This window comes from Anoplophora glabripennis, unplaced genomic scaffold, assembly GCF_000390285.2.
Source record: "Anoplophora glabripennis isolate ALB-LARVAE unplaced genomic scaffold, Agla_2.0 scaffold848, whole genome shotgun sequence".
Taxonomy (NCBI): Eukaryota; Metazoa; Arthropoda; class Insecta; order Coleoptera; family Cerambycidae; genus Anoplophora; species Anoplophora glabripennis.
Genome location: NW_019416945.1, coordinates 1,757 through 145,935, shown reverse-complemented (window position 1 = coordinate 145,935; position 144,179 = coordinate 1,757). Strand labels below are relative to the sequence as shown.

Below are 144,179 nucleotides of genomic sequence, written 5' to 3'. Positions count from 1 at the left end.
AGTTTAAATGCCTCCTTAGTCTGCAATGGCCTGTCAGGACCCCCACCATTTAGTTTAAGGTTCTTCGAATAGAACTTAGCAGCCGTCTTAGATCATCCTCCAATTTTGACCTATTGTTTGATAGGCAAAAGGGCCTTGTTAATGCACCTCGTATTATTCCGAGGATTGGTTCAGAGCCCTTGGACCCAAGATAAGCCAGTTGGTTTCTTCTCTCGTTGCCAGGATACCCATGTTGTCCGGAACCCAAACTAATTCTACCGCTCTTCCTCTGGCCAGTAACTCCAGAGCATCTTCGCACTCCTGAACAAGCACGAGTCTTGTCCTCGGGGAGCTAGCCTCTCTGAGCGCGATCTGACTATCGGAGCAGATAATAATTCTCTCCTCTACACAGTGGCTTACCTCCTCCTTAGTTGACACCATCAAAATAGCGAAAAGCTCTGCCTGATGGATTGGTGAAAAACTTTCCTGGATACCACCGTCTTCCAGGCAAAACTAAGCCCACATTTTTCAATGGTTTCGGTTTCTTGCGTAGATATAATTATTTCACTAATTTTTAACTAATTTATGATAAAATTTCTTTCTTTGCTTTGAAAAATATTCTGTAGTAACATTATAAGTTCAGTAGACTGTTTTTGAAATACAAATTAGTTTTTATATAGAAGTAGAACAAGTACCTTCACTTTTTTTGAGCTTTCCGATTCAGTTTAGATATTACAATATACAGGGTGTTTCAATTAAAACTTAAAACAAAATTATGTTATTATTATTATTATTATTCAAATTGGTTTCCCTCCGCTTCTTTCATACAATAATAAAATCTGAATTTGAAATATCTTTTAGTACGATATTCTAATATCTACTACAATAATTTAGACTTTACTCGATTAATTATTCCTCCTTATGTTGTTTTTCAACTCAAATCTAGAAGTTAACTGTTGATAATAAACTCTGTAAATTTTGTTGCTGTTTGCAGACTTTCTATATTTGATGTGTACCCTCGCCATAACAGCTTAACGGGAAGTAAATTAGTTTCCATTTCACAGGTTTTATAACGTATATCAGATACTTCCTTATTTCCGTTCTTTTGCGAAAAGGTTTGGTTATAGTTTAAGCATTACCGCTGAACAAACAGGAATTAGCGAAAAAATTCTAAAAATACGAATTGCAAAGTTCTATGAAAATGTATACAAGTAAAAATATAGATATCTCAAGGACATTTAAATAAAGGGGACTATGCATGTCACAGTCTATCTCATATGTTGGGTGAAGCTAGACAAGGGGAAAGCAGAGGGCTTTATTTTCATCCAACTGATGTGCGCGATTACATCTCCATTGCCGTACATTTTGGATGGGTCAAAATAAAATATTTTATAGTCCTAAGTCAATATATTTCAACAGTTACTCAGTATTTTTATAATAAATATATATAAAATTTTTATAACTTCTTGGAATCCCAATAACTGTAACCATTTCTTTCTTGTTGCACCATCCCCAAGCATCCTAAAAACGTTCACATTTCACTTTTAGAATACTGAGGCAAATTTTCAGTGAGACAAAAATATATTCCCAAAGGAAAACATCAAATGGTTGAATGAATGCAACTTTCAGTTGATTGCATCTTCGGTATTTTTATGTATAAGTGAACCACCACCATATTTTTGCTGTTGTATTTATTCAGTTTTTATGCTCGTGCATTTAGTAAAATTGTAAATATATTTTTGAAAAGGTTTTTGTCGTAGAGGAAAATGAAAATGATGAATGATTAAAATTTGTAATGTTGGGTATAAGGGATAACATTGAAATACCTATAAATATATTAAATATAAATAATGTCTGTAACTTATTATTTGTGGTGCAGCATTTTCCTTTGATTTTAATGGCCAAACGTGGTTCATATTATTGTTTTCTTACTATTTCAGCAAAAATTTTAAAAAAATACCAAGTCAGATTTATAAAATTTTACCGTTATTCAAATAAAAGTTACCCACACGCACGACAATGGCCACAGTTGCATATACATTCCAAAGTCACCTTCAAGCATGCTTACCTGTGGAAGGATAGCTGATGTGGATGTTTATAATCCAATTTCTTACAAATTCTGCACTGTCTAACCATATTCACACCTTAAAAGTTTATCCAAAATACATGTATAAACACTAATCACGTTTCACTTACTAAAATCACAACTATTTTCTAACAAGAGACGCCATATTCTGCCAACCACGGCAGAACGAACGAGGAACACGCTACAAATTATTGAGTAGTTGCCAAGTCTTCAAACATGGCAAATATGAAAAATGAAAAATAGTTTAATATGTACAGAATTTAACAATATTGTATGCATAACTTAATAATACTGCCCTATAATAATAATTTTCACAATTGTGATGAAAATTGCGATAAAAATATTAAGTACATTTCCAGTATAATTATACAGCTGATACAATGATACAATTAGACTGTGAATAGACCAGGCTTCATCTAGAAATGTAAATAAATAAGTCCCCTTTATTTAAATGTCCTTGAGATATCTCTTTTTATAAAATACTGAGAATGCGGTCACTCTCCAAATATTTATTAAACATAAATGTATCAAATATTTCCAGATTATTTGACCAAATATAAATTTTGGGACAACTATAGAATTATTGTATCATCATAAATTTGTTGTGAAACATGAGCACGTGACAAATATCTCTCCAAATACAAATATAAATAGGCTTGGTGAATATTTGGCAAGTGAAGACATGCTTTCGAATGTATTCAGGACCTATGGTGAGGCCTGGGCCTATAAACTCAACGCAGACCCTCTTTCAAAATAAAAAAGAAAACCGTCACGCGATATAAAATTTCGATTATAAAAAAAAGCTAAAGTTCATTTTGCCAGATCTTGCCGGAGCTCCATCCCCCGTAGCCCCCCTCGCCCCCCTTAAAACGGCCCTGAATGTAACAATATGCTGAATATATATTACAGCAGTATAATAAAATATATCGCGGTCTATTTCTGAGAAATTGAGAATTGCAAGTTATGTTTGTGTGTGTGTATTAAAGGTCGAAAATGTATAAAAAAAATTTATTACTACGAGTAGAAGCTTATTTGTTTCAAAATGCCAAGGTTATGACTTTATTAGAGACGAATTTTTAATTGACATACGTTAAATAATTGTTGTTTAAAATCAAAACTTCTGCTATGGGTGATCCTTGTATTTTTTTAATTTTCAATAGAATCACAAAATAAAATCACACGCTGTCTGTATTCAGTTGTTTCAGTTAAAAGACTGACTCATTTAATTTTTTAATACCTCATTTTAGCCTGGATATCAAAATTATCAGGGACAGCTCCTCCCCGTAATGGTATTCATTCACTGGGGTGGTTTCTTTGCTGGAAGAGGAACCAGCGATTATCTAGGGCCTGAATATTTATTGGAAAAAGATGTGGTATTAGTAACGTTCAATTATCGCTTAGGAGTTTTAGGTAAAAAGGCTATATAAAATTATTTATGGCGTTTGTTAAGATGGAACTCCAATAAAACCATCGGACTCCATCGGCGACAATGTCACGGAATATTTACTCATTTTACTTCATCAGAATGTTTGTTTTTCATGTTCAACGAATCAGTAGAGCAACGTGTTAGCGTAATGGAGATGAGTGTAAAATATTTATGCCAATGTTATTTACGTCTGGGTCATTCCTTGTCAAGTGACCTAGGGTTCCCCACTCAATTATCTCCAATTTTACTAAAAATTAGTATGGATGTGTATACATATCTGGAAGGAAGTAAAGTTTTAGCTCCAGATATCAAATATTTGAGGCAGCAAATCCATTTGACTGGAGCTTCTACTGATTTCGCTGCGTCAGCCGCGACAATTCTGAAAAGTTCACATGCTCATCCAGATTAGGTACGGTGTTAAAATTCCATATATTAGATCAACTTTTTCAAGTAAGCAAGATGAAATTTGTATGAATGTTTAAAAAACAAGATATTATTCACAATTTAATTTCAAAGTGGCTTAAAAATCACGTTGCATTGTATTTGTGCCATACTTTAGCAACACATAACTATAGAACAGCATGCATTAGTAACAATCTAATTCAATGCCATTTTTCTTGCCTTAATCGTCGAGGTACCAAAGCAAAACAAGAGAAAAATGTGTTCTTTAAAATGTTATAAAAATGAACAAAATTAAAGAATACCCATTTTGAGATATTTGATTTGACAAAAATGGGTCATATTTGGCTTTTACAATAAGTTTGTGGTCAAATATCTTTTAAAATATGGTAACCATTACTGTCATATCACTGCAGTGCATTGTCATGCATTAGTCTAGTGGTCAAATAGATTGTTATCAATTGATTTTGTTCTATTATAGTTATGTGTGTTGTCAAAATATGTCAAAACACAGTGCGGCGTGATTTTGGACATTATATGTTGTTCTTTGCAGATACATACTATTTTTTTCTTTCTCCCCCGAAAGAATTGATCTACCTAATATGTCGAATCTTAGCGCCATATCTAATCTGGATGAGCTATGAAAGCTTGTGAGACTTTCCAGAATCGTCGTGGCTGATGCGGCGCAACCAGTACGACTTCCAATTAGAAGTACATACTGCCCCAAATTTTGAATATCTGGGGCTAAAAGTATACAGAACTTCCTTCCAGATATGTATACGCATCCACACCAATTATCAGCAAACTGGAATGATTCCTTTAACGTATTGTCTTGAAACATTGTTAGCAACTTTGGTTGTCGACATAAAAGGTCGGAGATATTTTATATCTATCTGAATGTTACTCATGCAAGTTGACCGACTTGACTCGTGCAAGTTAAATAGTCAAGTATGCTTAGTCAGTTTCCTCGACACACATACAAATTTTTGTCGTCGATTTATAAATTTTTAATTAGCGGTATAAAAATATTGGGACAGATCGAACACGGTGAAAAGAACTTACTGAAAGTGGATGTTATGATAACCAAAGACTAAAGAGGTAGACATAGGGGATGTACTAAAACCAGCGAAGGAAGAGATTAAGAGATGAAACAGTATATCACAGCCCCAGACGTTTATAATTTGTCGAAATTTTGTCGAGCAAGCAAGTTGATCAGTGAGTACAAAATGGAATAATAGGAGTACAAAATTACTGTTCACAAGCCAAATCCTATAATAAGATGTCCGATTAGAATTTAATTGCGACATCAGTTATTTGTGAAACAACATTAAAAAACCAAAGTTTTTGGAACTTCTCACTTTATATTATTCTTTTATTTGCATTTGGTTCAGTTTTGCTATTAGTTTTCGTACGCAATTGCGTACTTTTCCTTTTTATTACTACTCGTATAATATTTCAATAATTTGACAAAGAAATAGGCTTCTCTATAAATTTTGATAAATTCTAAACAACTCTCTAAATAAACACCACATTTATAAAACACTGTTTTGTTGTTTAACACAAGACACCTGTGCTTCAAGCTCTGATCTCTGGTTCCACGTCTGGTCGTCTAAGCTATTCATTGAGATTAGAATAAGGGGTTATTATTGTTGTTATTACTATTACTACTGTTATTATCGAGTCGGCCGACTTGCATAAGTGTGTATCTTACACGTACAACAAATGTCGAAAACGCTGTCGCCGACAAATGTCGTTTGGTGGAGTTCCGCTTTTGTACAGACCTTTCATAAATGCTTACAAGCCACGTGACCGTCGAGCATGGGCTACCAACAATTCAGGGTTGGTAAGATCAAATGAAAATCCCTAAGCCTCAGTGGAGTGGTTGAAGGGGTTACATGTAATTAAATAAAGTTGTTTTTATAATTGATTGACATAAAATATCGATATTAAACTTAATGCATATAATTTAGTATCAGATACTTTCGAAACGTACTTTTGTTTTTTCGTTGAAATGCTTTTACCTTTATTAAAAGGAGCAAAATATCAAACTTCACTTGTTAATGAACAAATTGTAAATTTTTACTATGAAACAAAAAGAACTAGATGTGAACCTATAACATTTTTATTTAAGTACAGAGTAAAACAAATAATGGACAGTTTACTTTTTATTAAAGATAAAATAGCAGTACGAAAAAGTTACATTGCAATATAAAATAAATTCAAATTCATAAATTAGTAAGCTACATTGCCATATTTGCGATAAAAACATTAGAAATTATGTCCAAAATGATGTCCTTCCTATGTCCTATGTCCTATGTCCTATGTCCTATGTCCTATGTACAAATTTACTCTCCTGTCCATATTTTCATAACGTTTTGCTGTTGCTGTTATGTTACATTGTTAATTTCTCGAATAATTTCTGCTTCTAATTCTTCATTGTTGTGCTGCATTGCTGTTTTAAAAATAGTATTTTTCAGATATTCAAAGAAAAAATAATTTAACCTCGCTGGCCACAACCCTTGACTAATCAATCGATTACCATAAAATTCTTCCAAAAATTTAATTGTTGCTCAAAAGCAAACAGTATGTGCGGTCGCCCCATCTTGTTGAAAGTAAATTACTTGTAACTCATCATCATGTAACTGCTAATAATTGCTCTAAAATAAGATTTCATCATTTATAGTTTCATAGAAAAATATAGGCTCTATTATACGTCTTCTTGAAATCGATATGCGACACTTAGAGAGATAGAGCTACTTTGTGCAACACGAATGGAGATACATCCAAGTTAAAGGGACTGAACGCATGCGTATTTCCAAACTGTGTGACAACGTAAGATGATATTTTCAGATTTACTATTATTTCTTCGGCAATAAACAGAATAAATATGAAATACAAAACTTTAAGGATATATAAATTTTGTAGAGTAAAATAGAATGTTTGATTATTTTGCCCATAAAATGATGCTACTCGTATGAACGGTTTTTATCTGCGAATTAGATACATTACCGATGAAGCCTGAATACTTCCGAACATATTTTATCTCCGCGTGATTTTTGTTACGTATAATTGTATAAGTCATATAATAGCCATTTTGTAAACATTGTTGCCGTTAGCTGTATTGGAGTGTTTAAAAAAGTTGTTTACAGTGGATTTATTGTTATTTATTTTTAAAACTTTGGCGTTTTCATTAACAATTANAACTCATCATCATGTAACTGCTAAAAATTGCTCTAAAATAAGATTTCATCATTTATAGTTTCATAAAAAAATATAGGCTCTATTATACGTCTTCTTGAAATCGATATGCGACACTTAGAGAGATAGAGCTACTTTGTGCAACACGAATGGAGATACATTCAAGTTAAAGGGACTGAACGCATGCGTATTTCCAAACAGAACAGCTGTGTGACAACGTAAGATGATATTTTCAGATTTACTATTATGTATTTCTTCGGCAATAAACAGAATAAATATGAAATACAAAACTTTAAAGATATATAAATTTTGTAGAGTAAAATAGAATGTTTGATTATTTTGTCCATAAAATGATGTTACTCATATGAACGGTTTTTATCTGCGAATTAGATACATTACCGATGAAGCCTGAATACTTCCGAACATATTTTATCTCCGCGTGATTTTTTTTAAGTATAATTGTATAAGTCATATAATAGCCATTTGGTAAACATTGTTGCCGTTAGCTGTATTGGAGTGTTTAAAAAAGTTGTTTACAGTGGATTTATTGTTATTTATTTTTAAAACTTTGGTATTTTCATTAACAATTATTTGCAGTTACAAAGAATGTCTAAATCAGTATCGGAAATGCAAGAAAGAAAATAAAAACATACATTTTTTTCGCTTTCCTAAAGAAGAGCAATTAATTGTATAATTATTACTTTTTATATAGGTAATCTTAAATTTCTTATAAAAACTGTTTTAATATTACATTTTTATAATATAAATTGTTCTTTTACATGTCGATAGAAAAATGTGGACGCCCAGAATTAATATTGCATGGATAAAATGATTTCAAATTTACATAACTAGTGTAACATCTTTTGGAAGTTTACTATTCCTAAAATGACATATTTTCTATATTCATTACTCAGTTAACTAACAAATTTGATTGATAATTGTATTTGTAACTACCCAGGAAACACCATTTATAATTTTTGTAAAGATGTACCTCCAGTTCAACATCCCTGTCCAAATTTTCCTTTGGACTATTTAATAAAGTAACTTGTAATTCTGCGAATTTACTACCACATAAAATCTATTAATAAAAATTTTAGTAGAACTCCTAATATAAAAAATGTAAAATTAAATATGTGTAATTTGTTATTAGGTATTTTATTTCAACATAAAATTAATAAACACTTACCAATTTTATTTTAATACATTAGTTGTCTAATTTTCATCCCGTTTAGACAGGCACTTTATTAATTAATTGAAGATTGTGATAAATGTAGGTGTAAGCATTTTACGTTCATGCTCATTCAATATTTCGAACTGCCACACACTTTCTTCAGATATCAATTTTTATTGCCCAATCTGGCAACGTTTAGCATCCAGTTTAAATGGACAAGGTCAACGGCGGCATCTGTACATTATCAAAGGAGTGTCGCATATGGGTTAGATATGTGCCCATACACCTACTTCTAAAGGATGTAAACTAGTTTCTACAAATGTATGAGCATTTTCTGCGGCCCAGATTCTGTAATTTTGTCTATTTACATAACCTGATATGTGAAACCTTGCTTCGTCAGTGAAGAACGACAAGTCCAACAAATTATTATTCATGTTTTCTATATATGTATATACCACTAACACTACTGTAATCGTCTTCCATAGTCTATGGGAAGTAATAATTCCTATACAACAGTTACTTTGCATGGGTGTAAATGCAGTTATTTTTTAAAACTTTATGACATGTTCCTACTGAAAGCCTAAAAATTAAAATTTTAGGATATAAACTTCAATCTAATCTCTAATTCAAGTTAAAATATTTTAGAGACAGAAATTAAATTTGAGAATATTTGCACGAACTAGCAAAAAAAATTACCTGTTTGAGCAGACACCTTTGAAACGGACTTTGATTTATTTGTTGCTTTATATTATCGATGATATTTTCTGTAAATACAGTTGGTCTGTGCGTAGATTTTCCTTTGCAAATGCAGTGTTTCGTTTCAAATCTTTTGACAATAGCATATTTCTGGTTTAAGGAAGTATCATATTCAATGTTTGCGTCTGGAAATTCCGTCAAAATGACATAAGTAGCTGTGAAAACAACTGATAGATTTGAAATTTGTACGATTTAATAGCGAAGCAAAAGAAACAATAAAACGGAGGCAGCAAATGGACACAAACGAAAACAGACACGGGCGACGGACGCCACTGAAAGATGGACAAATGTCAGTTTAGCGTTATCGGTCATAATGATTCGTTACAATAAACAGTAACAAACCATTGCGTCTACATTTGAGATAATCCGATCGCTGATTGCTTGAATGAAATGTCGTAAAAAAATACACCAATCATAAGGCGGTAGAACGAAATGTTGCGGTTTAACGTAGTCTTGATCTTATTGTTTTAGTAACTTTTAATTTTAGCAGAATTTAATTAATTGGCAACGCGTAGGGAATAAAATTACTATTTCAAACTACTGGTAACTACTTGTAAACGTTTATGAAGACTCTGTATTTGTCCTATTGGATAATTAATGATAAAAATGAGGCTAAACCCATGCATATGAAGAGAATACCGAAAAAACGTAATCAGAACTATTTAATTTTGTTTTAGATTGAAACTGAAACACGTTTTTTTCTGTTTTCATCTTCAATAGTACTTAGATTCATAATTTGCAAATATTATACAGGTTTTTTAACAACTCTTGACGATGAAGCTCCAGGAAATTACGCGTTTAAAGATCAGGTGGCGGCTTTAAGATGGGTCCAGGAAAACATTCACTTTTTCGGTGGAGACAAATCAAAGGTCACAATTTTTGGACAAAGCGCTGGAGGAGGAAGTACACATCTTCATATGATTAGTCCACTTTCTAAAGGTATTTATCTCAAAAAGTTTTATTATAATATTTTGCTTGAAACTGCAAAGATAATTTTATTTTTAATATTACTCGTATTTTGATGTTGGAAATATGATGTACTAATGTAATTTGTTTTCATGACTGCTATTACATTACTTAAAAAGAACCAATACTTCAATCTTTGAATGAATTGAAATAACACCATAGATATTATGTACATATATAATTTCGATTTAAAGACCTGGTTTAATTTTCTTAAATACATGGATTATCGTATTAAATGAAATTCCCTATCAAAAGTATATCATTTTTATTGATTTATGTGAGGATTGACGTAATTAATTAACACGTGGTCAATAGAGAGTTATCTCTTAGCAGTCAGAAGTTTATATCCACATTCTGTAATAGATAATTTCTATGACTTCATAGAAAAATAACTATTTTATTGAATCAGGCAATAAATTTTTACATCAAGATATTAAATATTATCTCTACCCCATAACAAAATTAAGTTGTAAAATTAAAATATTTGAACAAAATTAATTAATTAATTCCTATGAAAAAATGTCCGAAGTCTTCGAGATATACAATGTTGAAATTTGAAAATTATGTTTATGTTACATTTTTTTACTATATCGTATTTTACCATATAGGGTGTTTTCATAAAAGGTAGGAAAATGGTACGACTGAATCTACATCTAAAAAGAAAATAAAATAAAAATGTGTATCAATGGGCTGGTTTATTTAAAAATTTTTACCTCTCTCACTTTTTTGCTTTAAAACTATTAAATTCACCATCATTCGCATAAGTAGGCTGCTGTAATACTAATTTCTGACATTGTGACTTTTGCGAGTGCTTCCTTGTATTTGCTACTTAATAATTTTATTTTTTTACGATAACTTGGGAAGAATTATGACAAATAATTTTACTAATGATGTATATGTTGACATGCTGCAACAATTTTTTTTTAATGTCGAAAAAACTGTGCCGCAGAGGCATTCGAATCACCTACCCCACAGAGGAATTTTCTCAATAGTAGAAAGAATACTTCGACAATACAGACTGAACGCGAGGAAAATGGCACATGAATTAGTTGAAAATTTGAGTAAAATTTGACTATTATACCTTTTTTTGGTTTTTCAAATTACAGCCACTATTCCATATTTTTCTGGAAACTTTGGGAAGCTCTATCTCCTAATGGGTGAACATTTTACTAAGGTAATTTTTATGCAAAACGTGTTCTTTTTAGCTGTAGATTCACCAGTACCTGCCATTTGTGCTACTTCTTTTGAAAACACCCTGTATATTAAATACAGGGTGTCGTGTAAGAAAAAAGTATTGATTTCTATATTTATCTTTTATCTTTATCTTTAGATAGTTATTCTTCATTATTTTTTTTTTAATGAAGCATTTTTCACTTATTGGATATAGAAAGCAACATGGCTCTAGTAAAATCTAATATTTTCTGATAACAATGTACTAGTCTAAGAATAATTCTGAAATAAATAAAAATTTCGGATGTTCTTTGCTTGATGTTTTTTGTCTCTTTAGGTTTGTTCCGAGGAGTAATATCCCAGAGCGGTTCAGCTTTAGCACTTTGGGCAACCCCATCGAATGAAGCCCAGAAAACTGTTCTTGCTGCCCAAGCTAAATTTGTTAATTGCGACGGTTACATCGGTAATAGTTCTAAAATTATAGAATGCTTAAGAAAAGTTCCAGCTCAAGACCTTGTCGAAAGTCAGGATCTCTTTAAGGTAAATAAAATAATAATTTTATATTTGGTTATTAGTGATTATTTCTTTTGTAGCGCTGTTCTTCCTAACAATAAAAGCCAGAGTTGTATCTATTTCATACACTTTCTAAAATATTAAGGAGTATAAAGCGTATTCATATACAGCGTGTCCCACTAGTGCGGGAAAGTCCAATATCTATGTTAAAATGAGGAATTTTTCTTTTTACTGTGTTGCCACATTTCTCGGAATGTACAAATTAAAAATATATTCAACTATACAGGGTGTTCCACTTTTCCTGGACATACACCAACTTTGGTTTTTTAAATGGAAACACACATTTTTTATATTTTTTTCGGATTCTACATAAAAAATAAAGGGTACTTTGTGTAGAATAGTTCCATTCAAATATTCACAGTTTTTGAGGTATCTCGCTTAAAAGGTTTTTCTAGTCGATATTGGTTATTTACACTTTCTGATACTGACAAGTTATACTAATAGTTAGTAAGTCCATTTTTTTATCAGATGTTTAGTAAGGATGACTCTTCCGAATCATGCTCCAAAAACTGGCCTGCGTTATACAGGGTGACCAAAATATCATGTTAGAATTGCCAATTGAAAAATTAAAAATCTCGATTTTTTTAAATGCAACGCCCTGTATATTTTCATACCATGAGATGCAGAATTAAATTCTCTACAACTTTGTTATATCTGCTCCTATACCAAAATTCATTAGTTTTTCATGAAATCTCATTTCTATGAAAAAATGCGAAATTTACTAATAGCTTATATGTAAAATAACGTAGTAGGCTGCTGTCAAATGATAATCTGGAAAATGTTCGATTCACATAAGGTTTAATAGAAAGAAAGGTTTAATAGAAGAAGAGAAGCCCATGGTAACTTCATTTTTAAAAGTCGAAAATTTTTTTGCGATTTTCTATCTTTATTAAGCCTTCCGAATACGTGGTTAAAATTAATGACATTATGACTGAATTACCCTGTATAAACTGTATCATTACGGCGTTATTTAATATTTTATAAAAAATCAACAGGCACGGTTTACAAAAATCTTTATAAGTTTCTTCATTGTGTAATTAATAATTATTGATATAGATTGAAATCTTTTAAAATTAAAATCAATGTTAAAATAAAATCTTGCTTCAATAAAACGGTAGATTTGTACTTTAAGTTGTTACAATTAAATTGTCCTTTTTCTAATATAGTTATTGTATGGGTTAGTATGAAAGTAATATTTTATTTAAAAATTTGAATTCGAATACTATGAACGTCTTTTCACTAAAAAATATGTATTTAGTCGGTCTCACATAGGAATTCGAGGTCTGTTCAGAAAAAAAACGAACATTTGGAATTACGCGCTAACGGAGATATTTAGTGATATGCCGTTGGCAGCATTGCGTTGCGCATAACCTCCTCTGTGGCCACATGTTCTTGAATTGTTGATACCTCATTTAGTTTTCGTGATATTGTTCTTTGAGTGCAAAGTGTAGTGACGATTTTTGAAATGTGCGATTTTCTGGAACAACGATGCAACGTAAAATTTTGCATGAAACTGGGGAAAACTTTCACAGAAACGTTGAACTTTTGAAACAAGCTTAGAGAGGTGATGCTTTGGGTCATACGAAATGTTAAATGGTTTTCATGAATTCATGATTTAAAAGTGGTCGTCAGTCAATTGACAATGATCCTCGACCAGGAAAGCCTTCAACTTCAACTGATGAAAGTCAAAGATCTGGTACTTGCAAATCGCCGATTACTGTCAGAGAAATTGAATAATTCCAAGAAATTTTGACTGAAAAATTGAACATGCATCGAGTTGTAGCAAAATTTATTGGAAAATGATCTCCACGTTCCAAGAAAGCACGTCAGTCTCGATCCAATGTCAAAGTGATGCTCACTGTTTTTTTCGACTTTAATGGAATTATACATTTTGAACCTTGTCTCAAGGTGAAACAGTGTATACTCTCAAGACGTTTTACAACGGTTACTTGAAGAAATCCGCAAAAAGAGATCAGAGTTGTGACGAGACAACTCATGGTTCTTGCACCATGACAATGCGGCCGTACACTCAGATTTGCCAGTTAGTCAATTTTGTGTCAAAAATCAGATTACTGTTTTTTTCTCACTCTCCTTACTCGCCAGACCTGGCTCCTTGCAATTTTTTCTTATTTCCGCAATTAAAATCAGTGCTGAAAGGGCGCCGTTTTCAGATTATTGGTGACATCAAAGCAAATTCGTCAGCGACTTTAAAGGACATATCAAATGGAACTATCCAGCACTGTTTCGCGAAATGGAAACATCGCTGGAAAAAGTGTGTGAATAGGGGAGAGGAGTACTTTGAAGAAGATGAGGGTCAATAATGTATAAAATTAATAATAAAGTTTAAAAAATAAAGTTCGATTATTTTCTGAGTATTATATCGATGGTTTCGTTTGATTATACTAATCTAACTTTTTTTGGAATTTTGGCGTTATTAATATGATTTAGATGAGAAAGTTTCTGAAAAAAATAGTTTAATTTCGCCTGAAATAAGTCGCTAATATATTGATAAATTAATTTCTCACTACCAATACCATTTATAATAAAGTAATATTTTTTTGTTTTTAGACATTTTTTGTAGATCCATTGACGGCGTACACATCAGTTACAGAAACTTTAACTGAGACAAATCCTGAACCGTTTATCACAAAATTACCAATAGAGTACATACAAGCAAACGAATTTAGCCATGTCCCCTGGATTATCGGTGTGGTTCAAGACGAAGGTATACTAAAAGCGTCAGGTGAGTAAATAAAATATCAAATGTCTCCTATAGAAGAGAATATAGAATAACAATTAGTTTTGACTAATCTTCTGTCGCTTAAAAAATATATATTTTTTGTAGCACTTCTTCGACAAAGTGTTCAGCGAGAAACCTTGAATAATAATTTTCCCAGAGTTTTATCAGATTTACTTCTTCTTTCGGCGAGTACTACAAATCCACAGAGTTTGTACAACGATATAACTGAGTATTTCCTTAACAACAAAAGTTACGTTGATGTATCAGATGCACAAAGCGTTCAGGGATTAATAAATGTGAGGAACAGTACTGAAATTCGTTAACATTTCGATATTTTTATTTACAATTCTTACAGTTGTATACTGATAGGGCGTTTTCATACTCTACTTACCAGTCAGCTGTTCTTCAATCCACAAAAGGGCATCAGCCAATTTGGTTTTACAACTTTGATTACAGAGGGTTATATTCCTATGGGAATCTCTTTTCAGCAACTTTAGAAGATATTAACTTTGATTGGGGTAAGCTCTAATTTTTAATTACAATTTGATAAGGAGGTAAGTGGATTTTACCGTAGAAGTGGAAGTTGCTATGGACAACGGGAGGTAAGTGAAGTAACTTCCCTCCCTAGGGAAAAAAGCGATTTCGAGTTATAAATGCATATTTTATGAACAAATAAATAGAAATATTTGATGAACATTACATTTTATTAATTATTATGAATCAATATTTATAGTAATTGTACAGTTATTGTTATTACATTTAGTAACATATATAAAATCTGGATAATTATTTCCCTCGCGTTTACTAATTGCCACATTTTTCTCAAAATGATTTGACCGCTCCATTTCAGTCACCAGAGGCTCAATATTATCTGACATTAAATATTAAAACAGCATGATGCGACGTACTACTAGAACCTGGAGTTGAAGTGTCATTGTAAAGAATCCTGTTGGCTATTTAATTTTTGTTACTTAAACTGTCATCAACATAACTTTCTGCAATTGTGGCTGATTTCCACCCACCATGTCTCTTGATTGCTAATACATCAACTCCTGTATTAGCCAGTAACGTTGCCGATGTTCTTCGGAATAAATGGCCTGTATATGTTTCAGGATGTTCTAGTTTCAAAAACTGTGCAATCTTATTAGGAACCATATAAAGGGTATTCTTGCCGACTGGTTGGTTGTAATCTAATCTTGATATATTTCTTGACAATTTCTCGGTGAGAAACAGAACCCAGACGAGAAGTAATTTATTGTAAACGTACGTGACATACTATTTTTAGAATCTGGAATTGTAACTACAATAATGTAATCGAATTTTTGAAATTGTCGTCGAAAGTAAATTGATATATCCACGTTCTCCTCTATGAAAATAGTTGACTTAATCATTGAGTATTCACTCCAAAAACTCGCCGGTGACTTTAAAGTTCTTGACTTCTCCATGAATTATGCTAACAGTGACATTTCAGAAACACCAGAATTTTTGTTCTGGCACCATCTTTGAAATTTCTATATGCTCGTCCGTAGCGCACTTTCGACTTCTCGAGCTCCTACTCTATTGCCAACCCTCGCTCCACTCGCGCTCGGGCGCAGAATCGTCCTGTACTGGTCAATAATACCATTGTATAAGTAAATACTTATACAATGATAATACTTACCTCCTTTATGGTGTAAATAACTATTTGCTATACCTTTGGTATTAACAAAGCCAAAAAATTATAAAAAAAAACCATTGCTGGAATCAACTTCTTGTTTCTGCCAACAATGACAGTAAATTACAAAAATAGTATATTAAGTATTAAGGTAAGTAAGTGTTCTTTACTGATTGAGGACTGTTTGGAGGTCGATATCTCCAAAACGTCCGAAACCATTAAGGCACTTAATTACCGCAGTGCTTATGACGTTTCTTTGTACGCTCAAATAGTGAATAAATTTAATTAAAACTAAAAAATTTAATACTTTAAAAACAATATAATGTATACATTTAAAAAATATTTTTTTGTACCCAAACCGATCATTTAATCAAAATTCTACAGGAGGCCAAAGAACGTTTAAATGATATCACCTATCAAATAAAAAATAGTTGCCATTATTGGACGAAAGAGGAAAAAGTTATGGACATCATAAATCAATTTTGTAGGAGTTGTAAGTTTTAAAGAACACTCTGTATAACAATGTGTAAATTGAAAGCAAAAGTCACACTACAAAAGTAATCAAAATCGAATAATACGTATTCGAGTTATTTACAAAATTCAAAAAATTTTCACGAATTTTGAGGTCATCTAGCGGCCAAACGAAGCGATTTTGAATATAGTTGAATTAGCCTAAATCTGCTTATTTTGAGTCCACGAATCTTTGCACGGTCTTCCGTTTTACACGTTATTCTGGAACACCCTGTATAGGTATACAATTTTGAATATTGTAAGTCATAGTAAAGTCTAATATTATTGTAAGTTTTTTTCTAAAATACTTCAAGGTAGAGGGGGTTGAAGTTCCAAAACTTATTTCGTAGTATTCCGCAGATTTTTCTTTGGAATCACTTGATTGTTGCACTATCTATGTTAGGCACGATTTATAACTTGTATAGTTAGTGATAAATAATGTAGTCCACTGGCAGAGATTTAGGGTGACAACCTGCTTTTTTTCAGTAGAATTTCTACGTCCCTACATAAAAAAATTGATACAGTTTATTAATTATTATTTAGTCTATTTGGAAGAAAAAAATGTTGTTGTTATTCTCCAGTGATGTGTTCCATTTTCGAGTTATTAGATTCTTTACAAAATAATGCGATGTATGAACAAAAATATATTTATGGGAACATGACAATAGTATTGTTTTCTTTCAAATAGAATAAATAAATAGTCGATAACTTTTATTAGATTTTTAAAAGTCAGGAGGTTGAAAGGTGTAGAAATTAATTTTCACTTTCGGAATTATATTTACAAATTATTTTTGTAGTAACCTCGTTGATTTTTGTTAAACTTGTAACGTTTATTGCGTTTGATTTATTTATACTTCTGGTTACAATTTTAGGTGTATCCCATTGCGACGACTTACTATATTTATTTAATTCTCCTGGATTGATACCTCCATTGGTGGCCGAGAACGATATCTGCGTGAGCGAAGTCATTATTAACTTATGGACCAACTTTGCAATTTACGGGTAAATATACATATTTTATTAAAAATTATCTTATCACGATTGGAAGTATTGTACTGGATTTAGCTATTTGTGGATCACAGGTTGAAAAAAGACACCCAATAAAAGAAAAGGTTGTCCTAGTGATCTTAGGCACAGGCCTCTTCGACGCGTAGACAAATTTGACGGTGCACATTGCACTCAAATTCACAATGGTCTGTACAATATTTTTTGAGATGGAATTCGAAGGAAATTATCTACTGTAACAATTTACCGCGGTAGGGGCGTGCCTTAAAATTTTCCGCCAATGCCTTTCCGCATCGGGTGTCAAATTTCTTGATGTTTTTAGAAACACATCGCTCTCTTCTTCAGAAGAATCTATTTGTTCGGTGTCCTAGTTCCCCCATGTCCAGATATAGGTATTCCATTTATGTGATTCAAGAATCCTCTTTTCTTATACCTATGGGCTAGATAATAAATGTATATCAATATATTATCTGAATCAACTTACTAGCTTTAGAAGCTTTCCTCTCGAAGGAATCTATGTAGATATTTGCTCAAGCTGGAAACGAGGGTGAATTCATAACTGTTCTTTCTACTTGTCTATGAATCTGATGCCTAAAGAAGAAGAAAGTCCACCAAGTCAAGACAAGTCCAGAGAAAACAATACGACACTATACGGCACTGCGTTTACAGAAAGCCAATTCACACTGATCTGATTCATAACTGATCCTTCTATTTGTCCGTGAAACTGACTACTGACTACTAAATTCTCATCCTCGTCTTTATGATCGTCAAGTCCATTGAAATCAAGGCGACAGACATTCTAGGACACAGTGTTTATACAGAAAGCAAACTTTTATAGATAGATATCTGAACTATGAGTCTCGTCACCAACCAGTTTGTTTCTAAAAACAGGGTGGTCAACACATTGGTACATCGAGGACATGCTATTTACGAGCCGGAACACTTAGACAAAGAACTACAAAATTCGCGATTGCTCTTAAAGGAACTGGATACCGGTCAGGAATATCGAACAAGCCATCAGAAGGACATCTAAAGACAAGAAAAAATAAGAATATCTGATAATGAATTATCTGTCCTATATACAAGGATAAAGGATGTATTCTCTACAGAACCTCCAGAAGACGGGGTCAGTTTTTCCCAAATGGAACAATCTACTCCGGTGAATTTACGGAAAAGTAAAATTGGGCATACAGGAAAACACGCTAGTACGAGGATAAATGAGCGCAACTTCCACTAATACCAACGTAGAAAAATTAACAGTTGCAGAACACATATCAAATACAGGATACGTGATGGATCTAACTGATACCAGATTCCAGTAAAACGATGTTCTAACACAACTGGGCTAATTAATTGATTATTAAACATACCACATCACACGTTAACATTGAATCGATGCTGAAAGTTACTTTCCACCGTGGCATACAGATTTTCATCTGACCAACGATGTTCATTGTGACAATTATTTTTTACTCCATCAAGAGCGAACTGAGCCTCATCAGTAAACGTGATGTATTTGTAAAGTGTACGGTTTCCGTTTATCCAATTGCAAAAATGCAACCGCAAATCATTATCACCTTCCTGCAGATTCTGGACACGCTGAATATGGAACGGTTTTAAACCATTTTTGCGAATGGTTTCCCATGCCATAGTTTGCTTCATTTGGAGACAGGTTGCAATGTACTTACACCCGGGCTACGCTCTGCCATATTTAGAATAAAATATCAAATAATAACAAATTTCGCAATAAAGAGATTTTCATTGCATCTCATAAACCGTCGAATTTGACCATATGTTTATTAGGCTTTTCTGTTCACTTTTGCCCCCTGAACACCTCCTCAGAATATTGGGGGTTCCACCCCAATCACCCTATCACCCTGTATAAATATCAGCCAGAGGACTTAATCTCAAGTTCAAGATGCCAACTTCGAATACTCGAACAAAGAAAGAGACACGGTAGCGTAGTCGGTCGAGCATGCGGTGGCAAGCATTTCTCGGCCATACTTCCTATTCTGGTACGGGTTCGATCCCTGGCGTCGGCACTGGCAATGTCGATAGATAATGGGTGTTTGTCAGCGTTTTTTCAAGTGTAGCCCCCTTCCACACAGCTTTTGGCTTCGGATTTGGGGGTTCATTTCTGTGGTGTGTTTTATGTTTTTATGTTAAAAAAAAAGAGAAGCTCGAATATGATCTATGGAATGACCGACAAAAATGAAGATGGACAATCGTAATAAACCAAAGTGATAATTATGTCATTCTTATTAAAAAATAAGTAAATAGAATCTAAAAATATTGATAATTGTTAGTAAATTGTATTCTAAATATTAATAAACTTATAAAAGGACTACGAACGGTGCTATGCTAGACTAGCTATTTTCACTAAGGATAGTTAACTAACTACTGTATCATCTCAACAAAATACTATATTTTTCATTAATATGTTTTTGTAATCCTTTAGAAATGTTTTCCCATCTGTATATTCAAAATTTTTTCAGAGTTTTGTTCTATATGTACAGATGATATTATCTTCTATGTTAAAAACTCTGCAAACGTACTGTATGCCTGCGTGATACACTAATGTTTAAGTGCCCGCGAGGGAGACGGAGAGTGGGGACAAACCAGTGCGCGGAGCAAGCGCGAGTCCGACAGTGTGTCACTAGTGAAGGGCAAAACGGGTCATTTTTAGGATTCGGGTCACCGGATCCGGGTCTCTTCAATGAGCCGAATCTATGATCCGGATCCCGGGTCGTCGGGTCGGTCGCTTCGTTCTGGATCCAACGTTGACTGAACGGTTCTGGTTGTGGGACTGTATTAGAATCTGGGGTATTAGTGCTGGGCGATAATATCCGATGTTTGGAAAGCATCGATGTTTTTCTGTCGATGTTCAATGGTTTGTCAATTGTCATCGATGTTAGAAAGTTCGAAACATCGATTCCAATATCGATGTTTGCCTTTCGATGTTACTTGCATACATCGCAAAAAAGAGCAGTTCTTTAGTAGTAGTAATATTTTATTTGACACAATTGACACAAATAAAATATAATAGTATATTACATTATAGATAAGCATAAGGCCGTTATATAGGTATATTTTATGTTTTCTTGAACCTTTTGAATCTAAAAAAGAGTACCTAAATAAAAAAATTGTTGTGTGCATACATAACATGACAGTAATTGCTAGTCAAAACTTGACAGTATTTCCATTGTCCCATGATGAAACACAGATGTGTTTCTAAGCATCAATAATTATGGTCATTATTGTAATAATAATATTGTAATTAATTTAAAAAAAATATATATAAAACATACTTATATTTATTGTTTAATAAATGTATGCCATACGTCTTCGTCTACGAGTAGTCTCCAGTTTCTAGTTGTAGGTTGTAGCTATAAGCAGCTTGCCCGTTCCGACATTTGACTAATCTAATCAATCACAAAGGCAAAACAAAAAACAAACTCTCTAATTAATTCTTCTAAGAATATCGGCGATATATCCATAATAATATTATATTAAAATTGTTAAGTCACCATAACTGTCCAACAAACTTTGTCATTGGAAGTTTTTGTTTTTGCCAATAAATAATAAAATATAAAATAAACCGCAGTTGATTTTGCTGTGTGGTATTTATTATTTATAATTATAATCGTAATTTAATAAATCTAAGCAACGAATATTTATTAATTTGTTTCGTTAACAATTAATAAGAATAATTTCATTGATACAAGATATGCGACGCTATGTTGCATGTGTTAGAATATGTAACATAACGTCATGTATTATAGTAGGCGCATATCTTGACTTGTGGTGTCTTATTGCTTCAGTCTTCACTTCACAGTTAGAGAACTCTTATTATTTTGTGGTGGTAAAACGTAGTGCTAATCGTTTGTATTATAAAATATCATTTAGAAAAACAAGTGAAATTTGGAATCACTTTTCTTTTGAAGAGGCAGATAGTAAAGGAAAATGTAATCTTTTGGTAAATTATTTATACTTTTTAATTTTATAAATACATGTTTATGTCGTATTTTATAGGTATCAAAATTATTAGAGATAAATTTATACCGGACGAAACTGGGGTCATTTCGGAAGAAATTTCGACAAATGAGCCAGGTCCATCTAATGATAATGTAAATCCTGTTAGTCGGAAACCGAAAGAGTTAGAATCGTCAAAACGTAAAAGACAAGAGGTTATGGACAATTTTGTAGTTAGTGCCAAGCCGGTTTCTATTAATAAATCAAAACTTCTTGATCAACAGTTAATACGTATGGTAGTAAAAGAATACCAGCCCTTTTCTATCGTTGAAGACATAGAATTCAAAAAATTTGTTAACATGTTATGTCCTGGATATTCACTACCTAGTCGCAAAACAGTCACAAATAGTTTATTACCGCATATTTATAATAAAGCTAAAGAGGCAGTTAAACTGAAAATTAATCAGTCACATGCAGTGTGTATAACAACAGATAGTTGGACTTCCATAAACAATGAAAATTTTGTAGCAATAACCGCCCATTGGTGTGATGATTCTAATGGGCAATTGAAACTATGTTCCAATTTATTAGATTGCGTCGTTTATGATAAACGTCATACTGCTGTAAATTTATGCGAATTTAAAAAAAAATTTGAGGACTGGGAAATTCAAAATAACATTTCTGTTGTGGTTAGCGACAATGCACACAATATTGTTGCGGCAATAAGGCAAGGCAATTGGCGTCATTTAGGTGGCTTTGCTCATACGATTAACCTGATTGTTCAGAGAGGCCTCAGGGAAATTGAGCCTACATTAAATAAATTTAGAAGAATCGTGGGAGTTTTTTAAAAGAAGTTCCCATGCCTTGTCAAAATTAAATCAGACTCAAGAGCAAATGCAACAGCAAGTATTGAAATTAAAAATTGATTGTGCACCAGGTGGAACTCGACATTGGATATGCTCGAGAGATTATGCAGAAGAAGAGATGCTATTATATCCACTTTAGCCATATTGCAGCACGAAATCACATTGAGCCCTACAGATTGGGACATTGCAAAGCATGCAATATCTATTCTTCAGATTTTTAATGACGTAACGTGTGACATATCCGCTGAAAAAAATGTATCTATTTCAAAAATAATATTATTTGTTAGTGCTATGGGAAACCATCTATTAGAATTTCAAGCAACTTTACCGTTAAGAGAATTACAAGTAATATTGGAAATTTACCTGAAGGAAATAGCCGAAAATTTAGAAAATAATGAACTTGTGGCACAAGCGACTCTACTGGACCCGCGCTTTAAAAAATACGGTTTCAGAGACATAAATAAAGCAAATAATGCAGTAGAATTACTGAAATCAAAAATTAAATTATTTAGAGATGAAAGCGTCAATGTGAATATATCAGAAGAAACAAATAAAAATGTTCAATTGCAAGAATCAAAAGATAGTCGTCAGAAGTCTTCCATATGGAAGTCGTTTGATGAAAAAGTGAATCAAATCCGAGTCCCGAGTAATCCCACAGCGGCAGCTATATTGGAAATAGATAAATACATGGCTGAATCTTTAATAGATAGACATGAAGATCCATTGCTGTGGTGGTATGAAAGGAAAAATATATATCCAAAATTATATGCATTAGTGCAGAGACGGTTGTGTATTACGGCAACATCTGTTCCGTGCGAGCGCATTTTCTCAAAAACGGGACAAATTGTTTCAGAAAGAAGAAGCAGATTAAAAAGTTCTAAAATAAGCGAAATTATATTTTTACATGTAAATCTTTAAAAAAATGTATTTATATCCACTTATCAAAAAATAAAAAAACACGATTTAAGTAAATAAAATATATCCTTAAAGGTTGCAAGGTAAGTTAGTAGAAAGATAGGTATCTAAATATCTACTAAATCCTATAGTCTACATTATTTTTCACATAATAATTCACTTGACATGAGAGAATAAAACTGTTTTTATTTTACTAAACAAAATCGAGCAGCTGATGGAAATAACGAGCCAATAAAATATATCATAATCATCTGATGTCACCGCTCTCGCTACTGCAGGTGGCTCAGCCGCATGAATGGGCAGAACGGGTCATCATAATGATTGATCTAGATGACCCGGGTCACTAAAATACACGAGTCTTCCCATCACTACATACGGGTCTCGGGAGCGGCGGCGTACTCCGTAAACCTCTGCGATCAATTTCATTACATAGTGCCACAGCACGGCCATACGAGATTAGCTGAGGTCCGCGACCCGAGTGATCCGACAGAACTTATATCGGGATTCGGGTCAGTCAGATCATCGTAAAGATCCGAATCTTTGATCCGGGTCAGACCCGACCCGCCCATCACTATGTGTCACTGACTTCTTTAGAGTGTAGTCGTATAATTCGACTTTTATTGTTAAAACGTATTATACCCATTATTGCCGTCAATTTGTAGTAACAAAATAAAATATTAAATTCATCACCAAGGTTTTATACCCATCCAAAACAAAAGCGGTGTTTCCGCCAGGGAAAATTACTTCCCAGCAAATACCCACCTAACATTCTAAATAAAAGCTTTAGTACTAGCATAATATTTATTTTTTAGTAAAATTCTCTCTCTATACATATATTAATAAATTCACTTAAAAATAGTGTTTTTGTTGCAAATGGACAACTCTTGTTTCGGTAAAAAAGAGTTGAAAAGTTTTGCTTCGATGTACGCGTCGTTGTAACATCGGCTGTGTTTTTAATGAATATACAAAATAATCATAGCAAAATAGCGCTCTATGTGGCCTTAGTAGTACAGATATTACACTCATAATTTGTTGTAGTGGTTAGTGGTATACAGTTTGCTTATTTTTAGGGATCCCAATCCGCTTGAGAATCCAGCTTTGGAAGGCATAGACTGGAAACCTCTAGATATAAAAGATGATGATAAGAATAAAAATGATAAATTATGTTTCTTAAATTTTACTGGTAGTTATATCGATCAATTCCACGTGACCAACCAGTGCGGTTTCCATAAGGATAGAATGTCATTCTGGGCAAAACAAGATTTATTTGAAAACATTCCTGGTGTTGATTAATGTTGGTGTTTGATTTTGATGCAAATTATGTTTTTATAAATTATGAATGTTATTAAATTTTATGTTACAAAACTATATTCTTATGATGAAAATGTAAATTATCTACTAGTTGTTTCCTTTTTTTATAAATAGTTACAATCAGTTTAAAGAATTTTATTGTCTCCGTTTTCCATTTTTAATGCTAAATGTTTTTTGTGCCCTGTCTAATATTTGCAACCACATAATATATAATAGTAATATGTCCCTGCTTCTTTCGTACATATGTTTGGCTTCTGGATTAAAGCTTTTTAATAAAATAAGCAGTAGGTACTCTTCATCGTTAAATGCGTTTTTCCGAAAACGGTTATTGCTAATAAAGTTATGGAAATCAATCAATCTTAAAAATGGATAAAAATTCGGGATCCAAGACTACAAAGGTCGCCTTATCCTCAGAAAGTAAATCACTAAATTGAATAAACTGACAGATATAGCTTCAAATAACATTCGAAAAATGATTTAAATTTAATTGAGAAACAGAAGAGTTATAATGTAAAATAATAAACATGTATTTAATTTTTACTTGTATAGTTGTTAATTTCATTAATTAAAATATGAGCATAAAATATAGAAACCTATTGAATTTTAAATTTGTACAGTGTTCAAGACTACATTTCCTGGAAAATATTTGAAATTACAAAATAAGGTATGACTAGAATATAGTGTATTAAAGTGCGATTTTGGATAACATTTTTCTTTACATTTTATTTAACATATGTACATAAAATCCAGTTCAATTTTGTAGTATAATTAACTAATTTAATAAAACATGTAAATTTAATTTACTGTTATTAGCTTAATTTATAGCAAACTCGTTATCAATTTTAACCAAAATTCTACAAACCAATAATTTCCCTTTATGATTTTTAATTGGAAAGGCAGATTTAAAATTTTAGGAAATCAGATTCTCTACGGAATATGGTACATACATTTTGCAAATGTTCTATCATGGACATCATAATAAAAAAATAATGTACTTTACCCGAAACAAATACAGGGCGTTCCACGAAGAATTACACAAACATTAACGAGACATTTCTTAGATAAAAATAAGCAAACATTTTTATACAAACCTTGGTAAGGGAATATAATGTTTTCGAAATATGGACCTTCACATTTTTTAAAAAACAAAATAAGAATGTGATAAGGTATTCTTACATTTAGTATTTACAAAATCATGCTTGTTTGAAATATTTATTAATATTTGTGAAAAAAATAATTCTTGCAAAATCTTCATATTTTCTTATACTTTGGAGTAAATTACATACTTGATGATCATTAAACTGTCTATTTATTTTACAACAGGAACTGCAGTTTTTCAACAATAATAATAATTTGTTAACATATAGAAAAAATAAACTTGAAGAGGGCGATATACAAACAATAACAAATAAATAAAAAAATAAGTTAATATAGTCTAACATTGTTATTGGTACGAATAAATTAAAAATAAATGTAACTCCGTTTTTTAAACAAACTATATTTTTTCTTATTTCAAAATTACTATTCCCAATCCTCCTTGTATATTTGTTAAACACGACTTGCAAAGTTTTGTATTTTGTCATTTATTCGTGCTACAACTATGTTTACATATTTGTCTATGTATGTTTAAATTATCTTTATCTGTTATATTTGTAATTATATCAAGCCCGTTGATTTAACTTTTTTATACCTATTAACTAAATTCTTATCAAAACTGTAGTTTCTGGTGCAAAACAATCAGAAAATACAAATATGATTACGCAGTTTACTCTAATATCTATGAAAATTCGAAAATTTTGTTTCGAAAATAAATTGCTAAAAGGAGTAGGCGTACAGCTTGACCAAATTCATCTTGTCCGCGAGATTTATCGCAATGACATAGTTACCAGACTAGCAGTGGAGCTCATTCTTTGTTTAAACGGTTTTGGTTTCCTGTCTTTGTCACTCTGTTTTTGATCTGCGCTTCTCGCGACAAGGTGAATTTGATCAAACGAAAATTCACTCACGAAGGAAGGTGAACTCTTCATATCCATCTGTGTATCCTATACTGACAACAGAAACGAGAATTAGTAGCATGATTTTGTAAGTACATTTTTTTTTAAACGGTCGTAAACGAAACGTGTCTAGACCAAGACACAGGCCAAGACAGATATATTTTTTTTGCTTATGTTGAAATGTCTCCTCAAATTTGTACACTTTTTCATGAGACATCCTGTAGGAAAGGTACCGAGATACTTTAAATTTATTACGTCGAATGATTTGTGTAAATGTTTTATACAATGTGGAAGAGCCAAATGGAATAAATTCAGTATCTCAATTATTGTGCACATTTATAAAAAATCTCGAGGCACGTCCATTTTGGATTCTGAAATGACATCCTGCAACGTAAAAATTTCATCCCCAATCAAAAATGCTATGGTTTTAATATTTATTGCAAAAATTGATGGTCTGATTAACAAAATTTGTTACAACAAAAATTTAGCAAAAACAATTTCAGTGTTTTTCTCTTTCAACATTTTCAAATAAAAAGAAGATACAAAAACTTATCAAAATTATTCACAGCTGGCATTGCCAATTTTATTGCAAAAAAATAATGGTTGCGGTTAGGTCGGTCACGCCTCAGATGTTGGAAAACGTTAGAAGACATTTTTATTTACAATTGGAATACGGCCAAGACATCCAAGGAACTAATTTTGAACATCTTCCTTGAAATTAAGTTTTTTTTAGTTTGCTGTAGCGAATTTCGTCAAACTGATGAATTTATTTTTTTACTGCTAATTTTTACAATAAATATTAAAACCATAGTATTTTTGAATAGAGAATGTAAATACCTTCCTTTCAAATGAGACATCATAGGCCGTTACTTCGCATTTAAAAATTTAGGGGTTGTAACTGCCATTCGAAGGGGGTTGTTATTTCACAATCCAAAATCGACGTGTCTCGGGATTTTTTATAAATATGCACATTGCACAATAATTGAGATACTGAATTTATTCCATTTGGCTGTTCCACACTGTATACTTGATATTAACGTTTAATAAAATATTTACACAAAATGTTGGAAATAGGTACTACATATAGGTGAACAGTTTGGTAACAAGAAATATTTTTATAAAACAAAGTATAAAAACAAAACATTCCTATTTACACTTTCATACCGCATTAATCTTTAATTTTAACTCTTAAGCTGGTAGCCACTCAGAAGCTGGCAATGAAGAAAGGATATGGTCTGACATGATCTTGAAAAGTTCGTTGGTGGTTTCAATAAAGATGGGATTGATGGCATCCATCACTCGACGAGGGTTTTCATTGAAAAATAGAGTTATTAAATCGGCTGAAATAAATAGTTATTTATATTAGTACTAGTTGAATATAAACATATTTTAGCATAAAAAGGCTTGATTCCATATTAGATAGTCAGGCAACAAAATATTTTATCATTATTTTTTATTACATATAACAATTTTATTAGTCTATTTTAACTTCCCCTGGAGCTGTGACGTTATGATAACCGATTGTACATATGTGTTTTTAATTATTAAATATTATGGTTTTAAAGAAATGCATTTTCATATTTAGCAAGATGTACATCTTCAGTTTCTATAAAATAACCAATAACCAAATATGTACTCGTGTATATTAGGTTGCGGAATAAGTAATGCAATCAATAGGCTAATCAGTGATATATTTTTCATCGTTATTTATTACCTTCAACAAGTTGCTCGATGTCCCTTCTGTAGAAATCCTTCAACCAAGTTCTTAACTCATTGTCGTTGTTAAAAGAAATACCGCGTAAGGAATTTGATAAAGTGCGGAAGAAGTGAAAATCAGATGGCACGAGATTGAGAAAGTAAGACGGGTAGGACCGAGACCGAACCAATTAAGTATTCGAATGACCGTTTTGGTCATATTGGCGATACGTGATCTCACATTGTCATGTTGCAAAAGAACGTCGTATCGCCGATCAGGTTTTTTTTGTGGAATAGCCGCGTGGAGTTGCTGTAGTTGTTGGACATAGAGTTCTGCGTTGACGGTTTGATTGTTCGGTAAGAATTCGTAATAAAGAATCCTTTACCAATCCCACCAGACGCATAACATTGTCTTTCGAGGATGAAGTTCTGGTCTTGTTCACGGTTTTGCTTGTATTTTTTGGGCTTAACCATTCTTTCTGTTGTTTCAAGTTCACCAGTGACAATATGGCGAAGAAAACATTTCTTATGTTGATTATCTTAGATTTTCGTAAAGGAGTCGATTAGATTGCTCTTCATCAAATTCAACAGGGCATCGGAACGATTTTTGTCTTTAAGGTTGAAATTATCTTCTTTAAAAAGCGAAAACCATCGTTCATCCAGCGTATGATCACCATATACAGCACAAATTTTCCGAGCAACTTGAGCGGCTTTAGCGTTTTCCCCGTTTCGATTATAAACAAATAGAGTTTGCCAAAAATGATCGATTTTATCAACTTGACATTTCGTTTCAAATGAATGAAAGTTCACAATCTAACGAAGCAACCAAAAATAGTTAATTTGACAGCGCGTTTAATTTTCATGTGAATTTTTGAATTTGAAAAAAAAACGGATATTACTTATTCCCCAACCCATTAGAACGCAACAACCACGTGAGACATACTTTCTAGTCTGATTAGTCTAGCCGAAATGACTGGAAATCTATTATCTTTCAAAGACTTGAAATGAAACACAATGTGATTTATCCCTTTGTGTATTGAATTTTCTTCATACAATGCAGCATTTACGGTTTCTTAGTTTAAATTCTAAAAATAATCGCTATTGTCATGATTTTTGGACTTTTAATAGTGAATATTACTATACAGAAATAGTTCAAAAAGCATAAAAGTTTTCATTGGAAATGGTTCCTTGAAATATGTAAATGAATATTGTCTGTAATACATTTTTTTTAAATTTTACGTGATCATAGCTGTCATGGAGAGACTGTATTGTACCGAAATTAAAGATTATATCCTCAGTGGTTATTACGTAATTGAACAGAAATTATGTTTTACTTCCAATTTCTAAACGATCATAACCATTAGAATCGTTTTAAGAAAAGATGTCATCATTATTCAGCAGTGTTGTATCATCGTTGTTACACACTGTATTATAAATAAATTATCTTACCTTCAAATTGATGTTGCGGATCTTTGGCAGTTAGTTTAATACTTCCATCTCCTACTGTTATTTTTGTATCTATTTTATTTACTTTGAAGTATTCTTCTCCGTCTTTTTTATATTTCTTCAAGTTTCCTTTGACGTACATTTGCGTGTTAGCTAAAAGGACATTGATAAATTAATTAGTCACAATAAATATTGGTAAGTACATACTGAAGTTTCCTTCAAAGTGGCCAATACTTCTCAAGGGAATGATAAGGAGTTGACCGACCACGTCATAGTCCATATTAAGGTTCACCCAAGGAAGAGTTACTCTAATTTCTCCGGTTTGTTTGACGGGATCGGCTCTAAAAGATAATAAATCTGTTAAATTTACAAAAATTAGTGATTTCATGAGTTGTTAGTTATATGTAGTAGTCGAAAATGGAGGTACAATATAGAACGATCTACTAAAACAAGTTTTACCTTTAAATTTACAATAAATTGGTCCACCAATGCATAGAGTATTTTCTTTATTACTTAATGAGCACGTATACAGGTATCTTTCTTATTTTAAGAGATACAGAAATGGTTAAATGAGCAAAAATGTGCGGAATTTTGAACCGATCAGGAATTTGTTTAAATTTAGAAAATTCCGAATGGTTACGGAGGTATCCGAAGGAAATCGATTAAATGCTATTTCAATTTTTAGACGTATTTCACTTGTTTTTCAAAAATTTGGAACGAAAATGTGTATTCTGATATAAAATGTGGAATCGATTTTTGCTGTCAGTATTAGCGTATCTCTAAAAATGTGTGCTGAGCGGTAGTTAACTTTTGTTCTTGCTGATTGAATTTTTACCTGATTAGAAGAAAAGAGAAACTCTCTTTATATCGATATAATTTATGGGGTTTTCATAAATAAACAACCAAGATATTGAATATAATTATAATTTAAAAAAAATGTCAAGTAGCCATATGAAATATATGAATTTTTTCTAAAAATTTATTCAATAATCTTATTTTTAATACTCTCTGACATAACAAAACAAGAGCAACGAACAAAACAACATAGATAAAGCAGAACAAATTTAAATGGTAAATTTAAATTATATCACACAAATCTTCGTGTACATATCATTACATGGTGGTCCAGATACTTGGCCGCCGAGAAGTCCTAATATGACTATCATGGACTTTTTCTTTTATGGATAGGTATATTAAAGATCAGCTATACACAAGGCGATACGACTATGAGGAAGAATTAAGAATAAATGTTTCAAGACTGATAAATTCAATACCTTCTGACATGGTTCAATCTGCTACACACAATCAGAGCATTTTTGAACGAGTGCAGAAGTGTATAAATAGTAATGGTATGCACTTCGAACATTTGCGATAAAATTTACCATTTAAAGTTGTTTTGCTTTATCTATGTTGTTTTGTTCGTTGCTCTTCTTATTTCTTCTTATGTAAATAAAGGTTGATGTGTTAAAAAGTATTAAAATTAAGAAATATTAAAGTAATTTATAGAAAAAATTCAAATTTTTCACATGGCTACTTGACTTTGTATTATTAAAATTATAATTATATTCAATATCTTGGTTATTTATTTACCCATAAATTATACATCGTTATAAAGAGAATTTCCCTTTTTTTCTAATGAGGCAAAAAGTTAATTACCATCAGCATACATTTTTTATGATACGTTAATACTAACACCAAAAATCGATTCCTTACATTATTTTACATCAGACTACACATTTAAAAAAAAAACAAGTCAAGTACGACTGAAAAGAAATAGCATAAAATTGGTTTCCTTCGAATATATTTGGAACTATTCGGAATTATCACAATTTAAAAACGAATCTGTGATCGCCATAAAATTCTACACATTTTTGCTCGTGTAACCATTTCTGTATCTCTTAAAATTAAAAAGATATCTGTATTGGACAATTAAAAAGTTGTAACCTACTTTTTATTAAAAGTTAAAAAGGTAGCTACATTAAAATACAGCTATAGTTGGTAGTAATGAATAAATATTAAGTTATTAAGGATTTCTAAACTTAGTCAATAAATTAGAAATCGTTTTATTGTCTCCAATTTCTTGATCAATTTATTGAAGCTAGGAAATTTACCACAATTTTGCTAATTTCTTAATAAAAAAAATTAATACATATCTTTGATATAGTTTGAAGACATTTCTATGGCAAAATAGCATGTGAATTTCACTTTCTGAATTACTGTTAAAATCGTTTCCTTACTTTCACCTCGAGTTAGGTTCTATATTTATACTTATGGTACCTTTGTAAGAATGGCACAACTTTCTTGTAACATTTAAACATAAGACAAATATATTTAAATTGGCCAAAAATTGTAATTACAGTTATTCAAACACAATGATTATTCTTATTGCTTGATATTTACAGGGCATAACGTAAAGTTAAATAGGTTATGTTTTACTTTGTTCATAGTAGAAAAATATAAAAAAATAATTATCAGGAAAAGTAGTGACTTGTTGACAGTGCGTGTAAAAAGTAATCATTGATTTAAAATAAGTCTTTTTTACGTAAACCTAAAGTACATATAGTCCGTACGATATTTGTTGAGATGGAATTCCAAGAAGACCCCTGCGCCACTTTCTTGGAATTAACGGCATTCGATACCCGAGGTATGTAGAAAGACATTGGCGGTGTGGCGTTCGCCGTAGCAGCTTGCAGTACATACTGTGTTTTGCAGTTACCTTATTGGTTTATACTTTTCTTGGAATTCTATCTCAACAAATATCGTACGGACTCTATTAATGTTCCAATTTTCTTTTAAATTGAATCTTAGTATCTAATCGTAGTATTTAACCGTTTATAAGTTTTTTAAGAAGCTTAGATGGACACTACCACATTTATCTTGGTTTCGAATACTTATTACAACATAATATATGTACTTACTTCAAATCTTCTATAACTCTATTGCTTCCACCAATCGTCTTGATGTTCTTACATACGGCATTAATGCTAACTAGCTCATTAACAGTCCTGTTTACAGTCAACAAGGGTAATTCAAATGGATCAAAGGGTGGTAAATTAAGTTCTGGTATGCCCTCATCGAAAAGGCCGTGACTTTTTTCGAACCCATCCAAAACACATTTGCTAAATTCCGGATCGGTTTTCTTACACCTGTATGGCTTAAGTCGTTCGGCTGTAAAAGTGAAAACTTTAATTAGATTGATTACTTGTTTATTTACACACTACTTGATGATTTATATGAAAGTAATACAAGGTTAACGAACTGTTAGGAAATATTGCAAGGCGATATTGGGCAACTGGTTTCCATTTCAGTATCACAGTATTTATCAACATCATTAAATTTACTTAGACAACTGTCATTTTCTAAGATAAGGCTTGTGACAAACATGAAGTAATAAATTTAAACATTTTAATTATTTTGAAACAAAAGGCGCTCTAAAACCTTTTTTTCTGCCGTTTTATACAAACCTACAAAATTTCCACTGATTTTTTCGATTTTTACTATATTTTTTTTGGAAATAAAAATTTAGTTTCATGCTTGATGATTTTTGTAATAAAAACTGTTTCCCCCTGATCAAATTTTTAGTTAGGACAAAATTTAAGAAATAAATAAATGATATTTAATTTAATGAATTCTTCTATATTGTTCACTGTTTTCAGCAACTGATTGCATCTAACTCTAACAGTAAGTAAAAATAATGGTATCATCCGAAAATAATTTTACTTCAGTTTATTAATCACTGTTTATCTAGAATCTAGATGTAAGGCTTAATTTGGGTCCAATCCAAAATCTTGATCGCGGTACAGTTGGAACCTATCTTTGAGATGACAGAATGATTGCAAGACTTAATTTCCAAAAGCCTTTCGAGAGCCGAATAAAGAATTGAGAAGAATGGGAGTCAATACACCAGACGGAGTCATTACACCAGAAAAATTGAGGCTGTTATGATTTACGCATGGCTCCAATACAGTGAGGCAGGAGCAGGAGGTCTAGGAGGCAAAGAAGCCATATTCTGGGAGCCTTCCAAGAAATGTACAATATTCCAAGCTGAAGCTATAAGAGTATGTTTGAAGGAAAATTTATAAAAGGACTACACATGCAAGTTTGTCTACAATAAAGGTCATAAACACAAACAAGGTGTGCTCAAAATTTGTTTGGGGATGTTTGTACCTAATTATTTAATAAACTATCATATAACAACATGTTACGCTGTGTTGCGTGTCACCACATAAAGGCGCTGAAGGAAATGAAAAAGGCTACCTACAAAATAAGGTAGCTGAGTTTTCCTAGATTCAGAGCCAACGTTGAACATTAAGTCCGTAAGAAGGCTTTGAGAAGACGAATTCACAAGAACATTGCGAATACTGGTACTCAAGATCATGGCAGATTAAAGCGAAGGAAATATTAGATGTTGTCTCGCTGAAAAGAATAAATTAAATACTGAGTATGAATAACTGAGTCTCAGAGAGATCGCAGGACGCTCTCGACTGGATGAAAGATTAAATTAGTGGAGAATCCAGTCTGCCACAGCTGGAAAGAAGTATCCGCAATACAGATCTGAATGAATGCGTTTTGCATATTTGCAAGTAATAATGTTGAATGAATTAAATTTCTAACAAGTAAAAAAAAAATAACTCTTATTATTTGGAATCTATTAAACATATTTTTCATCGGTAAATTTTTTCTTATAATTTCAAAAAAAAAATAAAAAAATTGTTAGACCTCATACGTACAAGTTGAAATTATTACGGAATATGTGAAATCCTTCACTGAGCTGTGTAAAATAAAAAAAAGCTTTAATTATGTTTATTAAAATATTAATAGAAAAATCTTCCATCATAACAAGGTTGTGTAGCGTAAACTGGGTCCAATTTACATCATTTAAATGATACGCAATATATACAATGCTGTAGAGTTCTTCCTTCAAATTAATTACATAATATAAAATCTCGTGTAAAACTTTCACAATTCGAATTAGGAGATTTCGCTGTTACGTAAAGTTATGCTTACTTCATATTATAAGGAAATGTAATATGATCTTCACTTCCTGTTTTATTAGTACTGTGGAATTTTAGAACATATTGTACTTTCCTATACAGGGGAAGCAAATCATTGTTAATATCTTATTTTAATATTATTAAGTTCCAATTCTTACTTTTGTATATATACTTAAGTAGCAAGAATATTTTTATTTATTCGAAAACCATTTTCAATGAAAATTTTGAACATTCAAATTTTAAGTAATTCGGAATAATTTTTTGATAAAACTTTCCGAAATGACATCAGATGGCCTTGATATGAATCTTTGCTCATGTAAATTAAACTCAATGAGACATACCTTTAATAGAAATGGAATTTGATCACACAAGACCTAAAAAGAATTGTACCTAAGGCTGTTACAGTCAATGAAATTGAAACCATACATGATTTTCTATATCTATCTATATCTATCTATACAAAACAAAATTTAACATTTGAAAATTAAACCTTATACTACTAGGTACTTACGTAACACTTTACACTGTGCAAGTTGCCATAAAACACATAATACTACAAGAAACTTCATTCTTAATATCAAAGTTTGCAATAAAGCTTTCTACGTCTCCTTGATGAGTATATATACGTGTTTCGATATATTTACAGAGTGAAATAACAAACCCTTTCTCCATCGACATCTACGGGTTTAAATTCCATGAAATGTTCTTAAGCTTCATTATATTTAAGTACAATACAATGCGATTTAATATTTAACAAAAATGTTAATAATTTCAAAAGGACATAATACAAGATATATATCCACTTAAACAGAAATCTAATAATTCTAATCTTGGTCAACAAACTCATGTTGAAAGTGAAAGTACTATTTTTGCTTACTACAAAGCAATAAGTAATATGAAAATTAGTGTTTAATAAAAAAAAAGACAATAGGTTGCTGTAACTAGGTATTATTACTTTACTTACTTGAATAAACTTAGTGGCGGGTTTTTCACAATTAACAAAAAAGTTCCTATAAACATATGTCCGCAAAAGTTTCATTTTTGATGATACAGATTTTTCAAAATAAAAAAATATATATACAAAGATTATTTCAAGTCAAAAATACATAGTTAGGACAGCCATGTGAATAATGCTCAATTTTATTCATAGATAATGTGGCTCCGTGAATAATAGTTATTTTTATTTAAAAAATAATTTGATGGTTTCACACTTGCTTCTAACAACATGCAACATTTTTGGAAATTCTTCAGTAATTACCGTATCTACGCCCCTGTATGTAACAAACCTGTGTCATGCACATACAATTAAAAATTAAAGCACATGGTAAGTTATAAAAGAATACCCACTAAAGTTTAGCAAAATATTTTAGCTACACCCTGCAAATACTGCTACCCGTATAAAAATTACTGTTGTTATACCCTCTAATATGAAATACTGTATATTATGACAAAAAAACAAATCAACATTTTATATCCCTTAAGAACTAAGTCTGCCGAATAATATAATCCAAATTGTTTATTTATTATATATCTACGTATAACGTCATATTGTTAAAAAATGAACCTTGACATAATTCCTTGAAGTTTTTAAATTAAGATATCTACATAATTCATATTCTATTAAGTTCGTGTATAAAAATACAAGTACTTATATTATTTTAAATAAAAATTTACTACTTTAATTTTGCTCTTCAATATTTTAATTTAATTTCCTTATTTAGGTATTTCTACTCAAGCCAAATCGTTCTTCTCAAACTTTATGACAAGTTAGTGGTTGAAAGGTCATTTAACTAGCGTAAGTTCCCTTCATTCGCAACATTGTTTATAGACATTATAAAAAAATAAAAAATGTTAATTATTTACGATTATAACAAATAATAAGCAGGTAAGTGTCTACCTAATAACTAGTTTTCACGAAAAAAGTTAAATTATGATTTAGGTATATTAATAAATTATTGTTAAATTAATTATCTTAATTTTTTATCTCCCGTTTAAATCGTGTCCAGTTCATACAGTTCTCATATTAATTATGTTCTATTTTTTATTAAATGATCAAAGTATATTCTATTTTCGTACCTGCTGCATTCGTAGAACACAGAAAAAATTAAAAATTAACAACATTTTTTCACTAAATATACGTTTTCTTTCTCAAAAATGTATATATTTGTATATGTTTAGACATACTGAATAACATTTTTTCACTGAATATACGTTTTCTTGACCGAAGAAAATATACTTAATATTGTGGTATATTGAGTGTCTGAAAACCAATAGACCATACTTCAAGGGTAGCTGCCTTGGATGCAAATGAACCAGTTTAGATCAAGTGACCTTGGAACATTTTTGCTTTTCTATAAAGTTAAATGTCTTCAAACATTTTTTTTGTGATGTTACTTTTTCATATATTTCAGTATAATGTTAAATAGGTGCATTTCTGAGATAGCTGAAAATGAACATAGACTTATTTCTTACTTGAAGCATAGCTAAGACAGCTACCTCAAAGAAGGAGGAGGAGGAGAAGGAGGAGTATGTTCATTATAATACATTAGAAAATACCCAATTCAGACATACTTTTAGGCGCCTTACAGAAAGACGATTAAAAAATATCCCCGGCTTTGTTGTTTATCGGTGACAATCCAGATTGAGTTGGAGGCAAAATATTTGTATCAATTAATAAATTGTTCAAGAGCAATTTTATTAAGAATTTTAGAAAGCTTGGAAATAATACTATTGGTCTAAGGTCAGAAATATTGTTAGAACACTTTTTTTTTAGACATTAGAATTATATTAGCTACTTTCCAAACATCAGGTAAATGATCAGTAGTTAGACATTTATTAATCAAATAAGTTATATAATAACTCAAATGAGGGTACATCGATGTGAGTATTTTTAAATACATATTTCTTAATACAGCCTTTCGCACTGGGTATAATTTTAGCAAATACTTTTTCAACTGTATTGACATCCACCTCCGAAACCTGAAATTTCTAAAATTAAACATTAGACCTAACAAATGAATATTTTTCTAAAAGAACAACATTATTATAAATCTTATTATTAAACCAGGATTCCTTCTGATAAATACGCAATAGAAAAATTTTCACTGTGTCTATTTCACTAAACAGATAAACTACCGTACGAATAGAACGAATATTAAAATGTGTAAAGCTAAATTTCAAATTATGCATTGGAAAATATTATAAGTACTACCGCCTTTTCATGAATGCGGTCGTCGTTTGTGGCAATAGACCTTTTTAATAGTGACGTCGCAAACGCCAAATAATAGGCAACCCCATAGTGCACATTGTTATGAAGAATAAGTTAATATTTTACTAGTTCGTTTTTCAGCCTTATGTACTTTGGACACAAGTGCGAAAAAAATGGTTTATCTGTCATGATCTTAAATATCGCGTGTTGGTTGTTCTTAAATACTTCCAAATCCTTGTAAAAATAAATTAATTTGAAGTTGTTCATTTTTATAGTATCTATGTAAATAGTAGACAACAGCCAGATTCTGTCTACAATTATTCCGCATCTAAATCCAATACTCCCTTTCCACCACCAGTCCCATTGAGCCCGGTGTTCCCCAGGGCATCGTCCTGTCCCCACACCTATACAGCATTTACAACTCCGACAACCCACATATCCCCAACACCAACATATACTTATACGCCGACAACCTGACAATCACTTCCCAATCCGTAAATCCTAGATATTCCGCCTCCCTCCTCCAAAACTGCCTAGACCAACTTGAAACCTGGTGCAACAGGTGGAAAGTCAAAATTAATCCCAACAAAAGTTCGGCTATCCTTTTTACCAAACGAAAAATTCCACAAAACCTCGACAGACTGACACTATCCCAGGAACCCATCTCCTGGAATCGACAAACACGATACCTGGGCGTGACGATGGACCAGCGTCTCACTTGGAAACCGCACATCGACGAGACAGTGGCGCGAGCGAAGACCACCAGGGCTAGGACCCTCAAAGGTGGAAACAAACTCAGTTTAAGGAATAAGCGAACGCTTATCAAGGTGGTACTTCATCCGTAGTTAACCTACGCCTCCATGGCGTGGGGTCACGCGGCAAAAAGCCACTTAAAGTCACTACAGGTGGTGGAAAACGTAGCCCTCCGCACGGCCACCGACGCGCCCTGGTACGTAAGAAACACTAACATATTACGAGACTTACAATCAGAGAGCGGACAATTTGTGACTTTAACCTTGAACATAGATATGTCATTCATAAACCTAGATACATTACCCATGACGCAGTGGCGTGTCGGGTATGCATCGGAAATTTACGTGATAATTCACGAAAATTCTACGGTACATACATTTTTAGGCGTTATAAAATATTTAGAAAATCAGAAATTGTATACTACATATTTATTAAATAAAGTTCGGTTAAAAATAGTGTCGTTCTTTTAATTGGAAATTAGGAGTCAATGTAACGAATAGCCTCAGGCGACGCACATGATAGAATAGGCCAACTCACGCTCCATTCATAACAGGGCTGCAGTTTGAATTCTGACCAATAGGAATTCGATAAACGCAACCGATGTCGACGGATAGACTAGAGATGGGCTCGAGTGTCATTTCATTTCTTTAGAACTAAATTAACTTAATTATTTTCTCGTTATTTAACCTGTTCACATGATTTATGGATTTTAAATAAAGGGTACAAATCTTCGCGAGGATAATACGATATATTTGCTATACATAATAATTATATTTTGCATAGTTTATACACAATACATTTTTGAACGCGTACACATCTCTACCAAAATTTGACCTATTCTTCGGGTTAAAGTCACACATTGTCCGCTCTCTACTTACAATACACAAACGCTACACAGACAATAAGACAAAACGCGGAGAAACAATTTGACGTAGCCGCTAGACATGACAATCCCCTCCTCAGGCAAGCCGTTAACTACGTACCCGACATGACCGACAAACACAAAAGACCTAGACACCAACTTTTTGACCCTGGGTGACCACCTCAACGACATCCCCCCCCCTGCCCGCTAACCATTTCTGTTTCAGAGACAGCCAGGATCAAGAATCGAAGACAACGACACACACACACACACATACATACACCCCATACCCTCCTTACACCTTCCCTCCCGCGCTAGTCTAAGGCCCACCTTAGCAAAGCGCATCGCAGGTTGCATATATAGCCACACTATCCTACTCAACCATACCACACATAAACATAACACCACCCCCGGGGTTTACGCAGACGAGCCGGCGAAACAAGAAGAACGCCAGAAGAAAGGGGCCTAACAGGCGCGCGGCGGGGCCCAGCCAGGACAAAAGGAGGTCCCACAAAGCGCCTACACCGGCCGCATTTGCGGTCGGGGTAGACGACGGATGGGGCCCACCTACGAAGGCTGTCCAGGCCTACACGAGATGAGGCAGGATAAAGAGGGATAATCCCCCTCGATCCCAAATCAGTGAGGCCAATTTGTAGCCATGGAATAATGGCGCGGTCTGTACAATTTCAACTATGACAATTTGTTGCGGGTTGCCTAAATAAGTGACGTCACACTAAAAGAGTCTATTTACTTCAGTATTGAATCTCCAAACGCTGGGTGGTAGAGACAACAATCACCGCTCGTCTTATGAGTTGACAACGTTGCAGCGAATTCTGCTTGGAAACGAATTTTTTAAAGGCTTGCTACTTCTCTGCACTTTTATTATTTAATGTATTTTTCCTCTTTTTTCACTGGTATGTGATATGATGTCATTAGTCCTTATGGCTTATTATTTAATCAATATTTTTTCTTGTTACCTAAATTTTTCTTGTCCTTGTTTAGGTGTCTTTTTCTACTGGTTCTACAAAGGTACTTAATATTGTATTAACAAATAAAAAAATATATATTTATATAAAATAAAACTAATATAATATAACATTATAATATTAGCCGAAAATAGTACGAATAAATAGTAATTTAAAAACAAATTTCGCTTATTCATAAGATACATATATTAGACCTATAAAATATAAAGTATTCTAATGCAAACATCCTATATAAAGAAGTTGTAATAAAAAGTTTTATACCTACTGTAGCACTATTGTCAATTATGCTTATAGGCACTATCACTACTAGGAGTTGGATTAGAAACACTAATTTAATTTTACACCCTCACCGGTTCTCTGTCTGACCAAGACTGTCTCATTTATCGACGGTCATAGGCCACACAGCCAAACGGTGTTTGCATAACATTTATTTCTGACTCATCTTACATTTCTTATAACATACAATATACTACATCCCTCCTTCAATTACAAAAATTTGAAAATTATAACTAACCTTTAAGTAATCCACACTACAATATTGGGTTTAACCTAGTGCACATACAATAATTACATATTTGTTCATATTCCTGTTTACCACAATTGATTGATTTCTAATCCGCATTTTCCTCACTGTTTTTTTGATTTTCTACTACCTTCCACTCTCCCTCCACCTTTTTTAAGTGAACTATATTTCTTCGAAGTTGTTTACCTATTTCATCATTTTGAACGTTTACGTCACTGCCATTTTTACTGACAACGGTATGAGGGGCACTATTAAAATTGGAAGTTAGTTTGTTTTCTTTAATCGTATTTTTTATGTATACTTTATCTCCCGTTCCTATTGTACTTTCTTGAGCTTTTCTTTTACTATCACTATATTCCTTCCCGTTTAACTTTATTAATGTATCTCGATCCCTAACTTCTTCATCCAGTATGTTATTTCCAGAGTTGTGTAACGAAGGAATTTTATCCCTAAATTGCCTTCTAAAAAATAACTCTGCTGGAGGCTTTCCAGTTGTTGAGTGTGGAGTGGCATTGTACATAGTTAGGTAATCAAGAAGGTCCTCTTTCCAGTCGGTTTTTAATGCCTGGCTAATTTTTAGACGTTTTATTATATCTCTATTTTGCCTCTCTACTTCGCCATTCTGTTGTGGCCAATAGGGAATAGTGTGAAATAATTTAATACCGCACCTTTTGCAGAATTCTTTCATTTCCTCACATTGAAATTGTTTTCCGTTATCTGCTGTCAGTGAACACGGAAATCCTAATCGGGAGAATATTTCTTTAAGGATCTTAATTGTATTAGATGCTGTTATTGTTGTTAATATTTTTATTTCTTTATAACGGCTGAAATAGTCTATTATAACTAAAAGATAGTGGCCGCTTGGCAATGGTCCTAAAAAATCCATTGCCACGTCGATCCATGCCTCTGTTGGGAGTTCACGCCTTTTCATGGGATTGGGTACATTTGGGGCCGAGACCAGTGTGCAGCCTTTACAGCTTTTAACGAGCTTTTCGGCGTCGTAGTCTATCTTAGGCCACCATACTTTTGTTCGCAGTCGATTTTTTATAGCAACTATTCCAGGGTGGCCTTCATGAGCGGCTTGCAGTACTGTAGGTCTTAGCTTACTTGGAACGACAATTTTGTTTCCTCTTAGCAAGATCTCATCATGAAAGCATAATTCTGGTTTAAATGCATGAAAGTGCTTAATATCATCATCTGATTGATTTGTGGATAGCCATTTGCGAACTTTCATAATTTCAGTGTCAGATTGTGAATGTCTTTTGATTTCTGATAGGGGTGTAGCAATGGGTCGTGAATATTCAACAATTTGTTGAATGTGTTCTTCATCATCAAATGAAACGCTTGGCCCGTTATTAATGCACAGTCGTGAAAGTGAATCCGCTATATTAGTCTTGCCCGGTCGATATATGACTTTAAATTTATATGCTTGTAACCGCAGAACCCATCTTTCAATGCGAGCACATGGTTTCGATTTCTCGCCGAAAATAATCTCTAGTGGCTTATGATCTGTTATAAGTTCAAAATCTAATTTTCCGAAAAGATATATGTGGAAGTGCTCAACGGCCCAAACTAACGCCAAAGCCTCTTTCTCGGTTTGGCAGTACCTTCTTTCANTTGAGTTATCTTGAAAAAGCCCTTTGTTTTATCTTTTTCCACCCTTGGCCGGGGGTTGAACAAAAAATTACTCTCACTTATTGTTATAATATACCTTAAACTAACTCATATCAAAAATTCAGCCAAGTTGGCAAAATTTCGATTTAAAAGCTTAGTTAATTGGACTACGAGACCAGTGTGCAGCCTTTGCAGCTTTTAACAAGCTTTTCGGCATCGTAGTCTATCTTAGGCCACATTTCAGTGTCAGATTGTGAATGTCTTTTGATTTCTGATAGGGGTGTAGCAATGGGTCGTGAATATTCAAGAATTTGTTGAATGTGTTCTTCATCATCAAATGAAATGCTTGGCCCATTATTAATGCACAGTCGTGAAAGCGAATCTGCTATATTAGTCTTGCCCGGTCGATATATGACTTTAAATGTATATGCTTGTAATCGCAGAACCCATCTTTCAATGCGAGCACATGGTTTCGATTTCTCGCCGAAAATAATCTCTAGTGGCTTACGATCTGTTATAAGTTCAAAATCTAATTTTCCGAAAAGATATATGTGGAAGTGCTCAACGGCCCAAACTAACGCCAAAGCCTCTTTCTCGGTTTGGCAGTACCTTCTTTCACAATCGGATAGGCTTTTATTTCTATACTAGCTAGCATCAGCTATGACTTGGGTCCTGTCTTCCGGATCATAATATCCAAGCGTTGCCACGTTAGATAAACAGTCTTTCAATGTGTGGAAAGCCTTGTGTTGCGGCTTTTGCCAATATTTACTTATGTCTTCATTTTTCCCCAATCTAAGCCGAAGAATTTGTTTTAAAGATTCTGTAGTAGTGGCTAAATTAGGAATCCATTTACCTATATAGTTGACTAATCCTAGAAAACTCTGAAGTTCATGAACTGTAGAGGGAGAACGGAAGGCTTTTTTGACTGATATATATTTATCGAGTGGTTTGATGCCTTTTGGAGATAACTCATGCCCCAGAAATTGTATTACAGATATATTATAGATGCATTTGTCTTTGTTTAATAGAACATTGTTTTCTTTTAAGATATCTAATGTTGTTTTCAATCGCATATTGTGTTCATTTTCTGTTTCACCAAAGACTACAATGTCATCTATGAAAACAATGACACCATTACATGACGAGAGAATTCTCTCCATGATTTTTTGAAACATTTCCGGGGCACAAGAGATGCCAAAATTCAACAGCGTATATCTAAAAAGACCTTTATTTGAAATGAAAGTAGTTATATACCTAGAATTTTCACTGATCTCAATCTGGTGGAATGCGTTCTTTACATCTAGCCGAGAAAATAACTTTGCCTTTCTAAAGTTGGGTATTAATTGACGTATAGTCGGTAAAGGATGATTTTCTCTTATTATTGCCCTATTTGCTCTTCGCATATCGATGCATATTCTAATTTCTCCATTAGGTTTTAACACTGGTACCATTGGCGACACCCATTTTGAAGGACCGTTCACTGGCTCAACTATATCTGAATCAAGCAATTCCTGGATTTTTTCGTTAACTTTCTTTTCCAGTGGAATTGGAATTCGGCGATATGGTTGAACCACCGGCTTTACTGTCTCGTCAATGGGAATATTTATTACGACATTCTTAAATTTAGGAAAAGCAGATAGAGCATTAACATGTACTTTGTTTTCTAGACCGATTCGCAAAACTCCTAATAATTTTGCCGTGTCTTTCCCCAACAAATTTTTCGTGCCATTCTTTATTACATAAAAGGTACCAATCCGCTTTTTGTGGTTGATTGCTATTTCCGCCTTGAAGTTACCTAAAATATCTAAGGGTTTGTCGCTAGCATATGCCATGAAAACTTTATTGGGCTTTTTAATTTGGTTGAATACAATACATTTCGACTTCTTTAAGTAATTCCAAGTCTCTCCACTTAAAATATTACACTTGCTACCAGAGTCGATCACTAGTTTTACTGGAACTCCCCCAATATTACAAAGTATGTCCTCATCGCTGTCGATATGGAAGATGTAGTTAACCCCTCCGTTGTCATCATCTTGACTACGCCTTCTAACTTTCGGTTTCTTTACTTCTTTAGAAGAGAATTTTCCTTTGAATTTCCTTTTGATACTCTTAGTTCTGCAATGTTGGGCGGCATGTCCTATAATGCCACATTTTCTACAGGTTATCTCTTTGTCTGGGCAAGAAAAAGATAGATGATTTCTTGAGCCGCGGCGATAACAAGATTTTGACGAGCTGCTGTCCGCCCTGCGATTTTGTGTTGTCACTTTATTTACTTCCACTGAAGGCTTTTTCTCTCCAAAATTTGCCTACCGTCAGCTTCAATAGCGTTGGCCTCCGTGATTATTGTGTCCAGTGTTATGGCGTCATCAATGGTCGCGCGCGCCATTATTCCATGGCTAGAAATTGGCCTCAATGATTTGGGATCGAGGGGGATTATCCCTCTTTATCCATCCGTCGTCTACCCCGACCGCAAATACGGCCGGTGTAGGCGCTTTGTGGGACCTCCTTTTCTCTTGGCTGGGCCCCGCCGGCTAGGGCCCTTTCTTCTGGCGCTCTTCTTGCTTCGCCGGCTCGTCTGTGTAAACCCCGGGGGTGGTGTCATGTTTATGGTTGGGTAGGGTGGTGCGGCTTATGCAGCCTGGGTTGCGCTTTGCTAAGGTGGCCCTTAGGCTAGCGCGAAAAGGGAGTAGTAAGTAGGGTATGGGGGGGTGTGAGTGTGTGTGTGAGTGTGAGTGTGGGTGTGGGTGTGGGTGTGGGTGTGGGTGTGGGTGTGAAGGTTAGCGGGCANTTCTTGAGCTTTTCTTTTACTATCACTATATTCCTTCCCGTTTAACTTTATTAATCTCGATCGCTAACTTCTTCATCCAGTATGTTATTTCCAGAGTTGTGTAACGAAGGAATTTTATCCCTAAATTGCCTCCTAAAAAATAACTCTGCTGGAGGCTTTCCAGTTGTTGAGTGTGGAGTGGCATTGTACATAGTTAGGTAATCAAGAACGTCCTCTTTCCAGTCGGTTTTTAATGCCTGGCTAATTTTTAGACGTTTTATTATATCTCTATTTTGCCTCTCTACTTCGCCATTCTGTTGTGGCCAATAGGGAATAGTGTGAAATAATTTAATACCGCATCTTTTGCAGAATTCTTTCATTTCCTCACATTGAAATTGTTTTCCGTTATCTGCTGTCAGTGAACACGGAAATCCCAATCGGGAGAATATTTCTTTAAGGATCTTAATTGTATTAGATGCTGTTATTGTTGTTAATATTTTTATTTCTTTGTAACGGCTGAAATAGTCTATTATAACTAAAAGATAGTGGCCGCTTGGCAATGGTCCTAAAAAATCCATTGCCACGTCGATCCATGCCTCTGTTGGGAGTTCACGCCTTTTCATGGGATTGGGTACATTTGGGGCCGAGACCAGTGTGCAGCCTTTACAGCTTTTAACGAGCTTTTCGGCGTCGTAGTCTATCTTAGGCTACCATACTTTTGTTCGCAGTCGATTTTTTATAGCAACTATTCCAGGGTGGCCTTCATGAGCGGCTTGCAGTACTGTAGGTCTTAGCTTACTTGGAACGACAATTTTGTTTCCTCTTAGCAAGATCTCATCATGAAAGCATAATTCTGGTTTAAATGCATGAAAGTGCTTAATATCATCATCTGATTGATTTGTGGATAGCCATTTGCGAACTTTCATAATTTCAGTGTCAGATTGTGAATGTCTTTTGATTTCTGATAGGGGTGTAGCAATGGGTCGTGAATATTCAACAATTTGTTGAATGTGTTCTTCATCATCAAATGAAACGCTTGGCCCGTTATTAATGCACAGTCGTGAAAGTGAATCCGCTATATTAGTCTTGCCCGGTCGATATATGACTTTAAATTTATATGCTTGTAACCGCAGAACCCATCTTTCAATGCGAGCACATGGTTTCGATTTCTCGCCGAAAATAATCTCTAGTGGCTTATGATCTGTTATAAGTTCAAAATCTAATTTTCCGAAAAGATATATGTGGAAGTGCTCAACGGCTCAAACTAACGCCAAAGCCTCTTTCTCGGTTTGGCAGTACCTTCTTTCACAATCGGATAGGCTTTTATTTCCATATGCTATCACCCGGGGCCCTTCTGAGTCATATTGTATTAATACGGCACCCAATCCGACAGGGCTAGCATCAGCTATGACTTGGGTCCTGTCTTCCGGATCATAATATCCAAGCGTTGCCACGTTAGATAAACAGTCTTTCAATGTGTGGAAAGCCTTGTGTTGCGGCTTTTGCCAATATTTACTTATGTCTTCATTTTTTCCCAATCTATGCCGAAGAATTTGTTTTAAAGGTTCTGTAGTAGTGGCTAAATTAGGAATCCATTTACCTATATAGTTGACTAATCCTAGAAAACTCTGAAGTTCATGAACTGTAGAGGGAGAACGGAAGGCTTTTATGACTGAGATATATTTATCGAGTGGTTTGATGCCTTTTGGAGATAACTCATGCCCCAGAAATTGTATTACAGATATATTATAGATGCATTTGTCTTTGTTTAATAGAACATTGTTTTCCTTTAAGATGTCTAATGTTGTTTTCAATCGCATATTGTGTTCATTTTCGGTTTCACCAAAGACTACAATGTCATCTATGAAAACAATGGCACCATTACATGACGAGAGAATTCTCTCCATGATTTTTTGAAACATTTCTGGGGCACAAGAGATGCCAAAATTCAACAGCGTATATCTAAAAAGACCTTTATTTGAAATGAAAGTAGTTATATACCTAGAATTTTCACTAATCTCAATCTGGTGGAATGCGTTCTTTACATCTAGCCGAGAAAATAACTTTGCCTTTCTAAAGTTGGGTATTAATTGATGTATAGTCGGTAAAGGATGATTTTCTCTTATTATTGCCCTATTTGCTCTTCGCATATCGATGCATATTCTAATTTCTCCATTAGGTTTTAACACTGGTACCATTGGCGACACCCATTTTGAAGGACCATTCACTGGCTCAACTATATCTGAATCAAGCAATTCCTGGATTTTTTCGTTAACTTTCTTTTCCAGTGGAATTGGAATTCGGCGATATGGTTGAACCACCGGCTTTACTGTCTCGTCAATGGGAATATTTATTACGACATTCTTAAATTTAGGAAAAGCAGATAGAGCATTAACATGTACTTTGTTTTCTAGACCGATTCGCAAAACTCTTAATAATTTTGCCGTGTCTTTCCCCAACAAATTTTTCGTGCCATTCTTTATTACATAAAAGGTACCAATTTGCTTGTTGTGGTTGATTGCTATTTCCGCCTTGAAGCTACCTAAAATATCTAAGGGTTTGTCGCTAGCATATGCCATGAAAACTTTGTTGGGCTTTTTAATTTGGTTGAATACAATACATTTCGACTTCTTTAAGTAATTCCAAGTCTCTTCACTTAAAATATTACACTTGCTACCAGAGTCGATCACTAGTTTTACTGGAACTCCTCCAATATTACAAAGTATGTCCTCATCGCTGTCGATATGGAAGATGTAGTTAACCCCCCCGTTGTCATCATCTTGACTACGCCTTCTAACTTTCGGTTTCTTTACTTCTTTAGAAGAGAATTTTCCTTTGAATTTCCTTTTGATACTCTTAGTTCTGCAGTGTTGAGCGGCATGTCCTATAATGCCACATTTTCTACAGGTTATCTCTTTGTCTGGGCAAGAAAAAGATAGATGATTTCTTGAGCCGCAGCGATAACAAGATTTTGACGAGCTGCTGTCCGCCCTGCGATTTTGTGTTGTCACTTTATTTATTTCCACTGAAGGCTTTTTCTCTCCAAAATTTTCCATTTGCCTACCGACAGCTTCAATAGCGTTGGCCTCCGTGATTATTGTGTCCAGTGTTATGGTGTCACCAATGGTCAAAATTTTTTTTCTCAAGTCCGCCGAGTAACATTTCTCCACGATTTGGTCCATAAGGTTTTCCTCCGGGTTACTAAACTTGCACTTTTCAGCCTGGTTTCTCAACCGCACCAAGAACTTTTCCAGCTTTTCCTCTGGTTCTTGCTTTAATAGACGGAATATGTGTCTTTCATATATTTTGCTTTGCTTTGGGGCGAAATAATTGTCCAGTTTTTCTACAGCAATTTTATATACGTCTATATCACCTGGGTTAACCGTGGAGACGTGGGCACCGGGCAGATTATAATATATTTCCTGTATACCAAGGCCTCCCATATGCAACAAAGTGGCCCTCTTTTTGGAAGGAATTTCAATGTTGGCTGCTTCCAGATAAATTTCTAGCGCTCTCTTCCATTTTTCCCATTTGATACCGACTGACCCAACATCTCCGTCACAGTCAAACGGTTCTAATGCCACAAGGTTTGACATGATGCCTGAAACAACGTTCAATTTATGATGAAACTCTTGTATGTTTTCCAATCATTAAGAATGTAACGTTCCCTCCAGGCAAGTCTCTGGACATGTTTTCATATTCATAGATTATTTGTTAGTTGCTATGTATCCCATTCATAGACTCTAATTTAATTTTACTCTCCTATGTTTTCATATTCATAGGCTATTTTGTTTGTTGCTATGTATCGCATTCATAGACTCTATTTTAATTTAATTTTCCTATATTTTCATATGCATAGGCTATTTGTTTGTTACTATGTATCGCATTCATAGATTTGCATTATTATTATGCTAACACGAGGTCTATGTGTCATGTCCACAGACTTACTGTATCAATTGTTAGAACAGAGGGACGGCAAAGTAAAACTCGAAAATCGAATGCACCATACATTCCATTTACTTATATATATTAACGGCAAATTCCTATAGCGGCTAATGTTTAAAATTTTAACATAATCAATAACGATCTTTCCTACCTTGCAATCCTCGTCGCCAAAATGTAGCACTATTGTCAATTATGCTTATAGGAACTATCACTACTAGGAGTTGGATTAGAAACACTAATTTAATTTTACACCCTCACCGGTTCTCTGTCTGACCAAGACTGTCTCATTTATCGACGGTCATAGGCCACACAGCCAAACGATGTTTGCATAACATTTATTTTTGACTCATCTTACATTTCTTATAATATACAATATACTACACCTACTTCTTTTATCAATCAATACTAAACAAAAAAATGATAAAAATATAAAATTAATGTCTAAATGAGAAATCAGGTACCTGTAGTTTTGCAATGACATAAAATTGACTCATCATCACTAACAACGAAGAACTTCCGACCTTTGCTTTTCTACTTGAGAACAACGCTTGACCATTACCATATTTGACCAAATCTTCGAACAAAGTAAGAACAAATTGAGTTTAATCTTCGAACTGAACATTTCCATTTTACAGGGGATTCACTAGTGTACCCCTAGGTTTATGAGAATTGCCAGCAAATTTATCTACTCGATTCTTTAAATATACTGGAGAGAATCGAGATCGAATTAGGAACGTTCTAATTATCGTTCTCTTGAAATCCATTAAATCTAATGTTGAGACCAACAAGAGTTCTAAGTGAAATAATATTGCTGCAATTTGTCTGCTTAAATAAATACTCCAATACACAATTTAACTTTGAACGGTGAGTGACCTTGAGAGGATTATTAATAAATGCAAATGTATGTCGTATTAGGACAAGTAACACCAGTATTATAATTACATGTTTATAAACTATTTCTATCATACTTCGAGGTTACAATTTTTATATAAAAAAAAGGAAATAAAAAAGTCCTATCCAATAAAACAGATATTATAAATATGAAGTAAAATATCAGAATCAAACCTTTGGAAGCGTTTTACCAAGTTTTTACTACTTGTATGGTCAAAGATAAACCTTTATTGACTAGTTGTGTTTTTGCCCTTTTTCGCCCTTTTTTGCCCTAAAAGGAGCCGTCCACCAAGTGTGGAGTTTAGATTCGTGTTCAGCACCCAAAAATACATAAGGAATCAGTAATCTAGGTTAAAATCGGCATAGAGTTGGTATCCCTCAATTTACCAAAGGTAGTACAGATATGACTTTAATATAGAAGAGACTTGTCCTTGCGATTACAGAAAATCTAAACGATGTAAATTTTTTTACTATTCAAATTTGATCTCTGTACATCAAAATCTATAAGAAATCTAAAATGTAAAAACCAAAAAAATTCTTTTTTTTGTCGGTCAGGTCAAGATAGAAAGAAACTGAAATATTGTTTAATTGTATGTTTCTTTCAATAGTAAATCTCTTTATTTGAGATAGGTTATTTTAAAGATTTTATTTTTTGAAATTATTTATTTATGAAGCTTATCCGTACCTCGTTTGACCTAGAAATTTCATGTCAAGGAGTATACAGGGTGATTCAGAACTTATCAAAAAAAAAATTCTGGATGTACATGGGACCCTTACAAATACAATTTTGTAAAGAAAAAATCAAAAAGGGCAGTTCGAAATTGATTTAAAAATACACTTCTGTACGGCACTGGAAACTGGTCCACTGTAAAACCTGACCTCGCACATGGTGGTGTGATAAAAACCGACAAAAACTTTCGCAAGGAAAGAAATAAATAGAATTTTATAGCACCTTCAAATGCTTTTGCCTTTATTAATTATTAATAAAATTAATTTGTGTTTTTAAATAATAAAATCATTTGACATACCCGATGTTACAACAACAATTGTTCAAAATTTTATCCACTAAAGTGTAAACACATTTGGGTCCGTCTTACTCACTTTCTATGAACTAACACAAATGATATCTTGCTTCACCATAACACAAATGCTTCACCATAATACAAATGTTGTCTTGCTTCACCATAAATTAAAACGGTATCCATCAACTCTGAGTTGCAATACACGCAAACTATTTTTGACACTAACTACTAAAAACTGTTGTAATCACCACAGATAACAGGTAAAAACTACCGCAACGACGGATTTCAGTATTAGGAGTCACATGGCTCTCCTCGCGTATTGCGAATGACGGTAGAGACTACAGTTGTCCAGCTATGTAGTGGTTGAATGTACTATAACTTCAATAATTTTTTTCTCGGAAACTAAAAGGATTTTACAAAAATTTTTTTGCGTTATTAACTCCATTTCTCTTGCCGCATCTATTCCCAAATTTTTTGGATAAGTTGTAAATCACCCTGTATATGCATATAAAAATTAGAATGGATTTGAATTAGCTAAATGTATGTAGTAGTTAAAGCTGCCTAATTAAGAATGCTCATCAGAACGATTTATTTTTATGCAATACTCATTTCAATATGTATAATTTAGTATAATGATGTACCAAGTATATAGAGTTGTATAAATATTAAAAGTTGGTAATATTAAAAATAGGGAAGCTGTAAATGTTAAAAGTGTGATTTGAAACTTGAAATATTTCTAACAAGTCTTGATGATTAAAGTTAACCAAACATCACACAATTTTCGCAGATTCTCTAAAATTATCTAATATAATATTGTTATAATGAAACTAATAAAATGTTCATAGTGACATTTTCACAGAATATGAAGACACCTTTTCAACGGATTGTATTCTTTTTGCAGTACTGAGCTGATAAAAATTGTATGTAAAATTACACACTAGAATCACTAGATCATTGGTTATTTTGACGCCACAGTAGGTAATGTAAAATTACATCATATAAGTATATAAGTAAAGTAATTTTACACTTTTCGTGTAATTTACTCAAAATGTAAATTTACATTATTGATATTGTATGTATATTTAGGATACCTAAAGTGTAATTTTACTAAGAAATAGGGAAACTATACAGGGTGGTCCGAATTTTATGCAGGAAACTTCGAGGGCAGATAGATCTCTTTAAAATAATATATGTTTGCCTTTACAGGGTGTTGAAGTTGTCAAAAAAATTGATTTCTTGTTTATATCTCCCGAATCTATTAACCGATCTCAATAAAATTTGGTACATATAATGTATGATAGTAAGCCTTATATTCCCTGAAATATGAGCTTTAAAGGTTCAACCAGTGGTGTACAATTGGACAGGGGTAACCCCCTTTTTACAAAAAAACCTACGCCACTGCATTTTTTATATGTCATTGTAATTGATTTATATTTTAATGCACAAAATACGCAAAAAAGGTGACTTTCATTTTTTCCCTAAGATTCGCCGTTCTCAAGTTATTCATACCAACACAATCCCCTTGTGGCAGACACTTCTAACGATAATATTACAAGAATATTTGTTTATGTTTAAAAGTAAGTGCAATTTATAAGCACATCAACAAAATTATTTACACTCTTTTCTACACCACCCGTGAGGTAGTGTGCGATATAAACAAAAAATCAATTTTTTTTTAACCTTCAACACCCTGTATCTCCAAAAACGGGGCCGTTCCAGACCTATGTTTATAAGGGTACACATATTATTTTAAAGAGATCTATCTACCCTCGAAGTTTCCTGCATAAAATTCGGACCACCCTGTATAGTATTTTTAAGAAGAAAAAAATCTAGGCATTATTATTTTGTAATATTTTTTAAAAGCACAACATGCAATAAATGACACTTATTTTCTAGTAAAAAATAAACATTTCTAAATTATACATAAATAATACAGAATATTATTTAAGCCAAATAGCTTTCTCAAAATAATAGAACAATGGAAAACTTATATAAAAGGTTTAAATTAACGAAGTCAGTAAGAATTAAAATATATATAAGCAGTCTCTGTAAAGAAACCTTCCTACTTATTTAAAGGCCAAGTAAATATTTAATTTAAACACCTTTTTTAAGTGACGTCTTTATTTTTCAATGTTTAAATTTAAAAATGATCTACCAAATACGTTTTCATACTTTCAAAAACCGTATATATTTTTCATGTATTTTCTGGGAAAAGTTATACTGCGATTTTCACTTATATGAATACTTTTTTGGATGAAAATTTTGCTTCTCGCGTCCAGGTGTATTTTGAGGTGGAATTTTTGACCCATTTCCAGAGCAATGGCCTCTTCTTGAGAACATTAAACTGAAAACAAAATATAGTATAAGTAAAACAACAATCTGGATGTTCGTGTGTAAACGTTAGGTAAAGTTTAATATGGTTATTATTGATGTTTCTAATATTCTTCAATAACTTTAAATGAAGGTTTTTATAATTTTCTAACCATATTATTTACTTCATCAGTGTTTGTTTATAATATTATAGTTAGTATAGTTCCGACACTCTGCACGTCCCAAATGAATCTAAACATGTCTACTGAACAACTAGCACACTTATTTACACACGCGCGTTAACACCACACCGGGTGATCACATAATTAATGTGATTGGTTGAGCCAAATCAGGTCATGTAAGTTCACACTTTTATTCTTATATTTACATCAATATAGTAAAAACACATAAAGGATTAGGAGTAGGTAATACATTTTAGAAAAATATAAAAGTACAACGTAAAAGGTAAGAATATATCGCAAAAGGAGAACATATACTATATACATACAATTCATTTACATTTTTTGTGTATTAGCCATTACAAATATACAGTGTGTCCAATTAAGTCGGCACCATATGGGAAACTTTTTTATTATTCGTTTTATGAAAAAAAGTTATTCTTGATCAAAAGTTCTGCATGGCCTAAAACCCAAAATTAAGTCATCAGATTTCAATTTTTTGCAGTTGTATAGGAGGTTCGTCGAAAAATTTCAATTTTACTCAATAGTAAAGTACCTTTATTTTTTATAATATCTACAATAGTTATTAAGAAATCTTTAATAATTTTTGGGTATAAACGTAGTAGGAAATAAACAAATAAATTATAATTTAATTTTGCAAATCATAAAATATTTATTGTATTGAATTTATTGGTTTGTCAGTGCATTCTAGATTTAATGTCGATCTCTAGATGTAAATTATCAATGCTAATACAGAGTAGAGTTTGCAAAAATAACAAAATCTGTTTTTTAATAGTAGATGGATAATATTAAATATCTTACCGTAGTTTTCTATTAGGATCAACTTTTCTTAATAACGATTGTCGATATTGTAAAAAATAAAGGTACTTTAATCTTGAGCAAAATTTACATTTTTCGACAAAGCTCGTATACGACTGCAAAAAATTGAAAACTGATTACTTCATTTTGGGTATTAGGCCATGTAGAACTTTTTATCAAGAATAAGTTTTTTTCATAAAACCAATAATAAAAAAGTTTCCCCATATGGTGCCGAGTTAAGGATGTTCGTTACCCCTCTTGCGGGGTAGGCAGTGCGGGAGGGAAGCCTATGCTTATACACGGTAGTTTCGTTGTAGTACCAACCTTACATAAACTAATTTGAGCGAACGAAATATAATATATACGAATGAAATTTATACAACACATATTAGCTTGCATATATTTTTTGTGTTTAATGAACGGCAATTAACTTTTTATTTGAATAAAAGTGTCTATTTATTCATTAAGAGCTTGTAAAATTATGGATGAAATCTGGCATTATTGCCATTGCCATGACGTGGTGGTAAAAGTTGGGTCAACTGTCATTACTGTCAACTGTGCTTTGCGCGTATTTCGTAAACATGAATGAACATCCAAGATACAAAGGAAAAGTAATGACTGAAAAGCAATATAAAATGCGTATGAAACAGAATGTGGATTGATGAGAAAAAAGTGAAAAAAAGCTCAGTGTATGATGATACCAGTGATATGTCGCCTTGTCAAATTGAATATTATGACAGAACATCTATACTGTTCGTTTTGCAACGAAATCCTTTCAATTTTTGTTTCAAATTGCTATTATATTGCATTAGATCACGAAAAATTTATTTAATATTAATTATTACTACATATGTCTTCGACTAAAATAATTATATAGTCTATAATCGAGCTATTCAAATATAGCGCGTCAGTCGAAGCGTTAAATACAGCGTACAGTGTTGCCATATTTCCTTTTATTGGATCAGATGTTTGTTCAAATTTGTCAAAACGTTGTATATTCATTTCATTATCTCAATAATTACATTGTAAGTGCATATTTTTATTGTTTTAAAATGTTTAGTAATATTTAATTCTTTAATTACAATTTTATTTTCCCCATCCCAACCATTTTTAAGAGCAATATTCACGTTTGATTAAAGTTTTTTCACAACTCCCATAAGAGCCTGTGTATAAGAGCATAATTTTTAATATCATTTTTCAAAAAAACTATATTGGGAATCGATTTTCAATGATTTTGAAAACTTTCTTACCATTTTTCTTTTCGGTATCGAACCTCCTCAATTGGACACACTATAAAAATTCTATGTGAATTTCCACAAGTTTTATTAGTGTACGTAAGAAATGCATTTTTCCGTTGGTCTTACCATAAAATGCAGTTTTGCGAACACATTGCCTTATGAGAAACGTCACTTTTTAGATGCCACATTATACAGGATATCCTAGAATATCATGTACAATGGAAGTTCACAGATTCGTGGACTCAAAATAGGGAAATTTAGGCTAATTTACCTATATCCAAAATCGGTTCGTTTGGCCGCTAGGTGGCCTCAAAGTTCGTGAGAATTTTTTGAATTTTCTAAAAGAAAGTGTTCACTAGAAAATAATCAAGAAGTCAGTAGTAGGCTTTATCTTTCAAATTTGACAATTGGTCAAATAAATTTTACTTCACTTCTCCCCTAATTCTACAAAAAGAAAATAAGTACGTAGGTAGTTTTTAAATAAGCGAATATTGTATTAAGTAAAAACATAAAAAAATATAATTGATATTATTTTCAACAACAATCAGGGGCAATTGTTGAAATAAAATAATTTTATTACTAACTGATAAGTTTGAAAGATAAATTCATTGCCTACTAATGACTTTTAGATTATTTTCTAATAAACACTGTTAAAATCTTGTTTCGGTTATAATACGGTTAATACAAAGTCAATGATCTTTCTTTTTAAGCAAACACAGAGATTTATAGTTTCATAGATATTTGGTTGTCAAGTCAACATCCAGGTTAGGTCCGTATCTTTGTAACCCTATGCTCAATATTTATTATAAGTTATTTCATAACTCGAAAAATAAAGGAGAAAATAGCAGTTACTACATATGCATAGATAGAATAAAACAAAAACCCAGGGAGAAAAAAACATTCTAATATATTAAATTCCATTTATCTAGACCTATGTCTGAACTTGCCCCACTTGATCCTATTTCAAATACCAGGACAGAGTTATTGGACGACATATTCCCCAAAATTAACTGCTGTCGATATAAATAGATCAGTAAAAAAAATGTAAATATAAAATTCCATATAATTTAATCGATAAGTTAAAATTATATAATTGTTTATAACAATAATTGTGCAATGTTTGTACAACATAAATAAATAATGTTCCAAGAATTTGATATAAGTTATTTTTGTAGACAAATATTTTAATGGTTCAAATCAGACATGAAACTTTATATATACAGGGTGTCCGGAAAGGTCATGTTAAAAATGAAGGGGTATACAGGGGAGGTCAAAATAGATGTAGCACTTCATATAATTTTTTTCCTGTCGGGTTTCGTTGTGGAGTTATTCGTCTTCAAAGAAAGAAGTTTAAAAAACAAATTCCAATTATAACTTCTAAGACGTTAACATGACAACAATGAAATTTGGTCAATTAAAGTAACTCATGGTAATATTCATTTCCAAGTTTAAACTGATATTCAGTTTGTCTGGATTATACAGGGGCAGACGAAATTATCCATTTAAATTTATAAATCTTTGACAGCGTTGCCAAATTTGGCATTTTTTTCATAGTTCGATTCCTCTCTCACTTTTCTTAAAAAAAAGGTTTCCCGTATACCAGTTGATATCTTGTACCGTGTTTGAGAAAATCGAATTTTATCAACATACATGTATTGTATCAAAAATGCGATATTAACATTTTTGTAAAAATTTTGGTTTATTTGGAAATTGAGATCACTGTCGACAAGTATGTATAATTAGCAGATAGATATTTGTCATAAATCATTTTGACACCATTTGTTGATTCAATATCATGGAGGATTTTAGCTATGAAGAATTTGCAGCTTCTGAAGCTGTTCGGATTTACGCTAATCGCTTTCCAAATAGAATTTGCATATTTGAAGTGACGAAAATCCCCATGCTATTATTCAGACAAAACACCAACAAATATTTATCTTCAATGTATGGATGGGAATAATTGGAAACTACTTAGTGGGACCACATATCATTGATGACACTTTAAATTAAATACCTATATTTACTGCAAGAACACCGTTATTGGAAGACGTCCCTTTAAATATTTGAAATAACATGTGGCTTATGCCTGATGGTGCACCATTTCATTTTGGCAGGGCAGTAAGAGCTTATTTAAATACTACATTTCCCGGTCGATGGATCGGTTGAGGTAGTCCTTCCCCGCGGCCGCCTCGGTCTCCCGATCTTAATCCGATCTCGATTTTTTCTTTGGGGCAATCTTAAAAGTCTTGCTTATCAAACTCCTATAAATAGTAGGGAAGAATTATTAAATGGCATAATTACATACGCCGACATCATTAAAAATGATCACGTTATTTCGAGTAGAACAGAGGTGATTGAGCAACTTCAGAAAATGCATTGAAGTTCAAGGTGCACATGTTGAACATCTTACTTAACATTTCCCTTTTTTTAATTCTATAGGAACCAAGATTTTTACAAAAATGTTAGTATCACATTCTTGATACAATAAATGTATGTTGTTAATAAAATTCGATTTTCTCAAAAACGGTACAAGATATCGACTGATATACGGTATACCTTTTTTTTAGAAAAATGAGAGAGGAATCGAACTATTAAAGAAGAATGTCAAATTTGACAACGCTGTGAAAGATGTATAAATTTAAATGGATAATTTCGTCTGTTCCTAGACATATTGAATATCAGTTTAAACTTGGAAATGAGCATTACCATGAGTTACTTTAACTACTTAAATTTTATTGTTGTCATGGTAACGACTTAGAAGTTATAATTGGAATTTGTTTTACAAACGTCTTTTTTTGAAAACAAATAACTCCACAACGAAGCCCGATAGAAAAAAAAATTATATGAAGTACTACATCTATTTTGACCTCCTCTGTATACCCCTTCATTTTTGACACGACCTCTCCGGACACCCTATATGCACGAGATCTTTTCAGAAAATAACCGAACTTTATTTTTCTAAACTTTATTATTAATTTTATACATTATTGGTCTTTGTCTCCAAAGTACTCCGCTCCCCTATTCACACGCTTTTCCCAGCGGTGTTTCCATTTCACGAAGCAGTCCTGGATAGCTTCATTTGAAATGGCCTTTAAAGTCTGTGGCGAATTTGATTTGATGTCATCAACAGTTTGAAAACAGCGTGGTTTCAGCACTGATTTTAATTTTGGAGATAAGAAAAAATTGTAAGGAGCCAGGTTTGGCGAGTAAGGAAGATAAGGGAGGACAGTGCAATTTCTGAACGGGGGAGTCATCAGTTGAGGACGAAGGCCCCCCTGGTAGAGGATCATTTTCAACTGACTGACAACCATTACATTGCGTACGACTCACAGTATTATCTCCGTAAGCTTCTTACAAAAGTTGAAACGTTTTCGCTGAAGTTTTCCCCAGTCTCGCGCAAAATTTTACGTTGCATCGTTGTTCCAGAAAATCGCACATTTCAAAAATCGTAACTAACATTTAAACACGCTGCACTCAAATAACAATATCACAGAAACTAAATGTGATATCAACAATCCCAGAACATGTGGTGAACAGAGGAGATTATGCGCAACCCAATGTTGCCAACCGTAAATATCTCCATTAGCGCGTAATTAAAAAGGTTCGGTTATTTTCTGAACAGATTCATATGCTTGTGAGTTTTGATTATCAGTCGGCATTTCTGATATCGTAGCAGCACGTTGGACGCCATGTCGTAGATTTTGATTGTTTACTGGACGATCTCCATTATTCCTTAGCATGCTAAGGGAATCATACAGCCTCATATTGGAATCGGATTGAGTAACCGTTCCTGGGAGCTCCATTTTTGCCTGCGGTAGTGGAAGGTAAATCCCCTGCTTGCCTGCAAGGGGACTACCAGCATGCTCGGGCGCCTCCCCCTTCACACCAAACTCAACGGGCGCTTGGGATAGATGACGTCGATGCCGTCGCTCTTCCTCCATTGATGAGGAGAAAGCTTGGCTTTTGGATAAATTGGCCACGTTTCTTTTTATACATAAAGACGCAGTAACACTTGCGATATGCTTTAGTTTAGTTTTTTATGCCCTTGTCTGTTTGTTTGTAAGGTTTTCAACTGAACTTGAATGTTTTTTCACTAGTCACTTTGATTTATGGAGCACTATCGAATATGGTACTCCAGTGTCTTTAAGTGCTGAGCTAGCGCGCTAAACTTCATGTGTGTGTGTATGTGTGTGTATGTCCTCCTTAGAGTATGAATATGGGCTTGTGTTTATGTGGCAGCTTCAAATCAAGGCCTAGATTTGGATTTTGCCTCCTTGGGGGCTTGTGTATGGCAACTTTAGGAGCTGTGTAAGGCAGCTTTATGAGCTATGTATCTCTTAAGAATTTCACAGCTGAGTGGACAAAGCCTTGATAGTAGTGTGCTATATGAAGAAATTGAGAAATTGGGAGCTTTGAGCTGGTGAAAATTTTTTTGGGAGAAATTTTTAAACTCGAATTTAATTTTTGTAAATTTACAATAAATATGAGCATATGGTATATAGAATATGTATGACAGTTTGGAGCGTACTCATGTACTGGCCAGGATCCGTCGCTGGTTAACGAACTGAAAGACATCAGAGTTGACGATTCATCATAACGGTCCTTAATGAGTCCGCAGAGCTGCTGTAGTGAAGTTCGCCTAAACTGCGTAATTTTTAGATTTTACCCATGTTTGAAATTTCGCCAGTTGCAACAGATGATCGAAGTTCGAAATTCAAAACTGAGGTGAACAATGTGTTGTGGAACATCCTTAATGTAAAATCTGTAGTACTTTCTGGGCAAGTCAGATTAGTCCTTGTAGTTTTAGTTTTTTTATTTTAAATTAAAACAAAAATATATAAGTAAATAAAGTGGCAATAAAGGCAATGCTGGTAAAAAACTGCTATAACTAAAGTAAGAACTATACCAAATAATTAGCTGACTTTATATATTTTTGAATAAATTACGGGATGTAATGGTAATGAAAAATAATCAATTGTCATAAATTTATTCTAAAAGACATAGTTTTCGATTATTAAAACTTGGGCTGGTGGTATAACTTAAATATAAAAATTAAGTAACTGATTTTTTATGCAATTATATCGATTAGTGGCGGAGATATCGAGAGACACCATAACCACAGTATAGAAAACAGTTAATTCACTGCCTATCTAACCTATTTATAAAAAATGGATCCTAGTTTCATTTTTTATGTCGCTTTAAGTGACTGCGTAGACACCACGCGCAAGTAGGGGAACCTCAAAAGCTGAAAGCGTCCTGTACTGGGCTTTTAGAGCAGTGGGGTTGTGGCCCACAAAAGAAGGGGAGTGAATTTACTGTTTTCTATACTGTGCCATAACTAAGAATAGGTATTTCTACTTTAATTTGATTTAGACTACATCTTAGTTGATTTATTTATTTAAGTATCTACCTATTCTGTGAAATATGTAAGAAAATTACATATTTTTGGGGTCCCCATCCTTCCAAAGATTTCTCACTCTGCAAAATTTAGATATCTACTATTGATTTCGAGTAAGAATGATGTCATCAGTGTTGAGAGATATTCAGGTTTTCATATTTAGTATTGTTATACGTAATATGTATAGAAAAAAATAGAAGACAGTTGCTAGGAGTTAGTTGTTGAAAACAAAAAAGAAGACATATATAAATAAATTGCTGAACTATTAAAAATATATAGTTTTGTACTTTTAAACGGATAATAAAGAAGAGAAAAGGAAATATGTGTAGTTCTCAGAAATATAAATTGAACAATCAGCCCCAAAATGCAATACAATGCAATTCAAGAATTGCATTTTTATTTTTAAATTAACGATTCTACACAGGGTGTTTCACATAAGAACCGACACAGAGCAGGAGCATGTAGGGGAACCCAAAATATGGTGATTTAACCCAACTTACCTTTATATTAAGCTGCACCCCTGAGAAGTTGTAGGCCTTGAAAGTGGGATTTCAAATTTCGAAAAAAAATCAATATCTGATGTAATTAAACTTAGAAAAACCAAATTTAGTACACGGTGTGAGTGTACCAAGGGCATTAATCGACAGTAAGTTCCATTCCATTCTAACTGAAATATATTTATGACAAACAAATTAATGGTTATATGAACAATATATTGTTTCGTACTTTCTATATAGGTAAATTGATCTATATCGGATTATTTTAATCCAAGAAACCTCTAGAGGATATTAACACGTTGACTGCGGTACATACCGCGGGGGGTATGTACTCATTATAAAAAATATGCGAATCTCAATAATCACATTTTTACTGTATCTTGTGGAAGTTGCAGAATCTGTACTTTTTAGAAATAATGATTTTTCTATTATTTTCTTTTCAAAACTCTTTGCGAATGAAAACGTTAGTATATATAGTTACAGATACATGCAAATTTATAGCAATAATTGTGTTATTTTTAATTTTATAGGGTCAAATGTAAAAAAAATTACATATCCCCAGGGATATGTACCGCACACAGATGAAGTTTTGTTACATATCCCCGAAGATATGTATCGCAGTCACGGACAAAGTACATTGAGATTATCTCGCAGTCAACGTGTTAAAGTTAAATAAAATATCTCAAATTATATATTTTTCGAAAATATTCTATGTTAAAACGAAATTTTGCGAAATTGGTACTTAAAAGTTTGGCACTCCACTGGAAAAATACTTTTTTCCATTTTTGAAATGCTAATTTAAGTGAAAACAGTTCCAAAATTTTGATTAGTTTTAATCAGTCTATAAAGACAGGTATATTTATATATATTTTGAATTAGTTATTTGATTTGTCTCATTTCTGTGGTGTTTTTTTTATATTATAAATTGTTTATTTAACTTGAGTATAGTAATTGTGTGCACAGGTTTTTTTAGTTTAAAATCAGCCCATCTTACGGTTATTTCGGTATTTAATTTCGAATCTGTCAAACATTAGATTATGTTATGAAAGGAAGGTATGAAAATAATTATGGCAACGTCACGAGCTAGAAATCCGTTGCTAAAAAGAGGGTAAAAATAAAGAAAGTAACAATCAGTTGCGCGTTTAAAAAACAAAACAACATAGCACTTTTTTATATAGAAAATCAAAATCTACTACTTTACATACCTGACATTTTCCACCGACAAAAATTCCACTATTCGCTGTTAGAGTTGTGTTATTTTTGACACGTTTGATCGTCATAATAAACAGTTATGGGTTTTCAATTTTTGCTTAAGTACTTTAGAAATTAAATATTTTTCAACAAATTTTTATTTGAACTGTCCTTACTTTCTATCTCAGAATATATTGGTCGACTAGTAACTGAGCACCCTGTATAATAATATTAATATTACTATTAGTTGTTCAAACATTTAAAAAATAATCTTGTTTGTGCTCATGCACACAATGAAGGCTTTAATTGCATATATATTCTTTTCATTGACGATAATTATAAAATAAAATGATAACGATTAATAAACAAGTATTTAAAATACATTATATCCAAGAGCACTTCCAAATTTAAAAAATTGCGTACAAGAGCAAGACAGGGAGAACATATGCAGTATGCTATTTAGTTTTCCATTTAAATTAGAGGAGGTATTCTTAATATTTCACAGAATTCATCACCGACGCTACAATAACTGAAGTAACATGTGAATGCATTAATACAGGGTCGGAAAGTCCCCATGGCTCATCGGCCGTTACGTGAGAGCGATAAAGTAAGTAATAGAAATCCGTGCGATAGAGAAAGATGGCTATAATGAAGGCGTCTAATAGTCACCGTCCATTTCGCCCTTCCACAAATAAGATCCACTTCTTATTTGGCTAGAAGACTGCAAGAAAGAGGCAGTAAGTTCTGGACAATCTCAATATGTATATATAAGCTCCGTGCTGCTGGTGCTGGTTATTCTGTGAGTTTTAGGAAGCCACGTAATTAATGTCGGAGTAAGGTCGTACAATTGAAAATGATCCTCGACCAGAAAGGCCTTCGACTTTCACTGATAACTCCCACGTCAAAGGCAAAGATATGGTGCATGCAAATCGTTGATTGACTGTCAAATAAATTGCAGAAGATCTCAATTGGGTCATACCATGAAATTTTTTGAATAATTGAACATGCATCGTGTTGCAGCTAAATTTGTTCCTCGTTTGATGACCGAACAACAGAATGACAATCGTGTGGACGTTTGTCGGCAACTCCTTGAACGAATGAAATGTTCATTCAAAAGACCATAATGGTTACGACATTGATACAGAAGTTCAATCATCACAATATATTAACAAATGATCCCACGCCCAAGAAAGCATTTCATTATCGATCCAATGTCAAAATGATACTGTTTTTTGGGCTTTTAATGGAACTGTGTATTTTGAATTATTGTCTGCAAGGTGAAATAGTGAATAGTTTGTACTCTCAAGACGTTTTACAACGGTTACGTGAAAAAATCCGCAAAAAGAGATCAGAGTTGTGGCGAGACACCTCATGGTTCTTACACCATGACAATCAGCTTTGTCGATTCGTCAATTCGTTCGTTTTGTGTCAAAAATCTGATTACTAGCATCCTTTAACCTCCTTACTCGTCAGACCTGGCTCCTTGCGATTTTCTCTTATTTTCGAAATTAAAATCAGTGCTGAAAGGAGGCCGTTTTGAGAATATTGATAACATCAAAGCAAATTCCTCACAAACTTTAAAGGACATTTCAAATGAAGCTATCCAGGACTACTTCGCTAAATGGTAACACCACTGAGAAAAGTGTGTGAATAAGGGAGTAGAGTACTTTGAAGGAGACAAGGACCATTAATGAATAAAATTAATAATAAAGTTTAAAATGATAAAGTTCGGTTATTATCTGAACGCACCTTGTACTATCATAAATGAATAAAATGCATTCACTCGGTACCTTTAATATGTTCACCCACACCAATTATTATTTGTAGTGTATAGAGCGCAATACATCCAAATCGTTAGTAATTGTTATGACGATGAGTCCTTTTAGCACTGTAAGTTTATCAGATCGTGAGCATTTCCTTTCAAATTATGAATAGTTACTGGACTTCTAAATAGTTCTAAATATTTTCCCATTGAAATGCATCCACCCTATATAAGTTATTATAGTAAGATTCCGCCCTTCAGACCTATTTTATGATATCTTAAAAAAGCATAATAAAGATTCTGACCTTAATCTATTTTTCTATATAGTTAATTACCTTTCAAAGCCATGTAAATATATCCTCTGATATTGTCTGCAGCTTGACGACTATAACTTAATTAATAAAATTGTATTTGTTTTGTTTATTAAACTAAGTACTGTTCTGGTTTATATACAGCGAGTCAAAGATCAAAAGTGTGTAGAATATTAACGAGAATCACGTCAATTTGTAATTAGGATGGAGATGGCATAAGAAATAGTGTGTGATCAAGAAGTAAATACTGATCAAGGTAGGATTTTGTTATTTTTTTTTCACACGATTTTGTTTTACGTTCTTTTACGGTACGGTAAATGCTAAATTTGTTAACATATACGTTTATATAAATAATGATTTTATTTCAATTTCTTAATGTGTTATTTTTTTAATATTACAAAGGTAACAATCAATAAATGAATGAATTATGTTTATTTTGCAATATGGCATACATTTATTTTTTAATGAAATTTTGTGTAGGTACGTTTGGAAATATGTCTGTTTTACAAATTTTATTTTTTTTAANTCATATACCCTCTTAATTTCTGGCGAATGACCCGGTTGTTGTCGAGATAACTGTTTTGTGATGACCCATGTATAAAAGGTAACAATACCAACAATAACATATATTTTACATTCAGTTTTAAAAGAAATTGAATTTTCATGTAAGTCACCTATTTCTTAACACTAATAGCTGTTTTAGAAAGTGGAAGAAAATTTTAAAAAAATACTACCTACACTTAAACAAATACATTCACAATGTGTCACTGTGATGCGGATTTTAGGCTGGAGGATCATGGGACCATTGTTCTTCGAAAATGCGGCTCGTGAGGAAATAACATTTAATGGTGCTCGCTATTGCGATATGATAATCCAGTTTTTTGTGTCTAAATTGCAAGCTATAAGTGTAGACGACATGCGGTTTCAACAAGACGGTGCCACATGCTCCGCAGCCAGAGAAACAATTCAATTACTGTATAATTCATTTCCTGGTCGGGTAATTTCCCGTTTTGGTGATCAGAATTGTCCGCCCAGATCATGAGATTTAACGCCGTTGGACAAGCCCACGACCACCCACGCTTTAAAGGAGGAAATTGAGCGGTCCTGGAAAATTTCGAGGGCGTATGTGTGAGCAAAGCCGTGCAGGCCATTTACCCGATATGCTTATTCCGTACATAACCCTATACTTACATATAGTCCAAGCATTCTGTCACGGATTAATGTTAAATTTGCAGAAATTATTACCTGGACAAAAAAAATATGACCGTATAGAAAATTAAATTTTAAATTGAGTTTCTTGTTCTTTAAACTCGATCCAATATGGCGAACATGGTTAAAAAAAATCGCAAAGTTGAAAAAAACGGTTTTTCTAAAATAACTAAAAAAATATAGCACGGATTGAAAAATTTTAAATGAGAAAGTTGTAGGTTTTAAAAAGATCTATCGACTGATTTTTTGAAAGTATCGATTGCTTTGTTACTTTTCGAGATATATCGAAAAAACCGTTAAAAATCTTCTCTTTTCTCTTCTTCTATAACTCGTTTACATTTACGTGCCCATATTTGCTATTTACTGCAAGCATAGCCCGCGGCAAGCCAAAAAAGTACATTTTTGAAAAATTTAAAAATATTAATTATTTTTCGAGATATATCGATTTTTTGAAAAAAAGGCGCTCTCGAAAATTGGCTAGATCTTCTCAGCGGATAGCCCTACAGTAACGATTTTCGGTTTATTTTCTTCGTAAAGAGTTATATTATCATGCTGTTAAAAAATGTTGACGATTTTATTAATTTTAAGGATCAAAAAATGACTGAAAAAGTTGCACTTTTTTTGGGTATGTTTTTTTCAAATAACTATTTCAATTTTTATTATTTTTTTGTACTTAATCTGGGGTAGCTAAACACGAATATTATAGCATTTTCGCCTTAGAAGCAAAATAGACCCGTAAATGTTTAGTTTTCTTTCTTTAAAAGTCATTTTCATAAAATAAAAATTGAAATAGTAATTTGAAAAAAACATACCCAAAAAAGTGCAACTTATTCAAAGTCATTTTTTGATCCTTAAAATTAATAAAATCGTCAACATTTTTTAACAGCATGATAATATAACTCTTTACGAAGAAAATAAACCGAAAATCGTTACTGTAGGGCTATCCGCTGAGAAGATCTAGCCAATTTTCGAGAGCGCCTTTTTTTCAAAAAATCGATATATCTCGAAAAATAATTAATATTTTTAAATTTTTCAAAAATGTACTTTTTTGGCTTGCCGCGGGCTATGCTTGCAGTAAATAGCAAATATGGGCACGTAAATGTAAACGAGTTATAGAAGAAGAGAAAAGAGAAGATTTTTAACGGTTTTTTCGATATATCTCGAAAAGTAACAAAGCAATCGATACTTTCAAAAAATCAGTCGATAGATCTTTTTAAAACCTACAACTTTCTCATTTAAAATTTTTCAATCCGTGCTATATTTTTTTAGTTATTTTAGAAAAACCGTTTTTTTCAACTTTGCGATTTTTTTTAACCATGTTCGCCATATTTGATCGAGTTTAAAGAACAAGAAACTCAATTTAAAATTTAATTTTCTATACGGTCATATTTTTTTTGTCCAGGTAATAATTTCTGTAAGCATTTCTCTATAATGCTTGGACTAATACTATACTTTATGAATCGACAAAAATGTACAATTTAATTTAATTAAAAATTTGTGTTTTCTATCGAAACTACTTCTTGCATGAATTTTGGGACACCCTTTACTACAGAAAAAGTTTCGAGAGGGTTTACAAATTTAATCTCGTTTCGAGGATACAACAACTGAAAAATTTAAAATTGTAATTTAGTAGGTACACTGTAAAAAAATATGAAATTCCCCTCAAATTGTACTTCATAATTTATAAACTTTTGTTCGCACACGACTGAGTCAAATTTTCGCTTACAATAAGTAAAACTGAAATTGGACTATTGGGACAGAAGTAAGTAATTTTACTCAAATCTGAGTTTCTGCCAACTATCCAGTGAATGACTTTTTACTCTATTCTGCGCAAGTAAGAGCAATTGAGAGTTAACTTTTTCTCTAATATGATTTATATTTAACAAATATTGAGCAATTTTTGTTATTCACACTTGGTTGACTAATGTAAGTTTCCACTTACTTCACTAATAAATTGATAATCTGGATACACAGGTTGTTCAAATTAGTTACACCATATACAGGGTGTCCAGGAAATAGTGGGCGATCTTTCATATTTGAATAAATCCTTCCAGAATAATGTTACAATTCAAATTACTACAGTAAAAATGTGATATTATTTTTATGAGACCTACCCAAATCTGAAACTATTGACCACCATTTCCTGGATACCATGTATATTTTATTTTTTCTGATAACTGAAATTAGATTAGAGAATAGAAACCAGGTAGTTTTTCTGATATTCAAAATTTAAGAAAATATGGTCTACATATAAGATATATCCTAATTTGACCCAGGAAGCAATTTTAATCGAGACTCACTATAATATTGTTCCTAATTATTATTGAAACCAATCACACCATTAAACGCATTGCCACCAGGTTAACCGGCTAATTCTATTTATAATCACCTTAAGTGGTCTAGGTGCCACACTGGCTGACCTTGTAGTGGGACGATGCGAATAATAAATAACGCACATGGTTATGAAATGGGGTAGGGGATGACTCAAAAATGAGGACATTTACTCCGATTTACTAAATACTTAACTGTTATATTAATTTGAATTAAATTAACCGGCTTTAGTTCACATATGGGGTCTATTCAGAAAATAACTGAACTTTTTGTGTTATGTGGCTGGCGACCAATTTTGCACACGGCTTTTGCGCACGGCACCAATATGCACACGACACTAATATGCACACGACACTACACCAGTTTATGTATATATATATATATATAAGTTCCGTGCTGCTGGTACTGGTTATTCTGTGAGTTTTAGGAAGACCTAAAACTGACCAAGTAATCAGGTGATTACAGTCGACGTTGAGATAACAAGTTTTAGTTCGAGCCGTGCTATGAGTGAGGATGGAATGTCCAGCAACACCCGTGGAATTAAGGTTCATACCTTAATTCCACGGGTGTTGCTGGACGTTCCAATTAACATTTTAATTTAATATTATAATTTAAAATGTTGTTTTCCATATAGCGAGGAAAGAACTGAATCAGGAGACCTCGACATCGAGCCGAGAGTTATTCCAGATAACCAAGAACAAGACCCAGACTACCGAACCCAATCCGAAGAAGAGGAAATTGCAAGGATCGAAACAGAGCACGAGTACGGCGTCCAAGCAACGGAGTCTCCAGTGGATAGAACGTCCCGTGAAAATTCTCCAACAGCTCGATAAGGATTGGAAAGTGGACTTACAACAACTGGATACAAACGATCGGAGGAGGTTCAGGAGATTTTACTGGATTTACCGTTGTTGGGGACCAACTCGTTCAGGGACTTAATTCACTTACTTGGGGAAGAGAAACGCGTCAGAGAAGTTGTCCAGACACGAAATCCCCAGCCTTACCTTACTCCGACATTAATTACGTGGCTAGAAGACTGCAAGAAAGAGGCAGTAAGTTCTGGACAATCTCAATATGTATATATAAGCTCCGTGCTGCTGGTGCTGGTTATTCTGTGAGTTTTAGGAAGCCACGTAATTAATGTCGGAGTAAGGTCGTACAATTGAAAATGATCCTCGACCAGAAAGGCCTTCGACTTTCACTGATAACTCCCACGTCAAAGGCAAAGATATGGTGCATGCAAATCGATGATTGACTGTCAAATAAATTGCAGAAGATCTCAATTGGGTCATACCATGAAATTTTTTGAATAATTGAACATGCATCGTGTTGCAGCTAAATTTGTTCCTCGTTTGATGACCGAACAACAGAATGACAATCGTGTGGACGTTTGTCGGCAACTCCTTAAACGAATGAAATGTTCATTCAAAAGACCATAATGGTTACGACATTGATACAGAAGTTCAATCATCACAATATATTAACAAATGATCCCACGCCCAAGAAAGCATTTCATTATCGATCCAATGTCAAAATGATACTGTTTTTTGGGCTTTTAATGGAACTGTGTATTTTGAATTATTGTCTGCAAGGTGAAATAGTGAATAGTTTGTACTCTCAAGACGTTTTACAACGGTTACGTGAAAAAATCCGCAAAAAGAGATCAGAGTTGTGGCGAGACACCTCATGGTTCTTACACCATGACAATCAGCTTTGTCGATTCGTCAATTCGTTCGTTTTGTGTCAAAAATCTGATTACTAGCATCCTTTAACCTCCTTACTCGTCAGACCTGGCTCCTTGCGATTTTCTCTTATTTTCGAAATTAAAATCAGTGCTGAAAGGAGGCCGTTTTGAGAATATTGATAACATCAAAGCAAATTCCTCACAAACTTTAAAGGACATTTCAAATGAAGCTATCCAGGACTACTTCGCTAAATGGTAACACCACTGAGAAAAGTGTGTGAATAAGGGAGTAGAGTACTTTGAAGGAGACAAGGACCATTAATGAATAAAATTAATAATAAAGTTTAAAATGATAAAGTTCGGTTATTATCTGAACGCACCTTGTACTATCATAAATGAATAAAATGCATTCACTCGGTACCTTTAATATGTTCACCCACACCAATTATTATTTGTAGTGTATAGAGCGCAATACATCCAAATCGTTAGTAATTGTTATGACGATGAGTCCTTTTAGCACTGTAAGTTTATCAGATCGTGAGCATTTCCTTTCAAATTATGAATAGTTACTGGACTTCTAGATAGTTCTAAATATTTTCCCATTGAAATGCATCCACCCTATATAAGTTATTATAGTAAGATTCCGCCCTTCAGACCTATTTTATGATATCTTAAAAAAGCATAATAAAGATTCTGACCTTAATCTATTTTTCTATATAGTTAATTACCTTTCAAAGCCATGTAAATATATCCTCTGATATTGTCTGCAGCTTGACGACTATAACTTAATTAATAAAATTGTATTTGTTTTGTTTATTAAACTAAGTACTGTTCTGGTTTATATACAGCGAGTCAAAGATCAAAAGTGTGTAGAATATTAACGAGAATCACGTCAATTTGTAATTAGGATGGAGATGGCATAAGAAATAGTGTGTGATCAAGAAGTAAATACTGATCAAGGTAGGATTTTGTTATTTTTTTTTCACACGATTTTGTTTTACGTTCTTTTACGGTACGGTAAATGCCAAATTTGTTAACATATACGTTTATATAAATAATGATTTTATTTCAATTTCTTAATGTGTTATTTTTTTAATATTACAAAGGTAACAATCAATAAATGAATGAATTATGTTTATTTTGCAATATGGCATAAAATTATTTTTTTAATGAAATTTTGTGTAGGTACGTTTGGAAATATGTCTGTTTTACAAATTTTATTTTTTTTTATAATTGTCGATATCCTGTGTCTTGGGTAAAAATATCATATCTATTTTAAAAGTACTCTACTAGACATTTATTCGATTTGAATCAATAAACACATTTTCCTACATAAGGTGTTCTAAAAATAAATGCGGAAACCGAAATAGTGAGCTTCTTGGCAAATTTTCACATAAAGTTTTTCAATTGAACTACTCTATGTAGTATAAAGTTATGGGGCTAGCGTTAAGGGAATTCATTTTTTTTTCAAAAATCATTCCATCTTGGAAAACCAAATTCGGTATAGATATTATACTCACCAAATGTTACTTTAATAACTTATTTGCTTTGTTTGTTCACTATAAGTTGATTCAACTTTTCTTTCTAACTATAAACATTTAATTCTGTCTCGGGTAGTGTTTGATGCTAGCTCCGCAACGAGCAACGGTATTTCCTTAAATAACAGGTTAATGGTAGGTCCTAAACTGCAAGAAGATATTTTTAATATTCTAATAAGATTTCGGAAACATCAGGTAGTAATCGCGGCTGATATTGAGAAAATGTATCGCCAAGTTTTGGTACGGGAAAATCAAAGAGATTTGCAATATGGTCAAGACATAGCCGCTTTGTTTTTCGTGTTTTGTTAGAGTTGGTTGTTTACTGTCATATTGACATCGATACATTTTAGAGCCCGATCACAATAAAAAAGGATCTACGAACTGCGGCTCCTGCAAGCCTGTCAGATTACTTCACAAGTTGTTTATATCTGATTTAATACAAAATACAATCCACTAATAAAAAGGGTCTTTCATTAACATTACAGTCTTCATTCAAGTAAATGTGATTTGCCATAGTTTTTCTTAAATAATCAGAAAAGTAATTAATTTTCATACTAATTACAACTACTGAAAGCTATAAAAATTAGAATTGTTAGATAATAAAATGTCGGTTTATACGAAAATGGTTGCAGGTTAATTTTCTTGGTTTTCAAATATTTTGGAAAATGAAAGAGAGGTGATTTAATCATTTCATGGTGACCGAAGACAAATACGTTTTTAAAGTATTTGATTTTTCATATGTTAATGGTTAAAAAAACCTGACGTGATTTCATCCCCTATGTTGTAGCCTTCTAGTTTTGCAGGGAATGATTAAATATAAAAATTTTATATAAAAGGATTTATTTTGTCCTTTATCGAATTGTTAGCATTTATTTCCGAAGTACACTGTATTACTGTTTTTTCATTTGTTTAAAGGGTGATATCTTTTTGTCATAGGAGATATTCAGAAAAAGAAAGAAATTTAAAATTTTTAAAACCTATGAAATGGGGTTACGTTATTTAAAAATATATTTTTTTATAATCTGGACTGAAAGAATAATACAACAAATTTAACAATAGTAAATATAAAAATTAACTGTACAACAAGGTGTTCAAAATAATATTTTTCTTCACTAGTGAACTTGTGTTACATGATTTTTTTTTATGAAAAAGAATTGTATAAATTAAAATTTTTCTATCAACGGTTAGTCGCATTTTTTTAAAACAAATAAGTATCTGTCATTTGAATAAAATTTAGTTATAAATTAGTTTGATAGTTTGGAAACCCGTCGTGACGAGAAGGCAACACCTGATGTGTGATCATGACAATCCAAATATAAACTATTTTTCGTACTAGTGTACAATATTTAATTTACACACCGGTGCAAAATGTTAATATTTTAGTCAAGGTAGTATGAAAAAATTGCAGTTTTCAATCCAACTTAACTAAAATTTCCAAAATTAAACTAAAATTGTGTAATGATAATTCTTAACTATAGAATAACATTAAAACATATTTTGACTCGTTTGTTTTGTATACTATTTATAAATTATCTTCGAAAATATAGATTATATTGAATTTTTTCTTTGATATTTTCCTAGAGTATTTAAAAATAATATACATTTTGGCATGAGTTGATCTTTAGCTAAGATAAACATTGACCTAAAGTTTGAGGAACGTGTGAAAACATAAACACATAATAGTAAATGTTTAAAATACACAATTAAAGCTAACAATATTGATACAGTACTTCTTTTGTATTATAAAAGAGGTATTTTAAATTCTATTTGAAGTGCTAAATTTAATATTAAACATCTGGTACTTATTTTAACGTCACAGCAGTATATTTGTCATAGGTCACCAAAAATGTACTAAAATAATCAGTATTTTAGGTACTTTAAGTACAACATACTGTTGTTAGAAACTATATCTATAAGATATAGTTTCTGGCATTGCTACTCAAAATTCTATTAAGAAATTTACTTAAAAAATCTAGAGTAACACAAAGTTCATGAAGTCATCGTGGGAAAAAATTCGTAATTTAACAAAGTAATGGACAATTTTATTTAAATTGCATATTTATGACCTACGGGAATAACAATTGTGATACATTTTGACATTATTTTGTGAACAATCATATATTTTTTTTTTCTAAATACTAAAAAGATAAGAGAGAGGATGGAAGAAATATAAATTATAGGTAGAAATAGGTACAGTGAATTAATTTTTTTTAGAAATATTGTTAATAAAACATTTTCTGTACAAAAAAACAAGAAAATATAAATAACTAAAAAAATAAAGAAATTCAACGAAAATTAGGTAAACCTTCTCGAATTTTTTGAAAATTGGTTTCCCATGATTAATAAAATCTTCATGGTTGTCAAAAATAAGGTTTCTGGGTATACTCATCATTGCCAAGCCATTGAGATGATTTTGTACCATAGTATTTCTCAGCCAGGTTTTTATTCTCCTTTTTTTTAATTTAAAATTTAAAATTCCAGGGCTAAATTTTTAAAATATGGAAATATGCAAATGTATTACTTTTTAACATAAAATTTTAATAAAATTATAAGTGCACTTTTTATGTGTGCGCTTAATAAATATGCAACTTACATTTCATTAACATAAATTAACATAACTAACAAAAATAAGTAAATTTTTCTAACAAAAGGACATCTGTATTATACGTAATTAATGTGCAGTAAATTATTTTTCAAACAAGATAACCTCGTAATCCCAAACATTGTATAACTTCTCCACTTTTTTATACACAAAATTCACCCAGTAGACATTTTTTGTTTAATCTTCTCTTTGATTATCAGAAATGGTCGATATTCTCCATAGTAACTAACTATTAATTAAAAAAATATTTACTGTTGACGTTTCTTAAGAAAACATGAAATACTTACTAATATAATAAATAATAATCATATGCTAATGATTTCATTTTTCTATACACCATCCATCAGCCAAAGCCAATTACACGATACGAAAAATATATAACAAGAGAAAACAAAAAAAGTTATGAATATAAAATAGGAATATAATATGTAGTACAAAACTTAACCATGTGTTAAGTTTATTTATTTATTTTTAATTCGTAACTAATTAAGAGTGCGTCAGATAAAAAAACGCAAAAGGACTTTTTGTTTCAAAATTCCACCCTCTTTCTACCCCTATGTGCCTGTCAATTATTTTTGGGACACCCTACATATTACATAATAAATAATATTTACATACAATACATGTAATCTATGTAATATAAAGTGTAATCTTAAGTTTATTATTAATAACACTAAACAACAGTGGACAATAACTTGTTTGCTTAAATAACAGAAAAATGTTGTGAAAACTGAAATAAAATAAAGAGCAATGAATATACAGATAAATGCATTTCGTACTAATCAATTGGAAATTAAATATATTTGGAAATGTAACAACAGATATGTACACAATCCACAATTATTGTTTTATATACTAAATGGAATTCAGGCCTACAATCTGAATTGCCCTTTAAAGTCACTCATATTTATAAATAATACCGCCAGTTTACAAAACAGCTTAATAGAAAATGTAAATTCAATTTTAACTTTTGTTTACATTTTCCCATACTTTGAGACTTTAATATGACCTGGTTACCTACTTTAATTTTTGGAAACATTAGGAACTACTGAGAATATTTAATTTCATCAATTGATCATTTTTATTGAAATTGTTAAGATATACTTTATAAAAACACATGGGTTACCTAAAAAATGAACTCGTGCAATGGAACTAAGGAGGCAGTAGATTATAGAAAAACTACAAGGTTTTATAAAAATTCTATAAACTGTAATAACATATATCTATTTTAAACGAGTTTTATGTATTTTTTACTCTAATACATTTTTTTAAGAAATTGGTCAGAGAATGATCACACAGTATGCATTTATAGAACTTCTTACCTACTTCTTAGCGAAATTTTAGGATAAATATGAATCATGTTAATAGCGAAATGCAGACTTAACTTATATCTTAAGAATGTCAGACTAGCTGCGCTAATAAACGTCAGTGATCTATGTCTATATCTATGTAATCATTGTAATCTATATTTAAAAATTCTAAAATGTAACTAAATGATGCGTAAATATCAACTAAAATTCTCAGAATTGACAAACAAATTAGAATTAGATTTACCAAATATTTTCGTATCTAATTTATTACAGTAGAGGAAGTAATATAAAAGTAATTAGATATACTTTAATAAATAATGCCAGTGGAAAAACATTTCATTTGAACTTGAATATTAAAACCTGCTGAAATGCGAAAAACGAGTAGAACATTACACAGGTACTGAAATTATAATTCTGAAATAAACAGTAAATACAAGAATGTAGCAACTACTAAAGTATAACACTCAACCACTGCTAAAAATATCGCCTGTCCCAAAATATACGCAAGGTTTGAATTTGGCGCTGTTTGTGCGGTTAAGTATTGCTAACGAAAAAGAAGACAGCCTGACAGCTGACAGTTAAGGATTATTAAAAATGGAGCGCTACAGGAAAGTACAACGTGTTTTCATTGTTGTGTATATTTTAAGAATAGTGAAGGTTTGGCAGCTACAGTACGCAATTTTCGTACAAAATGTGGTCGGAATAGTGATTTAACTTCATCAACTGTAAAGAGATTATTTGAAAAATTCTGGGAGACTGGGTCAATTACTGACCTTAAACACTCTGGCCGTCCTTCAATAAGTTGTTTAACACAAAACATCGAAACAGTTCGTGACAGTGTTGGTGAGAGTCCGGGAACATCAGTTCGGTACCTTGGTCAATAACTGGAGATTTCGAGAAGTTCTCTACAGCATATTCTCATTATGGTCCGAATAGTAGAACAGAATAGAATAGAATAGTCGGAACACAAAACATCGAAGCAGTTCGTAAGGGTGTTGCTGAGAGTTCAAGAACCGTGGTGAAGAATTGGACATTTCGGGAAGCTCTCTACAGCGTATTCTCACGAAAGATTTGCATCTTCATGTCTATAAAGTTCAATTGACTTAAGAATTGAAGCCTACTAACCACGCAGAGCGAATAAATTTCGTTGAATGGATTATGGAACAAGTGGATGCAGTTTTTTCGAAGAAAATCATCTTCAGCGGTTAGTTTTCATCTTGATAACTTCGTTAATTTACAAAATTGTCGCATTTGTAGTACAGAAAATCTACGAGTGATTGTTGAGAAACAAATGCATCTACAAAGTATTACCGTTTCGTGCGGATTTTGGGCTGGAGGCATCATCGGACATCATTCTTCTTCGAAAATGCTGCTGGTAAGGCAATAATAGTTAATGGTGCTCGCTATCGCGACATGATAATTCAGTTTTTTGTGGATGTAGATGATATGTGGTTTCAACAAGACGGTGCCACATGTCACGGTCCTGTAATTTCTCGCTTTGGTGACCAGAATTGGCCGTCCAGATCATGCGATTTAACGTCTTTGAATTTATTTTTTGGGGCTTTTTGAAGTCTAAGATTTTTGCCAACAAACCACAACCACCCACGCCAAATTCAGCCGCATTTATGCAAAACGATCATGGAAAATTTCGACAAAAAAGTGCGCATGTGCCAGCAAAGTCCTGGAGGACATTTACCCGATATGCTGTTCCATACATAACCCTATACTGTATACTTTATTAATCAATAAGAAAATTACAATTTTTAATTAAAAACCTTTGTTTTCTATCAAAATTACTTGAATTTTGTGTTTAAAGGAGCTAGTTTATTTAAACGAACGTATATCGATAACATAAAAGCTATTTAAGTAATTTGATTTAAAATGTCACAATCTGATCACAAAAATAAACAATAAAATAAACTGGAACTGCAGCATTCAATCCCAATCTTTCCTAAAATTTGACATATTTTTGCATAAGGAAACACGAATATTCCACTTCAGAAAACAAAATAACTTACCCAATCCTGCCCGAATAAACTTTATCAGTATTTAAAATGTTTGACGAGGTATTCTCAAATGGCATTGGGTTATCGGTTATTATTGGAAGAGTTTGTTATTAATTTTACTTTCAATTGTAGATTAGTCACATACTCGATTATTAATCAACATAATAAATTACACCATTGTTGATATATAAATATTAAAAAGAAATTATTTAGATAATTAAAATAAACCATTAGTCAGATCTATTTCCGTAGACAAATAGCAGTGTTAATCTAAAAATTGACCAACAGACGCTCATGCACATAAGCACGCAAGTACACTCAAATGTACGGCAGCTTATATTTCCAGTAGCTGCTTGCAAATTTGAAAAGAAACAAAATTAGCGGAATTTAATAAAAATAAGCAATAAAAAATTGAACACTGATTTTACTAATATCATGTTTTGCGGCATCGCCAATGCGGCACTTTTGCGCGGCGCTATTGCATGTACGTTGCCGGCCTCCATCTCCAGTTACAGAGTCTCTTCTGAAGAAGAAGGCGGCACGTCTCTCGAAACGTCAAGGAGTCGAAGTCAATGACGGGGCAAGCAGCCCGGAAATCGTTCAACCAGTTTAAAGAAATATTCAATAAGGACTAACTACAAAATATGAAACAAAATTCATGGGAAAATTGATAAACTAATATTTTGTTTAAAAAGTTAAGGCGAAAGTTGATGATATTCATATTGAGATGGAGCTACTCATTTAGAATACATTAATTTTTAAACAACGTTACTAAATAGACATCGGAAACTTTATGGTGATAATCAAATAAATAAACAGTAGTAATCTGTATTATGCTAGTAAGCGACAATACGAGTTGTAGTAGTAGAAATAGGCTAAATCTGTGGCCAAGTCGTGTGTTTCTCTATGTTCCCAATAGATAATGCTACTGACTATTATAAAAACAGGTGCCATATACTCGACCAAGCAAAGCGTCAAACTCACTCACAAAAGCACAAACGACAATGAAATGTATGGCCAACGTCCCTCAGTTAAAAACCGAGATTGTTCACCGGCACGCCAGGCCGACAGAGCAGGCATTAGGGTGTCGCTATATACGTATCGAATAAATTGATCGATGCCAAGCTTCAGATCAGAAGCAGGCATGTACGTGTTATTATTATACAATGATCCGGATAGAGGGATTACTAAAATGTGAAGTAGTTGATGCTTTGCCACCATTAAAAACTTCAACTAGAGTATGAAGAAATTTGTTTGTTTCACCATTACACATCACACACCAATAAACAACTCTTTGTACCGGAAGGATAAGTAGTAAAGATTTGTTAAGTATTTTTTTATATTGTCTATTATCGAATACTGACGAAAGATTTTTATTTCACGAAAAGCACGATATATTTAAATATTTTAATAATTTATTTGCCAGTTTCGTGTAGGTAATAAGAATTCAAATCATCACGAAACATACCCTGTTCCTCAGAAAGAGAAATGATGAAGAGACCGAAATATTATATCACACTCGTATAAGTATCAGAATTTTTTCCACTGAAAGCAATATTATTAAGAATCTTCCTGTTTCTGCATTTTTATTTGAAAAAGTGGACGAATATTCTATCTTGATGTACACTATGGTTGTGTTCAGAGAACGGTCGGACTAGTTCGGTTAAACTTCTTTAGTCAAACAATTCTCTGAACGGCCTTTAGTAACTGTATTAAAACCTGCCCAATATTCTAAATCAGCTGATTGGGCTAACCAACAAAATATTTGTCAGCTAAACGACTTTAACCGGTCCGATTCGCTGAACACAGCCTATATATCATGAAGAAAAATCCAGTCACAGGTTTTTACTTGATCAAACAAACATTATAATGTAAAAATTTCAGATTTCATCCCTTTCCTTAATGTTAATGATGGCCAAAACGTGACAGCAACAACTTCGGTTTTTTAAAATAACAAATGAACCAAGTAACTACCTAATCGCAATATAAAAATGTTTAAATTTGATTGAATAATTTTGTAGATATTCTGATTTGTTTAAACAAGAATGCTTTTGAATTTACGTGATTTTTTAGTCAATACAAACGGTGTTTTAAATGTTGTTCTTTCAACTTTTGCTTTTCATAAAATAAAGATTTTATAATTCTAGTGCACATTTATTAACAATGAATTTCTGCTGCAATGTTGAAATAGTGCCATATTTCCCGAGCGAATTTCAAATTTTCAATCAACTTTCCAATTCGCAAGGACAATTACAACCAAAGCTGAGACACATGTCCGAAGGGATCCAAATCACCCTCCACGAGAAGTAGAATATACTGCGCGGAAATTTTCGACTATGTTTCGTAAATTTCTGCAGCAGTTGGTTACGAAGTTCCCAAGCCACCTAGAAACACCAGAGCCATAGGAGAAGGCACCGCCTTAGTCCGATGCTGTTGGCAGGGCAGCCAGCGATGACGTGTCACAGAAATAGAAAACTCACCCCAGTTTCGAATTTCGGAAAATTCTCCGAAAATTGCGAAAAACAAACTGGGGAACCGCAATACAAAACTGCATAATCACGTCCATTCCAAGCGATTACAGGTAATCCAAAGATGGGCAAAATCTAAAATCGCTAATTGTGCAAACCTAAAGCGGACTTCGTTACGGAACCTCTGCGGGCTCATCGACGGAACATCGACCCTGGTATCCAGGTTTGCATTGTATAAAGCTTTTGCAGATCATAAATTGCAACTTCATTCACATAGAAGGCCTACACAAATTACAAGAAGATTCCAAATTTGCAGGTACTCGCAAGATACCTCGAAAACTGTGTTGGACAAGGCAAAGCCTAAAAGTCAGTGGTAGAGACACAAAAGTAACCATACTCGAAGAATCCACAAAAACATATTTAGTGCATCAGGTACAAAAGTGGAATAGGGCAAAATAAATTAGATTGTTGCCCAGGTTTCCAGGAACTTTCCTCGTCTCCGGTAAAGTACAATTGGTCAACGCGACATCCACACCCCCAAGCATCCGTTGAAGTTGGCATTATGATGGAGGCGTCATTTGGCATGGAGCAGGAAACGAGAATCGTAAGCAGGGGTCTCGGTAAAAATGCCAGTTCTTGCCTTGCCATACTATAGGTAATACCCGAGTGAATGATGAAATTAGATCTTCTTATTAGTGGGATTAAAGCCTATTTTTTAGATAAAAAAAAGAGTTTCATCAATATATATATATTTATTTATTTTAAAAATTTCTCAAAAATTGTCTGCTCATAATTATACCATTGACAGAGAATTTTAAGTCTTTTCACTCCTATCATATAAGGTATTATTTGATCACCTTATATTTAACAAACATTGAACTTGTAGTTGTTATGTAGAAGGCATTAGGTATGAAATTTACATATCATGATGTGATTTCGATGATAAAGAAAAGAGACACTTAGACAAATCTCGCCATGTTCAGAATCAAATTAAATACACATTTTATTGTAAAACATCAATGTAATGAGTTCTAAATTGCATTATAGACATTGCATAGTTTGAACTGTAGATGCAAATAAAAACTAAAACAAAACGAATAGCAACGGTTATGAAAACAGCACAGCAATTAGTAAAAAGGATGAATGTTTTTCATACAACTACTAGCAGTAAATAGATAACTTATTGCACTTTTTCGTTAATTACTAAATTTAATCAAAACAACTTTAATGATGATTTATTTGGGATTGAACGCAATAATTAAAAGTTTGTTCGTAAATTATACGTACTGATTTCACTTGAACGCTTGGACGATAAATTATAAAAAGCTTATGTTTATAAAAAAAAACTTATAAACATTTCGAACGAATGAAGTAAAGAGGCATTATCGAATTACGACCGAATTATGCGTATTAATGAAATTTCCATACCCAGTGAGAGGCGGGTTCTTAGCAAGATCTGGTTGAAAATTTTGAGTTGTAATAAAACTGTTTCGATGCGGTAAGTTTTACATAACTTAAGTATTTACGCATGCTTGTACATCTCTAAACGTCTAAAGCAACAGAATAAAAACAAAATTATTTTCAGTTTTTAAACAAAAATCAAGGAAAATTAAAGCACATAACCCACAGTCTATCTATCTATCTTTGTATAAAAATCATTAATTAATGCAACGTCGTACAACCTCTTGAAATATCATGTAAGAATACTAGGTATTGACTTCATATTACGTTTTTTTACTTATTTCAGGAATCAAACCCCCTTTGCGATTTAGGAGAATACCGTTGGTTTAATTGCATAATATATTAATAAATAAGAACGTAATTTTAAATTACTAAAGTTTACTGTACTACTACTATACTAGTAGTAATATTATTAAAATATTAGTAATTAATTTTCACCCAACACCTAAATAAATTATTTTGAGGAAATAATATATTTAGTCAATTTATGCATAAATTAAATTTGATATGAAATATTTTCCCCTTATATAATTATTTACATAATCTTCAAGAACTTTACAACACCCTTTATTGTATTTGATATTTATTTTAAATGATGATGATGATGATATTAGACAATTTAGACTACATTACATTTTTCTTTATATTTTCAGAATATGTGTCTCTGTAAACTTATCAGTGTAAATGCCTTATTAGTATTATGCAATGCAATTTTTGCCAAAGAAGATCCAATCGTGGATACTAAATATGGAGTTATTAAGGGAAAAATTATTTGTTCGAGATCCGGAACGCCATTCTATGCTTTCCAAGGGATACCATACGCGAAACCTCCGGTAGGAAATCTTAGGTTTAAGGTAAGTTGAAACTACTATTTACAATACAAAAAACAAATGGTGGTCAGATTCTTTAGTCAAGTAATTTCTTTGTTAGTTGAACTTTTCCAAGTTGCCACTGGATGTTGTTTACATTGTTTATATAAGGTACTAGCATGCAAGAACTGCACAGTATTGAGTTTGAGATCTAGACCAGCGCTTAAGCCTTCAAAAATGGTAAAAAGTGAAAAAAAATTATAGTAGGATGAAACCCATTGGAAAAGGAAGAGAATATAACAGAAATGAAAGGAAAAATAATTTACGGGCGATCTGAGGTCGGGAAGGGGAAGGGGGTGAGTTTTTAATTTAATAAATCAACTTTTTTACTGAAAAAAATAGCAGCAGCCACATTTTTTAGATAAAATCCCCTTTAAATTCTACCATTAATATTTAGAACAACTATTTTCGCATGTTTTTTGCAATCTTTATGTTTTATGGATGTCTAATTTTTTTGTTTATCAATGTAACATGGAATCTTACGTTTTTCGAGTAATTAAAGTGTAAATTTTAATAAATAGCTCAAAATTGTACATAATGATTAGAAAAAAAATTTCGGATTCTAGTTTTTTTCGTTTCTTTGCATTTCCTGAGAAAACTTACCATAGTAATGTATATTTTTTTTAACCATCAGAAAGTAGAGATTTCAACGAAGAAAAAGCCCACCGACGTTTTTAAAAAAGCAGATATTTTGACGTGAGAATTTTCGATTGAAAATTAGGGTGCTTTTTCGATATTAAGTAAAAATAAGGTGAAAAAATAAATATTTCAAATCAAAAAAATTACAGCGTGTTTGGGACATAAATAGGTAAGTTTTCACCAAATTTCGTGAAAAAAAAATTTGTTTGTAAAAGATAAAAATAAAAAACCAAAAACTTGGTTATTTGAATTTTTCACATAAATTTTGAGGTTATGTGAAAAAAGTGGAAACACAAAAGTTGTAGATCTTTTTATTACCTACAACTTTGCTATTTAACTTTTTTCCATAAGACTTGTAGTTTTTCCGGAAATCAAGGGAAACTGTTTTTTACCCTTAAAAACTCATCCCCTTCGCCTTCCCGACCTCAGATCGCCCGTAAATTGTTTTTCCTTTCATTTCTGTTATATTCTCTTTCTTTTCCAATGGGCTTCATCCTACTATAATTTTTTTTGGTTTCAAAAATTATCGACCCTGGTCTAATCTGTATCTCTAATGGTTATTGGATAAAGTTGAGTTCTAAGAATCGTTATGGGAAAAAATTGCTGATGTTTTTTTTTGTTTTTACAAAATCAATGCTGGAAGTTTGTTGAAATTAAATTTGTACTTTGTTTTTAAATAAAGTTAATTATAACTGATAAACTAAATTAATGGCATTTGCGAGAGGTGCAAGTAAGATAATAATAAACAAGAGAGGTAACTCCTATATGACTACGAAATTTATTATTAATTAATTACCCTTGCAACATTTGAAGAGTGTAAATAAATAAGGCGTATAAATTAAGAAGGTTGAGTATGAAGGGGAGGGGGGTTCCTTTATGTAAAAAGAGTACTAAAGGGGTGTAGTTTGTCATCACTGAATGTGCCAGTTAGAATGATCAAAATTATATTTTTAGTTCTAATTGGTAAGAGTATTTGAAAGAGGCAGCACACTACAAATCGAATTTATATTCTTTGTTTTTCATTTTTAGTTTAGTTTGAGCCATAATCAAATTTTGAGTGCTTTTCCGATTTTTACATCCGCCAGGTTCATAACCAGCGACCCCAAAAACTCGCGGTAACAAAATTCAGGAAAAAATATTGAAAAGAAAAATGTTTCACAAAAGGGGTAAGTGGGACCCTTTGATAGATAGATAGATAGATAGATAGATAGATAGATAGATAGATAGATAGATAGATAGATAGATAGATAGATAGATAGATAGATAGATAGATAGATATTAGTGTTGGTACACACAAATTGTTTACACACGTCAAAAAAAAAATTATAGTAGTAATATAAAATCATTATGAAACAAATATAATTGCAAAATAACAACACTGTACACCGAACACAGCACAGTTTGTAGNCTATTTAAACTTCGAGACCTTGTATCTTCAAAGCGAAGACTTCGAGGACAAAAAATTTAAAGGAATAGGAAAATTACAAGTAGTTATAAAAAATTCCCAAAATACAATTAACTTAAAAAAATTCTGTCACTACGAAATGGGCCTTTTTGGATAAATCTACTACGTTTATATTTAATCAACTCTAACCTTAGATTTTTCAGCGGCTTCACGATTGTCGTTACATTTTTCTCGACGCATCTGCTGTAGTACTTGAGGAAATCTGGAAAAAAATTTATTACATTTACAATTTTCTTAAATATAGTAAAATAAGCAGATGTATTACTACAACTACCGATTTGCACCGATAGTTTTTCAAGAATGTTTTGTAAAAAGAAAATTAAATTCCACAAAACACAAAATACATGTTTGTTTTTATTGTTTTTAATAATTGCATCCCGAAACAAAGACTGCCTTAGAAAAATATACAGGATGTCCGGAAGTGAATGAGATGTAGGTACCTTCTTCAAGGATAGCTTCCTTGGATGAAAATAAACCCATTTAGATCAATAACATTTTGTTAAGACAAAAAATAAAAATGTTTTAAATCAGATTTTTTAGATAACTGTGTCGTTGCTAGATATTTCAATAATTTTTTTCTTTTTTTTGAGATAAGCCACTATGAATTTGAATTTATATTTTTACTTAAAAACTAGTAGTCCCAAAGGACAATTCCAAGTTTTTTTTTTAGATAGATAGATAGATATTTATTAGTGTTAGTACACAAAAAGTGTTTACACACGTCAAAAAAAAAATTATAGTAGTAATATAAAATCATTATGAAAAAAAAAAAATTGCAAAATATACAACACTGTACACCGAACACAGCACAGTTTGTAGGCGATTACCAACCTTTTAAGGGATAAGTTATATTATATTATTTTGGTCTGTTGTCTATCAACCTACATTTATACATATATTTGGTAGTATAAAATACAAGGCTTATAGTGTTTCACATTGTTTTGCGCCAACATTCGTTATTAGGCGTGAAATTAACCCCTCGTAGGGGTGGGTGTGAATTTAATTTGCAAATACTTATTTCTTTCTAATGCTTAAAATATGATTGTAAAATGTTTTCTCAAAATATTTAGAAATTGTTGCTTTTCATTATAAAACTTTACCTTATCCTCACTATTTCACCGTATTTTAGGTGATATTTTAGCGTTTTACTAAAAAATTACCCGTTAAATCGGTTTTTGGGTGCGGATCCGGATACAGCAAAATACACAAGATCTACAGCGTGTTTCTTAAGTAGAGGTTAAAAATCCAGGGACGTATTCTGTGACCAAAAATGAGTTTTTTTTGTTATATGTATAAATGTGGGGTCTGTCCAGCTACAGCGTGTAAAAAATTAAAATAAAAATCAGTTTTAATTTTTAATTTCTAAACGGCTTGAGATAATTTAACCAAATTTAGTGTGCATATTTAGTATGACAGTAGGTATGAAACAAAAAATTACCAGTTTTAAAGACTTGCCAGTGGCGGAGGTGTGGGTATCATCGATCATTATTTGCCAAAAAGATATATCATCCTGTATAAATAAAATATGCGCCATTGTATTATCTTCACTTTTTATTTCTTTACACTTTTTTGTATACGGAACAACGGAACCGATTAACAACACAATTACAGTTACTTAAATTACTTAAACATATCTTAGGGAGGCCATGCAAAACAATAATAATAAGAAGCCGTCATCTTATTTAATATTGTGTGTTGTCAAATTAAGCTTATTTTTTTAAAAGATCAAATTTTAATAATGGCTTATGCATATTCAAATGCTGAAATGGCCAATATCTTTTACATTTATGGCCTTACAGATGGAAACGGTACTAAGGCTAGGCGAATTTATATGAAAAGATTTCCAAATCATCCAACTCCAAATCCAAAAATGTTCATAAATGTTCATAAATGTTTTTATTTTGTTATTATTTTAAGTAATTTAATGAGTATCGTGAAAATGCAGTTGTTCAAATAAATAAATTTTGTTGTTAATCGGTGCGGAATACTAAAATGTGTAAAGAAACAAAAAGTGAAGATAATACAATGGCGCAAGTGATGATCTATTTCATTTGTAATAGTATTATATAGGGTGACATTATTGATTTTTGGCAAATAATGATCCATGTTGGCCTTCGTCAGTGGTAAGTCTCTAAAGCTGGTAATTTTTTGTTTAATACCTACTGTCATACTAAATATGTACACCGAATTTGGTTAAATTATCTCAAGAGGTTTAGAAATGAAAAACTGATTTTTATTTTAATTTTTGACATGCTGTAGCTGAACAAAGGCTGTCCTAAGACCCTACATTTATATTACAAAAAACCCTTATTTTTGGCCACAGAATACTCCCCTGGATTTTTGACATCCACTTAAGGAACATCCTGTATATACTTGTCTCTGGCACGGAACTTCTTTTTGTGGGGCTGTGTAGCTATCATGATAAAATTTGCTTCATCTGTAAACAAAATCTGTTCCCAATTTATGATTTTGCCTAATATTTCTCAGAATCCGGTAAGAAAATGCCAAGACATTGTGGAAATCTAGCGGTAAAAGAGCTTGGACTCGTTGTATTTAAAAGGCATATAAAAGTTGTTCTTTAAGATGCCGCATATGGTTGGTATTTTACTGCAAATATTTCAGCGTAAATTCGGGATGTTTACCATTGGCAAGACCATAAACGGAATATATGTACGTCATTTCGGCGTTAGCATGGTTTTGCATATTGAATAAATAAATTATATTTGCAGAAAAAGCCATTGGCAGTAACGGCAATAACATTAATATAATTAATTAAAAGTTAATTTAATAATTAGTGAATTAGTAGTTAATCATTTATTAACGACGCTCAACTAGTATATGACAACTAACTATTATTTTTTTATTTTAATGCACATGCGTATATATCATTTTTTTAAATCAAAACTTGTTACATTTACAAAAAAATAGAAGAGGTCAAATCTGTTTCAAATAAGTAAAGTAATCTAAAATATAATTTTAAATTATCAAATTGGCGATAGAAAAAAAGTTACGCAAGAAATGACTTTATGATGGATACTACCTTGCAATCGAAAGGAAAGATCAAGAAACTAACCAGTAAATTCCTCTTTGATAGCAGGAAAAGAGTACGTAACTTTATTTTTGCAATTTTCTTCATTTTTAAGGAAAAAAATAAGAACAATTTTGTTCTCCTACTTTTTTTACAATAGAGGCCCTCCTTAATTTGCAACGAGGACCGACTTAATTTGTTCGAACTTATTTATTTACAATCATAGAATTATTTTATTACGAAAGTAAAAATAACAACGCTACAAAAAATTGTGTTCTGGGTCGGGGTCTGTCGGGTGCACCCTATCGTATTTTAACTGGCTAAATCTGAGTTGGTGTTTTGACCCTAACACCAAGACATCCTTCTAGAAAGTGGCTTTCGAAATTTTAAACTGACTTTTTTGTTGCGCTGTGTAATCAGTAAATGATCTTATTGATTTTAGGCTCCTGTAGAACCTAGTAAATGGCCTGATATTCTGACAACACAAGAGAATGCTCCACATTGTTTGCAAAAGAACTATTTATTTTCAAACCCTAGAGTCATAGGTTCTGAAGAATGCTTATATTTAAATGTTTATACGCCGAAGGTAAAAAATACTTAATTTTATACATGGTATTTTTAAGTTTATGTCATAATTTCACAAGATTATTCCGTGCGTCAATGTGGACCAAGAAGTAAGTCTTAAGGCTGGTGTTTTATAGACAAAAAATCCCTGTGTTGGATACTTTTAGAATTACCTTAGATTATTTAATTAACTGTGATTTATGAGAACGTTAATTTCAAATTAAAAAAATAGTAACTGAAAAAAGGATCTCTTTTCAAATAACGTAGAAACCAGCTTTTTCCTAGAAAGAACCGTAAAGATAAAGAACATTAGAAATAAATGCACTTATCTTTTTAACTTGTTAGTGACGGTACCTCTCTATATTTCCGCCACTGGTTAACGGACTTGTTTTCCAATTCCAGTTTAGTAAATTCATAACTAAATTTACTAAGGCCCGTGTTTCTTTAATTTTGATGAAACATTTTCAAAGATAAGAGATGATAAAAATGTGATATTCTTTAAGCTTCACCATACAGTTTCTTAAAAACCATTGGCTTTAGATTTTTACTTCCTTCAGATCTTTTGGTTCAAAAAATAATACAAAGGCAACTTTTAAAGTTATAGCATGAACTTAAAAACCCTCAGTAAGTATAGCATCACGAATATCTTTTTGAAGTATGTAATTCTCAATTTCAGCTGCGTGCTAGAAGACAAATCTCTGGTAAACCGCTTCTGCCCGTCATGGTTTTTATCCACTGGGGAGGCTTTTTTACAGGATTTTCCAGTAGTGATTACTTAGGACCTGAATATATTATGGATAAAAATGTTATTTTGGTAACGTTTAACTACAGATTAGGTATTCTAGGTAATTTATAAAATGGTGTGAATAATATTGACTGCAATATTTTTATTTAAGGAGTAGGACTGTATATTGCATATTTTCGAGAAATCTATTTTTTTCCATTTAAAAGTTGATTTGAACCTTTAGAATAAAAGGAAAAAAGTTTTATGCCTGTAAAAAATTTTTTTCTTTGAAATTTTTAGCTCTTTCCCAAGCGCGTAGGACTGCTCCGAAACCTACCATCGGAATATAGATACCCTATAGCTTAATGACATACCATTTGATTTCTAACTTCTTTAATGGATGACGTTAATATTAATAAATGTCATTAGAAGAAGTTTGTATTCCATTAGGTACAAGTATTTTCAAACGAAAGTATAGTAGTAGTATAGCGTCTAGCTAAAAACATTAAAGACGTTTTTCTCGAAACACGACTTTTTAAAACGTCATGCAGCGTAATTTCAACAAGTTTCATTATACTCTCTCTAAATTTTGACCATATCTTTAAAATAACATCCCGAAGAGAATTACTTACGAAAGTTTTGATAAGTTGATTCGAACAATATTTATTCTCAAATGATAGCCCCTTTTTTTTCAAAAATTTAGCTTTTTACATCAAATGCTCGCAAACACAAAAATTGATGTTTGCAACGTTCCCTATATATTTCTCTAACCATACGTATGTAGATTAAGAAAGATTTTTTTGTTTTTTCCATATTCTAAGGTGCGTGCGCACAGCGCCTCAAATTCAACAACACACAAGAAACACTTAAAGACAATCTTCTTAAAAAAAATTGCAAAAAACGCTTTATTTTAGAATTTTGCCGTGGTGTTACCCTTAATAGAAATAGTTCAATGATTTAATATTACAAGAAAAACAAATTGTTCTGTATATTCTCTTAATGTGTTACAAAACGAAATAAACCAATATTATGTATATGTTTATATTCGCATATTACTGCTAAATAGAAGTGTATACACTAACGTGACTGTAGTACAACTGCTGTTTTGCCCCTTCTTTTTCGTCACCTAGAAGCCTAGATGGCGCCGATGCCGTAATATTAGATTAAATTGTAGAACTTATACAATTACTTATCTAACTAACATTAATATGAAAGTTCACAATTGTTCCTCAAATCGTAACAGGAACAAATTGCGTGAAAACTCTATATTTACATTGTGATAATTTTTACCAATAACTAGTAGATCTTCTCAAATTTTCAGATAATATTATATGAAGGTTTCATACACTTTGTTCATGTCACGATTTTTGGAACAATTGTGTGATTTTTATGGCAGGGTTTTCTGTGTAGTGAAAGGCAAATTTTGTAATTGCTTCTACAGCTTTGAATTTGTACAAAATGATGAATGGTCTCAGAGATCTGCAGTGTTTGGCTTACCTTTGTCTCTCATACTGCCAAATATGAATAAATATATTTTTATGACGCTAAAGAGCTGTATATGGACTAAGGAAAATACCAAAGTAACGAATGTTTTATGGAATAATCTTTTACCTCAAAATTTTTTGCTAACCTCAATAATATGTTTTTTTTTATTTATTATAAACTCAACTGATCGCTTGACTTATGGTCTAGTAGTTAAAAAAATATAATATATATATATATATATATAGTTTCCAAATAAAATCGTTAGACAAAAGTTATTGCTTCTGGTGAATTAAATTCTTGGCTAAAATTATAGCATAGTTAGAAAAAAATATGATCTTGAAAACAAACCAATACGGTCCTGTACATGGAAAAACTGCACGAAAAAACTAATATTTTATTAGTTCCATCTTGGTCATTTTGATTTGTCCAAACTGGAACAACCTGTATGGGTTGTCCCATGAAATAAAACTATTTTTACCTCTTAATGTACATTTTTCTTGTACTTTGGTTATATTCGGCTACATTAAAAGACCACCCTGTATGATTTACTAATTAATCTCTTTCTATCAACTTATCTATCTTTTTGGATGTAAAATTTTCCTCATTACATTCCACTTTTCCTTGATACACGTTAAGTATAGATATCCCATATCCAGTGAAGTTGAGGCATATTGAAATCATTAGTTGAAGTATTTGTTATCAACTGAAAGGTAATTACTTATTTTGTTTTAGGATTTTTCAGTACAAATGACGATGCAGCGCCTGGAAACTATGGATTAAAGGATCAAGTGGCTGCTTTGAAATGGGTTAAAAATAATATTGAATATTTCGGAGGAAATAGCGAAAGAGTGACAATTTTTGGACAAAGTGCCGGAGGCGCTAGTGTACATTTTCATATGTTTAGTCCTGAATCGAAAAGTAAGTCATTTTCTTTCATATACAGGGTGTTTCTTAATAACGTGCTAATATTTAAGGGGGTTATTCTTGGGTCCATTTTGAGAAAAAAAACTTCATATGAACATATGTCCTAAAAGTCTTAACTTTTGAACTACAGGGTGCTAAAGTTTTATGAAAAAACATTTTTTTATTATAACCGTTATTACCCTAGATATTTTTTCAAATTTGGTAGACGCCTTCTATTCATCGAGATGCATTTTCTGATGTACAAACAATTTTATTATTTTTGCCATTGGCGTCTGTACAGGTTTTGTATTGAATATTTCTTTTTTCTTCAAAAATATTCAATACAAAACCTGTACCTTAAAATGGACCCAAGAATAACCTCCTTAAATATTAGCACGTTATTAAGAAACACCCTGTATGTATACGTATGCATTTAGGATCTAATTTATAAAATTTTTATCATAATTCAAACTAATAATCTAAATAGGTATCTGTTGCCAATATAGTTAATAGTTATAAATGTTATTTACCACTTTCTTATTTTTATATACAATGAGGGAATTTTGACTTTGTTAAGTCAGTAGTCTCTACAATTTTGTCGTTGGAAAATTGCAACACCTGTATACTGTGGTATATGCGTGAATGCGACAGATGTTGCATACACATGGGACATGTACTTATTAGAATAGCGATTAAATTGTATTATTCCTAATTAATGAGGCTTTTTAGGTTTCACTCATTCCTGCACACAACTGTGGTTAGGACTTACCAACGTAAGTCGTTCGTAGGCACAAATGTAGCCTATGAAAAATAATATGTCGCCTCCTTTCCCCCACATGTCTCCGACTTCTTTGCTTTGTTAGAATAAGAAATAGAGGTGCATTATCGTTCGATAGTGATAGTGCATTAATTTTGCTAGATTTGCTGAAGTCCTTTAAATACAATCATCAATTTATACAGACGTCGCCAATATGCAATAATAATTTTTAATTTGTAACAGCGCAGTACTGATAGTGGTAGTCTCAATATTTAGTAACAAGAAAATGCGTCCCCATGTACAACAGAACAACTACGTCGCGTAACACGGTCGCGTTGATATGGACGGGCACACTGCAACATTGTAACCTCACCCCGTGTCATCAGTTGTCGGTTTGTAGTGCCTCATCAAATAAATACTATGTTCCTATGTGTTGCCCGCCTGGATCTGTCACGTATCATCAGTTTGACTGCAAACATGGAGAGGTTATAGGAAAGAACTTTCTATGGAAGGGCAGATTACCATTATTCGCATAAATCTGCGTAACATCATCTTGAACAGCAATGTTTTGCGCGACATAGTTGCATTACAGCTTTGCCAAAAACAGAGGAGCAAAAAAATGGCGATGTATTAAAAAATATTGCAAATGGTGAAACCTCATCGACTCATATTCGGTATAATTAATATAAAAAATCGCCAACAGTACGTTTGGACGACTCGAATCGTGTAGTGCTACGAAGGACCAATAAAAATTGGTACATCAAGAAAAAACAGGACCTACATTTAGACGTATGCATAGAAAGATCCATGAACATGTGGGATATACCGACAGCGGAGAAACGCTTTGTAAGCTTTTGGACACCATAGGATTCTGGTGGCACAAACAGAAGTCTATCGAGGACTATTAATAGAACGTTATGTGTTACAGGGCTTCAAGTAATTTTTTTAAGAACAATTTGACATTTCCGAGGAGAGGATTGACCAATACATAAAACGTACATTCATTCTTCGCACGCCCATGGAAATGCTTGGTGTGATGAAAGCAGCAGGGCCCTGAAGACCTCTCTCAAAAGGAGAATGTTTAGTTATAGTTCATGCTAGATGTATGTATATGTCAAGGGATATCAAGATGACATGAACTATCAAAATTACAAAAAATGGTTACAAACGAAACTTATACATTGCCACCATGTTCTGTATTAGCGATTAACAAATGCACCATATCATAAACGTATAAGCATAAAAATGAAGCAATGGTTACAAGACAAAGGAAATCAATTTGCGGATATGTTAAAAGTATTATATACAGGGGGAGTCAGTTTTTTGTAGACAAACTTTAACAGGACATAGAACACATGTTTTTAAAAAGAAAAGTTCCTATAAACATATGTCGTAGAAGGCTTCGTTTCCGAGATACAGGGTGTTGAATATAATTTTTTTTCTCGAATTTTCATTATAACTTATAAACGAATGCTTAGATTTTTTTCATGTTTGGGAGATAATGCCTATTAATTAAGGGGCATAAAACAAACGATAAGAATGTTCAAAAACTTGCACAGTGGCGTAGTGGAGGGGGTGCTCAACCCCTTTCTTAAACAGAACTTCTACGCCAATGACTATTTTAAAAAAAAAACTGTTATTTTCATTAAACATACAGTTTAACAAAAATAATTTCCCTTCTTCTGTCTCGAAATTCCTGTGCATTTCCGAGTTATTTTGATTTTTAGTGTTTGTTGTGGTACTAAATTCAGCAATTTATTTATTATCAATTATCGGCTAAATATTTAATTCTTTCAACGAAACCTACCTAAATTTGGTTTGTTAAGAATTCTAAAAAGCCGAAATCTCTTATTCTTTATCTCTTTCCAATGTAGTCAAAATAAATATTTGTTATATATATATTTGTTAAGGTATACTCCAATATAAGACTTTTATAAGTTGAAATCTGTTACATTACATACATACAATACATTATTGTGCAGTTGCCAAAAAGTTTTAGGAAGTTGTTAATTAAATATTGTTGTAAATTCAAAAAATTTCCCCATAAACATTAACATCAATGTTCATTCAATGTCTTTTTTAGTAATTTAGTTGCAGTACATTAGTATTTACGCAGCACACTAAACAGATTTCAACTTATAAAAGTCTTGTATTTGAGTATGGCTTGATATAACAAGTATTTATTTTGACTACATTGGAAAATGTATGCATAAACCAACATTTAAAATATATGAAGTCGATCAACCTTTACAGTAGGAAGGTCATATTCTGAGACAACCACCCTGATCTGGACCTTATCAAACCTGTTTGGGCGACAATATGTCGCTAGTAAAAATGTCACTTTCACTTTGACTGACGTAGAAAAGTTATGCCATGAATTTTTCGACACAATTACACTACAAGAATGGATTACTCGCTGCCAACATGCCAAAAAGAATTGAATCGTAATTAAGACACAGAACCTGTGCTTGACCACTGGCTATCGACCAAATTGTTATAAACTTTTAAGATAGTGATCATTGAGATGGTGAATAATACTTTTCTAATTGATACTAGTGATAGTGAAAATGAAGAGAAGACGTTTGACCATTATTTTAATTTTTGTGAGTTGTATTTACATGTCTATAATAAAAACTAATACATGTAAATATTAACACAAATTTTATTTTTCTCACAATTACTAGGACTACCTATTTTCAGAATTTAGTACCAATTTGTAATTTTAGAGTGTAAATATATTATCTATTAATAAATAAATTTTGTTGTAATAAGATCAAGTGTATATTATAAAACCTTGATTAAATAACTATACTATACTATACTAATAAACCTAAGTAAAATTTTTGCACAGAAGGTACCTGCCCTACTTTAAGGTATTCAGATTTTGTTACTCCCGATGTGCATCTCACGGAGAAGATGAATTTTGTCAAATGGTACAATGTTCTGTTGCATGTATGGACCCTCTTTTAGCTATAGGTACAGCTGGCACAAAGCGTATACTACAGCCAATATTGGTATTACACGCACATCCCGCCGTCACGTCCTTATAAATAGTCAAATTCACAATAATGATAATAATTTAATAAAAAGAGCGATTCAAATGGTACCTACCCATTTATTTTAAAATAAATACTAATACATTAGGCGAAATGATTAATAATTATTACTTACCTACCTTATAAAATAAAATATTTATTTGATTTTAGGGATTAGAGCGTACTTACTTTTGCTTTGTATACATTTTGCATCAATGAGTATTTTTAGCAACAAAAATAATATAAAATTATTTTAGACCTATTTCATCGAGGCATCAGTCAAAGTGGCACTTCTCTAGCATTGTGGGCGAAACCTTTGTCTGAAACTCAATTAATATTAGCTCAAACTCAAGCAACTTTAATGGGATGCCAAGAACTAGAGAATACCACGGTTTTAGTGGAATGTTTAAGGACTAAAAACGCAGAGAAACTTGTTGAAAGCGGCGACAAATTCAAGGTACGTTGAATAGATAAAACTGCAATTTAGTTCTCATTCTCAAGAATAGAAAAAAGTGGTACATTAAGCCTATAGAACTTATTACTGCATATTTAGCTTGCTGGAAGTTTATATACAGTAGGCAGACAATAAAGAAAATTTAGCCGCATGTAAGACAATGAAAACTTGCTTTCTATTTATGGCGCCTGCAACTGTGATGATTAACTAGACTGCAATTTTGATTAAAATTACATTAATTTGTTCTAGAGTAAATGAGAGTATAGAAAGTGCTTAAAGTATATTGTATTTAATAAGGCCAATTCCATTTACTGCAATTAAGTTGTTCTATGGTGTAGTTTCCTTGAATTATCTTGATTATTAAATACCTACTATACTTTTCGTATTTTACATAAAACATTTGTTCATTACCAAAATTATTCTTTTTATGAAATACACATACAGTGTTAGATCGAAAGGCCTTAATCAATCAAATGTCTAAAGCCACTATGTTTCAAGATACAGGCTATTAAAGTTGAAAATAGCATTTGCTCAAAAATATCATCTGCAGCGATGTTTGATGTAAATTGTTGACACTTGGACTAATAACAACTAAATATAAAAAATTTCGCTGTTGGTATAAAAATTTTTTAACCAGTATGAAAGGCCAAGTAAAAAATAAATACTTTTCCTTTAATTATATACAATGGGTCTGTGATCACGCGGAGAGTCTTTATTTATTGTCTATTTAAAAAAGGCATAAAATTCTGTACCTTTGAATACAACTGCCGTTTTCAAATAACAGATTATTTTCGGAAGAATATAGAAATTAAGTGCATATTTAAATACGTACATATCTAAATACTCGTATTTACATACTAGTAATAATTAAATTACATAAAATTTTTACAGATTATAAATTAATTATTTTTAAGGAAATATGTAATATCATTATTCTTTTGGGCTAATCAAAGCGACTAGAATGAAAGGTAGATATATTATTTTTTTCATAGCTTTCACTGGTGTATCCTCCCGATGAACGGGTTAAGACCAAGTCCATCAGAAGTTTGTTTTTGGTTTAAAAAAAATCGTTATATTACATGTATGAAGAATGACTGCTTTTTGCGCAATGGTATCCGAAACGCATTATATATGAATTCTATGACTAATTTTAAGCAAAAATTACTCATATTATACGATCAATTGTTTCAGCATAGGAATGGCATTTTCTGTATTTATCATTTGTTATTGTATCGTCCTTTGAAATACGTTTTTTATAAGCATTTGTAGCTATGACCTGATTTTGAAATGTAGTATAATTGTAAGTTATACCCTGAAACTGAAGATTTTCAGGGTATAACTGACCTTTTTGTAAGAATCTGTATGACTGACCTTTTTTTACCAGTTCCTGACATTATTATAGTGTCTACCATGTAGCGGTTGAAGACGAAAGCATGTTCTTGCGTTCATAGGTTTAGGGGTGCGCAATTTATGTAATGGGTGTTTTTTTATTATGGAAATGGGATCTTAAGGATTTTATCTGTTTGATGCACAGTTCTTGTAAGTTTATTCTAATATTATTCCTCATCCTCCTTCTTTTCTACTTAATGTTATTCTTTCTTTATATGAGTTGGTATGCAGTTTCCTATTTTTCGTTACTTAATAGTGTTCTGGTTAATATATTTTTATATTTTAAGTCTGTTTTGAACCATTTTATTACACCAAAAGAGTATGTAAGGATTGAAACATCGAAGGAGTTAATAGATATAAACAGATTTTTCGAGTTCAATTTTGATTTAAGGAGCAGGCACAATTTATTTTTGCTCAAGATCTCGTTTTGTTGTGGTATAATTCGATTTGTTTTTTAATTAAATTCTGAATATATATATAATTCATGTTTGTCTATTTTCTTTTATTATTATTCTTATTTTTCTTTCCAAAAAAATATTTAATATTGCATTTTCAAAATTTATATACCTGTCATTATTATAGCAGGCATATGTTCAAAGGTGCAGAACTACTTTTTTCAAAAATACAAAGAATGTGTTAAAAAATTTCGATTACCTTTGACATTTTCAGTTTTTTTCTGTCGACCCACTAAATGTATATCTACCTTCTATAGAACAAAAAACTGAAAATAACCCGAATCCCTTCATTACTAAACAACCAATTGAGTACATAAGAAGCCAAGAATTTTATAAAGTACCTTGGATTGTTGGAGTAGTCACTGACGAGGGACTTGTTAGAGCGGAAGGTAATTATTTATTATATTATACAGGGTGATTCAGTCATAATGTCATTAATTTTAACCACGTATTCGGAAGGCTTAATAAAGACAGAAAATCAACCCATAACTCCCGCTAAGAGGGCGGCCCTGCCAGATGCCCGGATGCTCGGAAAATTTTGTAACGTAATGTCACGAACAAATCGTCAGCTGAAGCGAACAGCGTTGCCAAGTTCACATCATAGTCTGTGGTTCACATTTAATTAATCCGCTTTAGTATACGGATACATATGTACGAAACCAATAAAATGCAAGTAAATAAACGATCATGCTGCATTTTATTATAACTAATTTTAATAATTGTATTAATTTAGTGCAAAATGTTTTAACAAGCCTGACTTCTCGAAGTCAACTTCCGTTAAAAGAAAATAAATAAAGCAGAGGTTTGTAGGCACACTGTATTTTATCAAATAAAATAAGTCGGCACACTAAATACCCAAATATACAAAATACACTACACACGGTTACAAAACCATTACCTACCTAACAATTTAAAGCGTTTATTCAAATCTACCACCCTCCATATCTCCCGCATTTTTCCCGCAAAGGAGTTAACATAATATATTTTCAAAAAGTTCAAGCTTTAGAAGCAGCTAATTTCCCCAATCGTCTTGAATTTTGCAATTGGTTCCTAAGTGCAGCAGAACTTTATTAACAAAGTGCTCTGGACGGATGAATGCTGTTTTATTCGTGCCGGCATTTTAAACAGGTAAAAAACATAAGTATTGCTTTCTCAAAAACAATAAGTGCCTACCTAGGTTACACCAAAGTTTAGATTTACACTAAAGTTTACATTTATTATGCAAACTGCATATTGAATAATAAATTAAAATACTAAAACTGTGTATTATTTAACATAATAAATTATAAAACGTGAAAACATTAATAACAATAAAAATGATAAATTGTAATAACCGTACATTCGAAAACAATCATCCCTAGTCATTACATTCAATTTGATGACACGATTTTCATTTGATAAAAGACCGACAACTTTTAGCTCTACTTTGCATGGAATACGATCCTACTACAGTTCGTATTAGTCTAGGAGGCAGATCAGGTTCCCTGTACTAGCTATAAAAATAAACTTTTTACAACCATTTAAACATTTAATTTGTTGATAACAATTAAACTGACCCCTTTCAGGCTTTGGCGACCAAGTTTTTTGGATTCAGGAGGTCAAAATACTTTAGAATAAGTTGTTTGCAGCCGCGTCACTCTGGTTGGCAACGGAACCATGTCTGGCTCCTAGACCAAAGTGCACGTACAAATTAGAAGGTTATTGACCTCGACACAGGTTAGCCTAGGTCGGAAACACGTACCGAGTTGTTTATTTGTTTCCATCTGATTGTATTTTTATCTTCTATTACTTACAGTCAATATTTAAATACTACACACATTTCACCCTCTCTTTATTTATCTTAATGTATCTAGTGAGTGTTGGTTTTTTATGACATTATTTCTGTAATGAAATTGAAATGGTTATGAAATGAAATTTAAATTATTTGAACTCTTGGGGTTTTGTAACTTCAATATTAAAATTTATTTAATGTGAAACAGAGCCAATTTCTTTGCAGCCATAATAGTCACATTTGGTTAGATGAAAACCCACACACTACTCGTCGGTTTAGCTTTCAGAGGAGATACGGTGTCAATATATGGGCAGGAGTATATGGCGATTGTTTAATTGAGCCGCATTTTCTACCTAAACATCTGAATGGGCCGCGTTACTTTCAATTTTTAGTAGAAGAAGCAAATTAAAAAATTATCACTATGATATTAATAAAAAATGATTTTTGGCCAGGTATGCTCAGACCTCATCGAGGCTGGGCAACAAGAACAATTTAATATGTTGATTGCATAATAATAAAAAATAATTTATAGTATTTTAAATTATTATTGGCTGACGTGACAAACCGTTTATTTATTGTATTTATATGAGCCAAAATATATGAATATGACAACATTGCATCTAGGGCGCTTTGTTCATATCGTAGCCGGCTGACGTCAGCCGGTCAGTAACAGCCTGAAAAAGGGGTTAAATAATGATTTGAAAATATTTTTTTTTTTTCAGCTTAAATATGCATTTATTTTTTTTAATCACGCCATCGTATTATACTCATTTTTCTCTATCTGCTCTTAAAATTACTGACATTATGACTGAATTACCCTGTATAAGGTATTTCACTCTTAATTCCATGTAATCTCTTATATTTGCAGCAATTTTAAGGCAGTCGACAACAAGAAAAGCATTAAATAAGCATTTTAACACGTTGATGCCAGAATTGATAGCCTTATCTATGAGTACGCCGTCCAGTAACGTATCAAGAATATGGACCAAAATAAAGGAATTTTATTTTAGAGGCACAAAGGAAATAAACATTACTGATCCGTATAATGTGAAGGCACTGATAGATGTGAGTATGACTAGATATACAGGGTGATTCATTAATAATTGTGCATACGCTAACTGGATAATCATGGACTGAAAATATGAAGAATTGACACATAGCGCTTAGATACAATATGGCTCCATACGGAGTTACAGGGTGTTTTATTTAAAAATGATTTTTGGCCATTAATAAAACTGTAAAACCTAATTCAACAAATCCAATGCAATCCCATGACAGAAGACACCGACTTGAATAATAATAATATGACAAATAAATTACATAATAAAATAAAATGATTGTGCAGCCCTATGTTTAACTTTAAAAACCTCGAGAAATAATAACTTTTACTGCTATGAAGGAATAGTAGGTTGATTATATAGAAATTATTGAAGTATTGTACCAAAATAAAAATTCCGCCGGTGGGGTAGAAGTTAGGAACGGGAAATTGTCCCTCTACCCCTGTCGTACGCCTCTGGTAGTAGCCGTGAACGATTTTGTAGCATTTTTTAATATGTTCTAAAGTATCTAAACGTTATGCCACATATGATAGGGAAATATCAAATAGGGTTAAAGTAATGTGCAACAATTAAAGTCATTTTTTTTTAAATAAAACACCCTGCAACTCATCTATGAAGCTTTATATATTTACTATAATCGGTAATACAGTTATAGAACAAAACTAAAATATTATAACTGCAACATCCTGTTTCTCGGAAACTGTCAAATTTTGGATTAAATCATATTTTGGGCCCAGGAATATATGGAATAATTTTGGCGAGACCTTTTAGGCACCCTATACATTATATATGTATTAAACTCTTAAGTATCCGAATTAAGTTCCATAAATTAAAGAGAACGATTGTATTTTTCACTTTCTGATTTATGAATATAAACAATACAGGGTGTTCTACAAGCTCTATGACACACTTTGTCTGGGTAGCTGGGTTAATTTCAAACATTTGCTCTTATACGAACATAGGTCCGATTCGTTTTTGTTTAGAAGTTACAAGCACTTTCAAAAATATAATATCATATTTCAAAGTAGCAAGATAAATAAAAATGATGCTATAAATAATTATTATTTGTGGTTAAAGTTTAAACATTAGTTAATCTCTATTAACCAAATTAATCAATGTTAAGACTATAAAAATTGTTCAAAATGTCCACCTCGAATGCAAGCCACACATCGGCGAACTAAAGATTCCTTCACTCGACGGATGAGATTTGTATCAATTCTTATCTAGTTAGCTGCATCCTGAATTCTTCCAAGTAACTGCTGCCCAGTAATTTCAACAGAGGGTAGACAGGCTGCTTCATATGTCCCCATAAATAAAAGTCCAAATGATTTAGATCTGGGGAGTGCAGTGGTCATGCTATTGGACCTTGTCTTGTTATTCAGGAAGTGATCATTTAACCAAGTAGTTACTTGTCTCCCTTTATGTGGTGCTGATACCATATATTTTGAACAATATTAAGCCCTACGTCATCAATGAAATCAAAAAGGTTGTTTTCCAAGAAAGTTATATGCAGATGTGCATTTAAACGATCGTTTAAAACATGTGGGTATAGGCAGTAAGTTATTGTTGAAAATGCTACCCCAAACATTAACACTGAAACTTTGCTGAAATCGTCTTGATCTAATTGTTCATGTAAACAGTGACCGGTAACTAAGGCTTGTACATTTTGGCAATGAAACGAATGTAACATTTCCCTGTTCAATACACGTCATAGAAAATTCGGTGATAAATGAAGATTACTTGTTATACGCCGAACACTAATTGAAGAGTTGTCAATGACATCATGACATCATCATCTTCTTCATTTTGTACATTCATTTCTGTAGGACGAATGGCCTTTTTTGCAGCGGGGTTACCTTCTTCTCGAAGTCTGCGAAATGATGCATTAAAGACTGCGTGGCATGTTAATGTCTATTTGGGTATCTTCGTCGATATTCTCCGGTTGCTTATCTGGCGTTCCCATTGGAATACACATATGCAAAGACAATATTTGCATACTTCTAAGTTGTAAATAAATGCATTTTTTATTTAGCACTTTAACGCTAAGTGTCAAATGAATAAACAAAATGACACAAATAATAATTATTGTTATAGCAACCATCATCTTTATTTGTCAGGCTACTTTGACTGAAGTATAAAATTATATTTTTTTAAATAGTTGTAACCGAGGGGTAAACCGCTCCCTGAATTCTGTACAAAAACTTTTCTATACTTCCTCAAATTTCCTCGGACCTTCTCTAGACTGCTTCGTAATTCCTCCACATAAATGTTTAACATTCCCCGCATTTTTCTACCACGATTAACCTCGGTAATAACCATTTTTGTTCAAAGGACGTTTCAACTCTGTGACAAGCGCACGCTTGAATCCATATTTTGGTCAGTTTTGAGATTTGTAAGGATGAAAATGTGAGATATTTCTCTCCCTGATGCCCAAAAACCCAAACTTTTACCGTAAATACGATCAATTGTCTATAAGAGCGTAATTAATATAATGCAAAATATCTTTTCAATCCTAGAAATTGCTCAGGATCTAGCGGTGTTTTCGTGACTATTGCTCATTTGCCATGTTTCTATTTTATAACTTTGTGGCAAAGTTTCAAAGTCCAGTTTTGCACTGTTCGAATGTTATTTACCTAAAATAATTATATTTACTAAATGGTTTCAAATTACAAATTTCCCGGGCACCTGTCAAAAGGATACTTTGCTTCACGAAACGCTTCTGTGAGACGTTTGACAGCCTGACATACTGCGCATGCGTTTACCGTTCACGCATGCGCAGTTTGGTTCCAACTTCCCGACTTCCTCCAAACTTCCTTCAGACTTCCTCAACTTCCTTGGAATTCCTAAAAACTTCCCCGACTTCCTTCGGAATTCCTTTCAACTTCCTCAACTTCCTTATAACTTCCTCCAACTTCTTCTCGACTTCCTGGGGGCATATACAAAAACTTCCCCAGCGGTTTACCCCTCGGTTGTAACTTATAAACAAAAACGAATCGGACCCTATGTTCATAAAAGATGTTTGAAATTAACCCAGCTACCATCTGTTAAAGTTTGTCATAGAGCTTCTAGAACACCCTGTATAAATATCTAATTAGTGTATATTCAAATAATTAGAACTGGTAGTACCAAGTTGCAAGTTGTTGCAGAGGTACATGTAATTAATATCTTATTTTCAATTATATCATTCATAAATCTAACCTTGACATAGTATTTAAATATTTATTTACAATTAATACTGCTAGATACGTTTTATGTTCAGATTCTTGATAGCATTCTTCCGTTTGTTTCATGCGTTATTATAATTACATTGTTGGTTCTGAGAATTATGTCCTAGATAACGTGCTTCAAAAAAATGTATTAGTTTCCGTTATTAATACAAATACCTATACATTTTTTGATTTTACATATTTGAAACAAATAAGTAAGTCCGTTCATTGAAATTAAAAATTTTAAATATTACACATTAAATTCGACAAATTTTAAATATTAAAAATTATTAAAATATTGTTTTTGAGAGGTAGGTTTTTTTTAATTTTTAATTTGCAACCTCGCCAACGCATCTAGAAGCATGAACGCAACAACAGGTTTTTTTTTCTTGTAAAAAATATAAAAAATCAGAACACGAAATTTGTTCCTAAATTGATAAATGTTTCATTTTCTGTTCTAATACAGGGTGTTCTAAAAGTAGTCAAAGTTTTTTCAGCTATCGATGAATTTAAGGGCGACCATAATAATAAAATGTAGCAGTATCATTATATTTTCCGTTTTATCCCCTTTGGTTCTCTACAATAGTCTGATATCGTGTATAAAACATTTAACTTTTTTTTTAATGTTTGAAAAACTTTATACATTTGTGCATTCTTATGGTCTTTGTACGGATTTTGATTTGCGTAAAAAACATCATATGGCAGTGTTGGTTTATTAGTCCCGTAGATAAAAAAAACTAAAAATATATTGATAAGTACAGCATTTCTTTATTTGTAGTATGTTCGTGCTAAAATTAATTTTTCTAGCCGCAGTCGTTTTGAGAAAAGTTAATAAACCGTTATTTTTAACTCTACATAAGAGATAGTACTTTTTGTAAGAGCGTAGGCCAAATCTGATTACAGAATTCTCCACAAAAATGTGTTACAGACTTGGGAAGGGAAATGCTTGGTTTATACTTTATCCAATTAAAGTTAAAAAGTCAATGAATTAATATATAAATCTGTCAACTATAGTAGGATCGTATTCGATGCAAAGTAGAGCAAAAAGTTGTCAGTCTTTTATCAAAGGAAAATCGTGTCATCATTTTTAGGAGGCGTAAGATAAATCATTTCAAATTTAAACTGAAATTCAATATAAAATCTGAAATACCGCTGCATACGCACTGTGTTTTGGTAGTAGCTGTAGTCGCCCAGGTGCATCGAGTGTACGAATTGGTCGGTTATACGTCAAATACTAACCTGGCGAGCTTTGCCGTCAATTAGAGAGCGCTTCCAAAAAACAAGTAACCAACAGTGGCGCGTACAGAGGTAAAATGTAGTACATATGTGGAATTTAGGAAACAAATTGGATTTATAATAAATTACATTTAAAATAAATAGTTTATGAGAATAAAGGAATTTTTGTAGGAACAAGGGTGCCAGACCTGAACTGATCCCCTCGTCCCTTCATAATGTAAAAAGAAATTATTCAATTTGTAAAACCCTTAAAAGCGTACTTCATTGGTTCCCTTGACAGACAATGATTTATTACGTTGCATCGAATATGATCCTACTATAGTGGTGGAGATAGTAGAAGTCATTTTCGGTAAGAACTACAAAATTTCGGTGTTTACATTTACACAGTTCCTAATATGGTTTCTAAGGAAAAAGATACCTCTCTATTAGAAATAGGTACTAGCAATTATGGAGTTTTATTGTTTTCGGTTTAAATAAGATTATTAAATAACTGAATAAATTAAAAATACCTGAAAATTATTAACTTCATTAAAATAATAATAGAAATATTTAGTTCGAAATACAATTACTGTATATAGGGTGCCCGGTAAATAATGGATACCCTTTTAACCGTGGATGGAGGACCCTAAGGTCGTTCAGAAAATCGACTTTTGTCTTAGTACAAAGTCCCTTCGTTTTTTCAGTTATTTCGTTTTCTTTTTCGAAATTTCCGCCATAGGTTACTTTATTGGTAATTACGGCCACAAGAGTACGTCTTATCTTTCAGTTATTATTTAATTTTACTTAAAAATTACAGTAAATGTTCAAATTGTTTGCCGCCTTCCCTGATGCAGGCTCTGCACATTGTTATGAATACCTTTCGGAGCTTTCGTTTGTATCTTCGCTGACTAATTTCACGAGCGGCTTTTTGGACGAGGTTCCGCAATTATTGTATTGTGTCGACTGGCCTGCTATAAACTTTTTCTTTCAGGCAGCCCCAGTAAAAAAAGTCTAGCGGATTTATATCCGGCGAGCGCGGAGGCCACGCAATTGGACCCATGCGACCTGGATATAACTGATTCAAACGCTTTCGACTGCAGCAGCATAGTGTGCAGGACAGCGATCATGTTGCAACCACATAGTTCTTATTAGCCTCAAATCTACGTCTTCTAATAAATTGGGGAGTTCATTTTTCCATTTAAAATTCCCGTCCAATAATTGATTTTAAATTGATATTGTGATCCGTCTTCCCGCATTAAATGCAGATTTTCTATCGACCAGCTGTGTAGGTTGTGAAAATTCAGAAAGCCATCTTTTCGGTTATTTCATCATTCCACAGGATCTTGTTGAAAAAATCTGGATCTTCATTTATTTCTCTCAGCATCCGACGGTAAAAAGCAACTCTTGCAGGGTAGTCTCTAGCCTGCAGAGTTTGCACACGTGTTACGTGGAATGGATGTAACTGATGTTTTTTCAAGATTTTGTGAACAGTTGATTTCCCAATTCCGGTGCGTCTTGCAATAGATCACACAGAAGTCGATGAATCTGCCTCAATTTCTTCGAGCACGACTTTATCATCATAGTGTTGTGGTCGTCCTTCGCTTTCATTACGACCAGGAATTTTTCCTTTATAATAAGAATTATGTACTCTAATGAAAACGCGATAATCAGGATGGCGTGCGTTTGGGTATCTTTCTCGATAAAGTGCAGCGGCTGCATTTGCGTTACCCCTACATTCACAATAAATAAAGTGTATGTTGGCATACTCACGGGCAGAGTAATGTTTTCGAGGCATTGCAATATTACCTTAATGTTCTAACAATGTTACAATATTGATAAACACAAATCAATCCAGGGAAGCGCCAAGTGGTCGTAAACAGGTCCAAACACAGTTCAGATATCTAACAAAAAACAAATTCAAAGTACAGGACAGACGTGAGACAATAACAATGTACAGTAGTAAGAACAAATTATTATGACATGTGATGAGTGACATTTTAGCCATTACCCTGGAAATGGTTTATTTTTCTCATATTAATAACAAATGGTATGTTTGTCGCTCTCGTTCTCGTTTTTACAAGAAGAAATAGAAGTTTGGCGTAACGTAAAATTTAAGTTTAAGAACTACAATTGCTAGTTAAAATTTCTGATAAACATCTGACAATAACACAATTCAAGAATATTGCGCAAAATATACGAAAGATAATACGTTCTCTTGTGACCGTAGTGACCAATAATGTAACCTATGGCGGAAATTTCGAAAAAAAATACCGAAATAACTGAAAAACGAAGGGACTTTGTACTAAGACAGAAGTCGATTTTCTGAACGACCTTAGGGTCCTCCATCCACGGTTAAAAGGTCATCAATTATATACCGGACACCCTGTAACTATACATCACAATCAGGATAAAAAAAATTAAAATAAAAATAAATAAAAATAAAAATAAAAAAAATAAAAAAATTAAAAAGTCGTTGCCGTAAAAATATTTAATTACCTATATAAAAAATAGCAAAAGGCACAGTTTGCAAAGAGAATAAAAATGTCAATAATTTCTTTGATTTTTCGATATCAATTTGATGCATGGATGGATTTGATGAAGCACTATACATACAGGGTGATTAATTACAATGGAAAAATCGAAAGCTGAAGATACTACACGTGAAATGATGACCATTGGCGCAAACATGCCTTATCCAAAAGTTGATAGTTTCGGAAATACAGGGTGTTGAAAGTTAAAATTTTAAATCGTTTTTTGCGATTAGTCTGAAAATATGTAGGTTAGGAACTTGAAAATTTGTGGAAGTATATTTTTTTAAGCGAGGAATAAGATGCGTGTTGCAATTTCAGCGTTGCTCTACTTACGACCAATTTTACTGAAAATTTAGTTAATAACTTTTTACACTGTATAATAATAATAATAAATAAAAGTTTATTCCTTCTAAAAAATATTACAATTTTTGTAGAAAGAGGTTCTGCACTATGTATACGTAACAGAAAAAAAAAAGAAGAGAAAAGAAAAAAAAACAGAACGGCTTACATACATAAAAAAAACTAATAAAAAAATATCGCCAGGAACAATATTTAAGCATGAATACATTATGCAAACATATTAAATTAAGAACAGTTCACTCATTTAGAACAAAAGAACGAAGTCTCAAAAAATCTCTCATAAAACCTGCCAACATTCTAGCATTACTCAGAGTTAAACCATCAAGCATAATGATAAACGAGTTAAGTGTTAAATTTCTGAGTTCTGGAGGTCTTAGACCGGTATAAAGAGGACATTCTATAAAAATATGCTCAATAGTTTCCAGTCTGTGTTGGTTGCATAATGTACATAATTCAGATGGATTGATAGAGTAGGAGATGCCATTAAATGTAAACTTCATGCAAAATTTATTACAAAGACGGAGTTGTGAGATAAGTCTAATAATATATATAGGTAATTGAAACCTCAGATAAGATGCGGTGTCCCCTGTCATATTGAAATTTCTATACAAAACAGGGGAAGAAGACATCATAACTAGAGCTAGGTCTTTCCGATAAATCATTTCCTTATATTTATGCAATATGGCAGGCATATGTCTCTTTAGTCGAGAATATGTCGAGTTGTTCAGAACGTCCGCATAATCTGTACTGTCTAGCATCTGTCTGACTTGATGAGCCCAGTTGTACCGAGCGCCGTCATTGAGAAGTTGTAATTGCCTGACGAAACACATATGCGCATAACGATTGGTTTCCATTGCCAAAAGTTTGTTAAATCGATTTTTCTCGAAAACGTATCGAGATACCGAAATGAAACAAGAGTACATAATTAATGGAAAATGATTACTCTTTCAGCTTTTGAATCAAGTTTCATGTTAGATATACAGGGTAAAAAGTTATTAACTAACGTTTCGGTAAAATTGGTCGTAAGTGGCGCCCTCTATGAGCACCTCTGAAATTGCAACAAGCATCTTATTCCTCCTTAAAAAAATATACTTCCACAAATTTTCAAGTTCCTAACCCACACATTTTTAGAATAATCGCAAAAAACGATTTAAAATTTTAACTTTCAACATCCTGTATTTCCGAAACTATCAACTTTCGGATAAGGCATGTTTGCGCCAATGGTCACCATTTCACGTGTAGTATCTTCAGCTTTCGATTTTCCCATTGTTAATTAATCACCCTGTATATAAAATTGTATTTTGAACAAAATAGGCTATACCTATATTTTATATTTATTAGTCCACGTAATAATATTTCAAATTAAAAAAGTAAAATCTTGTAAATGGTTAATTTTTGGAATAAAGTAAAATACATCTTTTTCTTAAAAATATCATTAGGAATAACATTCACTTATTTAATTCCTAAAATCAGTGACATCGAAATTCTGAGGTTACCTTACGGTATATTCGCCATTAGTTGACATAATTTATAAATTATTTCACGTCACTTGATTCTTGATTTTAATTCGACAAATTATTGATCCAAGTTTCATCAATCATCAGAGATATTTGAATAAAATATAATACGTTCTTTAAACTTGGACACCTTGTATTTAGGAAACTAAACATTTCCAGTTCATATTTGTGAGATCTATCATCAGATAAATTTTGGCTGTGCAATTCGGATCATCCTGGATATGGCATACAATATACATCCAGGAATATTTTGAAAAATTCGATAGCGGTGCTAATTTTAGTCTGTACATAGCTTTAGTATTAATGTTAATGTATTTCATATACATATTTTTTCGTGAAATCCCAATAAGTTCCTGAGCTGCTTTTTGAAATGAAACGAAATATATTTTTGTGTACTAAGTGACCCAGAACTGATGGTAGACCACCACTACAGAAAAACGAAAAGATCAAATAGGAAATCGCAAGCGGAGATCTTAGTGAGTTTACCGCTCCAAGGACCGTTATGTCATAGAAATCATTGTTCCTCAATTTCTCACTTATTTTTTTATATGAAAGTTTTTCTCAACAACTTTTATTAAAAAAACTCTTTCTAATGAGAAAAACACTTATTCGATCAAGTCTGTTAATGATTCTTTTAGCGTTACATTTATATTCATTATTAATATAAATCACTTATTTCTACAAGATGCGTTCCAACGTAAACAGGACTTTTTAAAAATAAGAACAACAGAAAGTTTTTTTTATTCAAAATAGTCCCCTTTCGACTGAATTCAGCGATTTGTACGGTCTGTCTAAAGCATGTCAAATGAGTGTTTTTAGGAAGTTGGTATAAGTCTTTTGGATACATTTTTTCGAAAAGGCAAAAGTCGCACGGTGTCAAACCAGGCAAGTTCGAGGAGTGGTTGACAGTTAAAATGCGATTTTTAGTCGAAAAAATTGGTCTCAAGTGTCGATCAATGGACGATTATCGTACAACAAACGCCAACTTCCTTCTGCGCGATATTCTGGCCGAATACGACGAATACTATGCACCAAACGTTTCAAAACACCAAGATAGAATTGTACATTAACAGTTTGGTCCAGTGGAATGAACTCGTGAACAATGCCCTTGGAACCGTAAAAGCGAATCAAGATTGTCTTAATTTTTTACTTTTCTAAACGAGATTTTTTGAGTTTTGGTTCGTCTGGCGCCTTCCACTCGGCGGTTTGGCGCTTGGTTTCTGGATCATATTGGAAACAACATGTTTTATCACGTTATAATGTTGTAAAGGAAGTTTTTGTCATATTTGTCCTCCTTGCTGATGTCCTTCGAATGTTGAATTCTGAGCAATTTTTGGTCGTCAGTCAATTTGTGCGGAACAAACCGTGCACACACGGTAGCCCAATAATGTTCAGCCAAAATGCGATAAACTGATGTTTTCGAGATGCTCAATTCCAATTCCATGAATTTCAACGAAGATTTTGGCTGATGAATTCACGCATAGTTTTGATGGAATCTGCGGTGATCACGGCTTTCGCTAGGTCAACATGTTGCTCATCATTTATGTCCTCACGACCGTTTTTAAACTGCGTATACCACTAACGAACTCTGCTATGATTTAAACAGTCATCACCATAAACTTGGTCCGTCAATTGAAACACTTCGGTATAGTCTTTCCGAAATCAGTTGAACATGTATAAAAAAGCCGATCAATAAAATTTAAAGACTTTCATAAGCGTCCCTGAAAAAATTTTCTATTAAATGTAAAAAATTATAATAATTTGTATATAATGTGTCTATTATATGTTCATTTGACCAACAACATATTTTAATTATGTCCTCAAACAATTTTATTATATTGATGGTAAATTTCGTTTTGTTCCATTTCAAAAGGTCTCCAAAATGCCATGTTATAATAATATGTATTAGTAAACCAAATATCCCTCTTATTTATCCCTTTCGCTGTTGTAATATAATGATAAATAATGATTAATAGATGGTGCCTATAATAAATTAAATTATCTGAATCACACCAAATTCCGCAATGCTGCACTGCACTGCCAGGCCACGTAGCACATCCATTCTTCTACTGGGTGTATAGATTTCTACCATGAGCACGTTTAGTTCGACCAGACTTGTATATGGGTATGGCTAAATAAATATGGGAACAAGTTTTTCAAATATTTCAATGCCGAATTGCTGCATCAGCGACCGAACCTGGTACATACTGTCATCCTCTTGGTTCTTCAATTGATATCGGAAAGACTATAAGTTTTACCAAGTTTAAAACAAAACTTAATATTTGCACTTTGTTCGATGCTCATTTTTGTACCGATGACTTACTCAAACATACTGTCACTTCAGACGCAATAAATCTGCTTCTATTCGTCCAAATGTCATGAAATTTTGACAGTACATTAGTGAAGGATCTACTTTTCCGACGCATGTAACTGCCAATAGATGGCCTCACTAGAAATACCTAGTTTTGCAAAGTTCTGTTTACTTTGGAACACACCTTGTATAGAGCGGTACTGCTAATTTCGAATCTTTTCGAGCTTTCTCAACTTTACTTTTTCATTATACTATTTTTTTTAACAAATATAAATTTGCACAGAAATACTTAAAACATGTTAGCAATGAGTATGGACACTGAAAGAATCATGTTTCCTACGGCAACCCTGACCGGACATACTTGATTTGATAATGTTTATAGTAGTTTTGCTGATACTTAAAGTACCCATCACAGTTTTTCGGGTTGTTATGCCTATGTATGTACTTGGTCGATGTCAGAGACTTTACTTTGCATTAGCCTTAGCTGAGCTGCCCTATATTGATTTCGGTTCTTTTTATTAACCTCAGATAATGGTGGTCCTCTTAGATATAGGACCTCTGTAACTGGTCGCTCCCAATGCTTCCAAGAAGTGATAATTTTAATATCTCTGTACATATCGTCTTACATCTAATATTTTTGAAATTGGGAAACTGAGTTCGATGACGTCACATGCCTTAGGAAGATAAATTTACCACGATGTAATTTGTAAGTCCATTGCTTATAACATCATGATAGAAAGATTCGCGCTTCTAATTCACTATTTTCCCCATTCGTTGTCCCGTACGATGGTCAACCTTCAGTTCTGGAAGGAGCATCTGAATGAATTGTTAATATTTTCCAGTTGTACTCGGATCGATCATTTTCCTATTCCACCTATCAGGCTGCTCTATTTCATAACCTGAAAGGGCATAAAGACATATGGTTTTATAATTTCAATTACACCGGTCAATACTCCTATGGGGATGTGTTTGCAGCCACTAATGAAAATATTAACTATGACTGGGGTAAGCACATTAAATTATTCTGAAGGTGACGCTTTTAGTAGCTTTATATTTATCGTGAATTGTGATTTCACAACCGCTTCTACTTTCTTTAAGGTACACAAGGCGGTTAACAATGTAATACACAGTAGAATAGAAAAATCTGTTTTAGGTGTCAGTCACTGTGATGACTTATTATACCTTTTTAATTCATCCGCACTGTTTCCGATAGTTGACAATAATAATGATAAAGTGATGATAAAAACAATGACAGATTTATGGACCAACTTTGCGATATACGGGTAAGTACATGGTATTATGATGAGTGTTCAGTTACTAATCAACCAAACGATTAGTAATAGTAGTGCTGAAAATTAAACCGGTTTTATTTTGATAATAAAGTGTGTGACCCATACCATTTTTAGGGGATGATTTCTAGGCCCATGAAGAAAAAATTGCGAAAACGTTTGCGACATATACCATTTGTAAAATTTTTTTCGTACCATCTGACGGATACAAACAACCGTTTTTTAATTTTTTTTGAAAATCTCAATTTTCATAAAGTTACGTCATAAAATTTGAAAAATAAAATGTTAGTATCATATTCTAATTTAACTGGGTATGACTACAAATTTAATTTTGTCAGAAATTGAAAAACAGCTGTTTGTATCTATCAGTAGTTGATTATAAAAAAATGTTATTCAGAGATATGTGCAACCGTTTTCGAGATCTCAGGGTCGGCAATCAGTTTTAATTTTTTAATTCACAAATTCCAATCAAAATTTCCTTATCATTTCATTTTGTAACCTCAAAAGTTCTTCGAGATTCATAGATAGTTTTAGAGAGTTTGTCACTGTTTCGTCCCTATTTTTTTATCCGTAATGTTTTTCTAAAAATTCACTCTAGGCTATTATTAAGATATTTTTAATTTCTCGAAATCGAACAGTATTCAAGAAATTCAGTTTTACATACATATGAAAAAGTATTTGTAAAATTTTATATCATCATTTGCATGTACTTTGAAATATAACACACTTCTAACAATTTTTATAAAACTGTTCATTAGTTGTGTTATTTCTAGACATTTATTTCCACAGAATTGCAAGAGAATATTTGAAAAAAAATCAGTAAATTATCTATTTGTGCAAATTTTAAATTTGTTCAAACAACAGTACAACTAAAGAACTTCTTTTATGTCAATTAAATTATACAAATGTATCATAAATTCTTATGCATACTGTATACTTGAATTTTTTGAAAACCGAAACTAAACAAAAATAGGTACCTTCATCCTCTAATGGTCTAAAGATAAATATTTAAAAAAGCTAAAAATTAGGGTAAAAGAAGGTGGAGGAGAAATAAAGGCAATCAACCCATAAAACTACCCATTACGCAAAACGTGGGATTTCATTTGTACTGCATGAAGTCCCAAGTCTAAAACATGATATCTCAAAGAACTCTAAGGTATCGTAAAAATTTGATATTTACGATTCCTTGTTAAAGGGGTACGAACGAGGATAGTTCCTGAAGTATATGACCTAGCGTATAAATGGCCGTTGTTGTTTGAAAAAATTACCATGGTAGAAAGTACCAACTTTATAAAGCTTAAGTTTGAAGATGCTATGTTGTTTAGTATTTGATTGGCAGCCGTCAATAGTGAACGCTCTCAGTGAAACATGGATAAAAATTGGTCATTTATGTGTCCATTTGAAAGGTCTGCTCTGTAGGACTCTGCTCTTTCATTTACAAAAATAAAATATTGGATGGCAGAGTTTAAACGAGGCCTTACAAGCTGCCAAGACGTACATCGCATATTAACTGAAAATTTAGACATGAGAAAGCTGTGCGAAAAACGAGTGCCACATTTGCGCACAATGGAACAGGAACACCGTCACGTCGTGAGTAGTTTCAATTGAGTGTCTGGCGATGTTTCACAGCAATAAAGCCGAGTTTTTACTGCGTCGATTCATAATTAATGTTGAAACATGGAAAGAAAGAGTCAAAACAATGAACCGATAAAGAAGAATCGACTTCAAAGAAGGCGAAGACATTTCCATCTGCAGCCAAGGTCATGGCGTCAGTTTTTTAGGATTCGCGTGGGATAATTTTCATTGATTATGTTCAAAATGGAAATACAATCAACGGCGAGTATTATGCGAACTTATTGCGGCGTTTAGTTGATGAAATCAAGAAATAACGGCTGTATTTAGGAAAAAATATCGTGTTGTTTCATCTACACATCCGTTATCGCGGTGGCCAAAATCAATTCGAATTGCTTTCTCACGCACCTTATTCGCCAGATTTAGCCCCCTCGGATTAGTTGCTCTTAACAAACTTGAAAAATTGGCTCGGTAGTCAAAGACTTCACAACAATGAAGAGGTGGAGTCTGCGGTTATTGATGGCTATTTTTAAGGAGTTTGACGGTTCTCAGTATAAACAGGGTATCGAAGCCATTGAACATCGCTGGGAAAAGTGTATCGAACTAAAAAGAGACTATGTTGAAAAATAAAGATATTTTTTCTCAATTTGTTTTTGATTTTCTTTGATAGATCGGATACTTTGGGACTACCCTCGTATATCTCCTTTATTGTCAATTTTCAGGAAATAGAGTAAATATACAAAAAGCAGCCCTAATTTTATTATGTATCTGCCCTGAAAATATCGGAAGACCATCCTGTATATTCATTATTGGATTTTTTAAAATAATTAAAACTATGTTAATGTATATTTTTTGTAGCCATCCAACGCCAATCAACAGTTTAACGACCAACTGGCAAAAACTGAATAATATCAGATACGGAACATTAGAAAAAGAAATATATTATATGAATATCAATGGTAGCTATAAAGACACAAACCCTCCCACACTGAACATGAGAAAAGGATTTTACAAAGAAAGGTTTAAATTTTGGGAGGAGATACCGCTGGCAGAAAACATAGAGGAGCTGGATCAAATCCACATTGAAATGTAAACATAGAGAAAATGACTAAAGTTTAGTGACTAAGAAAACAATTAAAATTAATTTTTATATAGAATTATGATTTTCCTTTTCCCCATGTTAAACTAGATCGCTTGTGTCAGGAGAAAGTGAATTCTTACAGCACGGCGTGACTATAAATAGAAAACTATAAACGCAACATCAATTTGAAGATAGCAAATGCTAGAAAAATACAGGGCGGTACTTCCTTATTTATAATCTAACATTTTGGCTCATATTGACATCTCCCATAAAGTCGAATTTCTCTAAACCTATTAGTTTGTCAACTGAAGCAAACAGAGAAAAGCATAAGTAGGTACAAGCATATCAAACGATAAATTTTCATTTCAGACATAAGACACTTTTCTGAAAATATTCATTAAATATATGATTTATACAGTGTGTATCAGCCAAATGGAATAAATTCAATAATAAATAAATGGGGGCCTGTTCAAAAAACGCTCAGACACGTCGATTGGTATTTTTAGATGCACATTTTTTTCAACAAAAACTTTTTATACAGGGTTTCATATTTTAAATGTAACACCCTGTATATTATTCAATTTTTGCCTTCTTCAGAAAATTCTAGACATATTTCATGTACAATGTCCTATACATATCCTCAACTGTTTTGGAAATATTAAGTGTGTTCAGTTTTTTGCATTTTGCAATAAAAAAAGAAATTATTTGATTACAGAAATTCGCTATAACACACTCAAAAACTAAAAAGTTTATTTATTGATAATGTAAAAAACCAAAAAAACATTAATGTCAATATAGGAGATGTTCAAAATGCTCGCCGTGAACGTCTTGGCAACATCCTAATCTTAAATAGTTTCTTCTTACGTTACTCAACATCTCAGGCGTGACCGATCTAATCGCAAGCGTTATTCGTCTTCTTAAGTCAGCGAAGTCGGGGGGGTTTCGTTTTGTATACAATACATTTGACATATCCCTATAAGAAAAAGTCTAATGTTGTCAGATCAGGGGATCCATCAGGCCATTCCATCGATTCTCGCCCCCCTATCCACCGATTTGAAAATATTCGGTTGAGGTACTGCCGGACATTGATTTGGTAATGGGGCGGTGCTCCATCTTGCTGAAACCATATCATATTCGCTGGAACTTGTGGGTTTGCTGGATCAGGACATAAATTTGTCAAAGTTGGCACGATATTATTTTGGAGCAGTGCTAAATAATTATCGCCATTCAAATTGCCATCAATAAAAAAGGGACCTATGATATGATCTGCAACAATTCCTGCAATTCCTGCCCAAACATTAACCTTTTCGGGTATTGCGTATGTTCTTCTGTAATCCAGTGAGGATTTTCCCTAGACCAATAGCGGAAATTTTGACGATTAGTATGACCGTGAAGTGTAAAGGTGCACTCATCAGGCAACAAAACATGTTCTAATTGGATTACATTGTTATCTAACATTGCCATAATTTGTTCACAAAAATACGTTCTCTTATCAAAATCGTCTTCCATGAGCTCCTGAGTTAGTTTCATTGTATAGGGATACATTTTATTTTATTTTAATATTCGAATAATCGATGAATGGCTAACATCGAACATTGCAGCTGCTCTTCAAGTAAAAGTACGTGAGTTTTACTCAAACTCAGGCAGCTGCTTTTTTTTATCTGCCTTACATGTCCAAGTTCGCGAAACTGCTTTTCTATTTTACTTGGGATATAGGCGGCAAATCTGGAAATCTTTCATGAAATAAGCGAGCAACTTCCATTTGTGTCTGTGTGTTATCTCCATAACCAATCATCTGTAGAATTGTTATTTTGTGCATGTCTGTTAAATGAACCATTTTTCTGATATGCAGTTAACGAAATTCAAACGACTATAACCAGAGAGTTGATATAGTGTTCTCTGCTATAACACTGACAACTACTGTCATGCAGGCAGACAACACGTTGCTAAGGCCAGGCATTTTAAACAAAAGTAAACAAAACTGTTTATAGTTTTTTTTATTTCATATCAGTAAATATGCTGAAATGGTTTTTGCTTACTTTCTCATCATTAAGAGCTAAATGGGGAGAAGTATTGAGCGTGTTGTAGCGAATTTCTGTAATCAGATAATTTTCTTTTTTTAATGTTAATTTTTGCAATAAATCTGAAAACACTTAATATTTCCGAAACAGTTGAAGATAGGTATAGGACATTGTATATGAAATATGTCTAGAATTTTCTGAAGAATCCAAAAATTGAATAATATACAAGATGTTGCATTTAAAATAAGAAAGTTGGTATTGACCACTGTTACATGACACACCTTGCACAAAAAGTTTTTGTTGAAAAAAATGTGCAACTAAAAATACCAATCGACGTGTCCGAGCGTTTTTCGAACACGCCCCATTTATTTATTATTGAATTTATTCTATTTGGCTGATATCTATCTATATCTAAAACATTGCAACAAAATTTAATTTTTTTTTTTTTAAGTAAAAATAAAGTTTTTTTTGAGGAGCTGTATTTATGTGAGACATTTCTGAAAATATTAAAATTAAAATTTTCTAAATCATAGTCGCAGCTCGTCTTGCACGCGACAGCAAATTCCTATATCCTGCTCTTTTGAATCATGCTTCAGTAAATAAACAGAATACAAATACTTTTTAGAAACCAAGTACATATTACCTCACACACACACACATACACAATTTTTTGTCTTGTAAATTTCATTGTATGGTTAGTATTTGGGTTTATTAATTAATGATACATTGTTTGGGTCTAGATTTTATGTAACATAGGTATAACTCATAAAACATCATCTTAATTCAATTTCCAGATATTACGAAATTTAAATTATAGTTTGACATGCACAGTACACAATACCTTTGAAAACAAAAGCATGTACAGGGTACTCTATTCATTGGTACACGCCATTAACATAGTATATGATGTATAAGTCACATGAAGGTCAGATATTTATTAATAAATAAACCCTAATAGTAATACTACTAACAGGCTTACGATTTAGCAATGCGATCAGGTGGATCTAGTTTGCGACAAGCCAGGCTTCTCATAAAGGGCATATGGACAAAAGTTGATTTGCTCAGTAGAAGGATTGCCACAAGATTTCTAATGGGTCATGGCCATCTAATCAAGCACCTAAACATAACTGGTCTGACTGTCAGAGCCATCGCCAGTTGGAGGTTTGCGGACACGAAAACTTGCTCTCTCACTTGCATTTCTCTCATCTCAGGACATCGCAGAGAGACTCCAATAGAGCTAGTTATTATCTTCGCACATAGTAACGGTCTGTTTTAAAAACACTTATTACCGGCATGCATAATTCCACAATAACAAATAGTTAGATGTTTTGTTTTCAAAGTACTCTTTTAAAACTTGATAATTTCGTATTTTGATAAAAACAGTAAACCAAACCATATAGTATAAACATTATTGTAAACAGTAAAATAAGCAGAATTTAAAAAATGCGACAATGCAATATCGCGTATATAAAAACAAATTTGCAAGTGGTTTCTCCGTCTTGGTAGACGCTACAGGTAATAACACTGTATACTTAAATTTACCATAAAGAAGTGTGCTAGCAATGTCTGAGTTTAAAAAAACTGCCTGTTTCCGTTTTCAATTAAATTTACCATAAAGAAGTGTGCTAGCAGTGTCCGAGTTTAAAAAATCTACCTATTTCCGTGTTTAGATAAAAAATTGAAAATTCAAATTAAAATTTTCAGTTTTCAGTAAATTCAAATTAAATTTTTCAGTTTTTCGTCAATATGTAACTTCAAAACGAAAAAATATTGGTCAAATTTCTCTTTGGTATGTAATTTGTCGTCAAATTTCACAACTTCTTCCTAATTAGATAACCAAGATCTCAATGATGCGTCTCGAAAAACACTCGGTGTAGCTATATGTAACTATGGCTTCAAATTATGTTTAGTAGTGCATTTGTTTTTTATTTTGGTCCTGTCTCCAACCTCATCCTTTTTTTAATTTAGATAAAAAGAAGAGGCTGAAACGTTGTTATCACTTTCACTTTAACTGGGCTACTAACATTATATAGGGCGTCCTAATATTTCGTGTACATTGAGCTAAGTGTCACAATTTCCTGCGATCATAATAAGCAGAATTACCCAAATTTACCTCTATACTAAGTTGCTTCGTTTAGCCACTAGATGAAATCAAATATGAGAAAGAAATGTTGTTTTTTTTTTCAAATATCTTTGAAACGCCTGTATGATTTTATTAATGTTTTGTACCTACACTAACTTCCGTAAGGATATCACTTTATAGTAAACTAACTGGATTAACAGAACTGCAAAAATTTTCAGCATGAAAGTAGTGGTTAACGTCAATGCAATCTTCAATAATAATGATCAAAATACGTTATCATGAAAATGGGATGCACTGTACTCAGAACTGACATCATTTATGGTGCCATACATACATTTTTTTTACAAAACTTAGATATCTTCTTTCATCCTGGTATAATGAGGTAAGACATAACATGTTTCTTATAAGCATAGATAAGGCACGATGAAGTATTAGATGATTGTTAAAACTTATGTACACACATATGATGTCTCAAGACGAAATGCTATGAAGATTCTTGTCTTCTACCATAGGTGATTACCGAAGTGTGACTTCGCGGCTCTCAAAATCTTTCATTTAGGAGAAACGCCTCAGTTCTTTACTTCACTGCATTGTTGTTGTTTCTTTTTAGTGGGTCGTGTGAGTAATAATTAGTGTAAAAGTTTTTCAGCTAAAGGAAAACGTTTATTTTATCGCTCTACAGTACAAGATACATCAATCGCAGTAGTTACAGGTAAAAATATATTATTTTGGATATAACAATATTGTTATCCATAAGTTACACTAAATGTATTATTTCGTTAAATGCAGAGAACGTGAAAATTGTACTTACACGAATTTCTCTTTTACTTCATTAGTACTAGAAAAAAAGGTCATTTAATTTTTTTATAAATTGTATAAAGAGTTATAGACAGTATCATATTAAATTATATAATTTGAAATTAAAGGAATGTCACATCTATTACGGTCCTTTAAGAAAATATGTATATGTTTGTTAAAAAGGTTAAAATTTTGTAAATCATTCATTTCAATCATCAAGGCAACAAACTTCTTTGAAATATTAATACCACAGCTAAACAGTTTTTAGATTTCAAATTTTAATTATTATTACAAACGGTTTTAACATTTTATTAAATTAAAATGTTTTTTTGACTTAAATCACTCAAAACATTAAATAAGTTTTAGTTGACTCAAGCTGACACGATCTAAAATCGCATTTCTAGAAAAAATCATTGGCAGTAAATTTTGCATTCTTTTGGGGGCTACTTTCCCTGCTGCCTCTTGTAGAATGGAAAATTTCTACATTAATGATTTATCAGCTTTTCCATTAATACATTGTGTTTGAAATCGTATTTCTAATATAATAAATTCTAGGATTTTTGTTGTGAATCGAGCTTTAGAGTTATTTTAAATTGTTTTAAGTACTTACATAAAGATAATGTACACAGGGTGATTCTGTCATGATGTCATTAATTTTAAGGGAAAGTAAAAATGAGTAGAATACGACTACGGGATTAAAAAAAAACCTTTTCGGGCCGCTCCTGACCCCTGACCCACAAGAGTGAATCTTGACCTACCGTAATATACGGTCATTAACATAGCTACAGAAATTATAGACAATAAAGACAGCTTTTTAGCTAGACACGTGAATGAATAAGATATTTTTTTACATTTCAAATATTAACAGATACTCTATGTATTTATTTGTTAATAAAAACGAATTTGTTTTCGAATGATAGATTATACAATTTAATATTTTTAACCATGTCACTACGTTTTGTGAGTACTTATATGAGAATATTAGATGTTAGTATTACACATATTAATTAATTATTCAGTTTGTAGTACGTATATCTTATCGTGTGATTATTGCTGGCATCTACCTGCCTATTTAGCCCAACGGCTGAAAAAACTCACTCATTCTTCCATAGCTTTATTATTAAAACTTTATGATCCGCTGCATTTTGATTTTGAAACCAACTACAAAATTCTAGACGACCGGATAAAAAATCAGCTATTTCGCTGCGAACGCTCTAAGACTGAAGGCGCGTTCCGTGTCACGAAGTAGAGCGCCAAATTAAAGGTCGAGTAAATTTTTTTTCGATTTTCTGTCTTTATTAGGCCTTCATCATTAAATCATCATTAAGAAATAAAAAGTAGTTATTGAATTTGCAAAATATCCAGTAAGGTCCAATTTCTGAGGTTTTAAATTAATAGTAACTCCCTTACATCTCCACATATTTATACATATTTATATATATACATATACATATTTAGCCTTTTGTTTTTGCTTTTGATTAGATAAGCCATTAGCCCATGTTTAATCTCTCCACATTAAATTTTTTCAGAGATACATACAGGTATTTAAAACTTTTTTCAAATTTCAACAGACAGAAATATAGTATTTTGTTCTAAAAACTTATCATTTTCGAGATGTTTATTATTTTGTGGACTTATATTACTTACTGTTTCCAAGCACTGATCTGATATACCGATTACTCACTCAAAGACAGATATATGTAGTATCCGAAGGTGGGATATGATAGGTATGAATTTAAGGAAAGTCCCCCTTAGTCTAAGAACGGACGCCACAAGTGCCACTAGTAATGGCCATTGAATTCGGTACTACGGACTTACTAAGGAAGGTTTAAAATATTAATAAACTGCTAATTATTATTTCTTCGTGTAGAGATAAAAACAGTTGACTTATGCGAGATTAAATGTGTAAGCTGGTATGAGATTAATTGAAGCTTAACAGTTAATACGATGTACCAGGGCATAAGGGCCACCGGGGGAACTAGAAAGCAGACGGGTTAGCCAGAGTAGGCTCAGTTACTCTTCTGTGGCATTGGAGATACCCATGCAGTAATGGGTAAAGACTAAGGCCCAGAAATGATGGCAAGAAACCACTGGACTGGAAAGAAGAGGCGAACTGAAGGAGTTAACGGCTTACCTGCCGAATCAAACTTATAGATCAATAGGAAATAACATTACAGACTTACGAAACATCTGAATAATAGTATATAGTGCGACAATCTGTGTAGATTCTACCAAAGGGAAGAGAAGACCTGTATTATGTGAGTCTGAAGATCTAGCCTGGCATGCATTACCCACTGTTCGGAAGAGAAAAACTTCAAGCTGTGTGAAAAAGCCACTGTCAAATTTGTAAATCTTAGGTTCGACAGTTTTGCTAATTGGTTAGTAAGCTAGGTAGAGACAGAGCCATTGTCAAAGCTGTAGAGACTAATTAGAAGAGAAAGTTGAATCAGGAACTCTATGATCATCGGGGTTCATAACAAACATACGATTTGTTTAACTAAGTGTTAAATGATCTACCCGTACTCTTCAAGATTTCCTTTGTTATCTGAATGTGTTACATTTGAACGTCAAAAATGATGTTTATTTAAAATGATAAATTATGTTATTAAAACTATTTTCTAAATAATAAACAATACATTTCATTGTTGCAGTGTTAGGTACTTTTACCATACACCATAGATAAATAAGACACCGCATTAACCTCCAAAGTTGATTGATATATTTAGGTTGCAATCTTTTTGTTTTCAGAGTAATAATTCAAGATAAAAGTTGCATGTGGAACTTCAGTGTAATGGAACTAATGGCTCGAATTTTGTACGTATTTCTTTAAAATAGTACGGATATTAGTCAATCTTGCAATGCTGTTGTTAGATCAAATAATTTACAACAAAGGTTAGTTCTTTAGCAAACATTATATAAATTTGCCACACAATTTTTAAATATGCCAACAATTTTCTTTACTTTTTGAAATTATACTACATTTTTATGCAAAATTATTGAATTGAAATGATTAATTTCATTTTTTATTTTACTTAGGAAAGCGATCTTCAAAAACAATAATAATTATATAAATAAATATATGATTTTCATCATCTATTTATTTGACATCAAAGAATGTAGGTCATAGACGTAATGTTTTCAGCTGAGATAATACATAAAAATAAAAGTGTACCTTTTTATATAAACTTCAACAAGTTATTCATATTTAAACTTAGACATCTCCTTTATAAAGTATTATTTATATTCATAAGGGAAAGACTGTCACTATTTCATCCCTATTTTTTTACCCTATTGTGAAATTCTGTTGAAAGATTTGCAAACAAAAATAAATTGTCTTTTTGCAAATTTTACATTCTTTCATAGGCGTACGCATTATTTATTAAAAAGCAACAAATTAAATTGTCTACAATAACACCAACGGATAGGAATTAATTACGATAACAAAGACAACAGTAGATATACTAATGTGACGTGAACTTGAAAAGCATTCTGAGACAGCGGATCACGCATGACTTGGCACGCCATTGAATTGCGGCTCTCTTTGACAGCCCTAATGATAATAACCCTTAAATGCACGTATTAAGAGAAAAAAATGTAATAAAATCAAATATTTATGGATAAATAGTTATTAATGAATAGCATTTCAAATACCTAGTCGTCTTTAGTATTTGGAAACATTTATTTGTATGTGAAAGTGAACACATAGTTTTCTTTGACATGTTATCCTTGCTAATAATGTTTTAGTTTTCTCGAAAACAACATCCGTTGTTAAAATTTTTAAAGGCCAAATTTTCTTTTAATTTTCACCACCCTTTCATTTCATCGAAACTAATATTTTTCAAAGGACAAAAAATATCGGCATTCTTTATCAAAGTATCTCCGACACAGATTCCACGATAATCCATTTTTATGCCACTCTAGTTTAGAAAATCATTGCCACTAAGTCATCTTTATGCTGTATATCTTAGTATAAGGGGTCGAATTTGACCCTAATTTATTTTCACTTTTTTTGACCAACGGACACCAAGTTGAATTAAGACACTCTTATATTACGCTTAAATAAATAAAAACATGTAACAAATAAGAGGTTTATAGCTAAAAAAACATATTTTTACCTATTATGTTTATCAATACATTTTCTGAACTTTGCACGCTTGTTGAATAATACAGAAAATCGCGTATAAACGTAATCTCACCCCGCAGAATGCTTTTATGAAACCATTAACACAGAAATTAATTATAATTATTGAGTATTTTTACAAACTTTTCGATAAAACAGGAAAGGTATAGTCTTTTCAAAGTCAGTTGAACATGTAAAAAAACGCCTGGCAATAAAATTTAATGACTTTCATAGGCGTCCCTAAAAAAGTTTTCTGTTAAAGGTAAAAAATTATAATGAGTAGTATATAATGTGTAGAAAATTTCTATTATATGTTCATTTGGCCAACAACATATTTTAAATATTTATGTCCTCAAACAATTTTATTATATTGATGGTAAATTTCGTTTTGTTCCGATTCAAAAGGTCTCCAAAATGCCATGTTCTTATAATATTATTTCTCCCTTTCGCAATTGTAATATCAGTGATTAATAGAAGGTGCCTATTAAAATTACCTGAATCGTACCAAATTCCGCATTGCTGCACTGCACTACTGGGCAATTTGTCAACACTTGTCAACAGCTGAGATTTATTGGCCAGTAGCCCAATGCAGCTTTGTTAGGTTTCGTTTGCCGGCGCTCGGAAACTTCAACTGGGCGTATACATTTCTACCACCTCCAGGTTTAGTTCGACCAGATTTGTATATGGGTATGGGTAAATAAATATGGGAACAAGTTTTTCAAATGTTTCAATGCCGTGTTGCTGCGTCAGCGACCGAACCTGGTACATACTGTCAACGTCTTGGTTCTTCAATTGATGTCAGAAACACTATACATTCCGCTGTTTACATGAGTGCCCATGATTTCCGTGATCTTTCACTGTGAAAAATTAAAGGAATCCTTGTATTTCAACATTTTTATAGTTTAGATGGATTTTCTTGTTCTATCATTGTCTTACTAAAAGTGCGATTTCTTGTTTATAAAACGCCAACATTAATATTTAAAAATTTAAAATATTTAAAATTATTGTGCCTTGGCATGTGTACCTAGTTGCTGCTAGTTATAAAATTACCTTTCACTTCCTTTAAAAATTTAAAATATTTAAAATTGTTATGCCTTGACATGTGTACCTAGTTGCTGCTAGTTATAAAATTACCTTTCACTTCCTTAGCCAAGAATCTTCGACTTGCCCTTGCTGTTCTCGTGCTAGGCTCTGTGTCGAAGGATCCGCTATTAAAACCCCTAGGCTCGCCTTGGGTTTTTATTTCGGTCTTTATTAGATCCAAAACCGCTACGGACGAAAGGCGCCTCAGTCGCAACGAAGTAATTGCAGAGTCACCACCGAAGATTCCGTCAGTGAAAAACGGCGTAACGTTTGGAAGCTACCTGTTGTTTATGCCACCACGAAACGTTTCAAAGGATGAGAGGTTTCGTCGTATATACTTTAAACTAAATAAGAACCGAAATGAATATTAGAGCGGGCCTAGGGGCCCTAATGGCGGGTTCGCCCCCACAGAGCTTAACCCGAGAACAATAAAGGCAGATTAAAGATTCCTAGTTAAGGCTAAGGAAGTGAAGGTACACAGGCCACAGCATAACAATCCTAAAAATCATCGTACTTACCACATTGATTTCTACATTTCACTAGGCGCTGACTTTTACATATTTTTATGGGTAAATTGGTCTAAATCACCTTAATTTGATCCTAAAAGTCTGTGGTGCAGCAGTGTCCCAAACTTTCTGAATATCGCATATAATTTTATTTGATGAGACTAGGAAATTTTTTAGAATTAATCTGATTTAGCTTGGCACTTAGCAAAAATAATGTTGAACATACTGTTCAAGCCCTAGTTTGGAACAGTAATTTTATTTCTTTCATGTTGGCAATTAAACGTCGGCGTCGGTAAAATTAAAAATTATTAAAACAATAAGATCAGGGTTACATTAAAATATAACATTCTGTTTCACCGACTGTGATTGGTGTAATTTTTCACGAGATTCAACCAATCAGCGATCGCATTATCTCGAGCGTAGACTAACAGTTTGTCATTGTTTATTGTAAATGAAGCATTATGGGTGATGCCAAGATTTAGGGATTTTTATTTGACAGTACCAGTCGTAAAATGTTGTAATTTTAAAGTATAATTAAATGAAAGAATAATGAGTGAAAATTAACTTTTGTTAATGGATTTTATCATATTTAAAATAGTATCTTTTTAATTTGCAACGTTGTCTATCAACGTGAGAAATTTAAATTAACAATTTTTTATTTTATATTCAGTGAAAGTGCATCTGCTTACTCTAAATACATTGCTTCACGGTTCTAATTCGTAAGTTCCGTACTTTGTCTCTATGACGGAGGCATACATTTATCGAGAAAGCTTTACAAGAATGGCGAATTTAATTAAAAATTGAGAGTAATTCTTTCTTCCTGCTGTATTTTCACTAGCATATAAGAATAAGAGGAAGAAAGGAAATTTCTGCCTTAAACCAAAACAAAAACAATAAGAAAAGACGTTGTTTAAAGAAAAACTTGAATAAAAAATAAAAATGTGGTTCCTAAAATAATATAACTTGAATTACTATAGTTCACATATAACAAGATCCCTAAGATGTTTACACTGTTCCAATCAAAGACCTCAGAATCGTTGGTTCCAATAAAAAATAACGAATAATCTATGTCTTATGTATACATATAGGATGTTTCAAATTGGATAACATTGTTGTCTCGGAAAAATGGTTAAACTGAGACACATTGTCATTCATTATTGAATGAATCTAAAATTCGTTCATTGTTTTAAGAAATTTTTGAAAAATTGAACAATGAAAATGTAATTTTCATATAATTTTTTTATATGTAAATCATTTTATGTAAAAAATGAATAAACAATTAATCAGACTACAAATTACATTATATGCATAAAAGGTTTTTGTTTTCACTGAACACGAATAAAAGCATCACTAAAACAAAAAGCTGTTTTTATCATCCCCTGATTCATCTGAAATATTACCAGTCTTTCAATTCTCTGATCTTAAATAACATGGTGGACCATTTTCTTATCATCTGTAAATTTCGGGGTGATTCTTCATTATCCCTTAGCTAAGGGAAATGGCAATTTGGGGTTAGGGGTAGAATGTAAAAAGTCAAAGAAGGGATTTGTTGAGGGTTTTTGAGATCCCTAGATACGTAAAAGTTTAATTTTTCGTCGTCAAACTTTAAGTGTAGCTTTTTATTAGTCCGTGCTTTAAGGGTAGGAATAAGAGGTGGAGGGATTTTCATCACTTTCATAAAAAATCTGTCATTGGAAGGGGTTCGATGTTCGATGAATATAAATATGATCACTGTTTTTAATCCTCTCTTACTTTCTGGTGGTTTTTCATCACGTCCTCCTTAAGGATGCAAATTAAGGTTGAGGGTTAAAAAATGGAAAAGTACTAGAAATAGACAAGTAAATATACGAGAGTTTCTTCGTTTGCTGGAAAAAAAGAATGTTTGATGATATATTGGACAGTACATCATAACTTTATTAAAGGATTAGTATCTTAAACTTTTGAAATAATAATAATTATTCATAAACAATATTTTCATTAATTTTTCCTTAACTTGTTTCAATTGAGCATTAATTCTACCAAAATGTGTCTTAATTTCACTGTATTTATCGATGATATAAGATTTTTGAACGAAGAAAATCGATTTTCACTTTTTTCACCTATTCTCCCTTCATTTCCACCCCCAAAATAGGGGATGATGACTTTCGCAATAATTTTTCCTAAATCTGCATCAAATAAGCTTGAATTAAAGAAAAATGTAAAACGATTCGTTAATTCTTCTTCGAGATATTTGATTTTGACATAAAAAAATGCCGTTTGACTGATAGTGCGCCATCTATCATGAATCGAAAAAACAACTCATACGTACTTTTAGCCGTAGAATTTGAATGTGCAGTAAAACAAATAGGGGTTCCTATTTAAGATTTCAAAGTTACCCTCCTTCTCACATACATGGGGTGGGGGAAAGGGCCTAATTTTATCCCTAATGTATTTTTCCCGCGAATTGATTAAACATTTTTTTCGTAGGGTGCTTATATCGCGAGATATTTGAAAGTTTCAGGATAAAAAATACACCCATATGGCTGGCACATATATTTTAAATATCTCGTTGAGAAATTAAAATAACGGATGTGGCTACCTTCTGTGAAAACTAAAACGGTTTATCCCATGTGTACCCATAATGGGTACCAAGTAAATGTGACGTGTTTGTTGTCATTAGTTATACGGTACTCATTACACACTTGATGTCACGTTACTGTAGATACGGATCTTGGTTTTGGTTAAGTTTTCTCTAGATTGTCTCAAATTACATACGTCTGAAATAGATACATAAAATATAACCGATTTGTATCTCTATTGCGAATTTTTAGCTATATTTATAAAACCATTTTACATGTAACAAATTGACCAAATTTAATATTTTTTACATATTTAAAATGAAAACGAATGTCAAAAGTCAAAACTCTAGAAGAACTAAGTAAATAAAGTAAAAAATAAGTTACTCAAAATCCACAACACTGAACATTAAATCTGAATCAGTTTCTTCTTATTTGCTTTACTAATTTCTTAAATTGATTTTTCATTCCTGTTGGTCAAAATGGTCGAAAATATAACAAGTATTATAGCATTATGTAAAACAAACTTTTTAATATTGAAAAAACATTCGGAATATTTAGTTAATAATAATTTAGATATTTAATAATGGAAGTCTTAGTAGAAGTATTTTTAAAAATACGGTATTTTTAGTAATTAGTCATCGCGATTTATTTCTATAATAAAATTTGGTTTAACAGTGTACATTATCTGTAAAAAAATAAAATACAAAAAAAAATATTCGAAAAGAAAATAGAATAAAAGAAGATTCCAATTTAGAACCTATCTCATAAATTTGCATATTGAAAGACGATTTTTTGGATAATTTTTTGAAGAGGAAAAAACGCCACTCTTTTACAAAAAGCCCTTTTGGGTTAAAAATTTAAAAATTGAAAAAATTGAAAATGTATTATTTTTATGTTTTTTTATTAAACTACATCTCAAAACGAATATAATGAAAAAAAGTTTATGATATCTTTTTGTCAAGTTACAGGTATTTGAAAATTTTTTATATTCAATTGCTCATAACTTCTTGAGGGGTTGAATTAAAAATTTGAAAAAATTCATGAAAGCTACTCTAAATGGGTAGGTACTAAATAATATTAAAAAATCAGGAAAATTAAAAATGGTCGGGTCATGACCTAAATGATTTGTATTTAAAAAACTGATATAGTGATCGACATAGTTTAAGTAATCTGTTTAAAAACTGTGTTAATTTTCAGTAGGTGTTACTCAAATGCAAAGTAAAAAAATGAGTTAAATGTTAAATGTTAAATGGGTTCACACAGCCCCGCCCTGTGGCGCTCTGGTATTTTTTTAAAATAATTTCCAATTTTCCTCACTGGGTTAATTTTGGTGATACATAGATCTTCATTTATAGATAATATGCCTCATTTAATATAAAAGGTACAGAATAATAATCGATATTGTATGCTATTTGTAAGCAGTGAAATTCTAGTAACTAAAAGGCAAATATAAAAAATTACATACCCGAGAAAGTAATTCATTTTTATGAGCATAGGTAGGTAGGTAGATACCATGATCATGGAGTGTAAATAATGACCATAGAAATTTCTGTAAAATACCCATTGTATTGCTATTTAAACGCTATCGTTTTACATACTTTATAAAGTTTTGCAGTTATACCCTAATCAGGAGAGATATGTTTAATATTAAAATATAGTCAATGCCAAACTGAACAGGAGATAGAAAAATATTTTAAACAGAAATTCCCCTTTTTGTAGACACTGAGATGCTCTTTTAGAATTATGTTCTTTGTGTAAAATTTCCTTTTTCTTTGCATCTGCCACTAATTGTAAGCGGGAGGTGAAAACTACTTCAACCGAATTTATTGATTCATATCCATTAGCAATGGTTATAGTTTTCATTTTTTTCTTTGTAATTTTCATGTATAAATATCCTGACTGGGATGTAAACAATTTTTTTTATTATTATTAGCTAGGATAGCGATCATATACAGTGTAGGAAAGTACCGATGGTCTATCAGAAGTTACGTGAGAGCGATAAAGTAAGCCATAGACATCCATGTGATAGACAAGGATGGCTATAATGAAGGCGTCTAATAGTCAACGCCAATTTCGCCCTTCCACAAATAAGAAGTGGATCTTATTTGCGCTATGAAAATAACATCACGCTGTTGTACTATCTAACACTTTCCGTGCACCTAACCCCCTATGCTATAGGTCCCATAACGACTCGCACTTGTGATAGAAAATAGTATGTGCAACTCGTTCGGAAAAGTTGCCATAGCGCCACTTGGGCGCTTTCCGCACTCGCTTCGCTCGTGCGTCAACTGCGTCCGCGTGGCGCTATTGGCAACTTTTCCCCACTCGTTACACAATTTACTATACTACCGGTGTCACAGGAAATAATAAAAAAATAAACATTGCAATTTTCTTACTGTACTATTACTTAAAAGTACCTACATAAAAGTAAAGTTTTACTATAATTTTAGAAGCGACTGATGAAGACCAACGCATTAGGTCTCATGTCAACCTGTGATGAAAAACCACTGACATGACTTGATCAAAATGTACGTGTTTTGGAGCTGCTGTATTCTAATATTTATTTTATGGACACAAATTGAAAAAATCAATTCACAAAGAGTATGTCCACTTCAAGAAGCCATACTGCCCTGTCGATGCTTGGTGAGAGGAGAAGAATATCAAATATGGTAAAATAAAAATATGTTTTAATTTTAGTCCAGTTTATAATATACAATACATTTTTCGAGAATCATATATGATTTGGTCAAGTTGTAATGTTAAATATATTACACTTAATGTCTGTTAATATGAATTTGAAACACCTAACATTAACGTTTATATTCAAAATTTTAAAAAACATTTTTATATCTTATTACTGTTCTATAATATGAAGATACATATTTAAGGCGTGTAAAGTACATATGTTACGGACGTGCGGCGAAGGTACCTTCACGGCGACGACTTGCGATTCTAAAATATAGGTATACCTACTTTTCAAATTTGAGTCCAAGTAATTTATTAGGTATCAATAATTATAACATGTAAACATAATATTCTGGACATTTATTTGTTTCAATCCCTATAATTTAGAAAAAAAACATCATTTTGAGGAAAATGCAAAATTGTTTTAGTTTAGACACGTGACTTATTATAGACGAAAAAAATCTAACTATTTGTAAAACATTATTGCTGTATAAAATATTTAAAACATAAAACTTTTTTTAAGGTAATATTTGCAACTCTCAGTTCTAATTTTTGCTAGATGTCATATACAGGGTGTCCGGAAAGGTCATGTAAAAAATGAAGGGGTATACTGTGTAGCTCAAAATAATTGTAGTACTACATAATTTTTTTTCCTATCGGGCTTCGTTGTGGAGTTATTCGTCTTCAAAGAAAGAAGTTTCAAAACAAATTCCAATTATAACTTCTAAGTCGTTACCATGACAACAATGAAATTTGGGCAACTAAAGTAACTCATGATAATGTTCATTTCCAAGTTTAAACTGATATTCAATCTGCCTGGATCATACAGGAGCAGATGCAATTAAACAATTAAATGTATACATCATTGACAGCGTTGCCAAATTTGGCATTTTTCTTTCATAGTTCGATTCCTCCTCTCAATTTGCTAAAGAAAAGGTAAACCATTATCAATCGATATCTTGTACCGTTTTTGAGAAAATCGAATTTTATTAACAACAGACCACCCTGACCATACTGGGCGATGTGCCATAGAAGGTCTCCAGGCCAATGAACTCTATTTCGGATCCCTTCCTAGCAAGTTCATGCGCTTTCTCGTTTCCGTCAATGCCTTTGTGTCCTGTCATCCAACCCAGTCTAACTGTATTAGTGGTAGCCAGTTCAGTTGGCATTTGTAAACATTACCACACAAGTTTTGAACTTACGTTGTGTGTGTCTAAAGTCTTAATTGCTGCTTGACTGCCAGATAATATGTATATGAGTTTATGTTTATAACCTCTACGTACATTCTCTACTAAACACACCATTATCGCCAAAATTTCTGCTTGAAATATAGTGGGAAACCTCCTCAGACTGTATCTGGATCTGAGTCTTAAAGAAATAAAATTCTGTTAGCAAAATAATTTTAATTAAGTTTGTCGTATAATATTTTAAGACTAATAAGAAAAATTGTTATTACAATGCAGATTATCTTAGCAAAACTCTTATTGGTCGATTTTGTTCAGTGTACCAACGAAACATTTCGATTATTGTACTTGGAAAAAAGAAATAATTTTCGAAATTTTATAAATTTTTTTATGGTTTAAAAAATCATAAAAGATGGGGTACTACACCCAATTCTAACGGGTGTATGGTCACTTGGATAGGTCACAATTCGTCGTCACAACACCCCGTGCTTTACTTTATTGCACGTTTGCGGGTCATACGATGAACTACCAGTAGATATCAAAAACTACTCTGTATCTGTAAATGTGCTTAAAAGAAAACTAATTATATTTTATCCTAGGTGTTCCCACAGCGATTTGTCAAGGGTATTAGATGGTCTGAAAGCAGTAGGAGAATACATAAAAGACTCAATAGATGAACTAATCATAGAAAATAATCTTCTTCCGTCTTTGCCTGGACGAACTTTTTTTCCATTAAAAATATTGAGATTAATGTTGCGATATAATGGGTTAGAAAGAGTATCTAGCGACTGGTTAGCGGGCCTACAGTCAACTTTGGTTGAGATTTTCATCGTTGAACCGCGATTAAGAAGTTTACCCGATGATTCTCTATCACAATTAAATGCTTTACAAGCAGTCACCATTCAAACAGCATTACTAAAGCGTTTACCAATATTTTCTGGGATGCCAAAGCTGCGTTACTTGCAAATAGAATCTCAATCCCTTTTAGAGTTATCACCAACGAACTTTAAAAATAATCCAAGTTTGGAAAAATTGCACATCACCTCGAGCCCAAAGCTTACACGATTGGAAGCCAATTTATTTTTCGATTTGCCTAAGTTAAGTCTGTTAAACATGTCTTACTGCGGCATCTCCTGGATGCATCCTAGAGCTATTAGAGAATTGCCATTGCTGCAGGAACTTTGGTTTGTAGGCAATAAAATAACAGACGCAGGAATGGTAGGCAGGGCTGGCAGAGATTTACCTCAGTTAGAGATAATTAGACTAGATCATAACCTTATAAATAGACTAGATGAGGCCTCATTTGTCGACTTACCGTCCTTAAAAAAAATTTACTTAACTAGTAATCGCATCACCGAACTGAATCATGGCGCGTTTTATATGGTGCCGGAATTAAGAACGTTAGATTTAAATAAAAATATGTTGAGGAGGGTGCACCCAGAAAGTTTTCTCCAACATTCCGGAAGTGGATTAGAAGAGCTGTACCTCGTAGAAAATGATATAAGTCACGTTGGAGATCTGCGTTCTCTTTTGGACGCCTTACCAAGACTTGTATTTTTAGATATACGCTTTAATAGTTTGGAAGCTATACCATTTGGTGCATTACGAGGTCATTCCACTTTGGAGTATATAAATTTGGACTACAACAAGTTGAACTTAATAGATAGGGAGGCTTTTATGGCGATGCCAGCTCTAAGAGAGCTTCGATTAAAAAACAATTCTCTGTCGAATATCTTGGAAACCCCATTTTGGAATTTGCCAGCGTTGAAAGGGTTAGATTTATCTGGAAATTATTTTAAGTTACTTCGGTCTAGTTTCTTTGCAAATCTGCCTTTGTTAAGACGCGTCGATTTGAGCTATAATGAGTTAACCGTTATAGATTCCGAGTTATTTTTACCCACTCCATCCCTCGAACACATTAACATTTCTTACAACCTTTTAACTACAATACATCCAGCAACTTTTAGGCACCTTTTGAATTTGTATGAACTCGATGTTAGTCATAACCTTTTGTTAGAATTTGTACCGGGTCTTCCAAGAGGTATTGAATACTTGCACCTACATTACAACAAAATTGGAGCTTTACCAGTAGCGCCTTCTCCAGACCTAGAATTGCCAGTACTTCGCATGCTAGATTTGTCTTCTAATAAGATACAAACAATCCCAAAAGGTGCACTTAGAACTATGCCTCAACTGAGACGCTTGTATATAGGTAACATTTCAAACAAATCACCATCTCTTACTTTATTAATATAATTTACTTTTTAGGGAAAAATTTACTGCAAAGTTTAACAGGAAACTCCCTTGTTGGTCTAAGTCAACTCGAAATTCTCCATCTTCATGGAAATATGATAGCACATATTCATCCAGACACATTTAAAGATACCAGGGAATTGAAAGAGTTAAATTTAAATAACAACCGTTTGGATATTTTGATTCCAGAGATGTTCAAAGACACCCCGCAGTTGAAGCAATTAGATTTAAGTAAAAATCAACTAGCTGAAATTTTACCTGGTACATTAGATAAAAACTTAGAACTTCAAAATGTCGATGTTTCTTACAACATTCTAGTGCAACTACCAATAACATTTTATGGTCTCAAAAATTTAAAATATTTTGATTTGACAAGTAACAGGATTAAAAATCTTGATCCTGAAATAATTGGCAGCTTATCAAATTTACACGAATTAAAGATTTCTAAAAATTTTATTCAAGAATTGAAACAAGGTTCATTCAACAATTTGCAACAATTGAAAGCATTACATTTAGATAATAACGAGTTAGAATTCATCGAATCAAACGCTGTAAGAGACCTGCCAGTATTAAAAACTATTAAAATTAATAGAAATGCCATCAAAGAAATTCCAAAAATGGCATTTTACAATCTTCCATCTCTACAAGTCGTAGAGTTACAAAACAATGAGTTAAGAAGCATTTCACCTGATGCTTTCAGTCTAATTCCACAATTACTAATGCTCAATTTGAGTAGCAACAACTTAGTTGATCTAGAGGAAGCGGGCTTGAGTGGATTAAAATCTTTGGAAATGCTAGACGTTAGTAATAACAGAATTACTAGAGTAGCGAGTTCCAGTTTGGAAAGAATGGAGTGGTTGGTGGAGTTAAGGATGGATAACAATGATATTTGCGAAATTCAAGGATCAAGTTTTAATACAATGCCGCGCCTAAGAGTTATTAGTTTGAAAAATAACAAGATGTCGTCTTTTCCAGAGGAAGCCGTGGAACGACTTCGTGGAAACATTGCTGTTCTTGATGTTGAAGGTAAGAATCACCTGCACAATTTATTTCTCTCTTATTGCAACAACCTATTGTAGAAATATGTTTACAGACTCACAAGTACCTACATATATGTTATTTTTGTTTATTTAAATATTTTGCCACTTGCGAAAATCTTTGTTAACAAAATTTTGTACAATAATGAAGGTGAACATATACGTACAAGCAAAACATTTTATTGAAAAACAAAAATATTCAAATGCTTTTATTATTAAAGTTTTCTGCATCAAGGCGTGACATTTTAAACATTGAAGTAAAAATCAAACCTCAAACGCGTGTCAAGCGATCTGTCAAACAGTTTGGTCATTTAGTAAGTGGTGCCAGCACTTAGAGATGTTTAGAGTGAAATAAAATCCTAATTATCCAACTATATTCCATTAGAAAGCAAATATCTCTGGACAACAGTATCGTCAAAAAACTTTCAGAAAAATTAAGGAGAATAAGTAATTTATCGGAACAGTTATTCAAACAAGTAAGTACCTACCTACATGTTTGTGAAAGTTTTTGGTTAAAACTGGCCCAAATAATATCCAAAATTCAAAAAATTGCGATTACAGCGTACTTTGTGAATGCAGTAGACATTATATTGAAGAGTCCTCTAAATCCACCTGCGAATGTTGGAATAGATGAACAGACTACAAAAAGAGGAATTTTATAAATAAAAAATTTCCTAAGACTATGAATAGTCATAAAATTTCATCAAATTTGGCGGCCAATATTTTAAAAAAGGTGAATAACAATATTAAAGAAAATTGAATTAAATTGCGATCACTTTTAAGGAGTAAACCTTTAAATTCTCCTAAACTAGCAGACACAGAGACACATGCAGAGTTACTCCAATTTACAAAAAACTTGCGTATATTAATATCACTTAAGATTATTGAAAAAAAATGAAAAACAATTCTTTTTACTTTTCCATATCTATTTTTTTTACTAACAGTAGTAAGCATAATGAAATTTGGCATATGAACATAAGTCGATGTATTCTTCAAAGTTTTCCAAGCCTACTAAATCCTCATGTTTTCCATAGATAACTTTTGACTTTCATGGACGCTATATTGGAGAGCATCAAAATAACGAGTTCAATGTTCCGTTATACTAGAACTAGAGCTAACCCATTGCATTAAGGCTAGGGCAAAAATCGTGTTTTATAATTATTAATATAGGTAACATTATTAGTTACCTACCATGAAAAACAAATGAAAATTTTGACTTTTGAATAGTAACTATAATTTTTTCTTCATTCTTGCATTTTTTTATTTAACGATTCAACTTATTTTTTAATTTTTTTGCATAATATTAAATGCTATGAAAATGGACATTTTTTTTTTTTTTGAAGAACGAAGGCATATTGCTTTTCTGAGGGATCTGCTTTTTTCAATATAAGCTTTGGTTAAGCAAAAATTTTTCAATAAAATCAACCCTTGTCTAATCGCTTTGACGGTTAAATTAATTAGTGTAAAATTTTTCGCATGTGGCAAAACACAAATAAACAGAAAAAACTAACATTATACTGCAAACAAATAATATCAGGCGAGTCATAAACATAATTTTTTCAGGAAATCCATTAATCTGCGGATGCAATATTTTATGGTTGCAAGCTTGGCTCCACGAGTCATCCCAAAAAGGACCTCATTGCCTAGACGGAACACTCCTCCGTGAAATGCAACTATCACGCGAAGAATGTTCTGAGAAGGATCGCATTTCTGAAATGTTAGCATCGGGATGTGAGGCTGAATTTTTAACAGTTCCAGGCACATACACAACTTCGCAAGTATTTTCGCAGTGGATGAAGTTGAAATCCTTCAAAAATCTTACCAAGGAGAATGGAAGTCAGAAAAATAATATAGCTCCGTCTCCAGAAGAATCTGAGTATTTCTATGACGATTATATCGACTATCCCTATAACGAAAGCATGATTGACAATACTGGACCTCTTAATGAACAATCTAAAGATAAAACCGTAGATTTAAAACCTGTTACAATGAAAGTGCCAATAACTACAAAATCTCCGCATTATACGTCAGGTAAGATAATGAAACATATTCTTGTTCAATATCGAATTGTAGTAAAGTGAAATAGATCTCGAATGGGTTAATAATTACGCAAAATTTAAACTTACAAGATGTAACACCAGGCAAAAATATAATGGCTGATTTTGTACGTTGTACGTTATAAATTCACAAAAAAAAGTTCTTAGAATATGTGCCTGTAAACGCTTCTTTTTCGAGAAGAAAAAATTTTTTTTTAAATGATTTCAGTCAATTGATTCAAGTTCGGAAAGTCCCCATGGTACATCGGCCGTTACGTGAGAGCGATAAAGTAAGTCATAGAAATCCGTGCGATAGACAAGGATGGTTACATTGAAGATATTTCATAATCTGAATAATCACTCCCACTTCTAACCCGAAACGGGCGGTGACTATTCAGATTATGAAACGTCTTCACTATAGCCATCCTTGTCTATCGCACGGATTTCTTTACTTTACTTTGCCGCTCTCATGTAAAGGCAGATGTACCATGTGGATTTTCCAGCCCTGTATATGCACCTAAGTATACAGGTTCGGAAAGTCCCCATATTACATCGGCCGTTACGTGAGAGCGATAAAGTAAGTCATAGAAATCCGTGCGATAGACAAGGATGGTTACATTGAAGACGTTTCATAATCTGAATAGTCACTCACTTCTAACCTGAAACGGGCGGTGACTATTCAGATTATGTAACGTCTTCACTATAGCCATCCTTGTCTATCGCTCGGATTTATTTACTTTACTTTGTTGCTCTCATGTAAAGGCAGATGTAGCCCTGTATACTAGGGATGTTATAAATGTCATTACTTTAGACATCTGCAGATGCTGATGCGGATGCGAATGTGGATACAGATTTTCTGAATCGATATTTGCAGATACCGGTGAGGATATCGATATAGCGGATATTTATCAACGATGGCTTATTTCCTGTTAAATGTTACAATCAATAAGTGGTTCAAACATTAAAGATACGTACCTATGTACCAATAAAGTAAAAAGTATAAACGAACAGAAAACAAAAAATTACGTAAGAATAATAAACTTAAAACAGCAGAAACAGAAGCGAAAAAACTAAATGATTAAAAAATTAAATGTCACTTGATGAGAATAATGAAAGAATTGCAACCTTAATGTTCAATTTTCAATTTCAGTTTAAGTAATTCTGGAGAACAACTTGATAAAACTATAAAATAGATTTAAATATTTGTTTTCTGCATACAAAAAGTGCCAAACCATAAAATTATTTTATTATATCATGGTTGGACATTTCTCAACATTCGACAAATTGTTGACATCATTGTTCTGAAAATACTATGCACAGGTAAACCAACTTCATTTGTGAGAAAGAGTTACATTACAGTGCCAGTGCCAGAGCGCATTCAACGTAAATTGCGTCCAATAGAAAAACAATTAATACATAAATCGAAAATGGTAAAATTTAACGAGATGAAACAAGTATATCTTATTTATGTAAAATAGATGAGAATAATATTTTTCTATTAAAATTTTCATATACACACTGAAAAAAAAGTTATGACCAATTTTTATCAACCAAGAGTACCTACATTTTGTAGCGACCTCTAGCTTCTACAGCATGTTAAGTCCGGATACGTACTTCTTTGAAATGTTTAAGCATTTTGAATTCAAAGTTTTAACTTTAACACCCTGTAACTTTTTTATTATCCACAAATGGACTAAGCTATATCGCACTATTTTGATGTAAGGAATCTACCCTCGCTCTGTGTCCCATTAATTTCGGGACACCCGATATATGTACAAGAGACGAAGTCCCCAATTACAGGTTCAGAGATAAAATATATGAAATGGTAAATATATAATGGGAATAATAATACCAGAAAAATGCTAATGAGATAAAGAAATTATAAAAATGCCAACACAATTTAATAAAATAAAATAATAATAATTTACCAGATCAGTTTTCTTGTCAGTTTTTTATTTATATAGGTACTATAAATATTGTTTTTATTTTGTTATACAATATGGACAAACTAGAAAAATGTATCAAATACAATATACACTGTGTAATCTATAGCACAAGAAGTTATAAATAATTTATATTTTTTAGAGCGTGGAAAAGTATTATATAAAAAATATAATGAAAGCATACCTACTTTTGACTTCATTAGAAAATGCTTTTACAGTTTTAATAAGTAAATACTTTATAAGTTCGATTTTGCTTGCCTATTTATTCATAATATATTATTTATTAGGTGATACTCCAACAATTTATGCCGCCTCAAAGAACAACACCAAGAAATTCAGCATCCCTCCAAAAGTAAATAATTCGCCAAGTACCAGCGGCTTTACATTTTTTGGAGTTCCATTACCTAATCTGAATCTGAATAATTTGTTAGGAACAGGAAAAGGTCGAATGGAGGCAAAAGTGCCACCCCCAACCATTTCAGCTGAACGAAAAACTGCAATTGTTAATAAACTTGACGCAAATACAGGGAGAAGCAGTATAGGAAACATACCCCGTAACTCACCTCTTAAAATGCAACCGCCTTATATGCTTCCTCCTTCTAGGCCAGAAATACAAACTGGATTTGTTCCAGTTTTACCAAGTTATGGCGGCTTTAAGCCCATACCTGACCCCAGTTTGTCAATGAGACATTTTTCTTTTAACAATACGAATAATGGTCAGCCAATAAAAACACCTAAAAATTCTAAAAATGTGGTCACTACAACCTCACCAAAAAATATTTTGTTTGAAAAAAACAATACAAAACTTCAATCAACAGATGTTGCTGATAAAAATCAAAAATCAAGTTCATCTTCCACAAAAATGTCTGAAAATGTAACAAATATTCCATTATTAAACAAACTTCAGCAAGTACTTAAGCTAGATAATCGACAGACTATAAATTTTGAAAATGATGCTAAACTCAATCAGAACTTAGAAACTGTGTCAGTTCAGACAGAAACCACCACTAAAAATTTAAATGAAAATGAGTTAGTCATAGCTCAAGAAACAACAACAGATACTAGAGAAGAAACCACTTTGGCTCCAGAAATTGAAACGTTAGCATACACAACAAAAATGATTAAAAAATCACCAGAAAAGATTACAACTACTGAACCTGTTACAATTATAACAACAGAAGAACCAGAAATAATTACTACATCTAATCCTAGATATGTCGCTACTATAGAAGTCCTTAAAAACACATCCTCGGGTGTTTTTAAATCTGTGCATATCGATAAAAAACATGAAGTTATAATTGAAAAAAATTCAAGGACACCTCTATCCACTCTATTAATTCCTAGAAATAATCAATTCAAGCAAGGTGGAAGGTCTACAATAACAAAAGTTACCTCCCCACACATAACTAACCCGTCTCTGCAACCTACTCTTCAAACATCAAATGTACCAAACCCTTTACCACACAGAGAAAGTAAAAATTTTTATGACTATTTTACAAACCCTTCTACAGAAAGGATAAGCAATGATGATACTAATTGGTATTTTGCAAATTACAATAAAACCAACTTGGAGCCCTATGTAGCACGAATTACCAATACAAATAAAGCTAAAGAGACATTTCAAGGTGTTCAGTGTTTGCAATTAGTATTAGTAATGATTTATATAGATATTATTATGTAATTATGTAGGTAGGTATGTATATTAATTGATAATTGAAGAAAAAGTATAACTGATAACAACACATTTCTGACTTCGATTTAACAGTATTACTATAATCAATGGAAAATATGTTTATATAATTTATTATACATTGGAGAAGAGAAAAATGTTTTCTTGGTTTTAATTTTAAATCTTGATCAAATGAATCAGAATATACCTATTAAGAATCAAAAAAGTCCACTAAGCTGAATGGTTTGTCATCATTATCTATCGAAGTTTTCACATCACACATTTCAATAGATTATCAAGAGCCTACTATTCGAGAAACAAAACAACTTTTGCATCCCCCTATTTTTCTTTCTAGATGCAAATAAGCGCTTCTTAAAAAAATTGTAAAAAGGGTCTATACAGTAAATTTACCTGCAAAATTAGTTGCTGGTTAATTTACTTACAATTAAAGTTGTCAACAATGTAAATTTTGACCTGAAGACTCCAGGCTTTGGAATCATTCTTTTGGCTTCAGGTTTCGAAAGCAATTATTTAATTGCACTAAATAGAAGTTAAATTTTATTTTTACTTCTAGTTTAATTCACGACAATAAAGCAAAGTGAAAATATTGTAATACCTGTATAGAACTTATTGCCTAATTTTTATGCATAGGGAGTAGCTATATTATGTTATGGAGCAAAAAAATTTCTAGTTGTTTTCATAAATAAACTAATGGAAAAAATTAAGGGATCAAAAAAAAAATCTAAATTTTCGGCGATTTTTCAAATGGCTGTATCTTTGATAAAAATGGTCGTATTGGAGTAAAAAAAAAGCAATTTGAAGCTTGAAGTTTCTAATTTTTGGATCTTGCAAAAAAAATTTTTCCAAGTAACACGTATCGCGTAATCTTAATGAATATCATGAAAAAAATATTTTCGAAATTTTTTTTGATCTTATTTTTGGTGTACGGACTTGAAAAAAATTTTTCCAACTTAACCACCTTATGGATTAGATAGGTTGTTCATTTAACTTCAATTTCTTGTTTTTTTTTGGTCTCGATACGACCATTTCTCGCTGAGCTATCGGACTTTGAATGAAAATGGATCATTTTCTCTTTGTTCATCGATATCTCAGAAACCAATGGTTGCACAGAAAATCCACGGAGGGTTTCAGAAGCTTGAATGAATTCTCTACAAGGTCCTTGCACGGTTTTTTAGAAAAAAAAATTTTTTTATCCTTAACATGACTGAAAAATAGGACTTTTAGGAGGGGTCTTCTAGAAAATCACGTGCCACATTGTGAATATTGGGAAAATGACTAATGTCAAGTGTGCCTTTTACAGGTCATTTTACCCCTAAAAGCCCTACAGATTTTCAATTCGATCCATTAAGCCGTTTTTTTGTTTCATTCGATTGAATTTTTAAAAAAATTAAAGGATCACGTTTTTTTGCCTTTAAATGCTCATAATCTGTAAAAAATTGAAAAAATTTTTTTCTTGATTTTTTTTCATTCTTATTGCAGAAAGCGTTTGAAATTATGAAAAAAAATAAAAAAAATTTTGAACCGATTTTCAGAAATTTCGCAAAACCGCCGGCATTAGCGTTACCCAAAGCGTACCACGTGGAGGTTGCACGGTCGGATTTACGCTTCTTTTACACACGTGAGAAAAGCGTTTGAAGTTGACAAAAAAAAAATTCAAATTTTTTTTCTAGTGAAAAAAAGCTGGTTTGAAAAAAACTGTTTGTTTTAGTGTTCTGTAAATTCGGAAAAAGCGTTTTATGAATTCAGAGGTCAATATTCGGTTAGGGGTATTAACTTTTTAAAATTTAATTAAAATTCGGTCAGCATAATCACGAAATTAAGTAGGGGAATCGTATCGAAAATGCTAGGAGATTACCGAGATAAATTTTCTGGAGTGAATCCAACGAAAAACATTTTTTTTTGTCATAACTTCAAACGCTTTTCGCACGTGTGTAAAAGAAGCGTAAATCCGACCGTGCAACCTCCACGTGGTACGCTTTGGGTAACGCTAATGCCGGCGGTTTTGCGAAATTTCTGAAAATCGAATGGATCGAATTGAAACTCTGTAGGGCTTTTAGGGGTACAATGACCTGTAAAAGACACACTTAACATTAGTCATTTTCCCAATATTCTCAATGTGGCACGTGATTTTCTAGAAGACCCCTAAAAGTCTTATTTTTTTACGATTTTTCAGTCATGTTAGGTAAGGATAAAAAAAAACTTTTTTCTAAAAAACCGTGCCAGGACCTTGTAGAGAATTCATTCAAGCTTCTGAAACCCTCCGTCGATTTTCTGTGCAACCATTGGTTTCCGAGATATCGATGAAGAGAAAATGATCCATTTTCATTCAAAGTCCGATAGCTCAGCGAGAAATGGTCGTATCGAGACAAAAAAAAGAAAAGAAATTGAAGCTAAATGAACAACCTATCTAATCCATAAGGTAGTTAAGTTGGAAAAATTTTTTTGAAGTCTGTACACCAAAAATAAGATCGAAAAAAATTTCGAAATATTTTTTTTCACGATATTCATTAAGATTGCGCGATACGTGTTACTTGTAAATTTTTTTTTGCAAAATCCAAAAATTAGAAACTTCAAGCTTCAAATAGCTTTTTTTTAACTCCAATACGACCATTTTTATCAAAGATACAGCTATTTGAAAAATCGCCCAAAAATTTAGATTTTTTTTTGGATCCCTTAATTTTTTCCATTAGTATATTTATAAGTTTATGTTTTCTAAATTTACAAATTTTATTTTTCATTTACAAAAATTTTTCTTTTTTGTTGTTACAACGAAATTGTGAAAATATTTCTTCA

At 32.4% G+C, this 144,179-nt stretch overlaps 5 protein-coding genes across 9 annotated transcripts in view; 4 read left to right on the top strand and 1 right to left on the bottom strand.

The window, feature by feature from the left end:
* The window catches only part of LOC108914511 (esterase E4-like), a 67,084-nt gene extending 42,306 nt beyond the window's left edge, over window positions 1–24,778 (top strand). Inside the window, exons 4-11 of the mRNA XM_018720331.1 lie at window positions 3,313–3,475; window positions 9,769–9,954; window positions 11,489–11,691; window positions 14,293–14,467; window positions 14,570–14,760; window positions 14,820–14,982; window positions 17,501–17,630; window positions 24,457–24,778. Coding sequence (XP_018575847.1) covers window positions 3,313–3,475; window positions 9,769–9,954; window positions 11,489–11,691; window positions 14,293–14,467; window positions 14,570–14,760; window positions 14,820–14,982; window positions 17,501–17,630; window positions 24,457–24,679 — 1,434 coding nt within the window. The 3' untranslated portion in view covers window positions 24,680–24,778. The remainder of the gene's footprint in view (window positions 1–3,312; window positions 3,476–9,768; window positions 9,955–11,488; window positions 11,692–14,292; window positions 14,468–14,569; window positions 14,761–14,819; window positions 14,983–17,500; window positions 17,631–24,456) is intronic.
* A 2,370-nt stretch (window positions 24,779–27,148) lies between these two features.
* LOC108914509 lies at window positions 27,149–35,447 on the bottom strand. Its single transcript, XM_018720328.2, has 5 exons — window positions 35,338–35,447; window positions 32,751–33,000; window positions 30,040–30,173; window positions 29,836–29,985; window positions 27,149–28,031 (listed from the first exon to the last, which is right to left on the bottom strand). Exons 1-5 carry the CDS (start codon window positions 35,393–35,395, stop codon window positions 27,880–27,882), a joined length of 744 nt encoding a protein of 247 aa, XP_018575844.1. The 5' UTR covers window positions 35,396–35,447; the 3' UTR covers window positions 27,149–27,879.
* Window positions 35,448–69,093: 33,646 nt separating this feature from the next.
* Window positions 69,094–69,864, top strand: LOC108914510. The gene is made up of 2 exons (XM_018720329.1): window positions 69,094–69,149; window positions 69,277–69,864. Exons 1-2 carry the CDS (start codon window positions 69,146–69,148, stop codon window positions 69,579–69,581), a joined length of 309 nt encoding a protein of 102 aa, XP_018575845.1. The 5' UTR covers window positions 69,094–69,145; the 3' UTR covers window positions 69,582–69,864.
* Window positions 69,865–71,197: 1,333 nt separating this feature from the next.
* LOC108914512 (venom carboxylesterase-6-like) lies at window positions 71,198–115,435 on the top strand. 5 transcript variants are annotated; one of them, XM_018720334.1, is made up of 11 exons: window positions 71,198–71,286; window positions 82,365–82,565; window positions 88,155–88,298; window positions 88,953–89,121; window positions 91,218–91,403; window positions 95,438–95,637; window positions 97,693–97,867; window positions 100,118–100,314; window positions 112,290–112,452; window positions 112,601–112,730; window positions 115,167–115,401. In XM_018720334.1, exons 2-11 carry the CDS (start codon window positions 82,368–82,370, stop codon window positions 115,399–115,401), a joined length of 1,797 nt encoding a protein of 598 aa, XP_018575850.1. In that variant the 5' UTR covers window positions 71,198–71,286; window positions 82,365–82,367. The 5 variants fall into 5 exon arrangements, with proteins under 5 accessions (XP_018575850.1, XP_018575849.1, XP_018575848.1 ...); XM_018720333.1 differs by lacking the exon at window positions 71,198–71,286 and adding an exon at window positions 76,466–76,980 and having other exon boundaries at window positions 88,953–89,112; window positions 115,167–115,435; XM_018720332.1 differs by lacking the exon at window positions 71,198–71,286 and adding an exon at window positions 76,466–76,980 and having other exon boundaries at window positions 115,167–115,435.
* A 15,649-nt stretch (window positions 115,436–131,084) lies between these two features.
* Window positions 131,085–141,377, top strand: LOC108914506 (protein artichoke). The gene is made up of 6 exons (XM_018720326.1): window positions 131,085–131,227; window positions 133,027–134,639; window positions 134,696–135,706; window positions 137,281–137,748; window positions 139,984–140,250; window positions 140,305–141,377. Exons 1-6 carry the CDS (start codon window positions 131,085–131,087, stop codon window positions 141,375–141,377), a joined length of 4,575 nt encoding a protein of 1,524 aa, XP_018575842.1.
* Window positions 141,378–144,179: the final 2,802 nt, after the last annotated feature.

Excerpts from the sequence above, each read along its gene's own strand:
- LOC108914509 (XM_018720328.2), bottom strand. The coding sequence starts at position 35,395 with ATGAAGTTTCTTGTAGTATTATGTGTTTTATGGCAACTTGCACAGTGT. Across the intron at positions 30,174-32,750 it reads AGAGTTATAGAAGATTTGAA|AGCCGATCCCGTCAAACAAA; the intron begins GTAAGTACATAT and ends ATTATCTTTTAG. Across the intron at positions 28,032-29,835 it reads TCCGCAACATCAATTTGAAG|CCGATTTAATAACTCTATTT; the intron begins GTAAGATAATTT and ends TATTTATTTCAG.
- LOC108914506 (XM_018720326.1), top strand. The coding sequence starts at position 131,085 with ATGTACGTGTTTTGGAGCTGCTGTATTCTAATATTTATTTTATGGACA. Across the intron at positions 131,228-133,026 it reads GGAGAAGAATATCAAATATG|GTGTTCCCACAGCGATTTGT; the intron begins GTAAAATAAAAA and ends ATTTTATCCTAG. Across the intron at positions 140,251-140,304 it reads CAGTATAGGAAACATACCCC|AAATACAAACTGGATTTGTT; the intron begins GTAACTCACCTC and ends CTTCTAGGCCAG.
- LOC108914512 (XM_018720332.1), top strand. The coding sequence starts at position 76,948 with ATGCAGTTTTTTCGAAGAAAATCATCTTCAGCG. Across the intron at positions 88,299-88,952 it reads TAAATGTTTATACGCCGAAG|CTGCGTGCTAGAAGACAAAT; the intron begins GTAAAAAATACT and ends TCTCAATTTCAG. Across the intron at positions 89,122-91,217 it reads CTACAGATTAGGTATTCTAG|GATTTTTCAGTACAAATGAC; the intron begins GTAATTTATAAA and ends ATTTTGTTTTAG.